This window comes from Micropterus salmoides, unplaced genomic scaffold, assembly GCF_014851395.1.
Source record: "Micropterus salmoides isolate LMB-PRFRI ecotype aquatic unplaced genomic scaffold, ASM1485139v1 Ms_hic_scaffold_5, whole genome shotgun sequence".
Classification (NCBI taxonomy): Eukaryota; Metazoa; Chordata; class Actinopteri; order Centrarchiformes; family Centrarchidae; genus Micropterus; species Micropterus salmoides.
The window spans coordinates 13,415,724-13,559,902 of NW_024044237.1; the positions used below are offsets into that span (position 1 = coordinate 13,415,724).

Sequence of the window (144,179 nt, forward strand, 5' to 3'; positions counted from 1 at the left end):
TACTATCTTTAAGCTGAAACATGGAAGCCTTTGTTATCTATGTATTTATCACACAACAACATAAACATTGATTTGCTATAAATTGCAACTGCACCAAAACACATCACTGAAACAGTTTGTCTACTCTCTTCCTTAATTTAAATGTGTTATCAAGATGGAAAGTAGGCCAAGCTTTCCCTTTAGCTCCCTTTAAAGTGACTTATTTTCATTTTTTTTTGTCTAATTGCTTGACACATCGAATTATCTTTGAAGGGAGGGAACTAGTGTCCCCTGAGGCGCACACAGTGTTTGGTAAAGCGCACAGCGGATGCACACGGTCAATGGTCATATCTTAGTTTGCTTCCCGAGATCAACATGTTCCAGGGACTGACATTGTTTATATAGTCAGACTTGGTGATATTCTAAGTTTTCCTGTTTTAAATAATATAATTTTTGATAAGGAATCCACGCAGGGACGAACTCAAAGAAAGGCTACGCGCTCTTGGAGAGTGCGCGAGTTTTCTGCCCAAGTTTGGAGACCGGACGCCTGCTGGAGAGCGCTTGGCGCGCGTTGTGATTACAGCCACACAGAGGTGATTATTTTAAGGATCTAAAGATGAATGACACGGACATTTTTTGCAAAAACAACCAAACAGGCAACTTGACTGACCCGTCATGTCTGAAGCCAACCCCCTCAACTTACAGCCACATCGACATCACCACTTTCATGCACATATTCCCTTCAATTTATGGCATCCTGTGTTCAGTTGGAGTTATAGCCAATGGACTGGTCATCTACGCGGTGAAAGCGTGCAAGAAGAAAATGGTATCAGATATCTACGTGCTGAACTTGGCAATAGCCGACATGCTGTTCTTGCTTGTGATGCCCTTCAACATTCACCAGCTGGTGAGAGACAGACAGTGGGTGTTCGGAAACTTTATGTGTAAAGCGGTTGTGGTGGTGGATGTCAGCAACCAGTTTACCACAGTGGGAATTGTTACAGTGTTGTGCATTGATCGGTAAGTGTTACACCCATCCACGACACAGACTTTTATTGCTTTTCTTTTAAAAGGTAAGAGCTATTCTTTGAAGCACTGCAGTATCACACTTTGACGACAAAATCAAATGTTGCCTCATAACATGAATTTATTTATATGTAATTCAATAATAATAATAATAATAAATACGACAATTAAGGTAAAAGTTTAATTCCCCCCTATTAGCCCCTATTTCAGGTGCCATCATTTCAAAGTCACTAAACAGTACAATATCGCAATGACTGAGTTAATCATCTGTGCAACAGCCTATGAAGACACAATGTTCCCTGCATAAATAATGTATGTGTCATGTTTATGATCTGAACACAGTGATGACATCTAAATTAGTCTTTCTGCCAAGTGTTAGACTGATAAACATCTTCATTTGAAGGTAATCACCGGAGCAGGCGTTGTTCTCAGAGCTATAACGTCACACATCTTCAGTATAATAAACATAATGTGTTTCTGTAGAGCCAGTAATTGTGTTCTTATGAACAACACTACCTGTAGGGGGAAAATCTATTTATTGGCTCCATAACATTTTATTACTTTCATTTCTATCATTATCATTTTATCAATACTGTATTGGAGTATCTAGCCTTGACTTCACTATAACTCAACTTTATCCTTTCAAATAATACTTTTTTGAAAAGTTACAAAGGTTACAAAAACAGCCCTTTCAATAACTAATCTCCAACACCTTCAAAACAAGTTATGGCTGCAATGTCATGTTAAAAGGAGATTTAACTAATGATAACAAACAAATAAGAAAAATTACAAAAAGCAACCTAACTTTCGTGTTTAAAACCTTTCACATGGCTGGTCTATACAGCCTTGTTCTGTATAATCAAGACCACATTTGTAGTTGTTTATCTGAGTTTAGCAGCACAGTGTAGTCACAGTCAACAAGTTAACGTATATCAATATATCAATCGTATCTGTTGAAAACACATATGTCCGGTCACTGACAACTCAAACCTCTATCGCCAACAAAGACAGGGTTGTTTTAAGCAACACAGGAAAAAGTTATTTCTGGTAATTCCGCTTTATCTCAGGGCGCTGTGGAATTTCATTTCACGGCAGTTTTGTGGATATCAACGTGATCCTGTTCTCCAAATCACAGATGAGTTAAACATAAGTGCGAAACATTTGTTGAAGACTCACTTTACTCGTTGGGTGTGTTAATATTAGGTCCATACAGGGTTAGTATAGGGTCACAATGAATAAAACATTACAACGAGATACTTTCAATGTGGATGATGTCAAAAGAAACCCAAACCTTTTTCCTCTGATGCTGTTTCTCCTTACACCACAGTGAGATCCTGATTCTTCCTCTCTATAAACCTAAATATATATAGCCACACCACATCTACACCGACATCAAACATTTAGTGCACTGGAGTTCTGGCAGTCTGAAGCCTACGTTTTTGATCATATCAATATCTAACTTGGCTGATCTGCGGCAACACATCAGTCGGTCAGAGACAAGGTATTGAATTTCACTTTCTGATTCAACCATCACACCAAAAGTATATTTATTTAACTTCACGGGCAGCAGCTTCTGTTGAGGATCAGAATACTAAACTATTTATTTTATGGTCAAAGATAATTGCAATTTAGCAGGAAGTCCTGGAGAAAATTGCAAGAATGTCGCCCTCTAAATAGTTTATAGGCCTGTTAAATCTCACCAGACAGGCACTACACCAGAGTGACATCTAACATGTTGACAGAAACTGGAAATATGTAATTTAGTCTACTGAAGTGACACTTGGTGTGATAACAAAGTAGTTATTCATTTCCTGCAGATGTCCTAAAGACTGAGGTCAATTTTGACTAAAGCAGCCGAGTAGTTCCCCAAATTGAAACACAATCAAATGCAAAATCCAAATGGAAATGTCTTCATTTTCTTCTGATAAGTCACCCTGTCTCAATTATATTAATTTGTCACTGACTTCATCACTTTACTGAGCATGTAATATATTGAGTAGATCTCTGACATGGTACTTGGTTTCATCATTCCCCCTTACTGATTTGATTCTCTGAACTTGTCAGGGATGAAAATGACCTCTTAAAGCAAAACTAATGTTCTTTGCATGCACTTCAGCAAATTTGAAAGCAGTCCAGCTCTAAGAAAGTGACATCTTCCTCTTAGGTACATAGCTATTGTCCACCCCACCTCAGAGAAGAGGACCATCCAGTGGACCATCATCATCAACCTGCTGGTTTGGCTGGGCAGCTTGCTCCTCACCGTCCCGGTCATGATGTATGCCAAGGTTGTGCGCAGACAGCATTTGGAGGTGTGCATGATGTACCTGGATGGGCCCGAGGACATGTACTGGTACACTCTTTACCAGTCTATCCTGGGCTTTATCATCCCTCTCATCATCATTAGCACCTTCTACTCACTCACCCTCTACCACGTCTTCAGCTCCATCCGTCGTGTCAAACGTAAGCAGTCTGTTTGGGCTAAAAGAGCCACCAAGATGGTGCTCATGGTCATCGCCCTGTTCCTGATCTGCTGGTCACCCTACCACGTCATTCAGGTGATCAACCTGAGCAACAACACCCCGACTATTGCCTTCATCTATGCCTACAACATCAGTATCTGCCTCAGCTACTCCCACAGCTGCATCAACCCACTCATGTTGCTCATCTTCGCCCAGAATTACCGCGAGCGTCTTTGCTACAGAAACGTGCTGCACAGCACTCAGCACTCATCCAAGATCACGGTGGTCAAAACGGACGGTTCAAGTACGACCAATGATCCCAACTACCGCTGTACTGTCATTTAATCACAAAGATGTTTTGAATTGCGACCATACACACAAAACTGAGTATGAAGCTTGAGCAGCGATATCAAACATGACTAAAACTCATTCACATACTCACTCACTCACTCACATAATCATGCCAAAAAAAAATATATATATTACATATTACTCAGTGTTATTCATGGTAATATTGTTATTATTGTTATGTTATCCCGACCCTTTGGCGGCCACTGGTTTCGCCCTGGGAGGCTGACATTTGGCATGAAGGTGTGTGTTTGACTGTGTGTATTTGTGTTCATGCCAATTCGCTAAAAGGGGGGAGTGGTAATGGGAGTGGCCTATTGCAAAAAGGCACACAAAGCTCTGCCCACCCCATAGCAACCACAACTTTCTGTGTATGAGGCTTAATTTTGCAATGGAGGTCAAGTGTTTGAGAGGTTGTGTGTGTGAATGCATGAAGGTGCGGATGCATGCGTGTACATGGTGGCAGCTGTTGCGAATTCATGCTTGTTTTGTATTTATTTCCAATTTATTTTTGTCCTCCTACAACTTGGGAATGTTTGTGGCATCTGCTGGTGAGATATCAAAGTTTATTGTTTATTTTTTAAATAATCACTTCAAATCAAATAATATGCCAAATCATCATTGTGACAGTGTATTTTAATGTTGGTTTCACTGACAAGTTATATTCACTTTTTTTTATAAACTTCCTGTAAACAACTTTTGGAACTAGTTTTGTTTTACTCTCCATGTCAACATGCACACATTTGGTGAGGTTTGCTGATGCTAATATGCATCTGTAGTGAATAATACTACTAATGAGTTTCTCAAGTGTTTCAAAAACTATATCACAGAAAGTGCACCATTGATGAATTTCAGCAATGAGTAGCCAGTAACTTATGTACCATTAAGGAATGTTAGCAACAGCAGGAGTTTTTGAGCAAGCCCTGGCTTCATCCTTCTTAGTTTCTATAGTCAATACATAGAAAGTAAAATAACCTTTACTTTTCCTTTACCTGCTATTTTTTTCTGTCAACATCTAGATTAGAATGTATTGTTAATGCTGTGAAATCAGTAAGGACAATACAGAAAGACGATCAAACATTTGATGGCTGCAATTTGGCCATCTCCTACAGAAGTTGTGGATAAAAGAAGTTACAGACTTTTCTTATTAAGAAGACTTATTAAGCAGCCACATTTAACTGCAAAAAGGGGTTAATAAAGAGAGTGAACAACAATACTGAATACTGTCTTCATTACCGGGATGTTTTTTCCGATGTATTAACTGAACAACAGAGAAAAATATTCACCTATAGAAAACCCTTTGTACATGATTTTAAGCGATATATACACACACATGTTGAGGGCTTTATATCTCTGATTGATCATATGTAGTTTACAACAGCTGGTTTATTTTACAAACAGCGGTAGGTCCGCAGCAGTTTCTGTAAGTGCCACTGTTAGCTACCACTGCTAGTGTTCTGCTGATCACGGTCTGGAAATAAGAAAAATAATGTGACCCCCTAATGTGATCATGCTTTGAACTCTGAGAAGTAATAGCATTTCAATTATGTAAGCACAGAAGTGTTACACTTCATTTTTATAAAAGATATCAACCAGTTTTTCTTTCCTCAGCATTGCAACATAACTGTAATATAAGTCAAATGGTGTTATCTGTACATATTTGATTGACTTTGACTTGAATTTGACCCCCTGGTGTCATCATCTTTGCATTTGAAAGATTTATTTTAGAATTATATTGTAGTATAACTGTACAGATCCTTTGCTTAAATAACTTAAGGAAAACCTTGCAAATTAATGTAAAACTCACCTCATGGAAATGCTACTAATAGCAACTGTAACACAACAATGTTAAGATTCATAAACTATAAACTGCTGTATCTCACTAACAGATGCCAAAAACAGTAACAGTTGCCATGGCATCTCCTCTGCAGCGATGGCAGTTGCCACAAACAGCGGCAGGCCCTGACAGCTTGCACTATTTGAACCAGCCCCTGCTGTGTGCACAGCCAAACACTCACACACATACACATGTCTTCTCTACACCTACTTATTTTTTCATTTGTTAACTCATCCCAATTTCTCCTGTCCTCATTTATTGACAAAATTGTCTGTTGTTGCTAACCTGAACATTTATTGAATGATTTATTTCCTCTCCCCAGTCCCAACTGTGGTTAATGAACAAGTGCTGGTGGTGATGCAGCACCTCTGGCTCCGCCGTGGCTTCAGCAGGGGGGTTGTGGTCACCTGATGGCAGGGACTGGGTCCACTAGATTAAAAATACACTTATATTATACTTATACTTATATACTTATACTTATACAAATATTTCCCTGTCCCGACTGAGCTGGCTCACTCCTGTGGGTTTGGTATATTACATACATACATATATACAAAAGTATCTGCAACAGACCAGCACCTCCCAAGGGTCTGGGTATGTCCCTAAACAGATAACCATGTATAATTGTGTAACTAGCAGTCCCAACCCAGCTGACAGCTTCCTGAGTCCAAGTACCCCGGTGGTGCCATAGGTGATGCCCAGAGGCGCCAATTTCAGTGTTGCTATCACACTTCTGTAGTTTAGTTTAGATTACATTTCTGTTTTCTCTTTTTTTCTATTTGTCTTATACACACACACACACACACACACACACACACACACACACACACACACACACACACACACGTGCCCTGCATAACCATTCTTAGCAAAGGTAACTGGATTGCATATATCATCATATCTATTATTATATTTTGTAAACCTTTTTCCTCTGTATGTATTTTATATCTCTATTCCTGTCTGTGTTTATGTATTGTCCCTTTGCAACAACAAAACAAAAAAATAACAAAAGGTTTTCAACAGAAAATCTAAGGAAGAAGAAATTACTTCTACTGCTCAGAGGAAGGTGAGCAGGCTAAAAAGGAAAGCAACTGTCTCTGAGCCAAAATTGGAGGGAATATCAGCACTGACTTTCAGAGATGCACGGATGAGAATAGACTCAGATGTGGCTCTTTTTTCTTTTGGACTGGGAGCTTTGGTTAAACCTTTATCAACCGCAGGCTACGTCCCAGAGTCTTACTGGTCAGTGACAACACTGAAGTGAGATCTGTCACTGGCAAACATGAGCATGTTCAAGTGTGAAATGTTAAGATACTATTATTACCCAGCTTGATGCTGATGGAACATTTAGCTCCACACATTGTGACTTCTGCAATCACAATACTTTCTAATAAGGAACACTTAAGGGCTTATAAGTTGTTACCAATGTCTTTATTAATGGTTTATTAATAATATCCCAATGCTTTAAAGATCAGTTATAAACCATTAATAGAGCCACAGTTGTAAAAAAAAAAAAAAAAAAAAAAAAATCTAATTAGCTGTTTTTTAAAATCCTTTCTATGATGTAATAATGCAGTTATAAATATTGGTAATCCATTAATAAATTATCAAGGGTTTATCACTTTGTAATCAGCCTGCAGTTATTAATGATAATAAATTGTATAAAAATAGATCTGCCAAACCAGTCAGAGGTAGTTCACAACCTGGCAACCCAAAATGTTTCTTATTAATGGCTCAAAATAAAATCGTAAATGATTTATTAACCATTAAGAAAGCCATTAGTAACGAGTAAACCCTTTTATCCCAATAATCAAATAAGTCATTGTTTGGTAGAAGAAAGAACTAGAAACGCATGTGGTAATTTGATGGCTGTTAAACATTAGAGAAACACTTCACAGCTGATCCAAACAACAACATGTCGGATACGTGACTTGAAAGTCCCATGTCAGCTCACCCCGCAAGTCAAAAGTTCATTACTAACATAACTACATGCTGCCGACTCCTGTCTCGTACGAGTGTTTGCTAATGGCTATAGAATGGATGGCACATGCTGTACGGTTAGCACACTGTTTGACGAAACATGTTTATTTTGCTATTTCTAGTCTCAGACAGAACAGCTGATTTCTGTTTGTTTTAGACTCTAATTGCTGGAAAATGCACTGTAAAACACGAATGACTGCTTTACACCCAGTGTCTCACCAAAATAAAGACAAACAAGTGTCTTTCAGGCCATCGTGATAGGCCTGCGGTGGGGCAGTGGATGTACTATAATATTCATGGGCTGGTTTTTAAATAATATACATCAGTTAACACCACTGTCCTGTTATCATGTGGAGGTCAACTAAAAGAAAGGCATGAATACACATAGCATTGAAAAAGTAAACAGTGACAGGTTTGTTACTAGGGGATTTGGTGAAAGTGAAATAGTTATTAAAGTTGATGGTATATATTGATATTATATACTGATTTAGATGGTGTTAATTGTCTTAATTTGCAGGATACTGTTGTGGTGTTCTCCTGTTGTCGTATTTAATGTACAATGTCACCCATTGTGACTTTTGCTGTCTTTTTTATTCTCAATGCCAGACCAATCTGTATTCACTCAAACTGCTCAGGAGCCGCTATGAACTTTGGTGTTTGAAGTGAATTCTTTGTGACAAGGAGCATTTTTCATAATGAACAAATGTAATATTGCGTCTATAACACGGGCATTGTGAAGAACATGCCCTTGCATCTCTATCAAGTCATTTACCTGATTGAGCATTTGCATATTGAAAAGTGAGAGGCAATGTACACGAAAAAGATATTCTGTGATAAACTGTGTATACACAAATCACTTCTCCACAAGCAGAGGTTCATCACACTGTAATGTATGGTTCTTCTCTGTGTTATGTGCAAATATTGTAGGAATTGTTTTACTTTTATCGAGGCTGGATGCCAGGCTGGGAAAAGCAGGCCACTGGTTAACAGGGCCATAGGTTCACTCTTTGGAAATTAATTTACAGTAATTTTATAAAATGCAAAATTGTTTGGTAATATTCACCACCAATGCACAATATAAACTGAAGTGGTACAGCCTGGCTTCTTCATTTTTACCTGATTTTGAGGTTTGATTTACAGCCCTATGTCAAAATCTAGTTGTTGTTTTTTTTATGTTTAAAGGGGCACTCCGGTGATTCAGTGGTGCACCCACATAAAGACTCACAATCATATTACACTTCCCATAATGCAATCAATAGCATCTTCTGGTGAGACGATACAGTCTTTGTCAGTGTTTGGTACTGTTGACCTTCTTTGATGTTGAAGTGGTGGTTACTGTATTCACTGGCCAATGAAGTCCTTTAACGTGTATGTGGTTGTTGTAGTAACCTATGGTAAAACGCACATACAATAACTTATAATTAACCAATATATGGGTTATAACTGAATGTAAACATTGTTTGTAAAGATTCAGACAGATGTCATGTGGTATACATATATACATGCACTTGTTTCCCAAATGCTGTCAATGGAGAAGCTGCAGTTGTTCAGAGACGCCTTTAATTTTTATTTAAGTCATCAGGGCTCTTATTTCTTATTTTAACAACATGCAGAATACCTGGAGGAGATTCAGGATTTTAATCATTGATTGGTGCAGTGGTAATATTCAAGATTTATCTCTGACTGCCCTCACCCGCATCAAACAAAAACACTTGACTTTGCTATTTACAGTGTTTTTCATAAGCTGTTAAGTTATTTATGACTGTAGCAGGCTGCTGGGGCATGCCAAGTGAAGCAGTAGAAAGACTGCATAAAAATCAGGAGTACTGTCATTTATGTTGTTGTGGAAGTCTATTTGCCTGAGGTTTGTCAAATGTCGTGGTGCAAACTGCGGGTCTACGTGACCATTTGGAAGCAAAAGTCAGAGAGCTGACCACCGAAACAGTTTCAGAGTGACAATCATCAACTTAAGTGGCCCGGCATGAGACTTCTACCTCGACTGTGGTTCTTGATTCACATGTTAGCAACTGCAGATTCAGACTGCAGAGGATTTCATAAGCTGTATTAATTTTCCTCTGAAGTATCAATGTCGTCACAGCAGTTTTGTGAATGATAGATTTTCTTCTTCTTGTCATGAGGCCAAAATGCACTAGGAATTATGGATCCTCTGTGTAATTTGATTTGAAAGTTATGGACACAGTTGAACAAAATTAACATGGTGGCCGAAACTGTAGCTTTCAAATTTTTATTTCCTATTTAAGGAGATTGTCTTGAGAAAACCTTTGACAGTCCTTAATTTTCAGACTAGATGAGACTGACACAGCAAAAATGTCATATTGATGCGTAATCTTCCCTGTGAGGAAAACAAAACACATGCACATTTAAATATCGAACACTCCTGAATTACAGAGAGGGAGGTGTATGTGGTGTGATGCCTTTGTTTATTGCATCATTTTTATTTCAACTCTCATGAAGCCAAAACATTTGACAACAAAGAGTATTTGTATATTTATGGAGGAGGCGTGACTTGAATGAATAAACATGGAGCTAGGACCAGCAACCAGTTAGCTTAGCTGAGCATAAACACTGGAAATAGGGAGAAAATATACCTACCAGCATCTCTAAAGCTCACCGATTAACAATTTGTATAATGTTTGTGTAATTCACAGACCTGCTGTGACCATGAGGTTGTCAGACAACAAGTGGAGAAGATGCTAAGTAATCAGCTAGTTACGGCACGTGCACTAACCCCCATGTAAAAACACAGTATTTTAAACAAGATATAGCATGTTAATTAGTGACATAAAGTTGTTGGTAGGTGGATTTTTTAAACTGTGGGCAGAGAGAGTTTCCTCCGATTCCCCCTGGTCTTTATGGGAGATTTTCTTTTCTTAGTAAACTCATTTGAATCTCCACATTCAACCGTAACACGAATACATCTATAAATATAAGATAAAAACAGCTGATAAAGCAGGCAGGTAGCCCATGTACTGCATATAGTTAAATGTGTACATGTAAATTTTTTATGGAAACTACTTTTATTCTAAAATAAATATGTTCTCCATTGTGCACGGAGTGTGTGTGTTGACATTATTAAAGTTAAAAGAGTAACATTTGTGGTCCTACCCTCTTCTTCACCTTTACTAAGCAACACCTATTCTGCACCAAAAACACATTCCAGTCCTGATTCAATAAATCTTTGGACAGCAGTCCCTTTATGATCTGGCCAAACACATAAATCACATGATTTTCTCTTCACCTCTTCTTTCCACTGACTTCTCTTTCCTATCTTGGGGAAGCAGACTCCTCCGAGTCCCACTGGGGACAGCATAAATCAAATTATGGATTCTTTACACTCATGTCTCAGACCGGGAGAAAACTTTTTTTTTTTTGCTCCTACATTACAGGATGAGCCATCATCATGAGATCATAAAAGATGCACATCTGCCAAATTCACCGCTCTGCTGCTGAAACATTAAAGAAAAAAGCGGCATGTATGAGTAAGTGGGCCAGTTTTACAGAGCTTCACAGGTGCTCAGGTGGAGAGTAATAGCTGGTGAACCCACGCTGACTATAAAAACTTCACTTGTCAGCACTAAAATGCTGCGCTGGCACAGTGCTGTCGCAATAACGTTGATATTACACTTGAAAATATTGCCCTGTGGAAGAGGAAGTAGGGTGGCCTCTACTTAATTTCGGAGAGCTGCTCATCCACCGTCTCCACAGAAACGTCAGTCAAACATCACACACTCTCCCCCGCAACGCTGCTATTTCTATGTTGTCAACCTGTGTTGCCAAAGATGACTCACAGGTTATAATAACCATTTTGGGATGAGCTTTGAGAGCAAGGGTAACACTGGTTTATATTCTTAATTTTTCATGTTGTCAACAAAGGCCCAATTCACTCTTCTTTCAGTGACATTTGTTAAACACAACATTGTCCAGCTGTTTTAGGACATATTTCTACGTCTTTTTTTTTAAAGTGAAGCTTTTTATTCGTGACACATTTTTAAAGATTGACGTCTTGAGTAGTAAACAATGGGCTAAGATTGCACAGAAATCAGACAGTACTGAGAGGTATAGACAAAAACAAAGTGGGTTTTGGTCTTTGATACATTCCTTGGTTAAAATGGTGGAGGTGTACTCTTCCTTACTCCTCCCACTCCAGATATAGAAAGTCAGAAAGCATAAAGGTGGACAGCTCCGTTCACACCAAAAACACGTCGTCTTGCATGAGTGCATTTCAGTTAGCCAACTCAAGCAGAATATATTGTTTTGTGAATGTAAAAAATGTACAGCGTTGACGTTTGCCGCATGGCTCTAACCTTGACGAACCCCACAAGCCGTAATCATAACTTTCCCCCTGAGCCTTAGACGCAGAGCCTACAGGTGGTTGCTGGTGGGGTGGGGGGACTAACAGACTAAAAACACATAGATGCTAGCTTTGACTGACGTGCTTCTTAAGATTGAAGCACTGAAAACAAAATAAACCATATTACTGTAAATGAGGTGTAAAAACTTGGATAAAGCTTTTACATGCACTCCAAGAGTCTGATTACTCTATGTCATGTAAACACTAATCCATTTGAAAATGCTCCTTGAATTTCAAATGTAATCCTAATGCTTGCACATTGTTACTTAAAAGTTTACTTTCCATATTTAAAATGATAGTGAAATGATAAAATGTCTTCTGCTTTCTCCTCTTTCAGCTGGTAAACAATGAAATAGTGCGTTGCAGCCATCATCTGGTGAGGATCTGGTAATCAATTGACAATTTTGACAAACACGTCTGGACAGTTTGTGCTTGTTCTCTCTCAGCAGGTTCAAATTGAGTTCTGTCACCTCCAACTCTCTGTGATCCCTTCTTTATTGTGTTCAGTAGAGCCAAACACACAGTGCAGGTTTTCCTTTTGACACATTTAGGGTTTTATTGTTAGACGACTGCAGAACTGTGAATTAGTGAACTTGTCAGGGTTAATAATGCCACCATACCAAGGCCAACAGTAATACTTGAGCTGCTGCATTGATTCTCAGTCAAATCACTGCTTTATACTCATGGAGTCATCTGCCAACATAAAGACACAGTATGTGAAATACCTCTATTGTGTGATCATCTACGGGGGAAGAAAAAATGAGTGACCACAGAGAGAGCTGGAGGCTTCTTCACGTTGCTGCTACACAAAAGTACCCACCATGTTAGTGAAGGTCAACAGCCATTCCTTCGTGTTTTCAAAAAGCTTTGTTTCTCTCGCCTACACTATAATGGTGTGTTGTCAAATTGTGGTGAGTGTTTTTAAAAAACAAACAAACTGTTTTCAAGTGTTTAAAACAGCAGTTGTGGTTGGAGGGCCTATAAGGACAGAAAAATATATTTTTTTATCTCCATTAGTGTGGCACTGAGATAAAGCCCTAAATAATATACAATTGATCATTAATCAGATTTCAGCAATACTGTTCTGGGTCTTTAAAAACCTTTCAGAAATCTGTATTGTCCACATTTTGTCTATATTTGAGCACACACTCAGACATCTGTTCTACCAGTTCTTCAGAATTTGAAAACCCACATTCCAGCTCTCTGTTAGAGCATCCAAGAGACTGTCTTGTGATGTTGTTTGGAGTCTTTCCCTCCTCAAATGTTCCCAAAGATGTTCGATGGGGTTGAGGTCTTGTGACTGCTGACAGAAAGCCATGCGATTGAACACTTGTTGCCTTTCCTTGGACTTTCACTTGGCCTGGCAGAGAGCTCTGATGCATGTTTAGGCTTTTGTCTTGTTGGAAAACAATCCACTGCAACACTATTTTAAGTCAAGAGGGACTTTACTGCATGCCTTTGCAGGACAGAGCAGCACATCTCTTTGGTCGGTGTGGAGATGATCCTTTGCAAGTCGCCAACTCTGAATAAAAAAAACATCCTTCTCCCGTACTTCCTTTACAATGTTTGGTTATCAGCACTGTTGCATTAACCTAAGTTTCAAATTTTTTTCTTCTTTAAAAAAGGACATTCTTTTAAATCTCGTCATCTTTTGACTGCCTTAAAAGGAGCATGGTGTTCTTAAGTCAGTGGGCTTTGTATCACCTTCAATTTTGGACGCAGATGTTGTTCCAGCTCAGGAAAGTTTGTTAAAATAAAAATCACTCCAAAGTATCATGCCCTCTAAAAGAATTTAGAATGTGGCACTGAGATGATTTTTTGTCAGTCAGGAGAGCAACTTGGCTCCACTGAACATGTTACAAACATGCAATGGAACTCCCAAGTCAAATTAGTAATGGGGGACAGAGCGTTTGCTGTCAGGGCCCCGAGGCTCTGGAACAGCCTGCCCGAGGAAATCAGGTCAGCTGAGTCAGTGAACTCTTTTAAGTCCCTTCTTAAAACATACTTTTATAGGAGAGCCTTTCCCAATCTTATTTGACTTTATTTTATCCCTTTTATTTTATTGTATTTTACTAATTTTATATTTATCTTAAACGTGTATTATAGTCTTTTCAATGTTTTGATGCTTTTATCTTGTATTGTTTTTGTATTATTGTCTCTTGGGTATTATTGTCTTTACACTTGTTAAAGCACTTTGTAATTTGTTTTTGAAAAGTGCTCTACAAATAAAGATTATTATTATTATTATTAATGATAACAAGGATGAATGTTAATTTGGTAAATAATTAATAAATCTGAATAAAGCAGCGTGTTAAGTGTTTCTTGTGAGCAAAACAAAAAAATGAATTCCCTTGCTTTTTCACTTCCTCTCCCTCTCACCTTCAGTTATCCAATCCTTCTATTTGAGTCAGTGCACAGTGATGAATGACAAAAGACACACAGGTCAGACAGGTCGCAGTTGATGACATGAAAGACATACTGACACTATAGTGTTAATAGTAACAAAGTAACACATATTCCAAGAGCTGTGGAAGCTATTGATAATCGATCTATAATTAAAATGACTGGCAAAACAGATCGGCCCAGCAGAATATCAGAGGATGATTTTCAGTTACAGTAAATTAGAACTTTTGGACCTAAATAATTATATTTATTGACTTGAATTAGTCACTCAAACACAGCAGGGAAAGTGAAACAAGTTGAAAATAGAGAAGTAAAGAAAGCATACGTAGGCTTGATATGCAAGGAAGTTACTGCCTTCTATTGTTTGCACCAAAGACGTAACATAAACCTCTTTACTGTAATAATAACAAAGCTCACAGGCAAAGTGTGATCATTAAAGTGATAAAAACCTCTTTCATTGTGCCCAAAATTAAAAATACTCTGAGGGTAAATGTGTGATCGCCTCTTAGTAGTTGATAGAAAACGTTATTGTGGGATTAGAAGAGGAAACTGACAAAGCTGCTGGTATGTGGTTAATTGTATGCATCAATGATCCTCACAGAAAGCGTTGTGCATTGAACTTGGCTCGTAAACTTGAAAGCGCTAAGTTATGCCCTCCGCTCACTCAGACATAATGACCGCCCTTGTACTGACAAACATCGTCCTCCAGGCCTCGCCCAAAATTAATCTGCAGTTGGGAAGCAAAGCCTGTATATCCATGTATGTCTTTGTTGAAAAGTCAACAGCGAGCTGCCCAGCAGTCTTTTAAGGAAAGGTCAAGCAAACAAGGTTAATAGATACATCATGGCCCACTATAAACAAAGAGTACATTCAACATGGTGCTGTTGTGTTTCTCTCTATAGCAGATGGTATTAATCACTTTATAAAGCTTTTGGAATTTTCTCTGTGACCTTGAGTGCAGTGCAGTTTCATGTGCTACGTGATTTAGTGCAACATTTTAAAACATCTTTTATCTTCTAAATATCAAAGTACTTTGTGTATATATAAATCAGCCTATATATATATATATATATATATATATATATATATAGGCTGATTATCAGCATTTCCTACAGAACAGAACATGGCTGAGAAGATGTTTGATATGACTTCGTGGAGTGAGCTAAAACTGTATCAGATGCAATAGTCTCTGGAGTTTTCTTCACAAATGTAATTATTTAAATGGACACATGAAAACACCTCTGCTAACCTAGGCAGAACGAAGGGTGTTGTGGGCATAAGCAAATTGACTGGTTGATTCATTGGAAGACAGGTTCGAAACTGAGCCAAAAAAACCCAAACATAAACGTTTCTATGTACATAAGTATAAAAGAAACACCCACGTAAATATATCTGTGTATGTTAGCCTATTTCAACCCATAAGTCCATGCATCAATTCTATTTTTATGAAAGACAACTGGAGGATGTTAAGCAAATGCAGAGACTGATGTTAGAGTAGTGGCGTGACAAGTTTCTGTGGATGTTTAATACTTTTTTCTGCCATGCAAACTTTAAACTATTGGAAATGACTGTAGATCTAGTAGTGGATTTATCAGGATTTGTAAATGCTGTCTAACGAGGGTTAATAGTTATTTGGGAAGAATATGGGATGGACTCTTAGTCTAAACTGGGAAAAATCTGTGTAAAGTAGGCTAACGTTAGAATCTTCATTAGAAATCTCCCCATCTGGTTTTTAATACCAATTTATTTTCCAAATCTGTCTTTTGAACTTCCAGAATAAATATACTAAATCGACCTTGATTAGATAATGTTTAATCAGCCTGCTGGTTTCAAGGTCAAGAATGAACTTTCAACGCTAATTTTTACTGTAAAGAAATTGTCCTCGCCACAGAAGCTCCCCAGTTAAAAAGTTTGTTGCCATCGACTGCACACACTCAGTTAAGAATGAACATCTTACGAGTACAAATGCTTCTGTGTCTGTTATCTGTCCACCCCCTGAGTAAAGTCATCTGCAAAACACCCACAAATTAGCTAATAGCTAACCGCTATATCACACATCTACCCCCATAAACCCACATTGGCACAACTACTGAAAATGATTTGTCTCATATCCCGAAGGTGTTGGAAGGATCCTCCTCAATTTGTCATCCGGCATCAGTGGCTCACCAGAACATCTCCACCTGCTTCAAACACATTAGCTAACATGCACTTATTGACGCCACTGAATCTAGTTAAGTGATTCTCAGTCTCAATGAGCAGCGGCGGGCCTTCCAGTCATCGAGCAGCACTGTGTGGGATGGTAATGTGGGGTGAAATAACTGAGATTGAATATTGATCAGGTGCCTGTGTACAGCCCTGAGGCACCTCATCACCTAATCACTTCCACACTTGTTCTGTCTCCTTCTGAGCGCGGCTGATGACAGAGGATGCAACCGTGCTGCGCGACGTGTGATTTGTGACGTGTCATAATTCAGTGCGCACACACACACACACACACACACACACACACACACACACACACACACACACACACACTCACACTCACACACACACACACTCACCGACTCACAAACCAGTTAGGAGTGTTAGATTAGGTTACTTTCAAGCGCTGATTCAGATGCATCATAACTTAATTGTTTTGATCAGCTATTTTGAGGATGTTGTGAGATGTGGATTAAATAGCGGGGGTTGGGGGTGCTTGAGTGTACTGAAGCTGAAATGAGTTAGCCTAAACCCAGTTCCAGCCACTGAATCCAGCCTTTTTTGCTGCACAAGTTTAATTGAACTGTGTCAGCAGTGTTAAAAAAAAAGTGGTGCTGAGGCTGAAAAAGAGTGTGTCTGAGAGGAATATTGATTAGCTGCTCCTGGTGGAAAGGATCCTCCTCATCACACTTCCTTGCAACACCTCCCACAGGGCATCCATCTTAATGTGATATGACAACCCTCAGCCATATCAAAACTAAATCTGGACATCGATTTCGACATTCAATTTCAGCGCTGAAAAACACTTTTCCGCTTTCATATACACAGCCAGACGCTGAGGTGTTTGTCTTGCTGAGAGGGACTCCTGCTGAGTCCTTACACAGTGCGCACTGGAAGCCCAGGCATTTGCTGCCAATAAATACATATTTCTCAAAGTATCTTGCTGTTGTTTGTGTTCTGTTTTCTATTAAACTGTATATTGTCTGACCACCACACAATAGATTTAAAGCAAGAGCTTACAACAATGAAAAGGTCAACTTCTGTTAGTCCGCAGCAGCACTAGCAACTGAGGATATGTAATTTAATACTGTTTACTTCAGAAAGCAAGTTAATTTGCATGAATAATTCCCAAGTAGTTGTGGTTGTAGCCTACTTGCCAGAGAACAGACTGTGCCGCTTAAAGAGGAGAATACGGTTTAAGCTATTGGCTCAGAGCTCAGGAGGCAATAAAAGACCACAAGCGAGAGTTTTGGCAGCAAAAACCAGTAGACCAGTTTTAATAGGTGCAGACGGTCGGCGCACAAATCTGCCCTGAAGTTTAAAGAATAAATACGGCCAGCGGTAATGACACGGCCAAGGCTGGTGTGCTCATGTGGACCGCAGTACATCATGTGGTATACAGACTGTTAACCACACATCATTCAAACAGCCTTGGGAAGCTGATGGTATGTGTGTGCAGGTTCAGCTGTGCTGAACTTGTGCCGCAGTAAATGTAGGTGTCAGTAGGCGCATTACTCTTGTGATGTTTTTGGTGGAATGTAATGTAATTTTTATCTGTGAAAACTAATTTTTTTTGAGAACTTAATATAAAATTAGTTTGTTTCTAGCCTGGCTGGTGCATTTGCGATCAATTGGACTTCTACAAGGTTTAACAGAAGCCAGTAAGAGTTTTCTTAGTCTACAGCTGAGCATGTAATCCTTAAAGTGAAAATGTTAAAACTGCCAAAACCTATTACATTCAGTGAAGTTCACACATTAAAGCAGATATATTTAAAACGTTCAGGGCTATAGGAGAACATTATTTTTTACTGAGTATATTTTATGTCTTACTTTTGTCTTTTGTGCACTTCATGGTGTAGAGAGGCGCTATATGCAGTAAATAGACCTATTCACAGATTCCAGGGTTTTACTTTTCACATACACAAACAATATATAAGATCACTATCAGAAAGACGTGTGCAATGACTGATACTTATAAGGATACAAGTACAAATAAGAATTAGACAAATAAATATGAAGGATATATAGTCAAATATTTTAAAAACTTTCAGTATTTAAAAGTGTAAAAAGTTCATATGTCACAAACTATACTACACACTTTTATTTTACTAACTTTACTGCGTACATTCAAACAAACAATGGGTAACATGATGGATAAGTTGAGGTTCAGTCTTGATGTTGGAAAAAGCAGTTGAGAAAAACTTTCTACCATAAGGTCCATTTAGTAGCTCTCAATCATATCACATGGTCTTAATCAACAGGTGTGCTCAGTTTCGCACAGACCTTCTCGCCCATGTTGACTTAAAAGTTATGACAGCTGGCCATGCTAAATCTGCTGATAAAGATCATGTGATATGGTTGAAAGCTCCAGAACAGCCGCTAAATTTACCTCGTATTGACACTGTTTTCTCATATGATCAATGAGACATAAATTGTAATATAATTTACAAATAAGTGAGGTGAAGTTATGTGAACTTGCAGCATGTAAAGTGAAGATCAGGACTGTAGTCTTCATGATTAGCAGAGTGTCTGTAAATGTTCATGTGAATGTCTTTGTGCAGTTCTACATGTGCTTCTGCTTCTTTTTTTTTATGAAAGTATGTGCACAGTGTATCCCTTCTGAAAATTAATTAAAGATTAGCAGATGTGATTCTCTATCTACTGTAGAAGCAAATGTTCATTGTATGATAACTGACAATTTTAATACGGTGGTAAACCGTGAAAACCCTCATTTCTAGGTTGCCACAGTGTTTCGGCATCTGTCCCACACCAAAAAAGAATGACTCAGTTCATACAGCTCTCAGCTACAGTAGCTATTAGTCCATGACTTCACTAAAACCAAACACAAAAGAAGTGTGATTAAATTGCCTTGTAGAAACATATATTAACGTGGGCGATTAACAAATGTGCAGCACTAAAGTGCACCCTCTTTAGTTAGGAAGAAGTCAGCGGTATTGAAGAACCCGTTTCTCACTAATATGATTAAATAAGACTTTTGGCAGCTGCATACGTTATGTAAGCTTGCCTTGATGATATATAGAGAAATGATGTGATTATGAGCATACGGTTGTGTAGATAGGATTCCATATTTCATGCTATATAAAGCTTAAACTCTATGGTACATGAAGTGCATAAGGAACTCTTATTGCACTTCACTTTCAGCTGGTTTCAGGGTGCCATTAGCTGATCCCTTCATGGTGGAGTCTGACATGATTAATATTCTGGAAAGACGGCCATTACAGCTTGTTAATTAACACGATTCAAGGCCTTTAGAAAGCTTTACTTCTACACTTTAATTCTCACATATTTCTGAAGAGACGGAACATCTAAATTTGTGTGTTTAGGCCTCCCAGAGACCTACAGTAAGAGGTCTGAATGAAGGAGATACAGTATGTGTTTGTATCTGAGGTAGTGTGTAGTACAACTTCCTCCAGCTCTAAGATCATGCAGACCACGTACACACTGTACCTCACTCGCAAAGATTATTATTATTTCACTTTAAGCGATGTACCGATTTTTAGGACACCTTAAATATAATGATAAATAAGGCAATATTATGTACCAGGGATTGCTCCGGCACAAAAAATTGAGTCGGTGACCTGAGGTGAACGAATGAATAGCAGAAACATAGTATGTTGTCATGACATTGATGAAGAAACTGTATTTAATGTAGATCGGATGTGGATAATACCTGATCTGCTAACAAAGGATAGTATCCTCGGTTACTTTTGAGGGAATAATTGGAATTTTTGCAAAATATACTTAATTGCTATCTTGCAGAGTTTGATGAGAAGATAAGCATCACTCTCATGTAGGTTGCTCTGTACAATAAACATGAAGAGCCAGTAGCAACACCACGCTAGGTTAGTTGGAAACGGGGAAACAGGTAGCCTGAAGTTAACCCACACTAAGAGTCTGCAGCCATGCTAGAGGCTCTGTGAGGCTTAGGTACAGTGGTGAGTTTAGCTAAATGCTAACGTCAGCATGCTAACATTCTCACAATGATAGTTTTTTTTTTTGGTTTTACTTTGGTACTATTATTGCAAGTATGTGGTAAAATTACACAACTCTCAGTACAAATCTCCAGACTCATCACACTTGTAACACAGCCAGTCTTTCATTCAAACCAAACAACCATTGATTCAAACTATAAGTTTCTTGTGACATGTCATGAGAACATATGGTTTAATCACCAGAACAGAAAATAATGATATCTTTTGAGTTTAGTCATTTTAACTATCAGTGAATCTATTAACAAACAATGCAAGATGCATATTTCATATCACCTTAGAAGTGCTGAAAGTAGTACGCTGCAGTATATTGTAAAAGACAGATTACACAGTTTTCACATTAGGCGTCACTTACATTATCCAACATTTACAGAATCTATCATTTCCATAATATCTACCCTATATGTAATCAAGTTGTGATCAATGTAGACGTCCTCTGCACTCTCTGATGCAAGAAACAAACTTATATTTTACTCTATTGCAACATATAGGTTTGTCTAATCAAATGTAACTCTGAGTCTGTCCTCTCTGACAGCGGCCCTGCCCACCTCTCTGAGTCTGTCCTCTCTGACGGGGGCCCTGCCCACCTCTCTGAGTCTGTCCTCTCTGACGGCGGCCCTGCCCACCTCTCTGAGTCTGTCTTCTATGACGGGGGCCCTGCCCACCTCTCTGAGCCTGTCCACAAGCTCTCTGATCAATTCCACGGGCTTGCTGTCTATTCTGCTCCATGCTGAAAGGAATTCCTGGTGTTCACACCACCTTTCACAGTATATGCCATGGTTACCAATTGAGTTTACCACCACGTGAAATTAGCAATGTAATTATGGATGGTAATCATGTAGTTTAGTTTACAGTATTGTATTGTACATACTGTAATCTTTAACATGGTCCTTTGAAACTCTATTTGTTACCTAGAGCACTAAGCTACTTGCACTAAGGTTGTAGGTTTGAATCTCACTGAGGTGACATACAGTGAACATGTCATGCCTTAGGGTGGTGATTCTGAAGTTCTGAATCTGAATATATCAGGAAAATGAAAACAATACATACATCTATTGAAGTGTACCTTGGGTCTAGCCATGTGCCAACCATCGTCTTCTCTGACCACAACCCCCTGGTGTTCTTGACTCGAACACAAAATAGCAACCAGCGTCTCATGCGCTGGTCCCTATTACTGCAGGACTTTAATATTGAGGTTTGTTACAAAAAGGGTTTAGAAAATGTTATGGCTGATGCTCTCTCTAGGTCTCATTGAATCAAACCTTTTTCTTAAGAGGAAAATGTTTGATCTTGGGTGGGGAGGTGTTATGACCCTGGGGTCATATTTTGTTGTTTGTTTATCTCTCCTGGCACTGTCAGCTGTTCTCCATTAGAGTGTGTGTGTGAGTGTATGCAGGTACTGGAGAACAGGTGGACACACTGGATTGGTCCGGTTGAGCTGATTGGAGCCTCCTGATTGGGCACCTGGATGACAGCAGCCATCTTAAGCCCTACTGACAGGAACTCTCCCCCTCTCTCTGCCATTCCCAACCTGCCTGAGGACTGTGTGTTATGTCTGTGTTTATTGTACATAGTGAACGGTTGTGACTATATTCAACTTAGATTGTAAGTAGTTTATCGTAGTCCTTCTGATTGTCTTATGACAACCTGTTTTTGTTGGCTTTGCCATTTTTGTTGCTATGAAGCCATTTCCTTTGTCATAGCTATATTGTGTCAGCTACTAGCAGTGAGTAGGAGTGAGAAGCCCTTTTTTTTGTTTGCACCGTTTTCTCCTGTTTTTGGACTTAGAAGCCTAGTTTTAGAGCTTTGTTTTTTCTTTACCTTTTGGTTTTGGGTTTAGGAAAGATTAAGTTTTTCTTAGTGTTTTTGTTGTTGTTTTGGGCACTGCTCATCTCCGACGTATAATAAAAACTGCTAAATTGTATTTGTTGTGTGCTGGCCTTATTTGGGAATGGGAAGAGTGGGAGGCCACACATTTATGTTACATCCAGGACACCCCTAGACCTTGGGACGTAACACTATATTCAGCAAATGTTTCAGCAATGATCAATTAGAAACAATGGAAGTGATAGTAAAATATATTTTAACAATAGAGAAGAAAATCTTAAACATTTCGCATGTACTTTGTGTGAACATAATGTATTTCAATCCGAAACATGTTTTTGTTGTAGAGAGTTAATGTCAGATGTACTTATAGTTGTGGAAAAGTAAATTTTTGATGTGTTTTTTGTACTACGAGCGGTGAAATATTACGACATAGTTGTGTGAATAGTACCATAGCGACAGAAAAAAAAGAACATGCTCGTAGTACAGTATAATGTTTACTATGCTCACCATCTCAGTTTAGCATTTTAGCATGCTAACATTTGCAACTTAGCACTTAACACAAAGTACAAAGTGCAAACTACCTGAAAAACTACAGGAATATTGTTAGTTCTGCAAGTGTTTAGCATAAACCAAGGTATTGGACAAATTTGACCTGCTGGTGCCACTAAATGAAACATAAGGGGAGAATGTTTTTACAATTTATCCTGACGGTGAACATAAATAGTTCTTGAGATACTTATCGGTATAACAAACAAAGTTTAAATAGAACAAGTTGTTGTTTTACAGGAAGTTATGTACTGGTGCTATAGATCGGGTGCAGTGACCTCTGATTCACCATGAGGTCGTCAGGAAACCAGCAGACTGTCAATACGATTTTTCTAAATGTGTCAAACAATTTTTTAAGGATTCTACATTGGCTTACAGTATGCATATTCTCTAGAGGCTAATCTGAACCATAACGAACACATGTCCAACTTTAATAACCATTCATCTAGCCTTAACCATAGCTCTAATAAAAACAGAAACCAGTTTACAATGTGACAAATGCAACTGTGGTAACACAATTTGTCTGTAAAACACCCCGTTAACTGGCTTAAATGTAGAATTTGTACTCGTAAGTGACCTAGTTCAGAGACACACACACACATACATCCTGCTCTTCTTGTCGAGCACCTTGAAAGCACTATAAATATATATGGCGCAGATAAATATTCCAGCTAAAAGTGGGTGACATGCAATTAGCTCTTGTGTGATTCTGTCTTTAAAGCAGAGCCACTTGAGTGAATTATGGTCGGCCTGAAAAGCTCTCTCCTTCAACTTAGCCCTGTGACACGCTCCTGTGACTGAAGTGCCAGCAGATTAAGAGCAGTGCCGCGAGTTTTGTGCTTTGGCCATAATCCTTCTTGCCATTAATTAAATTGGGCTCTGATTCAATCACTGCTTTTCAGGTAATTGCAGAAACTCATTCAATTACACCATCAACCAATCAGGTCCACAAGAAAAGGCACAAAGCTCAGATATTATGACATCATTTGATGCCTGTGCCTGTCTTGTCAAAGAGGAGGCCGTTGTCGGCTCATGTAGTGGATCATGTGTCAAAACTAAAGAATAAAAATCTCATCATTATCTTCAGACCAGCTAAAAACACAAATAAGACGCAGTTCTTCTCATGTAAAAGCAAACGAGAAGGCGCACGCCACTTCAAAGATCAAGCCTTGTAATCTTTTTCCCAAGTACTTCAAAGATTTATATTTCTAGCAACTTCTGTATGTGTCAATAACTCCCTCGCACGCCTCTAGCTGCTATGAAAGAGTGGCTTTAACACACAACATGAAAAGGCGAGGAGCTGAGTACTGCCATGTGATGCGTGTTTCTCCAAGTTAGTTGACGCAGATGTGACGTCGCCCGCTACTGAATGGGCGCCTTTGACAGTTTGAGGGGGGTTAGGTTGCTACTCAGAAAAGCATCAATAAAATCAGCTGCAGTTTGTGCCAGTGGGACTAACTGCACTATCTGGAGGCTGACATGGTTTTTCCCTCGTGGAGAACCACAGGAACTTTTCCCATTCAACGTTTAAATACCTCACTTATTAGAATTTGTTAGTTTTTTTAAACTGCAAGTGTCTTTTTTAAATTTATTTTACTTTAATGTATGCAAAAGATCAAAATTCTTCTGTTTATGTAACTTTTTATTTATTGATCTTTTTTGTTGTCTTTGAATTGAATTGGGTGTATCTGTTGTGGGGTTTTTATTCCAGGGTGACTAATAGGAAAGCATTTCTGTGCTTGCTGAAACACTGTAACCATATTTGTGTATATGATTTGTTCAACTAACTTGTGTTATTTCAGTTATCTTGTATTTCCCCACTTCAAATCCAGTGGATCGAGCTTGAGCTCAGAGTGAGACACCTTCAGGAAAGAGAGGCCTTTCTTCTCGAGTGTCACTGCAAACAGTGGCCCCACCTTGCTATTTAACTGCGTGGATCTAACTCAGCTGCTCAGGCAAGGATTAAAACAACTTTGTGAAATCCTGAACACATACAGTATGTATGTCAGACAATGCTGGGCTGCGAGGACACGTAATGGGGGCCTAAACCTTGATCATTGCCTGAGGAGACCAGCCTGGCGTGGTGTCACATGGTTTGGAGGCTGTCTATGGCAATAATACATGACTTATATGCTTTAATTTCATTCACATTTTAGACTCTCAGAGTAGACAGAAATCCTTGTCTAACTGCATTACCCTAAGGTGGAGATCAGACAGAGGAAAGTATTTACCTCTGATGAAGAAGACTTGAAGGAGGTGACCGCCTTTTAGTTGACATTACAAACAAAGAGCTTGACCTGGGATAAAAAGAATGAAGTTATTCTGAAAACCATGTAGGCTGTGTTCAGGGATGGGCAGCATTTATGATACATGTATTTGAAATCCAAAATAGGATTTTGCATTGTATTTGATAGGGCCAAACAGATTAAAATGGCTTCACATTTTGCATCAAATACCTTAGTGATATGTATTTGGATTTTAAAAATACTGTAAAATAATTTATGGGATGACATCATGAAAATGCTGCCTCCGGTTGGTATCAATAACCTAACCCTAGCCCAGACTTGTTGAGATCAGAACAGAAAATTGATCCAGACCCAAAGAAGGTGGTCAAGGTGAGAAAGGTGTAGTTTTTCTACGGAAGCCCTAAGCAGCCAACGATTCAAATATTTTTACTGTTTTGTTATTTCAAGATCACGAGAAAATTATCCCGTTATCACGGGAAAATGGAGTCAAAAAAAATATTTGAATGGATGGCCTCTTAGGGCTTCTGTAGTTTCATTTTCACATTACATTTATTCATTTAGCTGAGGCTTTTATCCAAAGCAACTTACAATTGCTATATGTCAAAGGTCTCACACCTCTAGAGCAACTAGGAGTTAAGTGTCTTACTCAGGGACACATTGGTGGATGTGTCACAGTGGGAAGTTGAACCCCTGTCTCCCACAACAATGGCATGCATCTTACCCACTGCACCATCACCACGCCAACTTTAGCATAAATTGCTAAAGTTTAGTTAAGTTTTGGTGCTTGTTTTAGTAGGCTAGGCTAAATCATTAACCAATTTACATAATGTCCTAGCTAATAGTTTTACCTGAGTAGCAGCCCTCACAGTTAAAATTAGTTTGCTACTTCCAGCCTATGTTAAGGTTTTATTGGTTGTGCATTAAGTTAAGTTAACCATTAAACTGTTGTTTACTTTAAAACTAACCTTCATATGGGTGATCACGGGCATATGTAAAATATCTGTTAACTGGTTGAATATCGCATGAGAAAAGCTGCTGCTCTCAAACAATGTCCACTTAATCAGCTGAGGCAGTGTACTGGTGAAGGGACTGCTCAAATAATTTTTTGATACATAGTGTGGCTTTTGTATTTTGTAGTTTATTTTGATACACTTAAAATATAAGTATTAAATTTTGGTGTATTTTTCCCCATCTCTGGCTGCGTTTAAATGCTGTTTGTGGGATTATATATTTAATACTATAAATGCATGCATATATTGAACTATACAGTATGTTGTAGTACATCGCCTTGAACACTTTTCAGCCCATCTTGGCTTTATTTCCATCCTAGAAAGCTTGAAACTTTTACTTTGACCAGCTAGGTTGGGGTTGGGTCCTTGGTACTATTTCTGTTTAAGTGTCTCGAGAAGAAACAGCTATTTAAAAAAAAAAAAAAACAGGAGCACATTTGACAATTAGTTAAAAACTACAAATTCTTTTATGGCAATGATCAGTATTTGCTGACACTCTGTTTATACAGTCCACGCCAAAAGTATTGCAACGGTAAGGCAAATTCCTTTGTTTTTGTTGTTCACTGAAGACATTTGTGTTTAAGATCAAAAGATGAGTATGAGACAAGAGTTCAGAATTTCAGCTTTTATTTCCTGGTATTCACATCTAGATGTGTTAAACTACTTAGGACATATCACCATTTGTATTAGACCACAGGTGAACAAAAGTAATGGAACAAATAATCTTAGAGTAAATAACATTTATAATTTGGTGACATAACCCTTGCGTGGAGTAACTGCCTCAAGCCTGCGAACCATCAACATCACCAAACTGTTGCATTCTTCATTTGTGATGCTATTTCAGGCTTTTACCGCAGCTTCTTTCAGTCCGTGTTTGTTTCGGGGTGTTTCTCCCTTCAGTCTCCTCTTAAGGACGTGAAATGCATTGATGATGAATTGACTTGGCCAGTCTAAAACCTTCCACTTTTTCCCCTGATGAAGTCCTTTGTTTTGTTGGCAGTGTGCTTTGGCTCATTGTCCTGCTGCATGATGAACTTCCTCCTGATTAGTTTCAATGCATTTCTCCGTAAATTGTCAGACAAAATGTTTCTGTCCACTTCTGAATTCATTCTGCTGCTACCATAATCAGTTAGATCATCAGTAAATATTAATGAACCTGTTCCAGAAGCAGCCTTGCACGCCCAAGCCATGACATTACCTCCACCATGCTTCACAGATGAGCTTGTACGCTTCGGATCACAAGCAGTTCCTTTCGTCCTCCACACTTTGGCCTTTCCATCACTTTGGTAGATATTAATTTTGGTCCATTTTCAGTCCATAAGATTTTGTTCCAGAACTTTTGCAGCTCATCTCGGTTTTTCTTTGCAAATTTCAATCTGGCCTTCCGATTCTTCCTGCTGATGAGTGGTTTGCATCTTGTGGTGTGGCCTCTATATTTCTGCTCTGAACAGTGGATTGTGATACCTTCACTCCTGCACCATGGAGGTCGTTGGTGATGTCACTTACTGATGTTTTGGGGGGTTTCTTCACAGCTCTCACGATATTTCTGTCATCCTTGGCCGACGTCTGTTGCTCAGCACACCAGCAGTTTCTTTGTTTTTCAGGACAGTCCAAATTGCTGTGCTTGCTATGCCCAATGTTTGTCCAATGGCTCTGCTCGATTTTCCATCTTTTCTCAGCTTGACAATGCTCAGCTTGCTTTTCTCCCATAGACAGCTCTCTGGTCTTCATGTTGGTTTATCCTCTTTAACAGGAAATGCAGTCTTTATAGGTTTGGATGAAAACTTGTCATGCAGAGCTATTTAATGTTTGAACAATCACCCTAAAAGGCAACACCTGGGCAACAAAAAACATCTGTCAGTCACATGTTCCAATAGTTTTGCTCACTTGAAATATGGGTGGGTTCAAACAAAGGGTGGTATGTCCTGAGTTGTTTAACACATCTAGATGTGAATACCACTAAATGAGAGCTGAAATTCTGAACTCTTGCCTCATACTCATCTTTCTCATTCTCATCACTGAAGACAACCCAAATGTCTTCAGTAAACAACAAAAAAAGGAATTTGTATCGTTCCAATACTTTTGGAGGGGACTGTGCATCAACCTGCTCAGTCAACCGCTAAACAGATTAGATTATCAATTAAATAAAACAATGCTTTAGGTTACACCTTCAACACAGAGAGAGACCCTTTACACACATATGAGCCTCTGATTCACCAATCCACAAACTACCAGCATATGGATTCAGGCATAACTCATGACTTTGCTGGAGCTCCAACCATCTGTACAGTGAAGTACATGGAAATGTCAAAGCACCAGCGTAACATTTGGAACGACATCTACTGTATGTAGGTTAAGGTCTGGAGGTCAGATGCATTAGCATTATAAGTGCTCTCCCAACAACTTGAAGCAAAGAGTTGAAGTAAAGAGGCAGCCGTGTCTGGTGAGTCCAGGCAGATCTACAATATAATCTAGAGATGACATTTATAAACTTCACTTATAAAGGGAATGGAGTGTGTAACTGGGTAGTTGAGTGCAGTGGCAGGAGGTAGGGTGTGGACCCAAACGCAGACACCGGCAGGAGGATTCAGTTCAACAAAAATATTTATTTAAACTAAACGTAACTGCACAGGATTCCATAAAGCTCAAGGCAAAGTCTAATCCAAAGTAAATCCAAAAGAAAGGTAATCCAAGGTAAACGGGGTAATCCAAAACACTGAACAAAGAACTAGGAACAACGCAAAGCACTCAACATCAGACGACAAGGACGTGACCAAGACTGAAGACACAAGCAGGCATATATACACAGGGACTAACGAGCGGGGCGGGAGCAACACAGGTGAGGGGGATCAGGACTAGTGAGACACAGGCAGGCAGAGAGACAGCAGGGGAAAACAGACAGACACCGATATGGCCATAGGGAAACTAATAACAAGGAAGAAACAGAATAATATAAACAAGTGATCCGTAAGCAGACAGATCACAAATATAACAATAAACTACCACTAACAGGGAAAACAGACTGAACTAAGATTAAACAGAACACAGAGCAAACATGGCCAAAATATTATAGAAGTACACAGACCAGGAGTAACACAAACATGAACTAAAGCACAGAACTAAGAACTAAGCCACTGGACAACTAAAATGCAGGACTAAGACCTAAGATAAGAGACAAGACATAAATAACTAAGGACAAAGAACGAGAGAAACAGGCAAATAGAAAGACACATGAAACAATGGCCAAAACCAGAAACACACAGGGAAAAAAATAGAACTCAAACTAATAACAGTATCTAGCAGTGATGTCACTGAACTGCATCCTTAAATTAAACAATCTGGTTTTGAATGATGATGATACTGTGCGGATGTGTGGAAGCTGATTGTCAAACAGGTATAACACTAAATTTATGTCTTTTGAAGGCTGGCTAGGTTTACAAATGATCATTCGCTGCTGTTCCCTGCAGCCAGAAACTGTAACATAAAGGCCATAAGAGCACTGAAGCTTGTGTCCATTTAGTCATTTGGTTCATTGTCAAGGGAAATGGCTCCTCTTTCAGCATCCTGCTGGAGTGTTTTGTCTCCGAGATGCATGGCAAAAGAAAATGTCTCTGAAGTTGATTGATTAATTTTGCTGAGGATGTATTCTCTTTGATCTTGACATCAAGGTAGAGCTGTAATATCAGGTAAGTGAATGGGTTTGTTTAGCTTCTAGGTGCTCTCCAAACGCAACCAATGGCAAGAATATAACACACATGCTTTAGCTGTCTGCTTTGATTATTATATCTCTGTTTTTCTATCAGCAGTTTTTGCATTGCATTTCCACGGCCTTACGCGATTCAAATATGATAAGTCACAGCATAAGTGTGTCAGTGTATGAACTCAGCCACTATTTGTCTCCCTCTATTGGCTGAATCATCCATCATATTACAAATTCAAGCATCTTCTAATTACACAAACCCTTAAAAACAACATTCCAGTTTAACTACGACAATTACATTCGTTCCTTATTTCTTTCATAGTTGCTGGACCTCTTTCCTCAGAGTTCAGTGGTGGAAGTATTCAGAGTAATTATTAGTAAGTAATTCATATTGTTATTATCTTCTATTACTAGATTAATTAAGTATTCAGATTCTTAGTGAAAGTCACAGTATCACAGTATAAAATAGTCTCTAAGAAGTAAAAGTCCTTCATGTAAAATATAAAAGTACAGAACTATTATCATCAAAATGTACTTAAAGTATCAAAAGTCAAAGTACTCATTCTTACATAACATTATTGGATTATTACTATTACTTTATGTATTGCTTTGTTAATTAATGGCCAGTAACAAATCATATTTTATGTAAAATCTTTATCTGCAAAATAATCAGTAAGTTCAAATGTCAAATATAGTATATATATATAGTATGTGTAGTACAATATTTCCCTATGCAATGTAGAATAGTAGAAGCACACATTCCGTAGTGGTAAATATTAAAGTAAAACTATGTCAAAACTATAAATACAGCACCTGAGTATGCTTGAGTTAAAAAAAAAAAGAAAACACTGCTGTTTTCATAAAGCATTTAATATATGAAAGAGGCATATTTTAACACAATATACAGTGTAACAGACCATGTCCCACAGTTTTCATATACATTTCCTTACAAGGCTTCCCATCCGAGCGGACTGTTAGTAAAACTGAGAAGAAAGGTTTTTGTTGGCCAGCTGATTAAACAGATATTTATAGTGGTTTCTGTGTGGCTAAAAGATCATTAACTACTGTATTCATATTCTTCAACTGTGAGCTAATCTGTAAAAAACAACTTAAAACGCCTTTCCATTACAGTCAGCCCACGCTTGTGTCTTGATCAAATGCCATGACCTCGTATGGAAATGTCAGTACTAACAACTGTGATATTGCTGTTAATATGCACACAAAAAAGTAAATTACGCTGCTTTTCTGTGCTCTGATGTGACTGGCGTCTGCACACGATGAGGTAAGACTTGAAAAACGTCTGATGTGCTACTCATCTTTGTAAGAAATATAAACACAAATGCCTCAAGACATTAGCAGACTTTATAGCTGGCAGAGGATCACATGACAGATTATCAGAGCCACAATGACAGTCACTTTTTATTATATGCATGAAGGAAATATATTTAAAAGTTCAGTCTAATCATTCAGAAACTCACATGTAGCAAAAGAAGTTTCATATCAAGACTGGATTATCAAAACCTGGACGAAAGTGGTGATTTTAATGATATTTAGAAATCCTCCACACTGTGTACAGCTACTGAAGAGAGATTAAGATTAACTGGTAGTTTCTGATGATTAAAATGCTTTGTGATTGCATATAAAATCCCCACATAAGTCCGCACACACGCCCGGGAACAGAACAAACGGAATGATAATCTACTTTAATGCATGTTAAAACAAATTTTAAAATGTAAAAACAACATTTAAACATCTTTATTTCACATTCCCAAACTTCATCTGTCTTGTGCATTGTGCTGCATAAGGGTAACAAGAATTTCTAACAGAGCGTGGAGCACGCAGGTCCATGCTGATACAGACTTATACATTCATGGTATGCATAAGGCTCCTCCTCGGGAATGATTTAACTGCCCACAGGGAAAGCAGAGAAATTAAGAGGGTGTTTCATGATGCAAGGCCATTATGATAAAGGACAAAGCATAATTAGCATCATTTCTCCCTCCCCCTTTCCCCGACATTAAAGGAATACAAAGGCAGAATTACCCAAAAGCTGTTAAAACAAACATACTCCAGTAAGTCACCTTTGCAGAGTCTGCATATTAAAGTCCTGCCACACTGCTACGGCCGATAATCATGGAATTATTGTCCTTATTACCAAGGTGACTGTCTGATTATTGGCATATCCATCCAGACATGGCGCGGTGGCTGCGCACAGAGAGAGACACAGACAGACAGACAGAGAGACAGACAGAGAGACAGACAGACAGACAGAGAGACAGACAGACAGACAGACAGACAGACAGAGAGAGAGAGAGAGAGAGATTTTTGTTTAAGAGCTGCAGCTCTGTACTGCAGCAGAACTGACACCCATGGCCTCCATCTGCCTTCAGCCAGATCCTCAGCATCACTCAAAAGGCAGCGGGCCCTCCATTTTATCACATACAACGCAGAATCTTCTCGCATGCATAAGCAAAGAGGGTTTGTTTGTTTTGGGTTTTTTGTATGAGAGGAAGGGGTGTTTAAGACCCTGAGCAAACACTTCCAATTAAGAGCAATTTAAGAAAAAAAAACAATGAAAATACTTCAAAAGGTTTGCTGAACTAATGAATCACACATTATCTGCTTCAACCCACTTTTCAAAAGATTAAACTACATTAAGGTGTGGAGGGGAAAGAAAACACTGGTTCCATCCTGATCTTCTAGACTCGAGTGAGACCAATTGATTTACATGGAATCAAAGAGGCCCACACATGTTTAGAATAACAGGGTAAAAATATTACAAAAAGAAGAGAGGAAATCATGTCAGATATCAGGCAAACATGGCAACTGAAGGGAGGGAAAAAAACTCTCTCAGATTAACTCACTGATTACACCTAAAGCGCTGCTGTGAATAAGCTCCTCCTATAGAAACTCATTAATTTCAACTGAGAGAAGTCATTACCACTCTGTCACCCCTGTACAGATGCATTGTGCCCCACTGGATCCATCCTTGTCAAATGACTGTTGTTCTGTCTCATGTTTTCTCTATTTTACCCTCCTACAGAATGAGCACAGTGTTTAAAAATACTTCAAAATGACAGGCTCTGAAACAGGTGCAGTCAGATCAGGTAGTGTTTTGAAGAGTGCTTGCCAAAGCAACATGTGACATGTACGCACAGCAGGCGATGATAAGGGGCCGTTACTGAATGAGCTCATATATATATATATATATATATATATATATATTTTTTTTTTTTTTTTTCATATTCTACAGACAGACTCTGAAGCAGGAAAAGTTTCGGCGCAGAATATTAATGCTACTCATCTTTCAACTTCTGTGCGTTGCAATTCCAAACATGCTTTTGTGTGTACGTGTGTATGTATATGGAGCTGTGTGTGCGTGGTTGAGTAAATCCCACCCAAATCCTGCCTGTGCAGTGTATCTGAATGATACTGCTACAACCAGAAACAACTGTAGTGGTTAAATGCAGACAAAAATGTACAACATGATCAAGTGAACCCAGTCATATCAGAAACTACATTCTGTGAGGATCATGGACACGACGAAAAGCTGTGAGGGCAACCTATAATGTGATCCAAGAGGGGTTTTTCCCCCCCCATAATGAACAACACAAAGGGCAACATAATTGGAGTAGTGTAAACTTGGGAGAAATAATCAGAATATTCCCTCAGTCTGGAAAGTATAACATGGCAAATTGTTCAAATGCCATCATGTGACACTTGCTGTTAGCTTGGTTACTGTACTACATATTAATAGTCAAAGTTAAAGCAGCATTCATGTTATATTGAGGCTGTTGCTAATATCAAAAGGTAACAGCTTGTATTTACACTCTATTTAAAATCCAGTCCAAACAAAAGACACAACATTGAACTAAAAGATAAAAGTGATACTGTAACATTTTAAATTTTTGTTTGATTTCTCATTTCAGCTGGCAATTCCCAAACAAAAAGGGACAATAAATTCACATTTTGGCTATCAAGAAATGTTTTTTCTTACTCTTGGCATTTCCAACAAAATCAGAATTGTAGTGAGACAAAACCTTGGCAGTTAGCTTGTAGCCAGCTGATATTATTTGGTCTACAACATCAATAATAAGAAGCAGTTGACTGATGGTTCAGAGGTAAAACAGGTACCCACAATGAACCCAGAATCAAAATCTGTGTATATGAAAGGACAGGAAGTAAAGAGACATATGTTCTTATTTCAATTTGCAGCGAACAAAATATAAGACAAATGTGGTAACATAACATCAAGTAAAAAGGCCCCAAACCAGCAATCCCATGTGCCTGAGGGATGCTCAGAGATAAACATCAATCTCAACTATCATTTAAACCTTTTCCCTGTTTAGCATAGACCTACAATCCTAACCACACCAGGCGATTCTATAGAATATATAATACAATATCCTTCAGTAAATCAATGGATAATACAATCACCGCAGGGCGAACAGGGCAACTTTCAAGGAACTGTCAGTGTTTTTCTGCGTTAAATCTAAATTCAACAAACATGGATGGAGAAAAATAGATATGCTTTTAACCAGTGGCAGAAAGCATATATTTTCGGCCAGGCCCTGAGGTATTGTGGGGTGGGGTGCAGAAAGTCCATGTAAAGAACAGGAAGGAGACACAGAGGAAATTAATGGCACTTTTTACATTTTGAGGTGAGATCGCCTGAAATGATCTGAAGTTGCAGACTTGACCAGACAGTGTTCAGAGTATTTTCAGTGGTCATTAAAGGTCACGATGGAGAAAAAGGACACCCAGAAGAATTCATGTGTTTGTTGGCCAGCTGGCCAGCCATCCGCATCCCTGCAGCAGGAAGTGGGGATAAGCATGTTAAAAACAGCCTTGTTTGTTGGAGATGTTCAGCCCCTCACTGAGTGGACAGAGGCTCTGTGACAATGTAACAAAAAAAAAAATAAAGAAGCAGACTCTTTGTTCCATTTCCTTTGTTTTTGTTTGTCTCCTGCTTTCATCATGGCTTCCAATCTCCCAGTAGAGAGGGGTCCTTGTGCAACTGTACCCCATAAATACACTCGTCTGAAGAACAAAATCGGAAGAAAAATCTAACTTTGAACCAGGCAAGACCGTCCTCTGTATATTTGGGTTAAAATCCCAGCTGAGTGGTAGACAAAGTGATGACTGTTTGGTTTGTGTGAGATATTCTTCTTCCTCTTCAAGTGTCACTGATAAACAGGGAGGTAAACTCTTTGTGTCTGCACGTATACAAGTGTGAGAGTGCGTGTGTGCTGCTTAGCTCAGTGGCAAAGTAGACAGAACGTTCTTGGCTCTACGGTTCGTGTGCTGTGTTGCGACTGGGCTGCGCCTGAGGGGCGGGGCTCCCTCACTTCACCTGCACTCACCACCAGTCACCGTCACCAGTTGGCTTTGACAGCTTTGACATCACTCACCAGGTTTTGAGCAAGGCAGATCCCAAAAATCTGAGGAGGAAACCACACAGGACATTAGGTCAAGTATCAAAATGCAGTATATTAGTTAAAAAAAAGAGAGAGAGAGAACAGAATGCTGTATTGCAGGGGTTTGCTCTATGCTACCTGCTGTCACCACTAGATGGCAGTGATAAAACAATATCAGAACCAAGACATATTGTTAGTCTTAGGCGAACACCTAATTTCAAATGCACCAGGTCTCTTTAGGTAAATGTTTGCAATAAAATAAATAGTTTGCAGCAGGGAGTTCTTACCTGTAAAAGTGCAATGCCAACAAAGATACCAGCTACAATAATCAGGTTGTCCTGAAGCCACTTCTCAAACTGTCCCACACAGCCCTTGGTATAAATGTATTTCTGCCGGTCCAGCTCCTTTTTAAAAACAAAAACAGATTAAGTTAAAATGAATATTGAATAAATTGTTTTGAGGACATCTGAACTCTGACCTGCGACTAAAGTGAGACAAAACAAACACCACATAGCATTCTGCTCACAGACTCCTTCACCGCTGAGGAGGGCATGAGGAGTGAGTGACGGCTGAGTCACTCTTGGATTACAACGTGTCAGTGTCTGGACATCATGGAGGATATCACAGCAGTGTATTCAGTTTCTCTGGGGACCCTGTCAGGACTGAACGAATAGGCAGAAGCTGTTTCCTGTTACCGGAGAGATGGCTGTTTGTGTTGTCAGATTCAGCCGATGATGTACACTTCATCTGTGATGAAGTGATGGAAATAAAAAGGTGTAATTTAAAGCTGTAAAGGCCCTAAAATGGGAGGTAAACATGGGCGTGAACAGGACTACATACAATGCTTTCTTTGTTACTGTTCAAGATAAGTCAGCCAGGCAAACCTTTTGTTCTCCTGCAAAACCTGAAAGCTAGATTTCAACCAAAGGGAGGTAGAGGGAGCCCCTTGGCAGCCAGTAATAAGGCAGGAAACACTATGTTGTTCTGGCTGTGAACTTCCTCTGAAGCTATTTCAGCCCTCTGCCTGTCCTCCCCATGTCTACTGCTCTTCCTCTTTCCCGGTCTGCACTCTACAAACAAGGTGCACAGGAACTGACTGCACATAGTTTCAGCAAAATGTCAACGGCCAGGGCTTCAGGAGAAGAGCACACAGAGAAAATTTAATTCATATCAACTCAGCGGCAGGTCGTCACTGTATTGCAGTGAGCCTAGCAACAGCCATCTTTCTGACTGCACTGCAGTGAGTTGTAACCACCACACCCACACACAGAGGAAAAGGGAATGGACTGGCATAACCCACTGAGTCGCCAATTACAGAGTGTAGTAAGGCTGCTCTCTAGGCTATAACTGGAGCCTAATTATCCCCGTTAGAAGAACAATCTGTTATTAAGGAAAAAAGCATGCAGAGGAGCCAACGTGCTACTTAACCCTATACACTATTGCTGTGTTGCTAAATACACATTATTGTTGTGTGTGCGCGTAAAAAAAACCCCAAAAACTTTTCTACATCTTTCTCCTCAAGAATATTAAGTAAAGATGCTATAAAACCATTCAAAGTTAATTTATATCAACCACTAATCCATTTTTACTGAGTGTTTGAGACATGCTATCAAGCCCAATACAAATGAACCTGATTTCCACTCCAACCTCAACCACTGCTTAGCTCTTTTCAACAGGTTTGCTGCTTGTCAATCAACTTGTCCTCAAGAGTAATTCCACTCAGCAGCTTTGCGTCATTTTAACTAGAAAGGCTGGCACTGCCTGTCAATCATGCTCCACTAGAGCCACTGACTGAACTGTGAATGCGTTCTGTTAAACTGCTCTAACTTTAGGAGACTTTTAAATTAGCTCGATTTATTTGAAAAATATAAAGCACAATATTCATTTTTATAGAGCTAGGTCCTGAAAAGAGAATAACTGGAGAGTGATGTAAAAACAAAATATAAGGTGAAGTACATAGAGAGATCTACAGAGGTGGCAGAGACGTGTAGAAATACAAACCCCTTGAAGTCGAACATCATAACCACACTGTGTGTTGATCACATCCTCCTGTAAGAACAAAAACCAAAAATGTGATTTCCCTTCCATTGCAGCTACTGGTCACAGTGTACGAGACGTTGAATGACGAGAGAAGAAATAACTCTAACTGAAGAACTGACTGCTTTGGAGAGAGCATCTCAACGATAATCGATAATCAACAATAATCAACTCTACAAGTGCTCACAATAAATTTAAATGCTAGAAGGAATACTGCAACTATTATTTTCATTCTCAATTAAAACAGAAAATAGTGAAAAATATGAATTTATTCAGAGTGCAAGGTGATGACTTTAAATGTTTTGTCTGACCAACAGTCCATAACCAAAACATATCCAGTTTATTATCATATAGGACAAAAAAGCATCAAATCCACACATTTAAGTAGTTGAAATCAGCAAATATTCATCATTTTCAGTTGATCAACTACTCATTATAGCTCTATACTCGATCATGAATCATTTCTATGATGTACTGTATGATGTAATCATGCCCTATTAACCACGTATTATTACTGTTGAATGACTCACTGCAGGGTCTTTGACACAGCAGGAGAAGGGAACTCCGCAGCGCTCCCTACTGGGGTTCAGATCAGTGCAGTTGAAATAGATGTTCAGGTTCCAGTCGTCGGGTCCGTGAGCTCCACAGCATGACCACTGTGACAGCAACAACAACAGGCTGTTAACAAACAGATTTATTTTCTCTGATTTGGTCTTGAAACAGCTCCTTAGAGTCTGGCTCAGGTCAGCTTGGGTGGGTACCGACTACGGATAGTGAGGCACAAACAGCGGATCTAATCGCCTTTACAGTGCGTCATGACAGAGCCCAGTGTTTACACATGGGAACTTTATAATCTAAACTGTTTCATTCATATAATTGGATAATCATTTGAGGGAAATACAATCACATTAATCATGAGATTTACTCCACAATTGACTGACTCATTCTGCTCCCTGCCCAGAACTGATATAAACAACATTTCTAGAGAAGGGGGTGACTTCTCTAGAAACATGAGCTGTTATAGGTAAACAGAAGAGGAGCTGTGCATAAAAACCTTATAAAAATTAAACCACAAGAGCAATAGTGCAAACGAATAGGAGAGTTAAATGTGGACTCTTAAACATCAGATCTCTCTCTTCTAAAGGTGTACTAGTAAATGAACTAATATCAGATTATGATATTGATTTATTTGGTCTTACTGAAACCTGGCTGGGTGATGGAGAATATGTTAGCCTAAATGAATCCACCCCTCCCAGTCATATTAATACTCACATTCCTCGAGGCACAGGCAGAGGAGGTGGAGTTGCAGCTATCTTCGACTCTAGCCTATTAATCAGCTCTAAACCTAAACTAAACTATAACTCATTTGAAAGTCTTGTTCTTAGTCTTTCGCACCCAAGTTGGAAATCACTGCAACCAATTCTTTTTGTTATAGTGTACCGAGCACCTGGCCCGTATTCTGAATTCTTATCTGAATTTGCAGAGTTTTTGTCAACTTTAGTCCTTAAAAACGGACAAAGTTATTATTGTAGGGGATTTTAATATTCATGTAGATGTTGAGAATGACAGCTTCAGTACTGCGTTTATCTCTTTGTTAGATTCCATCGGCTTCTCTCAGAGTGTTCATGAACCGACTCACTGTTTTAACCACACCCTCGACCTTGTTTTGGTGTATGGTATTGAAATTGAACATTTAGTGGTGTTCCCACAGAATCCCTCTTTATCCGACCACTGTTTGATAACTTTTGAGTTTGTATTGCTGAACTACTCGCCATTGGGCAAAAATTTCTATACAAGATGTCTGTCTGATAGTGCTATAGCTAAATTTAAGGATGCGATTCCATCAGCTCTAAATACATTATCTAGTCACAAAGTAACGGAGGACTCCTATGCTAATTTCAGTCCCTCCCAAATCGATCATCTTGTTGATAGTGCTGCAGGCTCGCTGCGAATGACACTCGACTCTGTTGCCCCTCTAAAAAAGAAAATACTAAAACAAAGACGGTTAGCTCCATGGTATAATACTGAAACTCGCAAATTAAAGCAAATATCACAGAAACTTGAGAGGAATTGGCGTTCCACCAAAGTGGAAAATTCTCGTTTAATTTGGCAAGATAGTCTTAAAACTTATAGGAAGGCCCTCCGTAATGCCAGAGCAGCGTACTACTCGTCATTAATAGAGGAAAATAGGAACAACCCCAGGTTTCTTTTCAGCACTGTAGCCAGGCTGACAGAGAGTCACAGCTCTATTGAGCCAAGTATTCCCATAGCTCTCAGTAGTTACGATTTCATGAGCTTCTTTAATGATAAAATTCTAGCTATTAGAGACAAAATTCACCAAGACCTGCCCTCAATTGGCACCGACTTATCTCTTAACTCAGGAACCTTTGAAACAGCTGTAGAACCAGATACATGTTTAGACTGTTTTGCTTCCCTCAATCTTTACCAACTAACTTCAATAATTTCTTCATCTAAACCATCAACCTGCCTCTTAGACCCCATCCCGACTAGGCTGCTTAAAGATGTTTTACCCTTAGTCAGCACCTCTATATTAGATATGATCAATCTATCTTTATCAACAGGCTATGTACCACAGTACTTTAAAGTAGCTGTAATTAAACCTCTTCTGAAAAAGCCCAAACTTGATCCGGATGTTTTATCAAACTATAGACCTATATCTAACCTTCCATTTCTCTCTAAGGTTCTGGAGAAAGCAGTTGCTAAACAGCTGTGTGACTTTCTACAGAGCAATAGTTTATTTGAGGATTTTCAGTCAGGATTTAGAGCTCATCATAGCACAGAGACAGCACTGGTGAAAATTACTAATGACCTCCTTATTGCATCAGACAAAGGACTTGTCTCTGTACTGGTTTTATTAGATCTTAGTGCTGCATTTGATACCATTGACCATCAGATCCTATTGCAGAGACTGGAATATTTCATTGGCATTAAAGGAACCGCTCTAAGCTGGTTTAAGTCCTATTTATCAGATCGATTTCAGTTTGTACATGTTAACGATGAGTCCTCCATGCACGCCAAAGTTACTCATGGAGTTCCTCAAGGATCTGTCCTTGGACCAATCCTCTTCACTTTATATATGCTTCCTTTAGGCAATATTATCAGGAAACATTCCATAAGCTTTCATTGTTATGCAGATGATACTCAGTTATATCTATCGATCAAGCCAGATGAAACTCATCAGTTAGCTAAACTTCAAATGTGCCTTCAGGATGTTAAAACCTGGATGAGCTGTAATTTTCTTATGTTAAACTCAGATAAAACTGAAGTTATTGCTCTGGGGCCTAAGCACCTCCGTGACGCATTATCTAAAGATATAGTTTCCCTGGATGGCATCGCCTTGGCCTCCAGCACCACTGTGAGGAATCTTGGAGTTATCTTTGATCAGGACATGTCGTTTAAGTCCCACATTAAGCAAATTTCAAGGACCGCCTTTTTTCACCTACGTAATATTGCGAAAATCAGGAACATCCTGTCTAAAAATGATGCAGAAAAACTAGTCCATGCATTTGTTACTTCTAGGCTGGATTACTGCAATTCCTTATTATCAGGCTGCTTGAAAAAGTCCATTAAGACTCTTCAGCTGATCCAGAATGCTGCAGCACGTGTTCTGACAGGAACCAGGAAAAGAGATCACATTTCTCCTGTTTTAGCTTCTTTGCATTGGCTTCCAGTAAAATCCAGAATAGAATTTAAAATCATTCTTCTTACCTACAAAGCTCTTAATGGTCAGGCACCATCTTATCTTAAAGAGCTCATAGTACCTTACTACCCCACCAGAGCACTGCGCTCCCAGAATGCAGGGTTACTTGTGGTTCCTAGAGTCTCCAAAAGTAGACTAGGAGCCAGAGCGTTCAGCTATCAAGCTCCTCTCCTGTGGAACCAGGTTCCAGTTTGGGTTCAGGAGGCAGACACCATCTCCACATTTAAGAGTAGGCTTAAGACTTTCCTCTTTGATAAAGCTTATAGTTAGGGCTGGCTCAGGTAGTCCTGAACCATCCCTTAGTTATGCTGCTATAGGCCTAGACTGCCGGGGGATTTCCCATGATGCACTGAGCTCCTCTCTCCTCTACTTTCTCTCCCTCTGTATGCAACCTTATCCCATTATTGCATGTTACTAACACAACTTCTCCCCTTTCTGGTAGTCTTGTGCTTTCTCGTCCCTCTCCTCTCTCCTCCTATCACTTCCTGCAGGTTTTCTGGCTCTGGAGCTGTGGAGTCTGGATCTGTGGCTGCGGGTCGCCTGCTGCCCCCGTGTTCCTGCTCGACACCCTCTACTGCAACGACTATTGTTGCTAGTCTTATTGTTATTATTGTTATTATAATCATTAACATTATGATGGTTACCATTAACACTATTATAAATATCTGTACCATTTTTCATTTAGTTTATAGCAACATTACCTTCGCTGTCTGTACCTCTGTGTGTATATTGTGTAGGCTGCCTCCCTCCCCTCTCTCTCCTTACATCCCTCTCTCTCTCTCTCTCTCTCTTTCTCTCTCTCTCTCTCTTTCACTCTCTTTCTCTCTCTCTTTCTCTCTCTCTCTCTCTCTCTCACCCCAACCGGTCGAGGCAGATGGCCGCCCACCCTGAGCCATGGTTCTGCTCGAGGTTTCTGCCTCTTAAAAGGAAGTTTTTCCTTGCCTCTGTCGCCTAGTGCTTGCTCTTGGTGGGAACTGTTGGGCTTCTGTAAATATCATCATAGAGTACGGTCTAGACCTGCTCTTTTATGAAAAGCGCTGTGAGATAACTGTTGTTGTGATTTGGCGCTATATAAATAAAATTGAATTGAATTGAATTGAATTGAATTGAATTGAATTGAATTATAGGGAAGTTTGATAAAAAAAAGAAATGTTTTACTGATCTAGCCACACAAGTTATAGTCAGTAAGTGTGGACTCACATATTCCTGGGCAAAGTCAATGAGATTCTGCAGGTCGATGTCATCGCGGTAGGCCTTGACATTATTGTTGATGAAAAAGTTGAGCTGGTCTTTGATCCAGTCCTTAAAGACGAAGGCAAGGATCCCCGCAGTTAGCTCCAAGAAGAAGATCAAACCCAGGAACACAGAAAACTGGAAAGGACATGACGCAGACCAGAATAAACACACAAACAGAAAACAATGCATCTGTCACTTCAATCAGGCAATCTGGGTGTGCCCAAGAAAATCTAGTTTTGTAAAGGATCAGAACACTGATAACAGTTTTTCAGGCATTTCTTGTGAAAGAATTGACAACAGTTCTGATGTAATGTCCCTGTGCAGGTCTGATTGTTGGGCCTGTCTTGATTGCTGAGTGAGTGTGTGGCAACACAAACCGCAGTCCCAGAGGTACCGTTATATCCTCCCTTTACAGTAAATGTAGAAGGAGACGGGGCTAATGATAAATGCACAAAAGCCACATTAGCTCCTCACTCTGACGCCTGACTTTCTGCTGCTAATGGACATCGGCTGGAGTTAATAGCTACTCAGAATCGCAGCCAGCAACGAGGCAGGTTTGTCTCCGTCAGCCACATGTAGTTGTCAATACAGCTGTACCCACATACACCTTGCAAAACGGTGTCATGGCTTTGGGCTTCAGAAGAATTCTGAGCTTTTTTTGCAGATCAAAAGTTAAAAGTAAAAAGTGCTGATGTAGAAAAAAATATTACTTGACACAGAGAAAATGTTTCAGTGGCTTATGAGGCAAAGATCAGCATTTCTGATCAAGGGCTTCTGATGAAACAGGACTTGGTTTAGTGATGAGATAACACATATTTGTGCTATGCAAGCATCCACAGCATTTGGTTCGGGTGAGTCAAAGTGACACCTGCTCCACTGACAGCCTCAGCTCTGGTGTGAACTGCAGCCCTTAAGGGGTGTGAAGTGCTCAAAATGGTGTCTGTGCTCGGAAAGCCCGGGGGCTGGCTTACAAACTTAAGCAGAAAGGTGTTCTCTCTGAGTGCTCCGATACAGCCAGCAAAGCCCAGGACGAACATGACCCCTCCGACGACAATAAAGAGCCACACAGGGTCGAAGCCGCCAAGGTCCGTGATGGATGACAGATTGGACAGCACGCCCTTAGGGGAAGGAAGACAGAAAAGAGAGTGGTTAAAATTCTGACTATAATACTTCCAAAATCAATCCTTCCCTTCTCTGCAGGGTCTCGCTCTACAAAAACACACAGAACCTCAAGAGGAGCTTGTGATGTCAAAGAGAAATTGTGAGAATTTCACTAATGACACAGCCAAGAGGCCAGTTAGGGCTGCCCTGTTCAGAGAGACAGAGAAATCTATTAAAAGGCAACGATGTTATTTGATTAGAATAGTATCTACCAAATATGTTGCTTTCCAAATAAAACAGCAAACCCCCAGAGGGGATCTTTATCAGATCTATGTTCAGCCCATAAAGCGATTAACTTTTATCAGAAGAGGCACAGTTCAGAGGCTTCAGCAAACATTCACTAACAGACATCTGTCCTTCCTCTCTGCACATCCTGCCCTCATAGCCCGGAGGCCACAGTGTGTCCACCACGTTTTCCAGTCAGCCTCTGGTTTGTATCATGCCTTGCACGGACACATTTCTCAAACGTGACGCCAAAGAGGGTGCCCCCTGGAAGATGAGCTAATGTCACCGGGTCGCATCATCACAAGGAAGGCGCAGTTTGTGAGCACATACGCTTGTTCAAATATAATGTGTGTTCTGGTTCACGCATGATCTCTCCCTCTACATCTCGGTCTATATTTCTCACTCATCTTGAAAGGGATCCCTGCCAATGTTATGTGGGCACCGGATCTCAGTTCTGGCATCCTGTTTGCTCGTCACATACAGCACACATGTCAAACACTTGCAGCTAAAGCCCGAGAAGCTGAAATCCCTTACTGCTTAAGTTAAGCTCCCACTGCACTAAGCTAAGGGACAACTACAGGACAGAGGCATAACTGCATTCTTGTGTTCATATGGCACTGGTGCAGAATAAAGTGCCTTCATTTGAATTTAAACATGAGGCCCAGAAACAATGTAGTCTGGCTGAACGCAGCAGGCTAGAAACTAATCATCTTAGTCACTGAGACCCAAACTCCCCGTTATTCCTTTCCAATACCCACTATTCATCATTTGGCCTAATCCCTTTAAATTATTCACGCTGTTCCACCAAGGTACTCCGGTGCAGGCCTATTTCACAGAGTTCATGACCAGACGTTACTAATCAGTACATTGCTTCAGCGCTGGTGCAGCATTTACTGAACCGACTGGTACAATTTCTATATAATTAATGAACAAATTGACTACTAACTGGATCGGGAGGTGTTTGAAATGTGGCCATGTTTCACTGCACATTAGAGGTTAATGGCAGCACCTGACCTTTGTAGTTAGTGTACTGTGGACAATAAACAGTAACCAGATTCTACGTATTTGAGCCATTCATTTTCTGACAAGGCAAAGACATTAAATTCCTGGTGGCTATGAGTCAAATGAGTTTGTAATTTTGGCCTTATGGCTCCTGAATTTGTTGCTGTGCCTATTTCTAGCTTGTTAAACTCTGCAAATATTGGAAAAAAAAATTATTGGGCCAACAAAACTTAAACAGTCACACATCACACTTAAGCTGCAGCAACATAATTCTTTTCCATAGACGTCTATGAAATGTTTACCAGGACCAGTATTGGGTAATATGCCTTTAAGTGCTACAAAGCGTTACAGAAATGGCGCCATTATTTTCCACACCACTTCTCTTAAAAGCCCTGTTTTCATCTAAACTCTCTCCTGTAAATTGTTCTTTCAGCTTACTCCCACTGGAATATGCAAAAGAATTTTAGCTATGCTGTTGAGGCAACGGTGTTGTACTTCAGAAGTGTGTGTTTGCGTGCATGTGTTTACACTTACCTTCTCCGCCCATGCCCACAGGCCAATGCCCAAGAATGCTGCTCCTAGTAACTGCAAAACAAAGCACAAAGAAGAGGCTTCACTGTCAGACTGAAAGCAGTGAAAACAAGGGAAAAAATTGGTATTTGAAGACAGATAAAAATACTTTCTCAGTAACAAATTAACAGAAGTTTAACACTCGAAAACTTATTTTATCGGGACTGAGTGACTGTGATTTATCACATTTGATTTACAGTGGCGTCACTCCAGCAACATATGAAAATAACCCAACACATTTTTATAATGTCAAAATGTTTGATCCATAGTAATTTATGACATCACCTTTCTCCAACACAGCCTTACCCACATCAAAACACAAATACATAAATCTCTCAGTGAAAATATATATTTTCATGTATGATCGTCTAAAACGGGAAGATGAGTTCACAAAGAATCCAATCATTTATAGAAAGAGGTTTTTCAAAAATCCTGAGAAGATGTCGTGCCATTATCTGGCATTTTAAGATAATCGGCACTGGCCGATCCCTGCACTTATGAGGCCGACATTGAAAAAATGTCAGCAGGAACGTCTGCAGGCACCTTTTTTAGTGTTGCTGTTGTGGAACAATGTTAGTTTCGAGCCCTAATTTTCCCTCAGTCACCATCGTGTTTTCTAAATGTTAACACATTTCTCCCATCCTAAATGACAGCTAACCTAATCTAAAACCATTACTGGCTATACTGTAGAGAATAATACAGCTGAATGACCTCACTTCTGACAAAATGTGCAATACCAGTCACTTTCTAAAATGTGCAGCATAACCCAATTTATTTTTGTATTTCATTAATAATCAAAAATCTAAAACACACATTACTGGCAAAGATAACCATGTACATTAGACTGTACTCTGCATGCAATAATGGAATTATACATGAGTTTTCTTTGTTTTGATATTGGCACAGCTCTCTAAATATCGGTATCAGTCACTGAAAAACCCATTTCTGTCAAACACTACTTCTAACTTGCTGTGGAGAGAGTGAATCATTACATCTGCACGCAGGTTACTGCGGGTTAAGAGTAACTGCATTGGTCTTCTTAAGGAGGTCGGAGGATCGGATATCCTGAGAGTTAAGGAAAATCCCTCCCCGTTAGCCTCCTGTCCCAGTGAAGCATGAATGTGGGGCTCACAGTTTAAAACAGGCCAAAAAAAAGAGACATTAAAAAAGCACTGGGTGACTGAGAGGCGACAGTACTGGAACTGGATCACTCTATGTAAAAACAATTTAACAAAACAGTAAGACTTTAGGATTCAGACTGCAAATCAGACTACATTTCAGAAGAAAAAAAAGCATCCATTCCTGGGTAGTGTGGTGTTACTCATATAATGTTATTGTCTAATCAACTGCTTAGCTGCACCAAAATGCCATTCGTAAGAGATTTGGGATGATAATGAATTTAACTGAGGCACACTATAACGGCAGAGCATGGAATATAATAGCTCCATTGAAATTGTGATAAATCGTATTGTTGGGAAGCTGATTAAATCGGGGAAAGAAGGTAAACTGATGGCAATCCGTCAGCACACATAGCAAGACCAACAATGTGACGGTATGCCAAACAACAACAGTAACCGTGAGGGGTTGCCCTGGCAGTTGCATAAGCAGTGGTAGCAAAGGGTGTGGCGGCTTCAGCTGGAAAGTGACACACAGGTAGAGTCGAGGTAAGCAGGTGTAGGTCAGGTAGAAGAGATTAGACTGACAGAGTGGGAGTATTAAACCATTCACCCTTTGACTTTAAATAATCCACATAGATTAAAAAGAGAGCACAAAACATCACAGAGTAAACAACTCTCCCATTGCAGCATGGAAACTACGTTGACACAGCTGCATCTAAAGTATAATGTTACAGACTGGTTCCCTAGATCCTTGTGTATAAATACCAACTGTGAACACTTAATCACAGTTAATTATAGATTCACATTCAATAACTACCGGTTTTGTCATTTTATACCAAAGAAAGACTTTTGTCTAAATGTTGCCAGTATTCTTTGATGTTTCACTGTGAAAATTTAAACTGGGATAGTATTTAAGTAGTGCTTTGAAGATAAGCTTCAGATAGGAATCTACTATGTACATTAAGGACAACAGTTAATTCAAAATGTAAATAACAACTAATTTAATTTGGCCATGACAGGGACTCATTAGTATTCTGGTATGGCTCTTTGTGTAAGCCAACTTTATAATTACAAAGATTTCTCCATATTTGGATTTGAAAAAGGAAGGGGGAAAATTTTCTGCATGTTAATCTTTGTGGTAGTGTTTCTGTATTTGTGCTGCTCCTCAGTGAACACACTGCCTTGTTCTCCAAGAGCTAAACTCAAAAAACTCAAAAAAACCCACATAATAGTATTCTGCAAAATAATTTTCACAACATCACATGACAAACTGGCCTCCTGCTCTATGTTAATGTGCAATGTCCATATTTACTGTATGAAAACCTTCTCCGACGGCGAGACCTGTCAGTATAGTATAATACTATATACTAATATACAGTACACAGTACAAGCTATAGTTGTATGTGGTAGCAGTTAAGGTGGCAGGCAGCACACGCAATAGTTTATATTCAAATGAAAAATAAATTATGTCTGGATGTCATTGACTCAAGTGTTGCCAATCCTTGTGGGACAACACAACACCTGTATGTTTTATAAAATCAGGGTGTGGCTTTTTGGCTGCACTTCCTGATACTTCTTCCTTTCCAACTCACAGCTTGTAAACTTTCACGGAACGCAGGCCATGAAGGAGTGTTCTAGAGAGAACCAGAAGGCTAAACTGAACCTGCGTCTTCTTTCTAATCGAGACAATCCAGCTGCACAGGACCCAAAAATTAATGTTGCAGGAAAGCACCCCTTGGAGTTGAAATTGTCCGCATGGTGACCTCAAAACAAAGTGGTTAGATTTTTGAAAACTTCAGGAGAATTATGTGCCTTTATCATTTTGGATTTGATGTGCTATCTGCAGAAGTCCCACTGAGGATGCTACACTAATGCGGTTTATTGCAGCTTAAAATAGGAAAAAAACATATGAAAAGTTAGGTTTTACCGAGATTTTGTTTTGTATTTACTGAAGGTAGACATTTTGCTAGTAACGGCCGGCCCACTGACACAACAGCTCATGTTCTTTCTGTCTTATTCCCATAGCTCTGTCCTAAACAGGAAACTAAGAAGAGTTGATGACACTTTGGATAATATCTGGCACACATGAAACCGTGTATTTTCTAAACTATCTATGCAACACTTGATGATGATGAAGAATAGCTTGTATTTGAATGGGAACATCACCAGAATTCAGTGGTGCCTTCAAGTGCTTCAATTATATTGTGGAACATATAGAAATGCAACATTTAGGGGACAAAGAGCACAGAATCCATAATGTTGTAATGTGTCATACTGTTTGTTTTGCAGTTTTCCATGTAAAGTATAGGCACTTAAAATAAATTACAACTACTCTGGCTACTTGCTCAAATCATCAATTACAGGATGCCCGGGGGGTTTCAGTATCCCACTCTCTCTTTCCATCTCACCCTGTGTCTTCTCTACTGGGAACTATCCAATAAAAGCCAAAAGAAAAGAACTGCCTCTTCACTCTGGTGCTTCTAATATAAAACACCAGCCACACACCAGAAAAGCAAATCTGTTATATGGCCCATTTTGTTATTATTTCCGGTCAAGTGTACTTCAATGCACGTCAGGTTGTATTTCTCCATGCCACAGCTTGCGGTGACCCCGAAGGCAGCATTAAGTGAGACAGCTACGCCTGGTACCCTGTCATTTCAGCTTACCATTTCTTTCACCATTTCTCAGTCTCTTTCTCAGTCAGTAAATAGTTTCACCTTCAACTTTATTTATAAAACACACAATAACTGAGCTCCCTTTTCAGAGAGGTCAGAAGCCTGGGCAAAACAAATCACAACCATTGCAGTGGTGGCGGCGCAGTGGATAAGATGCATGGCTTTGGTGTGAAAGCTGGGTTCAAGACCTGGGTTCAACTCCCCACTGTGACACCTCCACCAGCGTACCCTGAGCAAGACACTTAACCCCTAGTTGCTCCAGAGGCGTGCAACCTCTGACATATATAGCAATTGTGAGTCGCTTTGGATAAAAGCATCAGCTAAAGCTAAGTAAAATGTATTAAGTTTAAGCAAAAAAATCCAAGTTCAACTTCATTGTTTTTTGATCATTATGCTGCTTCAACATATCCCTAAAATGTATTGTGAAGAGTTTGTTCCTGTATTCGCATATTCTGTACCCGTATTATGTGCCCATTTAAAGGCTTATTTGGAAACCATACTTCTCTCATGGGACAATAAGGTTTGTATTGAAGTGAATTTGACTTGAATGAGTACATTGAAAGTGAACTGAACCTGCCTTTGTACAGTTCTTGTGTTATTTCCTTTTATCCAACTTTTCCCACAGTGTAATGTAGGCAGCCAGACTCAAATTTAGGTCAGTCAGTGGCATTGAAAAACACCTGTGTGCTAAACTCTGTCAATGCTGACCTGAGGCAAAAATGCTCTCCAGATAAGTATTGCGTTTTACTGAGCAGTAGATAAAAAGTAAACTAGGGCTGTAACCCTTATTATTATTGTTGATTAATCTGTCAATTACTTTCTCGATTAATTGATTCAGAAAATTGTGAAAAATGCCTATTAGTGTTGATGTACTCAAATGTCTGGTTTGTCCACAACCCAAAGACTTTCAGTTTACATCATAGAGGAGAAGAAAGAAACCAGAAAATATTTACATTTAAAAAGCTGGAATCAGGGAATTTTATTAAAAAAGGGGACTCAAAGTAATCAATTATCAGAATAGTTAGCGATTAATTTAATGATTGACAACTAATTGATTATTCGATTAATTGTTGCAGCTCTTAAGCAAACTAAAAAAATTAAACATAGCCTATTTCTACATTAGATCTGTTTGTATCTCTCAACAATTAAGCAGTAAAACCAAGCACAGCACTGTGTCTTTGTGTGTTCTTGCTTGGTTTATCCTTCATTGCTTCTGTTTGTTTGGAGACAAGCTGTTTTAAAAGCCCCTCAGGATTTGTTTCTTTAAATCTCACCTGCTCTCGTAAGTCATTTGTTTCCCTTTCTTCTGTGTATATATATATATATTTTTTTTTTATCATTTTATCTAATCCCTGTGCTTTTATCACTGAGCAAACAAACAAAGCCTGGAACTAGATGTCCCTGTTATCAGCCTCATTATTCAAATCAGCCTGTTCTGGTTATTTCTCTGTCAAGCGCTGCTGTAAATTGTGTGTGTCCCAGAGCGAGGGGTTCCTGTCCTTGTGGACAGACAGATTATAGTTTGAGAAGATGCCTCCCAAAGCCAGCTGATCCCATTAACCTCAACTAACTAGCAGACAAACCAAGATCCACGCTCCCTGGACACACACACACACACGGTATAGACTTACTGAAGTGCAACTGCCTTTCTGTGACTCCCTAAAAAGCTGACTTTCTAGATGATGTGATATCAGCGCTGCCAACCGGGTGAATAAAATATGACGCTCGTCTGATTCCGCAGCAGGGAAACTCTTACATTCACACTTCTCTACAGTTGATGGAGCAAAATCAATGTATCAATTTGGCTGATTAATTACAACAGCATGAAACTAAAACCAGTTTCAGGGCCACAGTGATGCTAACTGGAATGGATCACTGGAGGCTGAGGCTATAATCGATAGAAGGTTAGGTCCTGTGTTTAATGCTATTATCTTGTATCCAGATATTGTGCAGAGCCAACTGAGACAGACTGCAGTTGACTCAGAGTATCAGAACGGAAATCAGAATGAATCAGAAACAAAAAAAATACCCTTTAAGTGGACTTTACCTCACTGTTCACATTTGAGTTTATCTGCAAATAACACTAAAAAGAAAAACATACGTATTTGTCCTCAAAGACTGGAAAACAGCTGTTATTTGGTGTCTTGTCTTGGATAGAGACATATGTGCTATACACAGGGGTGCAACTAAGAGTTTTTATTATCATGATCGATTAAACTGCCAATTAATTTCACAATTAGTCACTTAAACATTTTGTCAAAAAATTGCAGTAAAACTTCCCATTTTGACTTTCTTCTTTCATCTGATCAACAATCCATAATCCGCAGATAGTCAGATAACTAACCCTAGCGATACAGCTGCAAAGGAATAAGATTTTAATGGTACGATAATCATCTCAGAAAATATCACAGTTATACACAATTATTATCATTGTAGTCATAACGACCCTTAAAGGAATGAAAACAGAAGTGTTATATTTGGTTGAGCAAATGCTTTATTATTATTATTTCACAAAATAGTGTGTCCTGACAGACACAAAACTTGAAATATATATATTTAATAAATACCGCAGAATTCAATACCATAGATAAGCAAATATACAAGGTATGATAAGCGTCAATTTTTAACCACAGTATACCGCTGCAACCCTGATCACCTTCAAATGCGTCTTGCTGCTTTCACACTTGGTTCTTTACAGTTGTCCACCTGTGATGTGATCAGCCAATGTGCATTTTAGTGCCAAATGTGAACAGACACTTGAAGCTGGCTAATAACATACTGCCTGCATCCAACCAACTCAGCAACTTGGTTACAGCTTAACAAGCTCTTAATTACAGCATGCAGAGCCTCCGAACATTTCAGCAGCTCAGGCAGAAAATGTGATTAATTAAGTGGATGTGTCTATTGTAAGGACGAGAGAAGGCACTGGGTGAGAATGTCTGGCTGTCAGCAGAGAGCTCGGGACGCTGGAAGAATTCACCCAGAGGAGAAGCACTAGGTTTTATTGCTCTATTTTCTTCACAATATTTAGGGTCTTACAAGCATTCTGTCTCAATTCAAGCAGCATTTTCAAGTCTGACAAGATCACTCTAGGAAAGACAAATGGGCTGATTTGTGGAGAGTAAACCCCATCTCTCTCTATTTCGGCAATGCACCGGCTTGTCTGTCAAATCCAGTTCCACGGCACACAGACAAGAGGAGAACATCTTCTTGTGATTATTAACGGAAACAGCCAGCGAGCTGGAACTTGTTCCACAGTTTTACAAAGAGCTCAGACACAGGACTTGCTTGGCCTGAGTGTCAAACAGTCTGAAAGAGCACAATATGAGTCAGACAACGCTATAGCCCTATGACTCAATATTTCCTGGTTGATTGCTCAGTCTGATTGAATTACAGAGCACTTTTCATTTGTGAGGCCAACTGTAAAATGTATTTGTGCATTGTAGTTTGAAAATTTTAAATATATATGTGTGGCATGTTTGGAAGAAATTCATGTCACCTCAGTTTCACAACAAAAAACATACCATGATATATAGTGTAACCACGTGTTGAAAAGGAGTGGTGAGGACTGAGGTGAAAGGTGGTGAAGATGAAAGGAGGAGGAAGAGGGAGAGAGCCAGTCGCATGTGGATCCCATGTGCCTGATGAGTCCAGAACAGACTCAAACAAGCATACCAGGGGAAAAAACACAGAATCATACTCAGCCCTCTTTGTGCATTTGTGGGTGTGTGAGGGAGGCAAACAATGCTGTCCCACAGTGCCCGAGCATTATAGTGGCGGAAGGAGTGAAAGGGGGTGCTTGAAAAGAGGAGGGCTGGGTGGTATTCAGGCCAGTGTGGCCCTTCTCTTCCAACAGTGTGTGGGAAGACCCTCTGGGGCACATAGACACGCCATTCCTTCACCCACAAACATTATATTACACCAGCCCTACAGAGGCAAAGCAGACGGGTGAGGAGGGAGGGGTGAAGCAGACTGAACAGAGGAACTTTTCAGACTGAGGAGGGACAAAGATGGAGGGGGGTGTTGTAAAGGAGACGTAGGCTCACTTGTCACTGACCTAAACAATACAGATGAGACAGCCATTTCTCAAACTCAAACACAATGGTACCAATCCTCACTGCCAAGTCAGAGCAGAAAGAGAAACTAACATCAGCTCAGCTTTTATCTATGGTTAGTTTCTGCCTCCACCAACAAACCATCATGAGAGCTTCCTTGACTCTTCTAAAAACTTAAATTAGACAACGAAGTATTTAAAATGACTGGTAATAACGTTACTTGTGCCACGCCCACAACAGTTCATTTCACCAGTATTATGAAAGGGAAAAAATATAAATGAACATGACTAGAATGTGACTTCCTCTAGGACAATCACGTTAACAAGCTAATCTGTTGTGCAAGTTACCACACACAAACAACAACAACAACAATCATCAAACCAGAAAAAAACAGAAAAAACATATGGCAGGAGAAAGACTAATTTAATAGTTTTTATAGTTAGCTGAACTACCTTAAATGATCATATTATTGAGACCTCAGGGATCACTTAAGTTAAGAGTCAGTCTAAGTTCCAGTCGCCAACACCATCTGTGCTAACATTGAGCTAACTTTACCAGACTATTTCATGAGACTTTAAGTTAGCAACATTAGGGTTATTGTTCTTAGGATACCGACTAACAAACGGCACAAAGACTGTATTTACTTACCCAGAATAAAATGTTGAATCCAAATAAGAAGTATTTCACGCAGCAGCTGACTTCTGCCCCTTTAATATGATGGTGTTTTCTACTCATTCTTCCAAGGAAAGTGGTGGCTAACTGGCAAGCTAACTACTATCGTTACGGTTGGTAACGTTACTTCAAACGCTTAACCAATGATGCAGTTCTTGAACTACTGAAGCCAAGGTTAGCTGCTCCATCAGCTGCACAACACCGAGTTTACTCGCCGGACAGCATTATGTAAATCAAACATAACGTTGTCCGACTATTCTAATGATCTTTTCTAGCCAGGATCTTTTCTAGCCAGGCCAGCTAGCTCGCAACTTCTATGGTTAGCATTAGCAGCTAACAACAACAAATCCAGCGACACTTAAGGCACAGACGTTCATCTGCAGTTTAGTCGATATTCAAGTTGCCTGGCGATAATTTCGTAGCACACGCCTGGAGACAGAGATAAAGCCGACAGGCTTTCAGCTACCTAAACGTCTCCTCGGTTATCTCTGTTGCCGCATCGTCGCTTGAAATCTTCATCCTTGTTGTTTTGTGCTGTAAAACAAACCCTGCTGTCAAACGATGAAAGCGCTACGGTGGCTTTCACCCTTTTCACCTCAAGAGCGGCCTCTTGTGTCTCAATGAAGGTTTTCATTTTGCAGTTCTGTAACATTATGGTTATAACCATAATGCATAATGTTACAGCCCTAAATTGAGCACAAAGAGACTGCTAGAGCGCTATAACGTTACGTGGTATTTCAGGTTAATAGATGCAATAGGTGCAGCAGGGATTGCCAAGTTGTTTCATCAAATTCATGCAAAACTGAGGGAAAAGGATGAACAGTATTTTATTCACATGTTTCACAGACCACATTGTTGTTAATCTTCCCATCCAAAACAACAACAACTAATTAAGCCTACTTCTCATCTTATGGTGCAATTTATTGTTGGCAACACAAATCTGTAAAATAAAATAAAACGAGAAGAGCTGTGGAAGGGAAATTGCTCAGCTTGTGTATATATAGGCTCCCAAACCTCCTGTAAAGCTGCAACATATTTGCAGTTTCTTGCATGCCTTTCACTCTTGAGTTGAATAATACCTGTGATATCTAACACAGAGTTAACACCTGGCGAACAAAGTATTCAGATCCTTTACTAAGCAAAAATACTAACTCTGTAATAATACTCTATTACCACTGGCTAAAAGTACTGCTTTGAAAATGCTACTTAAGTAAAAGTGTGTAAGTATAATCAGGAAAGTGTACTTAAAGTATTAAAAGTAAATACTTAAAACACAAAAATGTGTCCTGTTAATGTTTAACGTATATGTTATCATTAGATTATTATTACTGTGAATGCTGGTTTAGCTGCATTACTTCTGCATACTATCAGCTACAAAGCTTCAAAGTGCAAAACACAACAGCAAATCGTCACAACACAACAGCAAATCGTCACAACACAACAGCACATTGCACAACACGACAGCAATTCAGCACAACACAACAGCATTGCTGAGACTGAAACCGAAAGGGTGGTTACGTATTGGACACTGATCCTCATCCATATTGGCTGCACGTCCCTGTCATTGCTGCGGTGTGTTTGTGGTGGTGATTTGTATCAAGGAAGGAAGGAATGAATCAAGGATGGAAGGAAGAAAGGAAGGAGGGAATCAAAGAAGGACTCAAGGAAAGAAGGAATCAAGGATGAAAGGTATGAAGGAATGAATGAAGGAACGAATCAAGGAAGCAAGAAAGGAATCCATGAATCAAGGATTGAATGAAGGAATGAAGGACTCAAGGAAGGACTCAAGGAGGAAATCAAGGAAGGAGGGAAGGAATCAAGGAAGGTAGGAAGGAATAAAGGAAGGATTGAAGGAAGGAAGGAATGGAAGGAATCAAGGAATCGAAGAAGGAACGAAGGAAAGAAGGAATTTTTTTATTTTTGATTGACAAGATTCATTTACAATTTAAAGGCATAGAAGACATGACATTAAGACCTCTCAGTCTGCATACAAGTCACACAAGATAGAAAGAATAACTTATAATAACTTATATTGTATTAAAAAATAATAAGTAAATAAATATATGAAAAGGAAAGAGAAAAAAAAAATGGATAAATAATAAAATAAAAGGTTACTAGGGGTCCACAAACTTCTTCGACTCCTTATAGGCATGGAGGAGAGATCTTGCATGTTTCCCTTTCATTAGTTTTAAAACACAAAGATGATTGGCGATAATGTCCCACTTGAAGACAGAAAAAAGGGGTTTTGTATTTCTCCATTTGGAGGTATGGATGAAAAACTTTGCCATCAATATCATATTGTTCAAAATTAAGTCAATCTTATTGTCCTTCATAGTAACACCAAACACAATATTTTCTCTAGTAAGAGGAGTAAGTAGTTGGGTTTTGGTTGAGAGAAAGTCCAGTAAGTCCTCCCAAAAGGCATTGGCCCAGTACATACAGTGGAAAAACAGGTGATCAGTTGTTTCAATTTCAATTTCACAAAAGGTACAGTTATTATGATCCATGCCGAATCTCGTTCTTAGTAGCTCGTTGGATGGATATTTTGTAAATTTGGTTGGAACCTCGAGGGAGGTGAGGTGATACGAAAAAAAGTACCTGGAAGCAGGTACAGGTACAGCATTTCTACAATGGAAAACCAAACAAAGGCGAGTCGAGCCAAAGGGCCTCCGCTCAGACTAGCTTGGTTTGAGAGCATGCCCGATCTCACTAGCCGCTTGGCAAGCTTTATGACATGCTTGCATTGTGACGTCACAAGTCAAGGAAGTGAAGGGCTGGACTACAAACGAGCTGTTTTCAAGCCCTTCAGAGCAGTGTTTCTGTGGGAGATGGGAACTCCCTTTGAGCCAGACTTTGGGCTTTTTCACTTTGCAAACCTGTTACACGCACAAAAAAGATATATAACTCAATAAAGGAGAGGGAAAAAGCCAAAAAGCATAATACCACCTCTTTAATATCGTTGTCTTTTGTCTCAATCATGGATGCAGTGGTTCACTTGTAGGCCTACTGTGTGATCGGTAGGCTTTAGCTTCTATCTTTAATTTTTTTCGCATCTGTTTGAGTCAGTTGGACCTGAATACAACCTTCAAATGTATAATGCAACTGCAAAACTGTCTGCTTCTTTCTGAGATCGCTTTTTCCAACAAATTTGTCAATATTTCTCCAGGGAGTGCAGTAATAGGCAGTGGCAGCGCCGACAGTTTGTCTGACTTCCCAACAGTGACTAAGGTGGGCATGGCTTAGCAAAGGGTCAACTGCACGCTCCCTCAAAACTTGCGACAGCTATGGCATTGTGCTGTGTGATGGAACTGCACATTTTTTGAGCATGGGTAATGCACACCTGTGCAATGAGCCTTGCTGAAGATGCAATTTGAAATGCATGATGAATGGGGCAAAAACAAAAGTGTTGAGTTTATAATTTTGTTCATTGTAATTTGCTTTGGGAGACCCTACCACGGGCTACTGCCCCAGGCAACACAGCTCCCAAGTTTACAGGGACACACAAACCCCTCCACTGCCATAAGGTGGTGATTATCTGAGGGGAGTAATCAATATTTCATATTTCACACCTTTGTATTATTGATTATCTGTAGATCACAGGCCTCAAAACAGCAGTATATCTGAGCGTGAAATACATTGTTTTATACCCTTATCTAGGCAACATATCCTCCAGGATACAGACTTTCAATGCCTGATCAAAGTTGTGAATATATATTTATTATTTTTCGGAACACTATTTTGTAAAACAAAATCTCCTCAACAAATAATAAACATGAAAAAATAACAACACTTACTACATGGCCAGTGTCTTTGTCCACGCATACACCCATTGTGGAAAATGATACAAATGATGAGTATAGTTTACATACCTGCCTGTCAGATACTCAATAAGATCCCATTGTGGACACTGGAGACACATCATATCTAGATACAATCTGGATACAGATGCATAACAATGCAAGGTGTAAATGGGTTCAATGACAGAGCAATTTACCCAGATACAGTTACACACAGGTGATGTTGATTCGCTGATTAAACATCAAAACAGTCTACTCTTCTGTTCTGATTAGTGGATTGATGTTAAGCTATTTTCTGCAGATGATGCCTCTTTTTAATTGTTAATAAATTCAAACCTAATTCAGAATTGAAATCTACCCCTCTCTGTCTCCTTTTAAACAAACCTCTACATCCATTTAGCTTCTGAAACCATTCAAATATTTAAATATGCGTTTTAAGGATGTGTGTTATGAATCAGTGATATTCTACCTTTCATACTGTTTAAATATTAAGCTTTTAAAAAATATATATTTTTATGTAATGGGAGGAATCCTTATTTCACAATTAAATCATTGTCTTTCACAGACAAGCACACAGACACTCAAATACTGACACACATTAACACACTGGTTTTGCTACCTTTGTGGGGACTTCCACAAAACCTAGTTTTGCTATCTTTGTGGGGACTTTTGTGAGGATTTGTACTCCTTTTTTTTCAACAATTTATTACAATAGAAGTGAAAACCACTGATGATATAGTAGCTTCCAGCTTTTCTGGCAATGTGTTTCAACTCTTAGCTTTAGGTAATGTAGCTTGGTTTTTAATTTTGAAAAATTATTTCACATTCCTGCATTTTCAGCAAGGCTTTAGAATTTATTCTTTTGATTAATACTTTCAGCTACAGAACCATTCAAATATCAGAAGTTCAGCTCTTTAAGGACCTCTTCTACCTACCATATATTCTAAATGTTAAGGTTTTTACAGGAACAGTTTTGTCCTTATTACAGCTAAGTTTTAAGCTTGCAACGTGTTTCATCTTTAAGCATTATTAGGTAATGCAGGTCAGCTTCCAGGTTGTTAAGCAGTGCAATGCAATGCTTCAGTTTCAGACATCTGAATTTTCAGCAGTGTTTTGCAAATAATGCTTTCGGCACACACATTTTCTGCAAGAAGTACAATTTTACTGTTACTCATGCATTGATGTAAAAGCAGGATTTTACTGTTGTCCTGTTGAGATGGAGCTCATTTTGACTTTCACTGTTTTGTATTGGTATGTAACTAATAATTATTTTCCTTATTAATTAATCTGCTGATTATTTTTTCCATTAATCGGTTGGTTTAAAAAGTGAAAATAGTGTGAAATGTTGTCACAGTTACCTAGAGGCCAAAGTGACACCTTCACAGTGCTTGTTGTGTCCAACCAATAGTCCAAACTTCAGTTTATTTTGAAAATATATTAAAATAATTAAAAGGAAAAGCAGCAAAACATGACATTTTAAAAGCTGGAACCATGGAATGTTTTTACATGATTAATTACTTAAAATAGTTGCTGTCAATCAGCTATTGGGTAGTTTAATCAATAACATCACATTTGATAAACTCTTCATATGTTTTGTGTGTAAAAATCTTGATTTGTAAAGTAACTATAGCTGTCAGATGAATGTAGTGAAGTAGAAAGTACGATATTTCCCTCTGACATATAGTGGAGTAGAAGTATAAAGTGGCATGAAAAGAAAATACAAGTAGTAAAGTACCTCAAATGTGTGCTTAAGTACAGTAATTGAGTAAATGTACTTACTGTCCACCAGTGATGAGTTGTAATCAATGGATGTAATAAGTGAGCATCCAGGTTAGCCTGTACAATACTCACCATATTGTGAATGTACTGTCAATGAGCAAGCAAGCTAAGCGAGAATAGCTAAATGCAGTCATCATTAATTTTAATGCACTTGTTCTTTTCCTGCTATGACGTGTTGAAATGTCTGCAGTGAAAAATGTCTATTAGGAATAACATTCATTCTTACTTTATTACAGGGATAAACGAAAATGTCTTTAATGGCTACTTTTTTTCACAGTATTTTCTTGCAGGAGAAATTGCCTAATTTTAGTACTATGATTGATGATGATACTATGAAATTATTTTAAAGAAAATAATGAGCAAATGTATTAAATGTTTATTTTGAGAAACAGTTGCATGTACACAATCAGTTAAAATGAAATGCTTAATTTGAACTTCTGTCCAGAGTCCTACAGATGGCAGTCTATGAACCTGTGATAAATGTGGCTTTGGTTTCCTTTTCACCCTGAGGAGTTGCTGTTAGGGACACTTCAGTCCCCCAACTATCACCACAAATGGGCAGTGTATTGCTCTGATAGTGAAGCACAACACATGACTGTAAACCCAAAGGAATAAGTCTGCAAATGTGGTGGATGATCCTGTACATAATGTCAGTAGTTTGGGCAATAAACAACTAGTGAGCATAATATAGGCGGGTTACAAACAGAGGGCAAAGTAATTTAATTATCTAGTTTTAGTTAAATTGCAACAAAATATATTGATTGTCATAAAGTTTTAATGGGTCTCTGGTGAGGTGCTTTAAGGGCTAAGGACCAGATGAAATGTGAGTCCTTGTGTAGGTGGCACAGTGCAGGATTACTGTAGTCCTAAATGTGTCATGTAGTCTTACCTTAAATACACATATACAATAAGAGGAAAATAATTAATCAAAAAACTAGTTTAACAGTAGAAATATGTGGATAGTGTGTTTTATGTGAATTAATGTACATCCTATGACTTACCCACTTAATCTATCATTTTGAAATATTTAAAAAAGGCGAAATTACTACTCCAGCTAATATTATTTTCAGTTTATACCATTATTTTCAGTTCAAGGTGTTATGAAGTATAATAATAAAAAAAGTGACAAACAAGACTTATTATTTAAATTGGTGTGTCATCACTTTTTTATTTTGCATTCATTTTCAGACACCATACAGTTATGAAATGAGAGAAAAATGAGCTGTATTGAAAAACTCTAGGCATGCAACCACTGACCCCCCGCCAAAAATAATCATCTTGCAAAACTAAAAAATGCAATGATTCGTTTCTGTGTTTGAGGATGTCAGCAGTGTTCGGTTTGTCCAGAGGTGACCCAGGTTGAAACCAATCCATGACAGTGATAGGCGTAATCCTGCTGAAGGAGTCAGGACACCATGTAGCAGGTGTCCCCGTCACTCAAAGGACACAGAGAAGTTCATATTTCAAAATGTGCTGATGCTTTGTGTGTATGTGGGGGAGTGAAGGAATGATGTTGTGTATGCTGGTAGAGAACACATCCCACACTTGAAACAGAAAGCCAGTTGTGGTTTGAAGGCAGCAGTCAAGTTTACAGCTAATTACCACCATCATGTCAACATGTTGAATAGTGCAGGAATGTTCTGGTTTTTACAGTAGGATATTTATTTGCTGCCTTTATTTTGATTGACACCTGTTTGAGCAACTCAAGGTTTACACATTGCCAACTTAGCCATTGAAATGGAATGAACGGAAGTGCAAATCAAGTATAAAAAGAAACTTTTGAAGTTAATGAGAGTTATGAATGTATTTAAAATACAGTCAGTTCCTCTAATCCTTTACTCACACTTTCAACACTTTTGATTTAATAATTATTAATATTTCACAACATACAACATTATTCTAACCTTTTTCCCATGAAAGCTTAACAACATTCCGTTGTACCTTCCCTACTTGTGTGACATACACATTTGCTTCTGAACCTCATCCAAACAGGCACTTTGTACAATAAGTACAAGCACAACAAATGTTAATCTGTTCCTCATTGAAGACATTACTGATAAAATAGAATGACGGTGTTTGGTCAGCAGAAGTGTCAAAACTTAGGCATATATACACGATTCTCCACTGTGAATATTACAATCAATATGCCTTGACAGCTGTTTGTTAAATTGTTCATCGTCAATGTTTAAATGTTAGCATAAAACCATTTAAACCTTTGGATTTAAAACACAGAAATAGTGTTTGCTTAAACAAGTGCTTCAATGCCCCATTAAACCTCCACATAACGCTTCATACTCAACACCCTTTGTCTGTCATTCTCAGTCAATCTGTCTCTAAAGCTTACATTCATTATAGCAAATGCAGTACAAAAAGCAACATATATACGCTGTGTTAAATTGATTATTGCACTGCTTTAATGATGCATATGATTTATTTCCCATTGATTAAAAATGGATAATAAACTGTGGTGAATACTTTGACTATGTGTGATAGTGTGAATAGCATGTGTCCCACCTATCACTGTGTTTTTATTATGGAAAAATGATGGAAACTCATTTTACCCAGTATAATCAAAATCAATATTCACTGTTAAATTTGATTCTTTACTAATACAGTACAATTAGAAAATGCTTTAACCAAAGTACTGTACAGTCCAATGAGATATATCGTTATACATTATTTATTCCATCCATCCCTTCTATGCTAAAATCTCTTTCCATTCATTAATAACATGTAAAACACATACCCATTTACTTAAACACTGTTTAATTAGAACAGTGGCTATGAAATTATGCTTGTTGTGAAGGTGTAAAAACATTTATGGAAGTGAATTTAAACATCTTTGGTTATTCTGAGTCTCTATGCACTTTTTGGTATGTGAGACGTGTACAAGCCACAGCAAGGATCAATATTTAAAGTTACAGAAAGGTAACTTGTCTAATATTAGTCTGATGAAATGCCATCAGTTGTAAATTGCCTCATCTTTTACTAGTTGATACCACAAACATCTAAGAAAACTGAAATTGTGCTTTGACTGCCATCCAGTAACACCCTCACAGGTCAGTGGAGACTGTGCTTCTCTTCACCCTCAGGCTACCGCCCCAGCCACGGGGGCAGGTGTTGTAGGAGTGCAGGCCAGGCGATCGGAGGCTTGATTCTTCAGACTCAACAGAGGCATCGGAGTCCGTGAGGGAGCGAGTGTTGTATAGCCTCACAGGGGAGCAGATCCTTTGAGTTGGGGTGGGAGGTGGACTAGTGAAGGAAGGGGACTGGACCCCTAATGCCCGCGACTGGAAAGGGCTTATGGGCGGTTTGTGACAGTCGTAGCCATGAGAATTTCCCAGAGGCGAGATGGGTAGGCTGTGACCGCTCAGTGCTCCGGGGGAGGGGCTGTTTTTACGTTTGGCTGCATTGATTATGTTCTTGGCCATGAGGCGATGGTTGGCTTTAGAGTCCTGGTTATTAATGATGGGGGACATGCAGCGACTGTCTTTGGGTGGGGGAACAGGAGAGGTGGCAGAGGATGTGTACAGAGGCTTAGTAGCAGGGAAGGATAAGCTGGTCTGAGATAGTGCAGGAGACTGGGAACGTGACCCCCAAGGAGGAGAGACAGGAGACATGGCTGTATATGTTTGGGTTGGTCTGGATGTGGAAATGGAGACGAGATTGGAAGTATTCTGGCTTACCATTGGGGACTGGCATCTTGATCCCCAAGGAGAAGTAGATGTAGAAGTTTGAGAAGGTCTTGAAGTAGGAACAGAGGAAATGGTGGAAGACTGGGTATTGTGGCTCACCATAGGGGACTGGCATCTTGATCCCCAAGGAGGAGAGCATGGGGATGTGGCTGTGAATGTTTGGGAAGGTCTGGATGTTGTAGTGGAGGTAACAGTGGAAAATTGGATTTTTTGACTGGCCATAGGTGATTGGCATCTTGTACCCCTGGGAGAGGATACTGGGGAAGTAACTGAGCGGCTAGAGATGGTGGAAGAGGGACGATTAGTTTGGAGGTTAGGACTCCTGGTCCCTGCGGTGGGGCCCTCTGGGCTGCTGAAACGTCTGGTGAGGCTGGGCGTCCTGTTTGGTGTGGGAGTCTCACTGGGGGTTTCAACTGGGGAGGTATCCTTTGGTGTCTGTTGGACCATGACAAATAATATTTTTTAGACTCTTGGAAACATGTACACGCAAACAAAAACATAACACGCAAACTTGCAAAATTAGAGGTTGTAGTATAATGCCTGTCCAGTGTACGATAATAGAATAAATAAATGTCCTTATCTATATTCTGAGGTTTCTAACTCTATTCAATAAGACGATAAAATAGTATTTATGTGTTCAGTTTTGAGCTCCAGTGGCATTCAGGTCATCTCTGTGTATTCCCTACTGTGTGTGTTTCTTCAATAAGTCTGGCCACCAGCACACATAGGCCTGGTCTTTAGTGTCTTTCTCAGGTTACTGTCATCTGGCCATCCTGAGGTAGTTAACCTTTACAGGGATATGAAGTTACTCGACTGAAGCAAGGGTAGCATTCCATCTTAAGCACATACTAATCAAACTCTTCACTCGTGATAATAATATGAAGACAGTCTTTAGAGTTACAGACGGAATTGCTAGGATCAGTATCCTGAGAAGTTAAGGTCTTTTAAGATCAACATTACTGGTGACGTTTCCAAAGTTCAGGGCATTTGTTAAACAAGGTCCAGGTCAAGGATTATTCTATTTGTCTGAATGTTTGAGCCTCTCAAGACCAACAAGACCAAGGGATCATGTCTTAACACAAACACACATAAGTCAAATTTTTTATAAAATGGTTAAAAAAATTGCAATGGTAAGCCAAAATAATTATTTCTGTAAAAGAAATGTTAAAAGTCACATACTGTGTTCAAAAATATATCTATCTCCTGATGCAAATTATCTGGGAGGCAAAACATTTATCAGTGTGTTGTGTTTTCAGTGATTGCAAGGAAGGCAGGAAAGTGAAATCACAAACACTTCAAAGAGAAACTAAAGGTTGGAAGAAGAAGACAGTGAAGTCACGAAATAAGAAAAAGGAGAAAGAGGTCACAGCAGAGTGTTAGCATAACACTTTAATCAGAGAAGGAAAGATTCACTATCACACAAAAAAATGTATCATAACAGACAGAATAACAGCAGAAGAAAGCAGTGAATGACGGTTTATGATGTGAAACATAAACCCTGTAGTCTTAAACAACAGTGAATGATGATTGCCTGCGAAAAAACACTACTGGAATTACTCATTTCACGAAAACAATGTAGGTCCGTGATGCAAATTAGTATGCAGCCTGCAGATTTGAAACATCAAAGAATCCAAGTACACACCATATATTTAGGTAGAAAATGCTGAAAAGCAGAGGAAATTACCCTGAAGACATAAAGACATAAAAGGAGCTCTCTCGCTCTCGTCAGTCAGCAGCATTAAATTGCAAATCATACATCATAAAGCAGATGCCGGACCATCTGTTAAAGTGCTTTGTGAAGCAGCATCACCCTGGTGCCCACAGAATCGGGAGACAAAGTGAGAAAAATGTGAGTTTATAAAACGTCCTAAAAATTTAAGTTTTTTAGTGCTGATGTGCTTAACGGCTTTGGCCGTCAAGGCGTATTTTGATTTTAATTGAGGGTAATTACTGCTGTTTGGGTGTGGAAAAAATCAAATTTTGCATTCACTGAACAATTTAGATACTTGTTTGTAGCCCGTGCTGCAGTTCTTATTACATTTCTTGTAGATTAATTGTTTTCTGATACATTAAAGCATTTCACACATAAAAAGACTGCACTCGGTTGTATACCTACAATGCAAAAGAAAGTATTGTTAGAAGGCACAAGTTGAACAAAAAAGTGCAGTAAACTTCATATTGTAGCCCTACCCCTAAAGTCAGTTTCAGTTTTCCAAACATGTGTGTAATCTCTACAAAAGATTCCTCTGGTGTAAACAACTTTTCTAAAAATGGTACAGAAAGGGTTTCCACACCTGTGGTGTAATCCCTGCCTTCTTGGCAGAAAACGTGGGCCTGGGTGCCTGGACCCCTGACCGAGGAGAGGACACTCGGTCTGGAGAAAGGGCAGACATAGGAGAACTGATCCTTGGCTGACCAGAGGCTGGATTTGGTAGAAATTCTGCTCCTCCTCTTGTTGGGAGAGGCAGCTGTGGAGACATACACTGGGTACTGAAGTGAGGAGGGGGGTTAGTAGGTAAGGAAGTCTGTCTAGAGATAGACATCAGGTTCCTGGACTGTGGTGCTCCTCTGGGCAGGGTACTAATGGGGTCCTTGGCTGGGTTAAAGACGAAGAGGGAGGAGTTAAGCTGGTAGGGCCGGTGCCTTGACAGGTCCATCTCTATCTTGGAGCATCCATTTTCTAAAGGAGGTGGCTCTGGAATTGGTTCCGGTGCTGGAGCCTTTTGCCTTGGTTTTTGCTTGACTGCTTGTTGGGCCTTTAGGTTTTCTGAAAGCTGAGCGCTCATGTCAGAGTTTTTAGCAATGGCCTTGACCCTGCCGGGCATGTTTGATGGGTACACCCAAGATGGAGGCAGCGACATCGTGGGAGAAGGAGACCTCATTTGTCCAGCATTTTGTTTCTCAACGACATATTTCTCCATCCTGGACTGGCGCTTGGCAAACAGCTCAGCCCCCTTTCCTGATACATTGGTGAGGGTCTGCTCTGGCCTGTGCTCTGGCCTTGGCTGGGTCCTGGAGCTCTTGAGGCAGGAAGCCCACTCTGGAGCTCTTGCCTCCTCTGCCCTGTCCTGTTCCTTGGCGAGGAAGTTGGAGGCCTCTGCACCCAGAGCCAGCAACTCTTCCTCGGGTGCTGGCTCAGGCACAGATCTATGTCCGTGTTTCTTCCTTTCATCCACCCCTTGCACCAGAGAGAGCAGCTCAGGGTTCGGCGCTACCACTGGCTTCTCTTTGAATGTGAACATTGACTTTCTACTTGATCTTCTAGCAGCGCCTTCCTCAAGTATTCCTGTTTTGATTCCTATTATCGGCTTCCTCTCTCCAGCAGGCTGAGGAACAAAGGTGGTGGGCCTTGGGGCCGTGGGAGGGCCATAATGGTGCATAGATGGGTGCTGAGATACAGAAGAAACAGGGAACTGGGACAGTGGAGGCGAGGAAGGGATTGGAAGTGGATTGGAGTAGTAGGTCTGTGGGGGTTGGTTTGTAAAGGCCGGTAGAGGAGGTGTGGGATATGATGGAGGCGGAGGTGGCGGTGAGAAAGCTACAGGCTGGGGAACAGTGAAAGCAGGGGGAGGAGGAGTGGCGTAAGTAGGAGGAGGAGGAATGTCCATGACAGGGCTGACTACCTCTGGAGACTGCACTGTCAGCGGAGAGAAAAACGGCCTGGCAGTTCGGTTGATGATGGTGCTTGTCTGCTTGGATGTGGGCACAGGTACCGTCTCACGTCCAGAGGCACTGTGGCAACCATTAAGAAGCTTTCCAAGGGGAACTGGCCCTGTGTGGCCCCCATTTATCTCTGCTTGCCCTTCAGTATGTCCGATCAGAACTGGATCAGTATTATTACTTGCAGGGGGAATCTCATCCTTGACTTTGTCCACAAGCTCCTCGTGGATTTCATCTCTTGCCTCTTCCTCTTCCTCCTGCTCTTCCTTAACAGGGAGGAAATGTCTCTCTTGGACAACACTGTCCTCCATGTCCTCTTCCTTGTGGAAATCCTTACCTGAGTCCTCCATGATATCACCTACTAAACGTATCCTCCCAGGTGGTGACAAGAGTGGTTTGGTAACACTATTCTTAAAGTTCAGGTCTCTATCCTTTCCCTCACTGCTCCTCTCTGCCCATGTTAGTTTGTTAGATGAGGGGTCGATTTTCACATTCTCAGCTCTGTCCTCCAGCGACCCCTCTCCACAGCTTTCAAGCGTGAAGGCGTTGACTCTCTGCTTGCGCCGGTTGAAGAGCTGCACGCCTCTAGAACTGGAGTTGGAAGGGATGGTGAGCTGAGCAGCGATGATCTGACTCCTGACACGAGCCTCCTTTAGCTCTTTCTCTGATAAACTGGCACTCCGGGTCAGATCTGGAGTGAAAGAGACAACGAGAGAAAGTTGACAGCCTGATCAATGAGAGAAACAAGGGAATTTGTGTTTTTTTTTATAGCAGAGATGTTTGATTAATGACAAAAGGGACCCTGACTGTGGGAGCCCTAACAATGAGCTACATCTATTGTTCAAACAAAGACAACTCCCTCAACATCTAATTAAAGCTCACCAAACCGCTTTTATGTACAAATACAGAGAACCAGCAAGGACAAATTTTTAACAAGTCTGGGATTGAATATTCTCTTTAAAAACCCACATAATTGTTTCTGCACCATATGGTTCTGATTGTTCTTCGCAGTACTTTTGATTCAAACCAATCCTGCAAAGAAAAATACAGCTTTACACCAAACTCTTAACTCATTAGACTGGAGCTACAGACAAAGAACTAACAGACGTAGGCTGAGAAACATTTCAAACAAACATTTTAATAAGAACGACATAAAAGCTTGTTGACTAAAGTTAATAAAAAGGTCTAGGTCAATGTCTCTTACAGAGTCAAAATAAATTGTCAATAATGTTGTACCCTGATGTTGCAGGTTTGCACATTGCCTTGAAACATAAGACATGTTAAAACTGACAGTTTGTTTTCTGAGCTTAAGAGCTCCATTCCAGGCAGTGGAGCTATTTCCTCTGCCATCTGCAGTAGTCCCTCCCTGAGCATTCCTCCACCGCTGAGAAAACTCCCTGCCCGAGCTTCCAAAATGCCTTTGGTTTCTCTCTGTAGTTAATTTGCAATACTGCAGCTTGAACCCTTAATAGGCCATTTTTACAATCTACAGCCTCCAAAAATGACATCTTTCGACTTCTGTCTATAAACATACTATACAATCAAGTGTTCCCATCTTAAATATAGTGACTACACCATGCTTCAAAGTTCATGTGGAAAATCAAAGCTGCATCTTTGCTTCTTTTTTTTTTTTAACAGCATAAAACCCTTAAGTCATAGATTCTTTTGTAGAGAATAACTCGTTGTGGTGACACATCTGGTAGATTATTCATCTAATTCATGCAACTCTGACTGATGGAAGATATTTCACGTCCCTCCAGGAGGTTTCTCAGACAGCTGGTACAGCCATGACTCTTTCTTCATTTAATAAGGTGATGGATCCAGACAACTACATTATTTGATGTAATCATGTGCCAATCACAACAATTATGTGTAAATCACTTGTAAAGCTTTCCCATAGAACTCATTCTGCATGCAGTTTTTCCTGGCACAGAGTATAAAGCTATATGATCATTCCCCCAGTTAAAAAAGAATAATCTGCATCTGTCATTGATTTTACAGACTTTAAGTCTGTCCTCACAGTAATTGAATTCACTCTTTGTAGAGTACCCTTGAGTTCCTTTAGTTAAATAGCATATGCTTATTATCAAATTTTTATCTTATTGTTTCAGTATATAAAGACGGACTATAGCGGCCTTTTGCTGAAGAGTATACCCTTTGATGCACAAAAGTATACCCTTTTATGATGATGGTTATGTCTGCAAGGAAATACGTCAATGTCAGTATCAACTATGGTAAATTAAACAACCTGACACTGACAGAGGAAAGACAGAACGTGACACTATAAGAGGGAGGTATATCAACCACCATACATATTTGTGACAACAATATAACAAGGTTGAAAGCATTATCACACAACCCTTTAAACCAGCAGTCCTCTTACCACTATTGACATAAATCACTTGCCTTTATAGACTGCTGCAGAGAAATGAACCAATCTGTACTATATGCAGTGCCTTTTATCAAGGCTGTCAATATGGGTGGGGATGCCACCACAGGCCCCAGTGACATTTTTATTAGCTATTTATTTTTTATAATTCAGACTACCTGCATATACCAGAGCCTGAGCAGTGAGGCTTGAAATTAAGTGTCCTCACTGGAAACATCTACCTCTAGAGGGAGTCAGACTGGTTATCTAGTAACACGCAGGTGCAAATCCCATCGGTGATTAATATCATGACCAAAATAGAGAGCATCTTTGTGAAAACAAGTGAAATTAAAAATACATATTTTATAGAATGTGGACTTGTGTTAGTGTGAGTGATAGTGCTGTGTACAAGACTTTGGTTATTATCTGATTTAATGACACCCACCGCTTAGACATGGCATCCCCAGAAATATGTAAACTAATGAAGATGTTTGTAATAACCGATAATCGAAATTAGTCTGAGTTTAAGAAATGAATTCGTGTTCTTTGTAAGTTACAGCGCATAACACAGATATAATAAGGAACTGATTTCACAGCAGGATAAAAAAGTTCAATGGACTTCGGTTAAAACTCTTTTAACCTATGAGGGAATACATTTGCCTAAAGTTTATGGACGTAGCCGATGTGTTCAGTTACAAAAACAACTCACTGCTACTAACAAGTCGTATGTCTCTATAAAAAATCCTACTTATTCACGAGTTAGCTGAAACTATCATTTATCTCTCGACTTCAGTGCCTAATTCCTTACCTTTTTCATGTCAACCTCAGAGCTCCGCTGTGTTTGCAGTACTCCCACAAGGGTTTTCAAACTAACTGCGTCTGATAGCTTCACACCCCCTTTCTGTTGCGAGACATAGGATCGGATTTCGTTTTCTCCTCTGTCCAGCGCGCAGACAGACAGACAGGGAGGGGAGGGGAGGGGGTCTATAGCTGGAGGCTGTGCAGTCTGTCACTGAGCCTCCAGCTCTGTTTCACTTTTTCATATCAGCCATCCACTAATTAAGCCTACAAGACATGACTCTAAAAGAGCTCAGGGAAAGTATTGATGTTTTAGCAGCTACAGACAAGAGTGCACTTTGACAGGTAACCAACAGCAAGTATTGAGCGGATTATCTCTGTCTACCATCCTGTGATGGCAGGAAAGTGCCTGACCCATGTTGCGGCCTTTGAAGTGCAATGGGAGACAGCAGACACTTCAGATTATGTGTGTATGGATGGAATAGACAGGGACTCCAGAGATCCAGCACCTGACCTCTGCTGCCCTCTGTGTCTAACTGGGTATCACAATATAAGTGTGCTTATTGTTCACTCTCCCCAACCAAGTGTCTGCCCTCTCTGACCCCTCAGGGGCCTAAGCTCCAACCTGCAAGGGCAGGATAGGAATTTCCTGTCCTCCAGCAGAAACAAAACTCAGCCCTCTGCGGTGATGCAAGAGCCTCCACATCTGTGTTTCCCTACCTCTAACTTTCCCCAACTCATCCCTCTGCCCTCCGTCCCATCCCCTCATTCCCGTGTGGGTGAGAGCGGACGGCAAACTCCCCCACAGCGGGATGATTTAAGTCAGGGGGCCAACCCTTCATTTGTGTATGAAAGGTCAGATTACCCTGTCGGATGTTATCTTTCCCCCAGCGATGGCTATGGGGTGAGCGGGATGACAGCACTGGCCTCCGTGGGTGATGTGTGAAGCGGTATGGAAAGACAGGGATTAACAGAGGTCCTGGGATCTTACCCGACTGAATGTGATCTAAACTCTCTGGATCCCATGGGGGGAATAAAAGTCCAGCTCAGAGGTGGAAACCAAGCCCTGGTGTTCATTTTGTTACTTTGTGCATTACGAAAGGTCTCTGCAGAGATTTAGTCAACTATTATAACTGTGCTTTTGTGTTGTTTTTGGTGAACTGTGTTCCATTTCAGGAAACCAATTAGTGAGTAATGAGTGATGGGAACAGTGTTGGAGGTACAGAGGCTACAGATCTATATCAAGGACATGTTATCTGATGGCCATGACCTTTCTGTTTTGCTTCCTCACAGCACAATGTCTTCTTACTCTCTTTGAATACTGCATCTGACAGACTTGCCACAGCCCAGAGGGAGTTATCTCTCAAGCTGAGTATTATTTCAGGGTTTTTGCATATTGCTATTTAACATTAACTTAATGTTTTGGTTTCATTATGGTGTGTGACCTGCTCTTTTTCGCACTTCTTTGGAAGTTGCCCTCTGTAAAAGTAAAAACAAAGATCTGAAGAAATTTCCAAATAGCTTGTGCCACAAAATGGCCCATTATGGTCAGTGTTGTGCTGTCTGTGTTGTATATTGCGACTCATCTTTAGCAGCAATGCATGATTGCATTTGCATTGCTGATTGGGCAGCCTGTATTTTTACAGCATGGAAACAGATGTTATCACAGAGAACTTCAGTGACAAGGCAGGGCTGCCTGTTTTCTCTATTTGCTGTCTACACCTCTCAGTTATCTGATATGATGACATACTGCAGTTCAAGCAGCATTAAGGTAGCACTACAAATGAACCACCGGAAAATGTATTTACATTTCTGTTTAGAAGTAACAGAGCAACAAGACACTTTCTTGCTGCTGTGTGGGCTCCCCAAATAAGGACATAAAACGCCAGATAAACAAACACTTACTTGTTTTCCGGCTCATCTGCTCATTGTTTAATCCTGTCTTCTCCCATGATGCATTGCACTCTGTCCCAGGGGTGTTTTGTGTTGCCTGGAGAGGTTTCCTCAATCCCCCTGGACTCCAGCTCAACCCTCTCCTGATAGACATATGTCCCTTCTCCATCTCCATCGCTACCCACGGTAAAATGCTTCTGCTGCAGCAGAAACAAAAGCCCTCCGCAGGGGGATATGTGAGTGTTTTGTTCCAGTCAGCAAAATCTACTCTCCTTATAAGATGAAACTGTCGGTCCAGCTGGAAGTTTTAGTCCTTACTGGCAGGCAGTGTATAAGTTCACAAATACAAGGGAACACACAAAAGGGGACAAGAAAGGAGTAGCTCAGCTTTCCAGGTTGCTGCTTCCGGTCATAGCTCCACTTTTAGCAAAAATCTTTTCAAATGTTGTCCTGGACTCAGATGAAATTTGACGGAAGAAGTGCACTCTTGGTTTGGTCTTCATAAAGGATTATGCTCTATCTAAGAGGACCTCCCAGGAGGTTCTGCTCCGATGTGCCTTGGATGAGTTCCCATGGACAACTGCCATGAAAATTGCACAAGTTTGTTGTGCTCTGTTAAAACTCTGGCAAAGAGGGCTGAGAAACAGTCCAGTCTTGTCTATTTACATCTCTCTAATACTCCTTTTTTCCCCTTTCCAGACGTCGCTCTTCCTACTATGCTATTTTGGTCACCAAAACATGCTTTTTGTCTGCATCCCAATCTCCAGCCTGCAGATTATTTTTCTTTCTGAGAAAAGGATCTGCCCTTTATCTTGGAGCTCATAACTCTACAGTGATGTGAAGGGGAACTGTGTATATAGCGGCTTCCTGCTGTTAGGTGCATGTGAGGAATAACATTTCACTCTGGAAAGTGTATTCAGAGCCCCAATGTATTCAATTAAAGTTGCTTTCTTCTTGTATTCTATTATTGCCAGCCAGATACAGCGGCTGAAGGCAGGATAATCAATTTCTTTTGTTTATTCACAAAACCACAATAGAGAAGGAAAGTTCTTATTTCCTCTAGTAGTAGTTTTGATTAATACTGAAATGCATCAGCATACTAGAACTATGAATTTGTCATGAATACAGTAATTCTGCGGTCTGCAGCTCCACCATCCAGATTTTCAGTTAGTTTGTTTTTCTCCTTGTAGAAAAGATTTGATGTCTGGGTTCTGATTGTTCTGCCAGTCTGTAAGAATTAGCAGACTGGACCAAGCTTAAGCTGTAGATAAGAGGACTATCCAGGGGATGAAAGGTTGCTGTACTTTATCTAATCCTTCCCCGTGTCCATTTTATGTCCTCAACCACCTGCAAGAAAAGAGAAATATGTAGGTTAAAAATCAGTCAAAACCATTTAAATCAAACCTTTCTTCACTTATGTTATTTACATGTGACATTTGCAAAGACAAAAGCTCAATGTTACATCTCCCCACAGTGTTGGCAAACCACAGTTTGGCAGACAGCTGGTACAAGAATCCTACTTGATTTTCCATCATTGCCCTTTGTGTAATGGCACAAGTTTCAACCCACTGCTTTGTACAGGATTTAAAGTATTATCCATGATGGTTTCAAGTGGTCCAAAAGACCTGACCTTTGTGCTGACAGAGATTCCGTAGTTTATAAAAATTGAAATGTGCAACTTTTTATTGAGAAAGTGGCTTGAAGAACATTTTAATATACTCTGCTTGGCTCTTCTAATACTTTTAAATGAATATTGGTTTCCTTCCAAAAACCATTAATCTCAACCTAGGTCCATTTTCAAGACAATGAAAGCCCACTTCTCTGTCTGCAATGCAGAAGATCAGCCTCCTCACTTTGAACTTTAGTCAGGCAAAAAGGGGAGGAAAAAGGAAATGAGATGTCTTTATAAAAGGCTGAAAGCGATAAAGTGTCGTCTCCAAAGACAAAAAGGAAGGTCACAATTCATTAAGTCTTTAAGTTCGGAAGTCTGTATTAAACCAGCCAAGAAAATTTGCTTTATCTCTGCCTCGGGGTCTGTGATGTGATACTGAACACAGAGAGTGAATGTGGATTGAAAAAGTCCATGCAGTGTGGAGTAAAGAGACAAACAAAGATCTGAATGTCCTACAGTATAGCATCCATCATATCCCTCCCTCTTATCCGATTAGGCATTTCATTGGACCAGCAGTGTCATGTTCCCTCTTCAAAGCTAATATAACACACTGGCAAAGTTTGTAATGATAAACCGGTGTTTGCACGTCCTTGATCAGACTTGCCTCTCCTTGAAGCTGATCGCGGATGCACTTGTTTTTGCTCGAGAGGCACCACTGTAACACTCAGGAGCAAAAGGGCTATGCACGCACAATCATTATTTTCAAAAACGCCTTTTCACTGTTTCCTCAGAGGCATAGCGACCATGCTCAGATTCATCTTTCCGTTAACTTGTTTGCATCCCTTGAAGCCTTTGTTTTGTGGAGACGCTCTCTGACATGACAGCTGAGTCATGACAATCTGTAGGAGGACTGCTCATTGGCCCCCAAACACAAACAACCCAAACAAAACACTGCCCCCCCTTCCCTGCAGAAAAGCAACAAAAACAAAAAATCCATCGTACTGGCGTGATCGTGAGATCGTGAAGAGAAGAGATGAAGGCCGGCATTGTTTAGACACTCTGACAACAGCTCTTTGATTCCCCCAGATGTGTTTGGATCAATCTGGATCTAATTTGGGGACTGACATTGTCTTTTTAGATCTTATTCACGGTTGTCTTTGTTGTTCCACAATTTCATGTTTACCATAATCAGTGAGAACAGAGGTGAACACGTGTTGAGAGCCTCCTAACACCTCTGTGCTGGATTGATTAAAATGTGGTTTGATTGCTGTCTTTGATCCAGTCTGTAAATATTTATTAACTGCCAAACAAAGAACAGATGTAGGAAACTCAAAATTGACATGAGATACAGACTGAACTCTGGCTCAAAAATAACAGAACACTGACATATGGACTCTTGAAATCCTCATCTGCCACAATCTTTTTTAGTTTTCTTTTGGTCCATGCTTGTTCCAGCATTTGTATTTCTTCCAAACTAACTTGCGCTATCCACCCTGCTACAACTGATCATATGTTCTTGCCACACAATCTGATGTCATCCTCTGACCCTCCTCTACCCCCCAATTACCTTGAAGTTTAAAAGGAATTTTACAGCGCCCACCTGTCCCGCTCAGCTCCCACCCCTGCACAGTTTTTGACACACACCCATTGACCCGCACACCTATTGACCTCCATGATTAGAGCCAAGGATATCATTTACAGTCTGGCACGTAGGCTACTTTAGTGTGTAATCACAGTTCCTGTACATCATCAATTTATGATGGATTCATACGCAGACAGCAAATCTATCCCACAGCTCTCTGCAGCACGTTTGCATAGTAATGACGCGCAAAAGAAAGGGCTTTGGCAGCCACACAAGCTGTAATCATTCATTTGTCCCTCAAGGCCGTTGTCTTGTACATTTATTACACATCTGCATCAATAGCCAACTTGTTGAAAAGCGTGTCAGCCACCTCATAACTCATATACTGCATGCATTTTCACCTCAGGTATGGCATCTGCACATCATCAGTTGCCCTGGGTGCACATGTGTTGAGGTGTGTGTGATCTGTGGACATCAGGTGAGCATGGATTCCACCTACTGTAAGACTTAAAGGTGTATCAGTTACCAAGCTCATAATGAGGCATCTGGTTACAACATTGACTGGCAAGGCTTTATGATTGAATACCTAGAGGCAGAGATGTTATGTGTCTGCTATCTCTTGCCTTTTGCCTGGATCCTTTACAGTTTGGCAAGTAAAATTCATTCACCCATAAACGCCAAAGGCTTTAGGAAGGCCCTTTGCTCTCTCTCTTTCTCTCTCTCTCTCTCTCTCTTGCTCAGACAAAGAACCATTCAAGGTCCCTAGCAACACTACGAAATAATTTTAGGTAGTGCTCCAAAATTGGCATTCCTGGTGCATAATTCCTCAGGAGGCTGTGATAGTCAACATGTCTCGGCTTGTGCTGGCTGATGACTGACATCTAAAACAGTGCAAGGCACACACTTCAATAAAAGTCACAAATGTTTCCTTGCTTCAGTTTCTCTGTTCTCTTTTAGCAATTGTGCAATCATAAATCATGCAGAAAAAACCTTGTAATGAAGTGTCTGCTTTGTGTGCGGCTCATCCTACTCTCATAGTCACAGGTGGAGAACTTCAAGGGACAAAGATAAATACTTGAAGTAGGTGTGTATGATCCGGTGCCAAGAGGGAGGAACCTTCTAAAACAATCAGAGTCATAATCTGAAAACTGTTAGTCATCAAAGGAAGTCAAATGTATGCATATAATATCAATACTGCAGGAATTATTTGTGGAATGGTGTTGTCTTTTAGCAGTGGTATTCTCTTCACACTGAGACATTCGACAAAACAGTTGTTTACCATTTCAAAGCATCTTCAAAGCACTTTATCTTGGAGATCACATTGATAATCATCTTGGAGGGCGTCACAGCAAACTAAAGGGATATCATCTGTATATATATATATATATGGTGACATATGGTTTAACAAAACCTACAGTAGCCCCCCTGTAAAGCAGTTTATGGGCCTCACCTGTTGTGCTAACAGGAAGCAATTACTTATATATGTAAGTCAATACAGCTCAGCCAGATCTTTAATTGGATACACCCTCTAATGTTACAGAGTGCAGTTCAAGTCTACAACCTGGCTACACAGCAGGCTCCACACAGTCAACAATAGGGATATCAGTGACCACAGTGCTAATGTAGCCTGCCAAACCCCCTCTGCAAGTCTGCAGCCTGCGCCGAGGGGGAAAACAGCGGCCACAGATGTTTGTCATCTACTCAAACAAAGACTTTCAAAGTTTCCCTCCTCTTCTGCTTCAGTTCACTGCATTCCCCCAGCGCTCTCTCTCCTTCTCCAAACAAAGATAGCACCTTACCCCGTGAAGATAAATGTAATGGGCTGCAGGTGACAAAGTATGCAGCACACAGTTTCACAGCGACAGATAAAATTCCAGGATTCAAAAATCCTTCCTGTTTGATGTGTGTTGGTGGAGTCATGCTGCTCACCTGTACTCCGGTGGGTCTGGCTGTGTGAGGCAGCAAATGAGTGTTCTGCCCCTCTTCAGTTCATACGACTCTGCCCACACACCTCCCCCTTATACCTCTCCTCTCTCGCTCTCTCTCTCTCTCTCTCTCTCTCTCTCTCTCAACTGAAGCAGATGAAGGATGGTGGTGGAAGGGGGGTCAGTTGGAACACAGAAGGCTCTTTGTCTGGGATTTTTTCATATGGTTTCCTTCAAGCTTGCATACTGAACACATTATGCTATAATATATTTTCATATTCAACACAGGGATGTTGAGGGACCAGTGGGCCCCAGTCTGTTCTACCACCCGCCCCCACCCCTTTCCATTTTCCCGCCATGCACACCAGGCAGAGAAGTCCAAATAAGAAGAGAAAAGTATGTGAGAAAAATGTAGACGAAGTTCCTGCTAAAAACACAGAATTTGTTGATGCAGCCCCTGCCTATTTTTGAATAATAAAATTCAAACATAGAAAATGATGTCCTCTCCAGACAAGAAACTACATAGAGGACAGTAACTCATGGACAGTTCCATTCATATTTTTTTGTATAGTACACCACCTTTGGCCTCTATGCAAGAATGTTAATCCAAAGATTATGATCCTCACTAATGTCACTTGATGGTTCCAAACACTGATTTACTCAAAAGCCATAAAATGTCAGTAACATCTGGTTGACTGTATAGTGTCTGAGGCTTTGAAATGATTAGATCTTTAGATTTATAGATCTGCAGTCTTCTGCACAGAAACATTTGGATATGTTCTATTTTTTAAATACTTCATACTGAATCCTGAAGGCCTCCAGTGAGATCAGGACTGGCCGTGGGTTGTTGGACCTACAGTGAAGACTTCATGGCTTAGTCATATGGTGGAAAAAATGTATCTTGAAAGGCTGCCAGGCTTTAGGAGTAACATCTTAATCTCCCTTCAGCCATAGAAGAAAGGTAACTTTACTTAATAGTACAATTATTGTGGTTCACCAATCTTTCAAGCAGAAGGTCACACAAAGTTTACCAGAAGGCAAAGTCTTGCTTCCCAAATGAGTTTGGATCATAAGCTTTATTCATCGTTATAAAATATATGTAGCATCTTCAGTAATTCAGAAGGTGTTGTTGGTGGTGTTTATGGTGTCACATATTTATCTCTTTCCACCACTTTCCATCACCTGATGGATGGTCCTGCCAAACTGCCCCAGACAATCCATCACCCCGAGGCTGCTTTAAGTAACGTCTCAGCACTGCCCATTCTCCTCCGTCAACAACCCTTTCCTCCCACTTCCACTCTCCCTCGACCTATTCTTGTATCATTTTCTTCTCTTTCCTCACACATGTCAGCCCAGATCGATTTTCCTTCTCCTTATCTCTGTATTTCCTTTCTTTATAGTCCCACTTTAGACTATTATTCCTATTTTTCCCTGTAGTCTCCCTCTCTTCATCGCCATTCCTGCGTGCTTTCTCCTTTGACCCAACCTCTCCTGACTTGTTTATATGTGTGAGACCCCATGCAGCTGGGGGAGCAGCCATTAGCCGCTGTGTCTCTCCTCCTTTCTTCTCCCAACTCGGCTGTACTCTTCTAGCGTGACTCTCTGAAGGGCAGCTGTGTGTGTGGGAGACCAGGGAGCTCAGGGGAAATGTTAGAGCGCATTCCTTCAGAAGAGGGGCTTTTGCTGCGAAGAGAGCGTCATGGAATTTCCAAAGTGATCTGGTTTGCATTCCCTCTCAAGTCGGCTCTATCTACAGAAGTTATTAGAGAGCGTTTGCTTCAGCCAAGGCCTGAATTGATTAGAATCATACATGGCCCCTTTCTGCTTTCTTGCTCACCATACCAACCCTCAGCTCATCCCCTTGGATGTAAGGGGATAAAGCCATAGGGCCGTTCAAAGCCACAGCTCTAGTATAAACACAGAGAAAGTCACCAGGCTTGTGGATGTTTTGAGGGGTAGATGTTCCTCAGTGATTATGAGGCACAACCCAGTACAAGCTTGTGTCTCATGGTGCACATGAGAGTACAACGCCATACTGATTGGGTTGATTACCAATCTTCTGGGATACGGTGTGTATGTCGGACTAATTCAGTTAAGGCACACTCATGTTTCAAGGCTGCCTCTGTTTATTTTCAGTCAACCAGACATCTGTATTTCTCATAAACTACCTCAGAGGGTGTTGTGGTCTGGGGCAGTGATGAATAAAGCCTGGTAGAATTGGGGCGTGTCCACTTGTGGTTTGATGATGTATACTACTGTAAGGCCACATTATAAAGAGACAGTCCAGTAGTCTAATTCCTCTTACAATGTCAAAAGTGCCTAATGGACTACACTGATTTCAAATTTTAAGTGCTAGCATGGCTTGGATGCCAGCCTGGGGCCTGCTAATGTATTAAACCTCATGTAAAATTCCCAAATACAATATATACACTAAATATACTTTACGGCACAAGTCCCACCACAACATAGTTTTGTTGTCTAAATTGTTTCCACAGACTGGGCAGGGCATCTGAGCTGCTAGTGGACCCAGGAGTAATTTTTTGTTGTTTGTCTGCATAGTGTGTACATGTGTGTGAGTGATCATTTATGAACTGTATGTGTGTGCCAGACTTCGACCCACAGCACCATAAGCATATGGTGGGAGCCCCGGTGCACTAACACACAGACTGAGACTGAGCCCAAACCACAATCAGCTGGCTCAGTCAGTCTGTCTGTCTGGGTAATGTTACACACGGAGCCAACGGTGCTATTTACACATAACAACAACAAAAAAAACCAACTAATCAGCTATATGGCAGCATCGACTCCTTCCTAATATGTTCTTGGCAACAATGCTGCTCAGACATGAGGGAATCAGAAATAATTGAAAATGAATCTCAGGGGCTTGCCCTGGACACAAACCCTGTTTCCTACACTGCCAGCTCGTCTGGTTTTGATTTGTAATGTTTTAATGTAATAAATTACTCGTGTTGCTCAGTTCAAAATCACACTCATCAGTGTTCACATGGCTCCAGCAGCCAAAACAAACAAACACCGGATGTTGCAAAAAAAAGAAGTTTGGTCAGTTTGATTATTTTATTAGTGGAATAATCAACAGGCCTTTTGATTCCTTGTTGCCATGTATGGACAATGCACCACCGAAGAGACCACGTATGTACCATTTTAACAGCTAAATGTGGTTTGCGTGTGCACAACAAGCGGTAAAGGTCTTTCACATGCAGTCCAGGTTGTAATCTGCACAGGACATTACTTAATTCAATGGAATGTCAAGCAACACTTTTACTCCTTATTTTCTCTCTTGCTATGTTAAGTGTTAAAGAATAAGGGGAAGTGGGTGGGAGCTTAAGCATTTAAAAAGAACTCACACATATACACATAATAACTTGTTGCTCTGCTACAGTCAGACGGCATCTTCTCTACACTGCTCCTTTCAGCCAATCAAGTTTAAGCACCAAAATAATTGCACATTTTCACAGCAGCCTTTTATCCATCAAATCAGCATATGCACAAGCGTATGGATCAGTTGATGTGACATTTGCATTTGATTCTGTGTGGTTCAACCCATTTCCATCTAAATGCCTTACTGCTTAATAGCTGGGCCTCTCTGCAGATGGGATAGGAACAAGGCAGGAATTATTCTCCCAAACAAGAGACTCACTCTTTGTTTGGATCAACGCTCTGCAGAATGTAATCAAAATTTACCGGGAGAAAAAACAAAATGCCAAACACTGATCTGGTTCACTGCCATCCAAGCTGAGGACTTAATCTGTGTCACACAATGCAAGGTCTTGACAAAATATTTATTCGTCTTCCCTTCTGCAAATGGCATTAGTGCATGAGCCCAAAATATCTGCCGCAGTCATTGTGAATGTGTAATGTAGAGAAATGTCAGGAAATCAGAGGCCTCAGTGTGGGTGTGTGTTTGTGTGTCAGAGGGAAAGAGAAAGGGAAAGTGAGAGAAATACACATATTTTTCATTATGGTATTTCCAGCTCCAGATATTTGTACATTCAAACTTAGCCAAGTTCTAACATAAGTGGAACCAAACGCAAATACTAAATTAAAAAGGGTTGCACCACACAAGTAATTTTTTACAAATTGTTATTGAATATTTTCACTTAGGAACTGGTGTAACTGTTAAGTAGCTCACTGAAGTTGTTTGTATTGAAGAGTAAGCTGTACTGTGAAATACTGTTCTACATAGCTGACCTGACAACAGTTTAACATAGATGTAAACATAAATATTTAAATTACATTTCCCCCAAAAATCACAATTAGCCTCTAATTGCAAAACTTGATTCTACTAATGTCACACTAACTAGCGTCAGCTACGTTAGCAATCAGACATTTTTCACTCATACTTACCTCCTACTAACACTACTTATGCTGAAATGCTTCCATGAATGAATACACACGTTTACAAAATATTGTCAGTTTAACATATAATTTGGGAGACTAAAACTGTTATTTTTGGAAGTGCTTGTGATGCTGCAATGACTTCCTGTTTACACAGTTGATTGCTTTTGATTGGATGTGAATTACACATTCACAACAAGCTTAGACATTTCTTAAGTTTTAATGGTGCAACCCGGTTCAGTAAATCACTAGCTTGAAACTTGCAAGTAGTTACTAGAAACTTAGGAAGGACTACTCACACTAACTTAGTAAAGGCTTTATGAATAGCAAGTGAAACCCAATCCTGGAGATGTCATTTGTGCTGATATCAGTAGAGGGCTGTCATATTGCTGTCACATTATTTAATGTTGCTGCAGATCAAACCAAAAGTCATTCTCAGGGCAACTTTCAAGTTGAAAGATTTTCAGTGGAGATTATGGGTCAGTGCTCAGTGTGATGGTGTTGCTCATGCCTTTGCCATAATTAATTCAGTTATTCCAGACATAGTGACTCATAAGAATTAATCTCCATCATAAGTCTCTCAGGGTGTATTTGTGTAGTTACAGTACCTTGTACCCCCCTTTGCCGGCATCGTGTCTGGAAGCAATTAAATTCATACCTTCATACCTCCTGCCATCTGGGCTCTGCGAGGCCTTCTCACTTTTTTACTCTCTGAGTGAACAGAGTAGGTTGAATCTTTTTCCGTTCTGTGGACTCAAGACACTAGAGGCTTTGTATGTTTGAGTGTTTTCTTTGCCTCATGGAGAAGGCTTAAATCTCTCACCTAGGAATCACTTACTGTAACAAGATTTGGTGAGCTAATAATGTACAAATAAAGCAGCTGCAAAAATATTCATGTTAAACAATGTTGTTAGATAGTTTCTAGTGAGCCATAGTCTTTTGAATCATTTCATTCATAATGCAATCAGTTCACAGGGCTTATTCAGAGAGAAATGTGATCAAAGAGCAAAAGCTGAAGCTCAGTGTCTTTTCAGTTGCCAGGTCTCAGGGTTCGCCAAACCGGTGAGTCAAGCTGTAATAGGTGTTCCTGCTGTTCACATTTAAGCAGTCTCCACAGTATGCTCTGCTCATCACTGTCACTCCATGGGTTTAATGGTCTTTCACTAGCCTGCAGTGGATCCCATTACTTGGGAAGATGTGGAGATACTGGCAAGGACATGACTTTTCCATTAAGGAGAAAGTGCTAAAAGAGTCCATGGAGGCCAATGGACGGGTCATGGTAAAGATGCTTCACCAGAGGTTAGAGATGGTTATTTATCCTCTTTGGCCAGGCTTGAGAGACCACAGGAGACATGCAGTTTCTGAAGAGGACCCCTCTGAGCTGTCCACCAGCCGCCTGACAGATGGGACTAACGGCAACAGAGACAGCTTCCCTTGCATCCTGGAAAAACCCTACTCAGGATCTGATAATGAGCGGCAAAATCTCCCATCTCATTCTCACCAGGACTAACGGCAACAGAGACAGCTTCCCCTGCATCCTGGAAAAAACCTTACTCAGTGATACTGATAATGAGTGGCAACATCTTCCATCTCACTCTCACAAGCGTTTCACTTCCTTTATGAACAATGATGAATAAAAAAAAGGTTTTCTCGTTTTAGCTCTGCCCAGCGGGAAGGTGTGAATTACGCAAGCCTTGACAAGAGGAGTTGCATGAACCTACTCATTTAATGAGATTTTACATGACGCTTTAAATGCATGAAAAGTTGTACATCTAGACATGCATTTAGGATGACTACTCTTCTAAGAGTCATGGAACTTACCCACAGGCAGTGAAAGCTTGGCAACTCTTTTATGCCCGTCAGTGATCGGTCTATTTCACCACAATAACTTATTCAATCGTAGTTTATGCCAGTAAAATACATTCATAAATCCCCAAGTCAAACCCCAGAAAGTCTTTGGAAAGAATTTCCTCTGTAAAAGTTAGACGCAACTTGATCACAGTTGCACATAAGGGAAAGTTTTGACACATTCAGTAGAGTTGACATGCAAAGAAAATCTGTGTGAACATCAATTTGAAAAAGAGAGTGAGATTTCTAGGTTTTCTGAGACTCCCACAAAATAAAGGAATACTGGAGCTCATTGTGGAAGTGGTGGGCAGCCACATTGTCAAAGTCTTGGCCATGACTTTAGGGTTTGGATGTGCCAATAAGTGGTCGCACCCTCTTTCATTTCTTTGATCACAGTGGCTCAGGATGAAAATATTGTTTTTCATGCTGGTTTTCAACTCTGTGAACTGGTCTGAATGGACAGATTTCAGTCATTAGTCAGTGATAGAAGCCAATCATGACAATCAAGTACAGTTGTAATGAATCTGTGGAAGGCAAGGCAAGTTTACTTATATAGCACCGTCCAACAAAAAGGTAATTCAGAGACAACATAAACAGATGCACACAAATAGGATTTTAAAAAGACTGAAACTAAATAAAATAGAATGTAACGGTATAAAAATAGCACTACCGCTACAGTGCAGTGCAAGAAACTAATATATAGTCCCAGGTTTAACTGAATAGAATGCAGGGACCTTGATTTGACACTGACAGTTGGAGCAGATCTCATGTTATATATTTTTATATGCGTTGCATAAAAACTGAATGCTGCTCCTCTGTGTTTTGTTTTGACTCTGGGGACAGTAACAAGACCTGTCTCAGACCATCTGAGAGATCTTGAGGGATCATGACAACAGATCAGAAATGTATTTTGACCATAAACCATTTAATGCTATAAACAAATACATTTTAAAATCAATTATTTGACAGGAAGTCATTGTAAAGATCTGAGAACTGGACTGATGTGATGTGTCTGATCGACTTTTTAGAGAGACCTGTAAAGACAGTGTTACGGCAGTCGAGCCCACTGAAAGTAAATGCAATGACACCTTTTTCCAAATCCTTCATTTCTTGATTGATTCATGTTCTTAAGGTGACAGTGGGCAGTTCATGACTATACCAAGATTTCTGGCCTTGTTTGTGGTCTTTAACATTAGCAACTAAAGCTGAACACTGACTTTTAATTATTCTTTAAATACGCCCTATTCATTGCTTGTATGGGACCATAGTCACCTGGTGATATTGTTATAAATCTATGTGTCGTCTGCATAATTATGGTAAGCCATTTTGTTGTTTGCATAATCTGTCCTACTGGGAGCATGTAGATGTTGAACAGACGAGTCCAGCAAATCCTTCAAATGGGATTCAAACCGGTTTAGCACTGTGCCAGAAAGTCCAACCCAGTGTTCCTGTCTGTCTAGTAATATGTTGTGGTTGGCTGTGTTAAATGAAGCACTGATCCAATAATACCAAGACTAAAACTTTTTCACCATCTGTGTTTGAGTGGATATCATTCAAGGCCTTGACAAGAGCAGCCTCAGTGTTGTGGCGTGGTCGAAATCCTGACTGGAAAACATCAAAATAATTGCTATAACTGCCATTTCAATGATTTTACTTAAAAATGGGAGGTTTGATGTGGAGCTATAGTTGTTTATTAGCAAAGTGTCTGGATTATTCTTTTCTAAGAGTGCTCTAATGGTTTTAAGTGGTTGTGAAAGCAAAATAGACTCTATAGCTGCCTGTCTAATTATCTGAATTTTGTCAGTGAAGAAATTCATTGCTTGATTTAGTGGACAGAAGTTCAGGGGCTACTGACACAGGAGGAGTTTGTCAGCTTGTCAACAGTAAGGCACGTGTATTATTTTTGGATGTGATGTCAGAGAATAATGACTGCTGTGCATTTCTCAGTTTTAAATTATAATAATGAACCTGGATTTGTTTTTCACCACCTGCATCAATCCAGATGATGGATGTTCAGCAAAGTCATCAAAAGTTGTATTGTATTTAGGTTAATTAGGCATTTAGCTAATTCAACTGAAGAGCAATATATGCAAAAGAAGTACATTTTGCATCTGTGTGCCCTTGCAAAATTGCAACTCAGCCGCTATGGGATGAATATGTAATATTCCAAAACTGAAAGAAAGCACTGAAAGGTTGAAACTCAGTTTTGAAGATTTGCAAATTGTTTTGTACTTTGAAACATACGGTGTGGGAAAAAATCCCGGAGGCTAGGTATTTGCTCTTAAAGGCGGGGTATGCGATTCTAATCCAATACACATGTCTTCGTCAGATTAAGTGAATATCTCCTCACAGTGCGCTAGCTGTCTGGTTTGTGTTTGCCCTGAAATAAAATCTGGTGTTTGTACACAGCCCTGGCAGTGCAAGTGAGAAAACAAAGTTTTAAAACCTTTTTCCAACATTTGAGCACCAGTTTTCAGATTTTAATTTACATGGTTTCAAACCTGGAAAAGAATCTAATTCACCAAGAGAACAGTGGCAAATTTGAAACTGAAAATGTGTTGGAGAAACACTGTAAACAGAGTCCTGCAGTTTGGAAGAAGAACAACGCAAATACTAAATAACGTTTACAGAGATTTGAATTTTGTCAGAGTTGGCTTAGTGCAGTAGCAGGAGTCCAGGGGTGGAAAAAACAAAATAGAGTGAGTGCATGGTTGGAAAGGGGCAGGGCATCAGGAGAGAGATCTGGGCAGAATAGAGGAGAGAGGAGGTCGACCCAACAAGCCAAACAGGTCAGGAGGCCGACCATGGGGCCAGGAGCAAGGGCAGAACCCCTCTGGAGGCCGGGCAGGGCTGAAGTCCAGCAGCAAAGCAGCAGAACAGGGAACCAGGAACAAGGCTGCAGGCTGAGGACCGGCGACTGGACTGCAGGGCTGACGACCATTGTCGAAGCACTGGGGCCTTGAGCTGGTTGGACCACTGACGGAGACCTTGGAGCAGGGGTAGGCCGGAACACCGATGGGGACTTTGGAGCAGCAGTCTGCTGGTCCACAGGCGGAGACCTGGGGGCAGGGGTCGGTCGGACCACCAACGAAGCCGGTGTCGGTCAAACCACCTACAGGACATGTGGAGCAGGAGTCGGTCAGACCACCAACAGAGCTTGTGTCGGTCGGTCCACCGACAGGGAACCAGGAGCAGGAGTCGGTCTGGCCACCGACTGGACACGTGGAGCAGGAGTCGGCTGGAACACCAACAGAGCGGGTGTTGGTCAGGCGACCAACGGAGAACCAGCCAGGGCAGGGACCACACCAGCGCCGGGCAATACATTTTTTGGGGGTTAGCCAACTGTGGTGCTGTTGGATTGGGCTGCGGAGACTCTGGGGCAAGGGGTGGTTGAGGCTGCTGATGACTTCAGCAGCCATGATGGCCCGGGAAGATGGCCAGCCAGGACTGCTGGTTCACGGTGGAGCTAACCGGGCAGGAAGCAGGCAGATGGCTAGCCGCCAGAATGCTAGCAGGCCAGGAATCAGGCAGGCTTACGTTGGAGCACAAAGCAAAGTCCAAACAGACGAAAAAGCAGGTATGATCCAGAGCACGGGCAGAACCTCAACTCAACATAAGACGACAACGCAACAAACACTGAACAGAACTGGGGGTTTAAATACTGACAGAGCACAACCCACACCAGACAGGCAGGGTAATTGATCACAGGTGAGACACATTAGGAATCAAGGCAGACAGGAAACAAAGCTAGACAAAAACACCAAAAAGCAAAAACACAAAATAAAACAGGAAGTAAAGCTAGAGACAATACACAAGGATACATGTAACTAAATACAACAGAGAACAAGGAAGCAACGATCAACTAACAAATTCTAAACAACACAGAGGCAACAAGTAAAACAGAAATGGACAATAACAAAACAACAGGAAAAACACCACACTCAAACCCAAGATCATGACTTTTTTTTTTCTGCCCCCCAAAATAATATACAAGCCTTCAATACTTTTTGTCTCTTTTCTCTTTTAGGCCGCAGGTTTGCTGAATCTGTTGATCAACTAAAAAAACTGGGCTTCCACTTTTTTCCAGACAATTTAAACTGTTCAATTAAATCCTGCGTTAGCACTTGTTACTACTGTCTGCCAATATAATTGGCTCCCACATGTAAGATAATTCATTTTTGGTCACAGGCCATAGCATCTGGGAAGCAGTATGCTTTAATTGTCTTACTGCTTATAATTCTGATAGCAGTGTCTTGCACAATCAGAGTTACAAGTTGAATTGTCTCTTTAGATGCTTTTTTCCCAAATGCTCCACATGAGACTTTTTTTTTTGCCATTTTCTTCCTAACGCTCACAAGTCCAAAATTCAGCTGTCCTCAGTTCTGTCTCATTAAGATTATTAGTTAGTTAGGTCAATCCTGTTTTCCATTTGTAATGTCAGGGGTGACTATTATGCCACCCTTGGCATTCTGCCAGATATCTGGGGTCAAAGTTGGCTCCATAAATTATGCTCTCTGTGGGAGTACAGTCTTGCACTTATCTCTAGATTTAGCACCCAGATTATCCCAGCAGGTAGCAATCCCCTTTACAGCACATGACTTCACCGGTTTCGTTTCAGTAAGTCTTGGGAAAATTGAAAGGTGTCATTTAGAGCTGAACTGTGATGAACTAACTCACCGACAGAAGATATTAGTAGAGAGTTGTGGAGTTCAGAAGTCTTCTCCAGTCTGAATTTAATTGTCTCGAATGCAGCAACCTTCTGTAACAATTTATGACACTTGATGAGCAGAGAGGCATGTCCAGTCTGCAGTCCACTACTTTATTTTACTCTATTGGTCACGCTAACATTGTGGGTAGCACAAGGCAGTTCAAAGTCGATAATCGCAACCCAGGGTTGTCCAAGTCAAAGTTGATCACATTTTTATAGCTGATGGGTAGATAAAATTAGGAAATTTGATTAGAAACCAGAGGCTGCTGTGTGTGATGAATGAGGGTATACTGGCTCCACTGGTATTGACTTACTCTAAAAAACTGGACAGACTTTTACATACCCAGCAGAGGGGGGACATATTGAAATTATGGTGATTATCTGTGTTTGTGTCCATTGGCTCTTGGCCTATTATTTCATCCCAGAATGTTTATCTGGTTAATCTGATTTATTAGCTGGCTAATCAGCTTTACATGCCTTAGTGTTTTGAGAGGCGAAATTACTGTCGGCTCATGCTGAGAGGACTGAGCTTCTGTGGTGTTCAGTGTCCTCTCTGAACTCCTGTCAATGCCAGTCACAGCTCACTGGTCATGTAAGCACTAATGGCAAGTGTAATTGTTTCTTAATGATTTATTTCATTCTGCACACGTATACTTTACATATACAGCCCATTTTTAAATGTCTTGGTCAAAATTCCATTTCAATGTTGTTTTAATGTAAATTTTATACAGTACATTGTCAATCGTTTTTTTAATGGCCGTAATTGATCACTTTGGAACCAAAGCTAAAGCAAACCTTGTATCACTGTATGTCCTGGAGTGGTGCATAACTGCATAAGACTCATGTAGGCTAGTGGTTCTAGTCTTAGTTTTTAATTATTGCTGGACATAGAGACAATGCACATGTAAGAATGATATCTGCACACGGTCATTGTATTACTTTTATTGACGCCTTAATATGTCAGAGGTCGCACGCCACTGAAGCAACTACGGGTTGCTCAGGGACACATTGGTGGGAGTGTCACAGTGGGGATTGAACCCGGGTCTCTCACACCAAGGTCATGTGTCTTATCCACTGCTCCATCACCACCTACACTTGCTAAACATAGCATAAAAATGCTAACAATAGCATGTTAGCACAGCATACTGACCTAAGCATTCAGCTGAAAGTGCAGTCAAGCTGAAGTACAGCAGAAGCTTGCAAAGTAAAGCTTTGACATTCAAAGTTTACATTATCTGACCTTGTAGAGTTGAGCCTGACAAGCTGATTCTGAGAGATGTACTGAAATGGCCACTGGACACAGGCTAAAATTCAATGTCAGTTTTATTTTAGTTTCTTCAGCCATCAGTTTTTATTTGTAATAAAACTGTACTCACCAAGTGAATTGCTGAACTCTGAGCTTCTAGGTCCGATGGGGCAACATACACAAACAGTCAGTCAGAGATGCAAACAGCCGACAGTTTTGCCATATTACATACCACTTTACTTATTAAACTGAGAGCAGACACGTCATTTTGCTAATAATTCCTCATTAAACAGAAAAGGTTTAAATGCACACAAGTACGGCAAGTAGGGTAGGCCCCAGGTGTCTGTCTATAAAATGTTTACAGTTTAGATAAATATGTCAGCATTCTCTTCCTAATCACCTTGACTAACTTGGGGGTTTGTTTAGAACCTGACTGCTCATGCTTGTTGACCTTTTGGAGACAGCAATGTCTCTGTATTTTATCCCTCCCAAGATTCTTAAACATTTCACTCCCAGATTTTTAGTCTTGTTTTTTTTTTCAATATCAAGAGTAAAGAAGCAGCTGAAGCTCTTCTTCAGTTCTTCTCCATCAACTGTGACTGTTAATGACACATAACTCTAAAATTGCTCACCTGGGAAACTAAATCCCAGACAGGACGGAAAACATTCTTTAATACCACAGGTTGGTGATTCAGTCTATGAAAGCACAATGTGGAGGAACTCTTTGAATGTGGTACACCACCTTTCACTATACCCTTGTGAGCTATGTTAGACTCTGGCCAAGTGATTCAGATGACTGGAGCGTCACTCTACACTCTGTATGTGCATGTGTTTGTGTATGTGTGTGTCTGTGTGTGAATACATGTGTACTTACACGTACATGTACACACACACCTTCACCAGAACTGTTAAATAAGCCTCAGGTGTATTCAGCTTGCTCCACCTTACTGACAGCAGATATGGCCTCAACCGGATGTCTGACATTATTGTTTCTTCCCACAAATACCAGATCATCCATCATGTCTGCTCCTGCACCTGACCCCTGACAGGCACGTAGTAAGGCAGGGAAATGGGGAATCAATACCCAAATTATTCACAAAGCATCCAGAGGAAGTGTCATTTTCAATTTAAAGTGATCAGATTTGTTATTGTAAAGAGGACATTGTACCTTAGGCCAATCCAAGTTGTTTATCTATAACTTCCTGAGAATCCCGGTTAGGTTTAATCCCATCTGCTCAGCATATGGGTTTCAGAGGAAAAACAGTCTTTGCTCTTTACAATGACCAATTAACAAAACATGTTTTTTCACCTGATACGATGTGTAATGGAAAACCTATCTACGCCTCAAGAAACCCCCATCCACTACTGTTACCAGCCACCCACCTGGATGATACCACTGTTGCCCTTTCCGTGCTAGAAATGCAGCGTGCTAAACCAAAACAGGCACCAGAGGCTGTTTTTTTGGGCATCCCACACAAGTTTGCATGACTGAGGGAGACATACAGTTCATGCAAACTGCTGAATACCCATAACCTCTCTTGTGCAGATGCCATAGCCTGCAGCTCTCTTGATTATTGCTCTCCCAGTCAAATGCAGGCATTCCAGAAAGCAGCAATGAGTGTGTTGTAAATAGACAAAACATGCTTTGACATGCGTCCTACACGGCCTTGTATTTTTGTGACAATTTCTTTTACTTCTCTCTCTATTTTGACTCTTTTCTTGGTTTTTCCTACTCCACCCACTTTATTAGTACTCTTAAGACCACAGATATTCTCTGTGGACCAAGCCAGTTTAGTTCAGAAAATGGAGTGCAATGAAATGTCCTTTTATAATCGAGCCAGGGCCTGAGCAGTTAGAAGGGGCTGAAAACTAAGTGCTGCTTTCCCATGAGTTCTTTGAGCATGACCTAGGTTTTTATTTTTTATTTATGGGAGTCTAAAGTCACAGCCGTCACAGCTCTGTGGTTTATCTGTCTGTGAGAGTCAGATGGATGCAAACAAAGCTTCAGAAACAGTAAAACTCCCCACAGAAGAGAGGGACTCCATGGACTGGCAGATGAGTGGCAAATTAGATATACAGCACTTTCAAGGGGATGTTTGACATGCTGCATAGTTTGTACATGTCAGTCAGTCTGTTGGTACACACATGTAAGTCTTCCAATGTGTTTTTTTTATGTCTATGTATGTGTTGGCATTTGACTGTGTGCAGTCACAAGCATGCATGAACACAGTGTGTGCCTGTCTATGTGCGAGTGTGTTTAGTCTACAGTTAGAGCTTGTGGTTTGACAGAGACAAATGGCCGAGTTTGTTCCTCTCCTGTGAACGTGTATCAGCACATTATATCATCACTTCCATTTTCATGCCGTCGGCTGGCTGCTGGTCAATGTGCTCTGGGCATGCTCAGACACTAAAATGTATAATAAGTAGGATGCATGATTGGAAAACAGAGGGAGTGAGGAAAAAGACCGGGCGCAGACCGGGTGATTAGATAGGCGGTATGCCATTGTCACAGGATAGAGCAGGCTACTGTGGTATTACCAGTGTTAACTACATGTGCTACGTCAGCCTAAAAATATGCTGAGCAGCAGTAACAGTGTCTTTTGTGGAGGGAAAATCATTATATTGAGATTATAACACACACTTGGAGGGGGCAGAGAATGCTAAACAGAAGCTGTAATTGGTTAATATCACAACAGTTATATTTTATTCAGTTTTGCTTTATTACTTACTAGAGTACATACCAGGTTCTATAAGAAGAGGCAGAAGGATTTGTAAAGTAGCAGCAACCTTTTTGGCTGCTTGGGGGCAGCAGAAGCTCTGACATTATCATTATCTTTCAAGTCGATATGGTTAGCATTTGCCTATTTACATCAGTGTTTTTAGCCATCTGACAAGTGTAGTACAATATTCACCATCTCCTGGGGAGAATATCTGGCTCTTTAACAGCTAAATGCTCCATTATGTTCTGCAGCTATTCGCTATCTTTGTTTGTGTGCAGTTTGGTGCTTGACAGGTAATGTACAGTAGGTTTTTAGAGCTCTTTCGCAAAAAAGCAGCCATCAGCTGCGGCCAAAAGCAATGCTGATGAGAGCAGCGAAACTGAACAAACATTAGAGAGTGAAAAGTTGGGTCATAAAATTAAAACAGTGAGCCAAATGATGCTAAAATGCTCTGTAGAGCTGAGGGGAAACTGCAGATTTGGGTGATAATTCTCTCTCTGTGAGTTTGTCACGATATTACACATCTCATTCTCATTACACAGTGTTTTGATCCATTGTTATTATTATATTATTTAATATGACAATTTAACAATTTACTTTGGGAAAATGAATTCGCTTTGCTAATGTGTAAGAACGCTAATGGTGCGTTCCATTTACCACGGAAGTCGGAGGTCAGAGCTGGGAATGACAGCACACCTGAGTTGACAAGAGGAGCTGTAGCAATGAAAGAAATATGGTGTTTTTTTTTAATTAAACCACATAAACCTGTTCTGGTACAACCCCTAAATAGGATTTTGAACCTGAAAATGAGCATAATACCACCTCTTTAACAAGTCGGAAAACTTTGCTCGGCCAGCCATTGATTACAACTAGCCAGGTTTGCCATTGTTACGCTGGTTGATAAAAAATAAAAAAACATTGTGTGGTATTTACTCATATTAAACACTGTAGCAACACATCCAAAGACAGAAGTTGGACAGCACTTTGTGTTCGAAAATGTATATGAAACACAAGTACACAGAAGTGCTAATAAACAGTATAAACTACAGCTTTCACTAACTGTTCACACTCACAGCAGCCATCTTGGATAACAAAGTTGGGGTAGTGCAGTTCTCCCGACTTTCCAAGTCTGAAATCCGACTTAAGGGGGCGTTCCCTTTGAAATTTCTGACTTTGAACTTGGAAATTCCCACTTCCCATGTCAAATGGAACGCACCATCACATTGCAACCTCTAAAAACGATCTACAGCATGGTTTACAAGCTAATTTGTCTTTAATACCATAATGTGCAGCACCTCATAACAGGCATTAATCACCATCACATGACCATGTTCCCAGCAGAGGTAAAATCAACTGTACGCCGACAATGAATTTGTTAGTTGGCTCTGAAGTGTAATTTGTTACTGTCATGTCGTTTGAGCCTTATCACAGTTCCTGTAGTCCCATTTCTCCTTGCTTGGGCTCACTAACATTTCCCGCCATATTCCTTTGATTAGGGGCACATCTGACTCCCATTAAAACTTCCACATGCAGATCCAGTGACTGCTTTGGAGCTGGATGGAAAAGTTTTTTTTTTCTCTTCTCCCTTTCTTTCGTTTTTTTTTCAACCAGAGGCCAACTTCTCCCTCAGGAAAGAGAGCAGTACATGCCTGCTTACTTTGAGGGGTGGGGGGAAGCGTCAAAGCAACTGTTTTCTCATTAACACTTTCCAATTTTAATGACACACTCCAGGCTTTTATCACTCAAAGTGGAACGTACCATCAAATGAGGAGCTAAATGTTTCTGTAATTATTTAACCAACGTCATATACGGGGTATGGTTTTGAAAGATAGTTGGACAAGTGCTGTCTGCCTTTGGCCACACAATAAAGTCCTCCGCCAAATGCCATTCAAAGCCTGGGAATTATGTTGAAACAGATGACAGTTCCACTGCACTCAAATTTCACAACTTAATTTTCCAACAGTTAAACGGCAAAGGAAAAAGAAAAGCAAAGAAAATAATGTTTTTGACAGGAATAGACATGCTGATCATGACACAACCAGGGCCATAAAAGCAGCCATGGACAAAGAAGAGATGTGGCCAAGTGGGCCACTGCCTGGCAAGGACAATAGGAAGTGATATGACTAATCCATGGATCCCAGTGAGGAAATGACACACTGTGGAAAGCCTCAGAGGCCTTGAATCCCACAGAACATCGTGCAATATGGAGTCCACCCCTGAAGGAGAGGAAGTTATATCACAAACTGGGCACATATTCTGATTCCTGTCTAACTGTCCCTCTGACAGCAGTACAGTTTATAATACAAGAAATGAATTCTGATGGATGGGATCACATAGAGCCTGAGATGAATCTGTGTCTGTTCTTAATAGGAACCATTTATTTACAGCAACGGACCCAAACAGAAGTCTTGAAACATTTTGACTTCGCTCTGGATTGATCAAAGCGTGGAACACCATATGGGATGTATTACCATTCACGCCCCGTTTCAAATTGGCTACCAACCCCTCTATATCATTGCAGATTCATGGCACTGACAGGCCAGTTCTATCAGGTCATGCTCCCCTGATACAACAACCCAAGCATGTTGTAATTTGAGCCCGTTGCCAGGAATTAATTGTCTGCTTTTTTGACCGGAAAACATAAATCAGTTGTCTGCATCCTTTCAGTGTTAGTCCCCTTTTGCACAGCGAGAGGCAGCAAGGCCTGCGCACTTCTGACAATTATAACGCTGGGTGGGCCATAACCAACCATGAAATCAGCCATTCAGGATGCTCAGACAACACAGGAAGGTGAGGTTGAAAACTTCCACTCTGTTCAGGGAGAGTAAAATAAAATAGGTACAGATTGGAAATTTGACTCATTTGAACATGTCATTTTCTTTTCAATCAATTTTTTGTTGATTATATTTCATTTCAGTGTACTCAAAATGATAACATCAATAGTAACATGTTTCTAATGAATGAGTTTGACATAATAATAATGTTGGACTGGTTGCTTGTTTTCACAAGTCATGTCTGTTTTTTTTATTGGATTAGCTAAGTGTTCACAAGGTCCAACTAAAACAAAGATGACGTCGGTAGCCCGAGCACTGCCCTAAACCACCATCCAATCTATCTACTGATCTTTGCCTAGATCCTGTCCAGACAATACCCGGCTTCCCCGTGCTGCACCAATCAAAACACATGCCATTATATGGCAGCCGAGCAAGAGGCCTGGAGACAAAAAACAAGGAAAAAGGAGAGGGAAGGTGACAGAGAGAGAAAACAGAGGAGGAGGAGGAGGCATACCAGGGCAAGCTGTTATTGCTGAAAAGCCAAAGTCATTAAATGAAGAGAGGCATTTGTGTAGTCTATTGCGACCACCCTCTCCGCCTTTGTTTAGTCTTTTGTAGTGTTCTCATGCCTATGACTCTCCTGACAACATTGTCTCTACTCTCCAGTGCTCTCAAAGAAAACCCTTTCAGATGGATGAAGAGCAGTCCCCAGTCGCTTTTACTGTGCAGACCAGTGCTCTGATGAACCAAAGGGTACTGGGCCGCTGGTCCGGGGCAGTGAACTCGGTCCTCCCCTGTTGCTCTCTGACAGTCTCTAATCCATTTAGGTTGAGTCCTGGCAAAGAATCTGAGGTCTGACAAAGCCCAGCTCTGTCTGTGTGATCCAGCCCACTGAGATTTAAGCTTTTGCAGATGTGTGGAGAAAGTGGGCATGGAGCAGGCCCAGGCTGGGATGGCTGACTAACTGGATGCAGGGTGCTGCATCTGCCTTTCAACAACAGCCTGATGAATCCTTTGCGTCTGCTTCCCTGTCTCTCTGCGGAGCGAGCTCTAAGCTAGCCAACACACAATGAACTCAGACAGCAAAGGCCTGGTGGGTATTTCCAAAACTGATATGGCAGAATTTGGATGTGAAGATATCTGAGCCTTATGTGTACAAGGAAGGCAGCCAAGCGTCTTATCAGCCCTGATGTTGTTTTTCTTGGTTTCTATCTGGTAGCTTTCCAGAAGAAGAGGAGGGTCCGGTGAGGAATGTACTTTATTTTCCCCTTAAGGTCACTCATGAGTGATTGTCACACTGTTGCCATCAAACAAATCACTGGAAAATCTGGAAAAATGTAATATTTCTCAGATCAGACAAGTCATGGCAGGCTTTACGCCAAAAATGATACAGAGGACATCAAAGCTGACAGGCGAAGTTGACTTTGATGGCGGGCATTACATCTAGATTATGTCATGCCCACTGAACACAAAAAGATTTATTCAGCATGATGCTGAAACAGATGTCAGCAATGTGAGTTGCCATGTGAATGCCCCTTTGTTTCATTTTTCAGTCAAGAAAATGAGTTATGGAGCTGTAATGGGGATAGCTTCTCTTGCCCTCCACCAACTAGAAATTTTTTTTTGCTCTGATCTAGGCCAACATGCAAACTTAGAAAGACGAGGCACATCATGAATCTATTAAAAGTGAAGGAATGAAAACAGCGTCCACTAGTGCACTTCTGTACAATCATGCCAATCAGAGATAAAGAGAGTAGACAATTTTATTTATTTTTTTGGTAAAAGCCAAGATACACACCAACTACAATGGAAGGTTAGTTAGATGTGACAGTGTGCAGGGGTGAGTCAAGGTGATGAATGACTGTATGTCTCTAATTTGATTTGGACAGGATGGACAGAGGGTGTGTGAATAAAAACCAGGATGGTAGACTGTTGGTGTGTGTGTGTGGAGAGATGGAGTGCATGAGGATGTGGTGGTTGGCTGAAATAAAATAGGTGTGTGTTGGGTGTGATAGCAGCACTTTCCCTGTGCCATTTCCTGGCCACCTGTTTGCCAGCGAGCATGAATAGGAAAGTACTGTACTTCTCTAGGTTAGCATCCCCCCGCAAGAACCTTTCCTCCTCCTCCTCTCTGCTCAGAGCAGTCTAGCACAGACTAGGTCTGACTCCATTTGAGAACAGTAACCCACTAGTCATTCTGCCAAACATTTCCTGAGAAACAGAGCAAGGTTTGAAATGTGTGGGCTGTACTTTCAGTCCAGCATGTATCATCACCCTAATTCAAACCATAAATAGTTGGGGAATGAATTTTGAGGAAGTCTCTAGTTGAAGTTTATCAGAAGTTCAGGAATCAATAAAAAAAACCAGCTGGATGCTTAAAAGGAAAAGCAAATTCAAATGTCCTTGCTGTTTTAAAGGAATAGTTTGTGAATAATTTGGGGAAATGTGCTCAGTTGCTTCAGTATGAAACTACAGCCAGCAGCTGGTCAGCTGAGCTTAGCATATAGATTAGAAACAGCCTTGATTTGCCTGAAGGTAACAATATCCACCTACCAGCACCTCTAAAACCTTTAACTTGAACATATTGTATCTTGTTTGTTTAACCAGTAGAAAAACTAAATTGTAAAAATGGGAATTTGCAATTTTAGAAACATGTTACTATTGATGTTATATGCGGGGAAGTTTCATGGCCGTGTGTAGTGACTCAGCAACTTGCTGTTCTTACACTTTAAACAAACAAGACATTACGTATAAATAAGTGACGTGCTGGTAGACAGACTTTGTTATCTTCGAACAGAGCCAGGCAATCTGTTTCCCACTGCTAACCTAAGCCAACTGCTGGCTGTAGCTTCTTATTTAACAAGACATGAGAGTGGTATTGATATTCGCATCTAACTCTCAACAAGAAAGTAAAAAAACAGTGTCTACCAAAATGTGTATTACCTTTAAAATATTTTGGATATTCTCTTGTGCAAAGAGCTTGAAAACATCACACAACGAAAGAAAATGTAACCATACAAAATGCAGGCAATGTGAGCAATCAAGTCTGTACAAAACTGAAAATCCACACCAGGCGACACAACAATGTTATTATTGTCTGTAGAATCAAAGAAAGGATTGGACCATTTCTTCTGGGATTATATCCAAACCAGCATTCTGCTTCCTAAAATCTGAGTCAGTAACCATTGTGTGTGCTTTCCAATGGCAAGTGTAATTACTGGCTGCAGTCAGCGTTAACTAACAGTTTGGGTTCTACCATATTTCCCCTCATAAACCTTTAGTAATGTAAGGCAACACCACACAACCCATTAAAACAAGTGAAGGAAAAGCATGTGACGGATACCTCTTTTTGACAAAACTGAACACCCATAGGCTTCAGAAGTTAAGGAGCACATTCCAAAAAGAAATGAGTTCAGCTCAGGTTATTTGATTGCAAAACTAAAATCATATAATCACAATACAAGTAACATAATCGAGGAACTAATGCCGGAATATGATGTTCAACAGAACATCCAATATAAAAAACACTGGTGTATAAGATCTTCAGTCTATCAAAGTACTCCTGTGCAGAATAAATAATCATGCAATTATAAAAGCGAATGAAAAATAATGACCTCAAGTAACATCTCTGGCAATGCAGCGTTGTTTGTAAACTCATCCGATATTGATATAACAGCCATGTAAGTTATAAGAGTATCCCTGGAGACACACCCAAATATAAACAGCCTGAAATACACGCCAGCCAATCTAGCCAGCGGCAGCCATCTGGGCCTATCCAGTTACAGTGCTGAATAAGAAAATGAGAAAATAAATAGCTAGCAGCACCAAGTTCCTGCTCTGGCTAGCTCAAGAAAACCACCTTCTCCTGTTCCAGCCCACAGGTGATCAAGCCAGTGTAAAAAAGCTTGCTAATAAATTCAGCACCACAGTCCCTGAGGTGTCTGGGATTTGGGGGTCTTGATTGAGGGGACGTTTGACCTTCTGGTTGGAGCTCTCTTCCTCCAGAGGGTTGTTAAAGCACTGAAAAGCCATGCCTATGTTTCAGTTTCGTGACCCAGTTAAAGACTGTATGCTGGCAAACGTGCCCGAAAGGTTTCTCGTCTGGCAGCAAAAGCAGGTTTGCTCGACTCCTGGTCTGTGAAGCTTAGCAACGGCACTCTTATTTTTACTCCCCTCTAATTAGGGGCTGGGTGGACCAGGAGGAGTGAAAGAAGGAGGGATGGACAAATGGAACGATGGCCAAAGAAACAAGGAGAACTGAGAGATGTGGATGCTTTTTATCCTGGCACAAGGAGAAGGAATGCTTTGTTTAGCTTTTCATGAGGTCATGTTATGATAACCCTCAGCATGAAAATATTTATGAACTCAGTGAAGTTGGGGGGGAAGGGCCCTGAATAACAGATCATGTTGGATGTTTGCCGGCATAAGTTCCTGCTCACAGTGTTGTGCAAGCAACACCAAAAAACATGAAGTCATTGCAGTTCTAAGGCTTACACTCACATGTTGTTTTACTCATTTAAAGGAATATCTCAACAGCAACAGAAAATTCTCCATGTGACTCTAATCTGTGTAAAACTACACCTCAGAGGTGGTCCCCCTTTTGACAGTGGACGAAGGGAAAGTTTTTTAACACTGAACAGAGTGATGTTGATTCAGTGGGGAATGTGTTGCTCTTGCTTCAGGGTGAACAAGGTCAAGTACTCGGGGGTCAAGCTCATCCATCCTGCGGCAAATGGAAAGATGTCAGCGATGTATGACTACTGGACGACCTGAAGTGCAGTCCAATATCTGTAGCTGTGGGTGAGCTGCTGCAGACTTTCCACTTCGCAGCCCTGCTAATGCTGATCTTATAGTAGGTCGGATGTTGCCCACTGACTACCATTAGCATCTTGTTTGAGCGCAAATGATAGTTTACAGCTGCAGACACACGTGGAAAAGAAGACGCATGTAAATTAAAATGTGTGGCTGAAGAAGTGAGCTCCTATGAGGAGTCCCTGTTGCTAAGTCTCAACCATTATCAGAGGATTTTACACAGGAAAGGAGTGACAGATGCTTCAGATTGGTCCCAGACCAAAATATTCCCCTCCTTTGAAGACATATTTTCTTCCCTCTCTCCCTCCCCGCCTACATTATTCCTCCTCTATTCCTTTGACCTTCTTCCACCCTGCGACCAGGCCAGGCCACTCCTGCTGTGCTGCAATGTCACTACACTACACTATGCAGTGACATATTATATGAAACCAGATTTTTATAAAGCTGTTGCTGGATTATGTTCTAATGTATTGTAAAAATGTATTATACCACTACCTACACTGACTCTCATTTCTCATTTTCACTCTCTTATGTGCACTCTCCCTCCAAGTTTTATCAAATCTAAATCATGAAATTGCACACAACAGAAAATCCAGCGAGGCCTATATCTTCCAACGGTGAAGGTGGGACTTTGGCCACAACGGCTCTTAGATAAAGTTGTTGTGGCCGAAGTCAGCGGACTGGCAACAAGATTATCTTTCCCGCGTAGGCAGGAAATGAGATATGTGAGCCCCATCAACAGGAAATTAAAGAGGACAACATGGTTTAGACAAAAGCCAACAAACCCCGGTCTACCTAGATCCTCCCACCAGCAACTTTACCCAGCGACAAGGCCTGGCAAAGCTTGAGGATGTCCTCAGAGTGCAACACTCCTCGGCCTAGTCTGTAGATAAACAGCAGCCAAAGCCCTCAGACAGCAGACATCTTTGTGTAAATAATAAATGTTTGGAAATTTCTACTTCAGCTAGTGAATATCGTCTCCGTCCTCTTGTCAGGCTTATCAGGGCTCATTTCATTTACATCTCTCTTTCTGTTTTTTAAAAGGCCCAGTTAATACAGCGTTTTAGATTGTGTATAAGCTCAACATGGAAGGAGTTTATCTAACCAGACTGCATTGTGCCCCACAAGGAATAAATAATTCTGTTCAAAGGGTTAGGGTTGTGTCAGAGAGTACACTTGCAGGTATTTATGCAAGATGTGATTAAACAGATGCCCATTACACTGCAGGGAAGCATCTACTTCATGTTACAGTATTAACACACAAAGTCTTTGAATTAAATATTCAGTGTGAAGTTAAGATACTAGAAAATCTGATTTGAATAAAAAACCTCTTTGGCTACAATCAGTCTTCTCTAATCACACAAACTGCATGTCATCATGACCTCATTATATGTTCCCTGTTATGTTGTTTTAACAGGGATGGCAAAGTATAATCTCTCTTAAATTCCTTTGGCATGACTGAAATGTGTAATTTAGCCCTCTGTTCTCTGCCGATCCCTGTATGATCCTGAGTCTGACTCTGTTTATCCAGAAGGATCTATAAAACTCTTTTACAGACAATGTTCTCATTAATTTAGTGGGTACACGTTTAGAGTTAGTAGTGTGCAGGTGGAAATCAAGATCAGATTAAAAGTGTGTATGTGGCTGCACCAGCTGGGAATTTTTTTCTTGCATGATTATGGCCTCAGTGGGTCACAATATTACATTTATACCGTATGGTTTTGCATACTCTAGTCCTTCACTATGTGCATACTTATACATGAAGTCAGCTTAACACACTTACCGTATAATAAAGGCTGAAGACAAGGAGTTGGTCTGTGAAAACTTCACTGAAAGCAATTATGAAACAGAGAAAAAAGAAATGGACAACAAACTCAATGATTACATGTGAAAAAGATAAAATACCATAGACAATAGTCACTAATACAGAAACTGGATCCACAAAAGTAGGCAAACTGTTACATTAGTAAATCCTTGTGCAAGGATGAAACAAAGCATCACCAGTGAAAGGTCAACATTAAGTTCTCACAGGATGGACAACACAGTAATTCATCTAGTAATTATACACATAAGTTAAGACAGTAAACTTAACAAATGTTGTGTCAGCAAAACATTAAGCACACTGGCTAGCTTGGTTAGCAGTAAACTTATGGCAGTAAATTAACAAAACACAAATCAACAATCACAAAAGAGCTGTAAAAGTAAAAAAAAAAAAGTCACAGATGATGCTCCTGGGGCATTTTAGGAAGTAGATATTAAGATCTCAGTGAGTTGAACTGCAGCTGCCATAGAACTTCAGGTGCTACAAGCAACAGATGTTCAACAGAAACCAACTTCTGGTAGCAGAATACAGTAAAATATTATGTCCCTGAAACACTGTTTTGAACCAGGACACAATGTTTATGTCACTGAAATACTGTTTTAAGTCAGTGGTTCTTGACCTTTTTGGCTTGTGACCTACTTGTGACCTTTCATCTCAAGTTATGGCCTTAGTGTAGTCTTGGGATCTGAGTAGTGATTGTTTCCTTCTTGCATGTGTCTCATTTGATGGATTGAAAGGCCTGGAGAGGTCAAAGTATATACTATTCCACAAGAAAAAGAAGCAAAAATTTGAGAAAAGGGAAAAGAAATCCGTTTATCCCTTGAATCACATGGTGATTTATGTTATATACTATACATATTTCTCATGTACAAAACATAAAAAGTTTAAATAATAATAATTATGTGTGAAGCCATGATTATGCAATTAATATCACACTTTTTTTTTTTATATAAAAGCTTTAAGTTCACTCCAGATACAGTGGACTTAAAGTACCAACTGCAGGGGATTTTTATTGCCCTCTAGCCTTATAAGGATGTCTTCAGCCTGTGACATGTACTACTGAGAGAGTCTACAGCAAATCCACTACAGTTTGACATTTCATATTCCTGCACTATAAATCCAATGAAGCTCTCATTGATTCCTGTTGATTTAAAGCATCTCTGGGGTGAAATACAGCACTGCTCAGCAATGGGAACTTGTGTGTATATTCTGGATGTGGATATACAGTATTTGTAGTGTGGTGGTGGGTCACGTTGGGCTGGGCTTCTGTGGGTTTGGCTGCACACCATGGGACGACTGACAGAGGAAACCAGCCGCCACTGTCTTCAACATTTATCTACATTATCAGCAATACCTAATGGGGCTTAGCTGCCCAAGAAGCCTCCAGCTTTACATCCACAGTGAGACAACAACACTGCTTCTGGTATTGCCCAAACTGAAATCTTTTATTTATTGAACTTGTTTTATTGCTGGTATGTGGCTAAATTTCTTAGGGGAATGTAATTAATTTAGGCTATTAATGAACCTTGTTTGGGTGCATACTTGTCGACCACAGTGTGGTGCTGAGCATTACTGAATTAAGATCTTAGTGTGGCAGATGCAGAGATGCATGACTCTTTTCTAAATGTCATGGGAAGTCAAGCTCTGCTCTGTTTGCTGATATAAGCAAATAAATGAGTCATTTGTTTTCCAGGTCATAAAGTCCTGTGACTGGAAATATATGTCTGCGCAAAGACACTCAAAGCCTTAAGGAAAATTCAAGCCTAAGTGTGACTATGGTAGCATGCTCAAGTTGATCTTTAAGGTATCATCACAACTCAATACACACTAGTGTACATGCTGGTGAAAATCACCTCTTGTTAAATTTGGGAAATCACTTTAGACAGTTACATGAGGAGATTGATACTACTATTACCTACATGCTAAATATGAAGCTACATCAGCTGGTTAGATTAGCTTAGCATAATGACTGGAAACAGCTGGCTCTGTCCAAAGGTAAAAGAAATTCAACTACCAAATTATTAAATTAACATGTTTTATCGTTGTAATTAAGCTGTTTTGCAGTTTCCAGTCTTTATGCTAATCAGTTGCTTACTCTTTTTTTTGTCCCAAATGATAAACTGTCTCTCCGTCCAAAACCAACATTTACATCCAACTTTTCCACTCACTGTTTCTCACCACTCTGCTCTTATTCTTTGCTGGTATGTACATTTAAGTCTGCTGCTCCGGCCGAGCAGTAGCCGGTGCAGTCTGTATAAATATTGGATTTAAACATTAGCTTGGCACTGGGCAAACATTTTATCTCTTTCCGCAGACAGAAGATATCTGTGGGATCACAAAAATGCCTTCATATTTTTACTTCTCTCCTAACCATGGAGCAACATATAGAGTAGCATGAGGGGCTACCCAAAATGTCATGGTATTATTTCCGTCACTAAACTAGATTAATCCTGATTGTCTGATTTCATATGTACTCTGGTTTTTCCATTGAGAGAATACAGAGTAAACAGCAGACTTTCTGACCCTCCAGTGGCTTTGGTGGTTCCCCTGAGGCCCTCAATCTGTGGCACTGGCCTTAGCTTGGAGTGCTGACATACTTGTGCCCTTACACACGTTATGCACCCGGTGAGCAATTGAGCAAATAATAAATGAAAGCACAGAGCACAGGCCTGCAGTTTGCTTCTCTGACGGGGGGGGGGGGGGGGGGGGCTCAGAGGGGGTGTCGGGGGTCAGCTGCTTTCTCAGAGCGATCTTTTTCAACCAGGCGTCCAAAGTCAACATTCCAGCTAACCTGCAGCCATCAGAGTGCAGACGGAGAATGAAAGCGAGAGGAAATGAAGGGAGTTGGAGAGAAAACGACAAAAAGAGCATCATGAGGAAAGAGGGATTTTTTTTTTCTCCTGAAAAGCTAAGGTTTCACAGGTTTGGCTTTCCCAGCTTTGGAAGCCCACATGCCTTCATCTGGGTAGACATCATCAATTACCCCTAATTAACCAGATGATGGTCTGGTGAGCAGAAAATGAAGCAGGCGATTAATCACTCAAACAAAAAATGTGAACAAAAAGAGCTCTCCGGTCTTCTTAGATTTGTCCTCCATGCCCAGAAACAGGACATGTCCTAACTATTATGGTCCTGAAATATCTGTCCACCTGACTAATGAAGAAAGCCTCATGCATGTACAGTATGCAGTGTACAGTTGATCCATGAATGGGATAATACATAAAGAAACAATAGTCGAGCAGGCTTCTAGATGCCATCTTTTTATTAGATGGAGGGAATTTTCTGCCTCCATTGAGGTGTAGCTTTTCTCTTCTTTTGCTCACTTGTGTCATGCTTCCTCTGTGGGTGAGGTACTGGTGTGGTGGTTTGGGCAGATGACGTAATTGTGGGAAGGTCCCGGGTGCAGTCAAACTTGTAATTCAGTGAGGAATTTTTCATCTGGTCAAGGCTGGCCGGGTCTGTCTTTATAAATAAAGATGTTAGTCTTCAAAAAAGGAAAAACACAGGAAGAGAAAAGGAGATACATGAAAGCCCTTTGCTAGCCCACTTAACTCACTCAACACTGCTGGAACACCCTGATATGAATTTCTAATCCCCATAACATGGTCACAGGTCAAATGTCTGTGGTGTTTACAGTATGAGGTTCTACAAATAAGAACATGCTGATGCTTAGCATGAAATAACTACAGTCTTGATCCAGGAAAATATTATCCTGACCAGAAGAATCCAGAATTTGTCTTCCAGACAGTGTTTTTGGGGCCGTTCAAGGTTTTGTTCATGAGCCAGTTATAAGGTTTCTGCATAAATCTCCACTGCCACATGTAATTTAGTCATTTTCAATCAGTCTCCTTTGTTTATCTAAATTAAATTATGGCCATGACTATGTATATTCAAGTTTAGCTCAGCCAGTCTTCATCTTTTTTAATAAAATAGGATATTCCCTGCAGGACAGCAGCCTCCCAGCAAGTGCAGGTACAGCACACCACTTGCTGTGTGCACTGGAGGTCAGCTACTGCTATCATCGGCTGAGCTGGAGGTGGGAGTGGGTTGTTTCAGTGGTATGGACTCGCTCCATATGCGTTTTATTACCTCATCTTCAGGGGTGATTTATGGCTCTCTCACAGGCCACTCTTCTGAGCTGTTTATATCTGCTGAAGATAAAAGAAAATCATGGCTTTATTACTCAGACGGAGTGGGTCTGTTTGTACAACAGACAGCCCTCATTGGACAGCTGCAACAGGCCTGCATCGCACATATCTGATCTGCCTTTTCAGAGGCAATAAACCGTCCCATGTGGGAAAAGCATCGCTGAACAGTACTGGATGTGTTAAATGCAAATTCCATTAGTCTACTCCTAATGTTGACAAGTGGACATTTTATCCTTATGACTCATCCTTGAAATAAAAAACAACACACCAGCTTCGCTTGGGTTGTTAGAGCGTTTCTGTCTGGATCAGAGTGTCTTGTATCTTAAACATCAAACATTAGCATAATTAGACAAAGGCTACTATTTGATATAGAAACAAGAACGAATGTCCCTGTATGCCCTCTTATATTTTCACAAAGCTCTCTCCCATGCTACCTCTGTCTAAACATTCTTAGCCTGTGGCGCCACCTTGTGTTGACGATGAATACAGCACAATACAGAGTAGCCTGAGCCCAAACTTCAGAGTACTTCAGAGACAAAAAAAAAAAAAAGTAGCGAGGCCTGTTACAGTAACACATTATTTTATTAGCCGATACAGAGGATTAACTGTTTGTTGTAAGGCTCTGTTATACTGACACACTTGAGACCAACAATAACAGCAGCTTACAATATACACCGACAGAGAAGTCAGTGAATTCTACAAAACCAAAACTATTCATTTTTAAAATCAGGAAAGAAATTATAGTGTCTCAGTACATTTAAATGATGAACACTTTGTACTTCATGTAATTTACAGACCTTCTTATACATCCTCCCCACAGTGCCAGTGAAGGTTTGACTTCAGACAATAGTAAAATTATGGGCTGGTATCACCTTAAACCCAAGAAGCTTTCTAAGAAAACAGTACAGGATTGGTAACTGTGATGACATTGTCTAATGAGTGTGATATTTACTATAGTTGAAGCATGCGAGTTAATACGACACTACTGTCTGCAGAAAATAAGTTGACAAGCATACATATTCGGAACGCACAGTCACGTGTGCTGCACAATTGTGAATTGATCCGATTGTTCTCAATTATAATTTCTGACTCTGCTTATCGACTTCTGTCATTTACGCTCTACTGTTTCTATAATCTTGTTATATTAAACTATTACAGACCAATATTCCACACAAAATCCACAGCTAATACATTTAGTAAGACATAACATAATTAGTATGGAGGCAGAGGCTGAGAGGTCCTTTTTCACATTCCAGCAACAGCAAGTGGAATTTTTTTAACATAACGGCACCATTTTTCGATAATTTCTTTTTTTTAATATATATGGTTCTGCAAGTAACCTCACACTAATAGTGCTTTTTAATGATAGATGGTATAGTGTAAACAGAGGGGGATGATGTGGTGGAATACAGTAAATCGTGATATATATGGGTACTGCATTTAGCAACATTAAAAAATATATAAATAAATAAAAGAGCATTAAGTGAAGTTAAACTTATCAGTTAGTCTGCAGTCAGCCATGGTTTCATATAGTTTATAAACTTTCCTATCATGCAATGACCGTATGTTCCACAATGTATTTGATTAAGCAACTTCAACAACAACAAACAAAATTAACTCTGTATGCCAAGTAGATCTCAAATGGATGTCAATAAGCAGAATCAGAAATGATTTGTAAATGAAATGAATCCCACAGTTTAAAGAAATTAGGTCAAAGAACCCAACACTAGGGCTGTCTGATGGTAACCAGAGTATTCATGTTCAGGGAGCGAGCGGTCCCAGCCTCAGCTCTACATGGTGCGTGAGCCAAATGGCCTCAGCGGTGGTGTCAGCTGCCTCCTCGCTCGGCCTGACAGGAGCTGCGAGGTTCCGGAAGTCATGTCGGATCTTAAATGAAACGGTGACATCGGTGTCCTCTTCTTTCTGAGGGATCACTTTGATGAAGAAACCAATCTTGTTGGATTTCCTGAAGGCAACAACACTGTGGAAAAGACAAAGGCATCAGGTTAAGAGTGACTTCAGATTATTAATTGTGTGTGTGTGTGTGTGTGTGTGTGTGTGTGTGTGTGTGTGTGTGTGTGTGTGTATTGACTTACTCTGGGTCATCCTGGAAGTCCTGGGGTTCAGCCAGTTCATCATACTCAGCGGCAGCATCCTTTCCTGCCAAGACCAGTTCCTTGCTGGGTACTATAACCTAAAGAAATTTCCAAAATTCAGTGACTTTCAGACTTGGATGAATCAACATAGATTTTAAATGGCGGGGCGGGGGGGATGAATGTTCGACTCCAAAGTGTGTTTTTGTTTACTTCACTTGGATGTTTAACCTTCACTGCGCTGAATGATGTGTGCACAGTTCATCACTAGAAGGAGGTTTTGGCTTTCGTCTGCTGAAGGAGTAAAGTTTCAATGAGGGATAAATAGAACAAATGATTTAAGAATTTTTAACGGGGTAACCATATCAGCCACGAATTATTCTTCCAAGGGGAGTTTTTTTTAAGTCTTAACACACATCTGGACATAAAATGTGTTTGTTAATAAATTACTATTAACTTGGCATTACTATTAATTAACACATCCATCTGATTCTAAACTGGAGTTTGATTACAACAATGTTAAGAAAGCATTTTGGAATGGACCAAGATGAAAAAAGTGTACAATGAACAAGTTTATGGCAATTTGCAACAAATAACCACTTCACAATTTTGGCTCTGGTCCAATCTTTTGATTCCCTATGAGAGCTTGGGGCTCTATGAATGGCCACTTGAGGCTTTAAGTTTGTAAAAGAACACCTCTTGCAGCTCTTTGATAGTGCTGCCGTCACTGCACACTTCATTTGAAGGTATCCCAAAATGTTCGCACTGCACAGAAAACAATTATGTATTCATATACAGTCATTTTTGTGACATGTGCAACAAATTTGGATCACATTAACATCTAAAATGAAAACTACTGAGGTCATTAGCCAACTAACACAATTTTCTGATGAAACATAGTAAGGAGGCTTTGGAAACTGCTGGTTGATGAAATCAACCAAGCATGGCTTGCTGCGATTCAAACTGCCCTACAGGTGTGCGAATATCAGATGAAGCAGAATGACAGGACTGAACACACTGTTTGGCCTTGATGTGAACAGAAATGGGTCATGAAGATGCTCTGTTTTGGCCAGGAGCTCTTCCTTACCCAGTTTGGCCCATGACTTCGTCACTAAAGAGGCCAAGACAAACAGCCTGTAGTCACTGAGAGCCTCGCAGCGGCTGCTGGCAACAGGCAGCTCAGCAGACCATTTACCACAGCAACACGGCACTCTTAGCTGCGTGTGTGACAGCTGACAGATGGAGGTAAAAATGGGGCACAACTGCTCTGCATATGAGATGATAACGAGGTTACCTATCCCATAAGGAACTGGCAGTATGAAGGAGCCGACCACCTTTAGCTCTCTGAAGCTGGCTGGTTTGATATAATATGCAATATTTAAGAACAGGCAGGTGGTAAACAACTGCCACAATCTGTGACTGTGCCCATTTCTCACACCTTGTATTTAAGCCATGATGCTCTTTAAAGCAGTTCAAGCTCAATTCGTTGTTTGGCCACCATGTGGGGCAGAAGTACTCCCAAACAAGCTGGTAGACAGACACACTGTCACACTTTATGAGACACATTATTGCCTCATAAAGTGGTTTTAGTAAACGACCGTGTATCTTCCAGCTCATCCCCTTGAACAACCTCTGACCACCTGTCAAATGTTCACTGACGTTTAAGCTCAGTCTAAGTAAGCACATGTTTGTCACAAGAGACACCTTTCAGATGTTCTTTAGATTCAGCATTAACATGAATAAATAGAGTATTTAAGCTCATTGAAGAAAAACTGACATACAGCCTCTGGTTATCCTGCCTAAAAGACAGTAAAAGGCAAGATTTACACATTTACAATTAAAAATCATGGTGTCAGTGTTTGGTAGTACAGGAATGAGTAATGAGTATTTGTGCAATGGCCACTTCTTGAAACTGTATGATACTTTCTGTGACTCCAGTTTATTTCAACAAGTAACAGGAGAGCATTTCGTTAAATACCTTGGCAGTGCTGTTGATGTCATCAGGATCTTCCTCGTCACAAGAAGCCAATGTGACGTGGGTGACGTTCTCCACCGGGTTGGTCAGGGTCAGCAGCACTTGGCTCTCCTTAAAAGACAGCATTGGGGGGAGGGAACAAAAGATGAACCTCTCAATGCTGGTTGAGTTGACTTATAACTCTTCTTTGATCACTAAAATGGACCATTTATTTACTGCAGAGTTAGCTAGCTTGACTAATTGCACACACTGACCTTCATGTACCGGAGATTTGGAATGGACATAATTCTCACTTCTGGGATGTAACTCCTGTGGAGGAGAATACACTGTAACACTCAAACACACACTGACAATATACTATTAAATACTAATATACAACAACAATATACAATACTACACAGCATTCAAAATACATTCATTAAAAGCTGAGAGTTGATCCTAAGCATCACCAAAGAAACGCAACCATTCACAAATCAAAAACTCCTGAGAATGGCAGTATGCTATTTGTACAGTAATGGATTAACCCAAAACAGGCAACTGGATTTATTTTCCAGGACATCATTTTAGATCATGTACACCTTTTGGTTATTTTCATTTAAAATGAATGAAATGTGTTTAAAATTAACATAATAAGCATGAATAATTTCCTGTACACATTTTGGGACCTTAATCTAATTAAACTACATCAGGCTTTAGGCTGATTTATATTTTTCATGAATTACAAGAAGATCAACATCATCGTGAAAACACATGACCAGTACTCACACAGCCACCAGCTGAATTTTAAACTTGATTGAAGTGGGATTAAACTCTGGCTTGCTCAAGTTGTGCTCACATTTCTGGAAGAGGAAATTAAGAAAACAAAAAGATCTTAATGTGATCTACATAAAAACAACAGCCTTTGATAGATACACAGAGAGTAAACCCCTGAAGTGGTACTGACCCTGCAGCGCAGGGAGCGCTTCATCAGAAGGTGTTTGTGTCTGGGGTGGAGCTGAGATGCCCCCGCAGGCTGGAAGTCAGGCTGCAGAAGCCGCTGGCGCAGCGTGGTCACTGGGAGGGACACAACAAAAACACTGATTCAACTCCACCCCAATTAGATAAAATTAGCAGTGTTGTTTAATGCGTTCCAAACAAACTAACCCTCTGGTAAACTGACAGGCCCGGTATAACAATCTTCAGGCAGGGGTTCCATTTCATCAAGGGCCTGGGCAGGTTCGATGGTGATCTCCTTCTGGTCCTCACCCTCTTTAAGGCTAGTGAAGTAACACAAATACTGCTATCAACAATCTGTTGCAGGTCTTAAAATTAGGGCTGGGCAATAAAACAATAACAATTATTGTGATATAATTTTTTCCTCAATAAAAATAAAACAACTTGAATAATTGTTCGATTTTATTCATTTGAATCACAAACTAATCAGCGCAAAATTTTTCTATTAAGATATTAATTTGTTGAAAAAAGGACTGAAAGAATATTTTACTTATGCATAGATTTGTATCATGAATGTTCTACTTCAGATTTGTGAAATGATCCACTGTTTGTCATCAAGTGTTTGTCATCAAGTGTTTGTCATGTTCTGACCGTAAAGAATAGTTTTAAACCACAAATCAGCGTCTGGTTTCTCCAACTGTCAGTCAGGTGCAAAAAACTGCCTTTAAACTTGAAAGAAATAATAATAGAAATTTATGGTGATAATTATCAATATTGACCTTTTTGACCTATTGCCCAACCCTACTTACAATGGGGTTTCATCTAATCTGATGGCTGACTACACTGTAAAACATAGAGAGATTTTCTAATGTTTCCACCACTCAGACCACATACACATTAAAGTAAATTTACCAATAGTACAGATGGTTTTGAAAGTTTACTAAAAATAACCTACATATAGGTCACATTGCCACTGAGCATTTTCCAAGCACAAAGTAAGGATTTACACTAATTCTATGCTTTCTTGGTACCACTCGTGTCCAACAACCTTGCAGTTGGCTTCTCTGACATCAGAGATTTTAGACTTTGCTACTGAATGGCAATCTTTTGAAACATGAGACAACTGACATCACAAAATTATTTACAGGGTGTCCCAGCCTGCTTTACGTTGGTCTCCTGGATCTGACAGCACACTTTGTCAATACAGTACAGTGTGTCAGCCAATTAATTAATAATTTTCTGATGTTAAGCAGGGTCCTTGAACACATCCCACTGGTGAAACTTACAAATGGTCTTTGCTTACAAATGTAATATTACAAGAGTGACAAACTTCACTTCACTGAGATCGATCACTTTTGTGTCTCAAGCGAAGTTTCAAGGCTCTGCAAATTGATTTTCATGGCACACTAAAATGAATGAAACAAATGGCTTCTAAAAAGGAAAAAACAGATTTATCTAGTCAATAATAATAACAACATGTATAGACGTGGGACAAATTAAAGGAAAAATCCCTGACTAAAGGAGCGGAGTGCACCAGGGCTCACTTAACAGTTTGGGGAGTCTGAAAACGACGTGAATTAAACGATACAGCCTTTACAATCGCCAGAGCTCAACCTAGTTTCACTCCTTTTGAAGATTCTGGACAAATGTGTAAAACAATGCTCACCACCACCATCTCCAAATGATATAATATTATGTCTGGCTATGTTCTTTCTTGTCTGCTGTCCTCCGTTCTTTCTTGCAAAAAATCTCAATGAGATTACCTGATTAAATAAAGGTTGTGTGTGTATATATATAATTAAGAAGCCCCAAAGCTGTTCTGAAGGCTTGTGTTGGCCTGACTCCATTGTAAGACACTTCATGCTGGTTTTTCCACGTTTCATTTGTCACCCATACTAGTTTTGCTAAGAAAACATTTTTTCCCCCCATGTGTGGAGTGAAAAAGCATCAGTAATTCCCAGTAAATGACAAAAGACTACTCACGAAAGGCCAGCCAGATTTGATATGGGGGCTCCAGGCCTCTGCCTCTGCAGTCTGGTTCCAAGGCCATATTTTTCCTGAGTGAATTTAGGGGGGGGAAAAAAACAAGATCAGGCACCCTTCCTGTTGAAAGTTAAGAAGAAAATTACCTAGCTACAACCATTTGTCTACATGACTACTTTTAACACAAGGGATTTATGACAACCTTTTTAAATCAAAAAAGTAAAAAATAATAATAATAAAAAAGGTATTTGACAACTAAATAAAACAATAAATAAGCCAAAAACAACTTCATTTGTGCTAGGAGACGCTAACAGGAGCCTTTCTGCACAGAGAGCGGGAGAGAATCAACTCTGACAGACTGAGGGTTCAGAACTTAGTATTAACAATATTTTGATCTGGTTACACAGACTTTCTCTTTCTCTTTTATTTCTTCTCTCCCTCTAACAGACATAAAGGCTCCCATTGTGTGGCTCTCCGTCTCATTTAACCAAGGTGACATTCATGTGATCTGAGAGGTCACTCAGTAACAGATTAGGACAGGAACAGTGATAAAGAAAAGACAGCACTAGTGTAGAGATCAGACTACCCAAGTTGTGAAAAATACAACTCACCACCACATGAATTGTGTGTTGCTGGGGGGGTAAAAACCAAAATATCAGAGTGCATAAGCAAAGAAAAAAAAGAGAGAATTAAGAACCAGGTGAAACCAAAGCAATTTAGCAAACATTAGTGGCAATTTGGTGACATGCAATGGCAACAGAAATGCATCGCTGATGGAAAACAACTGCAAGACATCACAGGTTAAGCATTTAAAAATTATTCCATTACACAGTGGGAAAGATTTGTTTGCATTATCGATTGTTAAATAATGTAGAAGCAGAATGCAGGAGGTGTAAACAATGTGCCCACGAGCTCAAACGTGAAGACCATGCCTGCACCAGGGTGACTAAATTTGCCTCATGCACTTCAACAAAACACTACAGCAGATAATATTGCCAATTATTCCCTCCTGCTGTGAAGGTGTGCTAATCATATAATAGCCTCAACGGTACATCCTTTGAGAATAGCCTTGGTGATAATAAGATTTTTTGAGATTCTGTGTTCAAATACATCTCTTAAATGCATATAATTCTAGATCTATGTTCTTCTTCAACAGTACCACCACATTTTGTAACAAACTACAATGAGACAAACAGCTGTTTGACATTTGAAAAAGGTTAAAGAATAAAGTATGAATGTTTTCAAAAGGCGGAACTGGGTTCAGAGGGAGTAGAGTACCGAGAATGCCAGAGGCATGCACTGTCGTCTCCTGGCCAGCTTCTTCCTGTCTCTCTCCTGCTTCTCTCTGTGGGCCAGCTGCTGGTAATACTCGATCAGCTTGTTGATCTGTAGGGCACAAAAAGTTCACCCAGAGACTGGTCATTAATGCTTCATGTATTAAAAAAATAAATAAATACACCACACAAGCATTATGAAGAATTGGTCAAGGGTAACCCAACCCCCCACCACCACAGTCTCGCAGCACTACATATTTTTGGTTGTTTGAGGGGCATGAGGAATGTACATGCGGTGTACCTTAAAAGTAACGAAATAATCCAGGAAGGCATGACAGGTAAAAACTGTAAGGTCATCCCTCAAAACAAGTGGTTAACAGTCTTTAAATGAGCTTGTGAAATGTGCAGAATGATGATCAACTACAATGACGATCACTGAAAAAAAACACTTAAATAATTTGGGACAATAATTAGTGGTGTAAGAATAAAAACGGCATAAAACTACAAGATAATTTGATTGATTTTAAATTAACAATTACTTAAATTATGGAAAAAATTATAAAGGAGCATTTATGATTTGGCCTAAGCAACCACTTAGTTTACTTTTGCCTCGGGACGGCTGTGTGTGGTGTCACTTATTCAGAAACACGTCTATTGAAAAACAAGCAATGCATGATCAGGAAACATGTGAGCAACTCGAGAGAAAGATGACCACAGGGGAAAACCTACCCGCTGAGTATGAGGGTTCTCTGGCTCCTGCCATCCACCGCTGGCTGTAGTGAACAAAATTTGCCAAAACATGAGACTTCAACAGCCACAAGAAACAAATACAACAGAAAACAGCTTTCTTCATGAGCTGAGTAAATGAGCAACCGTAGCAGGACTTTTGACACATTATGGTGTTTTGGTACTGTTGATGCTTCTTACTCCAAACTGAAGTTAAAGTTTTGTAAATACTGTACATATGGCCAAATTAATGTGTCATTATATCAGCACCCACCAACTGATTTGTCAGCCATTCCCACATCCCTGGAGGTCCAGCGACAGAAGCCGCAGGCCAGGTAGTAGGCCTTCTTCATGGCCGTCTTGGTGGGATCATCAGGCAGAGGAGCTGGGATGTTGGTGGCCCGAGTAGACAGTGTGTGCATGCAACATGGGCAGTCAAAACAGTTTGCACACCTACAGTAGCACACAGATAATCAGGAATGAATAACATTAATGACATCAATATGACGCAGTAAGGAGAACAGTCAGATACAAAGTCAGAGTGAGTTTAGATAGAGATTATCTTCCTCCATGCATCTGGACCTCAGTCTCACCTGTTCTTTTTAAGCTTAGCCTCTGCAGATGGCATGTTCTCCAGACAGCTTGGACAATAATGGGAGTCCACCTGATCACGAAAAACAGGGGTCCGTGAGCAGGAGTCAGTCAAACTATGAATCGACATCTTAAGTTTTTATTACACTGGCTTCTTAATTGTTGTGCTACCAAAGTATAAGCATGCATTTTGGCAGTGTGGTACAATGAAAAAGTTTTTTAGTGAAGCAAGATTGATGGTTTTCCGGATTTCAGTGATCACATATTTACAAAGAAACGTCAGACCAGTCAGTTGAAATAAATGAAACATCTAACTAACGTTAGCATAATTTAGAGCACTCTGGGTGTGTCCACAACTATGAGCCACGTTAACAAGATGGGGTTTGACAATGAAGACGTTAGCTGGGGTGGACTAACGTTGTAACAAATTGTTTTTACATGTCGGACATTCTGCGCATATTCCTTATATGTGAGATAACCGAGTGCTTTACCGTTAAACCCAAAGAGCTAGCTAGCTTCTTCGCCCATTTATACTGTGTTCGGCACAACGCTAACTCTAGCGGAAGTTAAACGTAGCAGCCAATGAGATGAGGAGACTTTTAGTAAAACTCTTGATTGACAAGTGGCTTAGCCATACACTGCGCGAGGTGGTCGGGCTAATCCCACCTACTCGTCACAGCTCCTAGCAAGCCGGCTAACAACAAAGTGGCTACTGACTAAACAAAGCTAATAGCTAGCTTGTGAAAACCAGGAGGTAGTAAGGGGAAACGTTCACGTACCTCGTGAGACACACATTCCAGAGACCGTAGCTCACTACAGTAGCGACAGAAATAAAGTTGCGATAAAGGGGTTCTGATCCTTTTCTCTCCGCGAACCAGATAAATAACTCTATCTGGCTGCAAAAGGGACGCCATCTCTAACCAGCGCAGCCTGGTCCGCGGTGGGCTCACGGGCAGCACTGCTAGTATTGATGTCACCGCTGGTTGGTCTTTAAGGAAACACAGTGCGCTTAATGTCGACCTCATGTGGTTAATATTGAAACTGCCACCCTCTATCCATCGATATACAGCTGCTGGTCATATAATTAGAATATCATCAAAAAGTTGATTTATTTCAGTAATTCCATTCAAGAAGTGAAACTTGGATATTATATTCATTCATTACACACAGACTGATATATTTCAAATGTTTATTTAATTTAATTGTGATCATTAAAACTGACAACTAATGAAAATCCCACATTCAGTATCTCCAAAAATTAGAATATTACTTAAGACCAATACAAAAAAAGGATTTTTAGAAATGTTGGCCAACTGAACATTATGAACATGAAAAGTATGAGCATGTACAGCACTCAATAATTAGTTGGGGCTCCTTTTGCCTGAATTACTGCAGCAATGCGGCGTGGCATGGAGTCGATCAGTCTGTGGCACTGCTCAGGTGTTATGAGAGCCCAGGTTGCTCTGATAGTGGCCTTCAGCTCTTCTGCATTGTTGGGTCTGGCGTATCGCATCTTCCTCTTCACAATACCCCATAGATTTTCTATAGGGTTAAGGTCAGGCGAGTTTGCTGGCCAATTAAGAACAGGGATACCGTGGTCCTTAAACCAGGTACTGGTAGCTTTGGCACTGTGTGCAGGTGCCAAGTCCTGTTGGAAAATGAAATCTGCATCTCCATAAAGTTGGTCAGCAGCAGGAAGCATGAAGTGCTCTAAAACTTCCTGTTAGACGGCTGCGTTGACCTTGGACCTCAGAAAACACAGTGGACCAACACCAGCAGATGGCATGGCACCCCAAACCACCACTGACTGTGGAAATTTTACACTGGACTTCAAGCAACGTGGATTCTGTGCCTCTCCTCTCTTCCTCCAGACTATTGGACCTTGATTTCCAAAGGAAATGCAAAATTTACTTTCATCAGAGAACATAACTTTGGACCACTCAGCAGCAGTCCAGTCCTTTTTGTCTTTTACCCAGGAGGCGAGACACTTTTGACGCTGTGTCTTGTTCAAGAGTGGCTTGACACAAGGAATGCGACAGCTGAAACCCATGTCTTGCGTACGTCTGTGCGGGGTGGTTCTTGAAGCCCACATTTTTTTTTGTTTCACAATCCTCTCCAGGGTGCGGTTATCCCTATTGCTTGTACACTTTTTTCTACCACATCTTTTCCTTCCCTTCGCCTCTCTATTAATGTGCTTGGACACAGAGCTCTGTGAACAGCCAGCCTCTTTAGCAATGACATTTTGTGTCTTGCCCTCTTGTTCAAGGTGTCAATGGTCGTCTTTTGGACAGCTATCAAGTCAGCAGTCTTCCCCATGATTGTGTAGCCTACAGAACTAGACTGAGAGACCATTTAAAGGCCTTTGCAGGTGTTTTGAGTTAATTAGCTGATTAGAGTGTGGCACCAGGTGTCTTCAATATTGAACCTTTTCACAATATTCTAATTTTCTGAGATACTGATTTTGGGGTTTTCATTAGTTGTCAGTTATAATCATCAAAGTTAAAAGGAATGAACACTTGAAATATATCAGTTTGTGTGGAATGAATGTATACATTATACAAGTTTCACTTTTTTTTTTAATGGAATTACTGAAATAAATCAACTTTTTGATGATATTCTAATTATATGACCAGCAGCTGTATGGATTACTGGACACGTGGAGTGAGAGGGCCCCTAAAGCCAGAACAGACGGTAATGAACATGAAAAGATAGCTCAATCAAGATGGGACGTCCTGATTTTGTTCCGAGTTCTTAGAAATATTGTTATGTTACAAAGCTGTGCAGTGAATGTGTTTTTTCTATGAAAAGTTAAATACCTAGTTAAAAAATGTACTCCTTCCCCTTACTATATCTGCATCTAGAATATTATATTAAAATGCAAATAGGCTATTACTTATTTCAAAAGTTTTTAACTACTAAATGCAAATGCCATTTGTAGTGCACATATAGGCCTACTGGAGGTTTTGAGTTTCCACATCACACCTGTTTAAGTTTTATGACTGGAAACACATTTTTAACTACATCACGAGTTTCCTTTGATGGTTTCCCATCATGTCTGGTGCCCTTAGGTATTTTGTATGATGGCGATGTATCAGTGTGGTTCTGCTGTGACAATAAGATGAAGCAAAATAACCTGTGTGCGCTATGTATGATGGGGTCTTTTAGGGGTCTGTGCCCAGGAGCCAGTTTTCTCCTAATCCATCCATTTTCACACCAGACTAGTTTTGCATGAAAAACCTGCTAATCTTTACAACGCTGATCATAATTTGTGCCAAACTAAGTAAATGTAAAACATAGTGACATTTGAACCAAGGTCTTACAGTTGTGAGTCATGGACCTGTATTTCATAAAATCCATCATTGCTGCTGTAATATTTTCCTATAGCAGCTCCAGGGAATTGTGATGATAACATGTGAATTCAACTGAAACATTTTCAGAATCAGAATCAGTGGGGGCCCGGGCCTTGTTGATGAGGCTAGCTGTAGACGGGTAGAAGCTGTTTTTGTGGCAAGAGGGGAGAGTCTGAAACAGTTTGTGGCCAGGATGAGAGGCGTCAGCTGCAATCTTTCCTGCTCACCTCAGAGTCCTGGAGGCGTGCAGGTCCTGAAGAGATGGAAGATTGCAGCCAATCACCTTCTCTGCGGAGCGAATGATACGCTGCAGCCTGCCTTTGTCCCTGGCAGTGGCAGCAGCGTACCAGATGGTGATGGAGGTGAGGATAGACTCAGTGATGCCGGTGTAGAAGTGCACCATCATTGTCTTTGGCAGGCTGAACTTCTTCAACTGCCGCAGGAAGTACATCCTCTGCTGGGCCTTCTTGGTGAAGGAGGTGATGTTCAGCTCCCACTTGAGGTCCTGGGAGATGATGGTGCCCAGGAAGCGGAAGGAGTCCACAGTGGTGACAGGGGAGTCACACAGGATGATGGGGGAAGGTGGGGCTGTGCTCTTCCTGAAGTCCACGACCATCTCCACTGTCTTCGGAGCTTTGAGCTCCAGACTGTTCTGGCCGCACCAGGACACCAGATGGTCGATCTCCCACCTGTAGGCGGACTCATCCCCACCAGAGATGAGCCCAATGAGGGTGGTGTCGTCCTCAAACTTCCCCCCTTAAATTAAACAAATTCACATTAAAACTAAAAAGTAGCGGTACAAAATACTCTAAACTTTCTCTTACATTGTTCAGTATCCATTCTGTGTTCTTTAGTTGAGACAGTGAAAGCAATAAGGTCTGGTAAATCTGTGACATCACAGGGGAACTTCGGGTGAGGGGACCACAACGTGCTCATTGTCACTCGTGTACAAGCTAGTGGGTCGTGATATTACTACCCTAACGTGCTGTACTCCCAAGAGGTGTGCGTCAGCGACGCAAATGCAAATAAATAAATAAATTGTAAATGCACTTTGTGTGTTGTCAGAGACCAAACAGTCAGGCAATGAGAAGAACAGGAGTTTTGTTGAAAAATAGGATTTTGTGTCTGTGTTAAAGAGTAGTGTGGCTACTCTTTAAACAGATCGCTAAATGCCTGCTATACTGTTAAGAGGGCATTAATTACAGGTGTGGGGTTTATGTTGCTCTCATTTAAGTTGTACATTAGACAGTATATTCTCACACATTTCTGTTCAGATAATGATAGAAATGTTGTATGATGTACAGTATATGTAACAAGAATTGTACTCATTGTTTTAATTTCTTTGTGTATTGACAGAAACCACACTCAAACACATGCCTTACAGCCCTGCAACATAGCTGTTCTCACTTACAGAAGCTTAACGTTATAGTTTAGCAGGTCGCAATTATGTGTGAACCAGTTCCTGCAATCCAGAGGTCAGTAAAAGTGAGAATGTTATAAAACTAACATTATAACACATGGGGAAGTTAATATAAAACTGTACATTTTCAATTGTGGCACAATATAGTCAATGGGGTGCTCTAATAGGACTGGAAAGAGGCCTGTCAGCCACCCACAGGGCATGTGGCCAAGTACCAGCTCACCATGGCAACAGCTGATCCCACAGAGGAGAAATTAAACCAACAGCATGTATTTATCAAGATTCAGTCAAGTTCAACTTGCCACTGTAATAGCAATTTTCCTTTACTGAGTCTTCTGAAATAAAGAGTTCAATCCAGACATCTTTAAGGGTTTCATTCTTTACAAAGGGTCAGACAAACATACAGAGGGCAACCAGTCTGCAGAATGTAAGACAAAGAGCCAGTGAAGCAACAGGTTACTTATATATATATATATAAATAAGATTATCATGCAGCTGTCCAAGGAAGGAAGGGAGTAGGAACCAATTGTCCTTTCAAGGCCTATCAAGGACAGTCAGATAAGAAACCCACTAACGTGCTACTTTCCCATTTGAACTGCCTTCACCTAGCTGCAACATAAGAAAAGTATCAAACACCACACAGTGTAACATAAGCCTATTCTGGCCTATTAGAGTAAGGCATATAAAGCTAAAAAAAAACAAATTTCCATCACACCAATGTTTTAATAATTAGTTTCTTATATCATTTTTCTCAGAGGTCTCAATGAATGTTGTTTATTAATGTTCACAGTAGGTTAAACACCAGGCATGCTCAGGGTGGCAGACACACACAGAGACCCAGTCAACTGTGTTTGCTTTATGTTTGGCAGATTGTCTTAATTAGGGGAAATGAATGTGAATGGAGAACAATATTTAGTCACGTATGACTACTACCAGCACTACCATTGCACAAACAAACGTGGTTCCTCGTTTGTGTGCATGTTGTGATACCTAAAGTGATCTAACTTTCCACATCTGATCAAATGTTGCCAATCCCTTTTTTTTAATGTTGCCATTCATTATGTCTATTGTTGTGTACGCCGTTACGTCAGCGTCATCGCAACCAGCTGTGCGCCCCTCCGACCCCTCCTCCTCGCTAGAGGAGGCAGTTTATCCTGAGGGAGAAGTGGACAGACATCCACAGTTAGCGGTCACCGTGTCGTGAAAGGACGGCATGATGTGGCCCTTCGTACCACTGCTGCTGCTGCTCGGTCTGCTGCGACCCTGCACCGCCGGAGGTTCTTTCACACAGGTACCTGTTGGTGTCCACACACACACAACGCTTTCACAGCGTGGTGACAGGTAGATAGAAAAGACAGACGCGACGACCTGAAATCAGATGACATCACTGTTTTCTAATAATTCACCGTCTGCGCCGTCTTAAACCTAATTAGACGGTATCAGGAGAAAGTGGTAGCCTATTTGTTTGAATATATGATGTAACCTACAAAGTGAGAAGTTGTAGGCTGGATGCTGGCTTTAGCCTATATTTTTTTCATCATTTGACTTAAAATGTTTAAAGCAGATTGGTAGAAAAACACGATGGTATTTTGCATGCAATTTAGCAGCACCTCTAGTCTCTCATAACCTCTGATGACCAGTTTTAACAAAAGTTTTGGCATGTTATCAGGATTTTCTAGAAACTCCTGATTAAGTGGTCCCGTTTCTTTGCACCTGCAAATGTGGGCATTGATGACTTGTGCCCTGCTCATGTTTCTTCATTACCATACGTCTTCCTATAGTTTACTGCTAATTGGTATTCAAACTAATGGACTCACTACAATGACTTGTGTTGCAGTGTTGGCAACACAATCAAACCTAACAGAAAGTCGATAATTTAATCTACATTTAAGGGTGGTTAAAACAACAACCTGTTAAGTGCATCCCCTGCAACACAAGTGTTAAATGAAGGCACATGCTGACTTCTAATTGTCCAGTGGTTTACCTGCTTGTACAAATTACATATCAAGCAGACATTCTCCTCTTGCTCTGTTGACACTGGTCGTGTGTGGGTAGTCAGTAGTCTAGCATACATAACAGCAACAACAAAAACAGAGGTTAAAGTGTTGCAGCATCCCATATTTGTTTAAAGCTTTAGCCACCCTTTGGTAAATAAACTCTTGATATTTGCACTGGAAATAGGTCAGACTGCAAAGACAGGTCACTTGCTTGGTTGATCTTAAGGGCCTTTTAAACAGTTCTTCAGACTTAATCTACAGATTATTTTTTTGATTAATTTAGTGTTCAACTTCCCAGAGCCAAAAGTGACACATTCAAGTATCTATTTTTTTTAACCAATGCTTCAAAACTCAATGAAGATTAATTTACTTGTATAATAAAAGCAGCTTCTCCACATTTGAGAAGCTGGTATTGGCAAATGTTTGGCATTTGTGCTTGAAAATTATTCATAATTGTTTTTTCTTTCTTTGATTAATCGACTAATTGATCTAGACTCAATTTAGAGTTCATTATCTAATATACATACAGTCACATATAATCATCTTTTTAATATTTCCCATGAAATGGAAAAGCATATTTGTCACGGGGACTGTTTTATTTTTTATTTTATTATTAATTACTCACTCACTTATTCATAAATCTGTAGCGGCACATCCAACCAACATCCAAGTTTGTGGCTAATGTTTAAGCAGCAATATCTTGTTTGTTTTGAAAAATGTCCAAAGTGAATGACTCATCATTAAACGGAGTGGGTGACTAAAAAGTTACAAAACCCACCACCTAATCAAACATGTGAATGAAATGAGGGAGGTCAAATCCATGTTAAGGCCCACTATTGGCTAGCAAATGGGTGGTGTAAAAGTCCTGTAGGATAAGTCCATGTAAAAGGCATTGCCATTTTTGCATGCAAAAATACTACAGTAAATAAATGCTGATGTGTCAGCTGTTGGCTAGAAGAAACCAATATATGCTTTGACCTGTGTCTTTACCCCGCAGCATTGTGAGAAAACAGACGGCACAATTTACAAATACCAGGCAAGGACTCTTAACGGGAGTCACACTGTGAACTTCAGTGACTACGCGGGCAAGAGTGTCCTCTTCATCAACGTGGCCACGTACTGAGGATACACCTTTCAGTACACGGGTAAGAAAAAGCACCACAGGCATCGTTGTTTTGTGTTGCACTATTATTACAAGAAATAAAAAACACCTGATGAAATTTGAGCTTCTTCTTTCTCTTTCTATTATCAGAACTGAATGCACTACACGAGGAGATGAAACCACTCGGACTCACGATTCTCGCCTTTCCCACCAACCAATTCGGAAAACAGGAACCAGGGCAAAAACATGAAATTCTGCCAGGTTTAAAGTGAGAACTGTTTCTCTCTAAGTGCAAATCAAAATCAGCCACAACTCCCTGAATGAAAACACTAAAAAGTCAACAAATTAAACAATCACGTCAAAGCCACATAAATGCAGTAACCCTTTAAAGGGTCTTATAATGCAAGAACACGAGGCTGGATTTTATTTTATTTTTTTCTTCTTCAGCCTGTAGAAGACGTGAAAACATGAGAATCCCCTAACTATGACTCACAAGCTTCCCACAAGACACTATGGATACTAAGGCTCTGTAACGTAAGAACCTTCAAAGCTGGATGTAGAGAGGAATTTGCAATCTTGGCAAATCCTCTTCTTCTCAATCAACAAAGCTTCATTTAATCAGGGAAAACATCCTTTGGCAATAAGATCAGTTTCTTAGTGGCCTCTCGAACACTCGTAGAATTTATGTCTCAGGTTCTCATCTTGTATCCATAGCAAAGCCACTGCAGTAGACTGTGTGGTTTCAATCTCAGTGCTCAGAGACACGTCCGCTGATAAGCTGCCTTCTTTCTGGATTCCAGGCATGTTAGACCAGGCAATGGATTTGTTCCAAACTTCCTGCTGTTTGAGAAAGGTGATGTGAATGGAAAAGACGAGCAAGAGGTTTTCACTTTCCTTAAGGTACGTTGCGGTGTGTGTGATTTTATTTTTTTAATATGTTTATTCTACAGAGGTAGCCTGTTCTTTTACAGTAGTTTAATCCATGTGTGTTACTAATGCAGTTTTCCAGCTATGCACAAATTTCTTCAGACCAAATTTCAAACCTCATTACACTGACCTGACAAGTCACTCCCTTTTTTACTGAATAGTGCATAACATGTGCTCGCACCCAACACACACAGCCAAACCCAATATGAGGTACTTTCAAAATTTAAACCGCTATTAATAGCAGTTTGATTTATGCGCCACAGAAAAGTGGTCTCACAAGGTTTCCTGTAATGGAGATGATGATTTTAACTAAACAGATGTGTTGCAGATCCAAGTGGACCCATGCGGATCTTTCTAAAGGTGGAGGTCGTTCACTTGACAGTCCAGATGTTTCACTCATTATAATCCTGTGCTTTTTGCCATACAGAACTCCTGCCCTCCAGTTGGAAACGACTTTGGTGACCCCAACAACAGGTTGTTCTGGGGGCCTCTGAAGATCAACGACATCAAGTGGAACTTTGAAAAGTTTCTGGTGGGACCAGACGGGAAGCCGGTGATGAGGTGGCACCCAAGTGTCAACGTTTCTCAAGTCCGAGCTTACATTCACAAATACCTGCTCAAACAATACACACACGATTAGATCTGATTCGTCATACAGTATTGTCCATCTAATGAAGTAATAGTAACGAGACGATGTGAGAAGTAGAGCTATGGTAGAATTGAGTAATGTTAACAGTTTCTGGTACATGAAGATGGCATTTTGAATGAAGAGGAGGCTTGAAAACAGGACCTCTGTGGTGCCTCTTCGGAGTCTGGGGTTCAGGACAGTCCTTCAGTGCATTCAGGCTGCCCTGCAATCACTCAGCATCATGCAATCTTCTCATCTCCAGGACCTGTTTGCCATTACAGCCTGAATGTTAATTACTTCCAATAAATCATGGCGAACATGTGGATGTGCAGACCTTTCTTTGCAAGAAACGACCGTTATACTGTGGTTGTCATGCCATTAGAGAGAGAACATGATGCAGCATATTTGTTGACCCTTGAGATTTCTCTCCTGCAATACAAATGCGCAAAATATGAGCATGAATAAGCAGGGTGAGATGCTAATAGACATTTAGAATATTTATTAAGCCAGTCAAATACAAAAAGTCTCACATGTGCTTTTGCCTACAGCAAAAAAGTAAAAGGGCTACAAACCAAGAAAATACAACTGCCAGTAATTACAGCGTACCAAAGTGCAATTCTGCTAACTTCTCATTTCAACTCACCCATCTGGATTTTGTTCCCACTAACTTAACGGTTTGATAAAACAGAGCCAATTTGCAATTCATCTGCACATATTTTGAAGTCCTTCATCAGACTACATGATTAACACTATACAAAGTAAACTTTCATAGGTCTTCAGGTAAAACAGTGGTTTATTTCAGATTGGATTGGTCTTTGAAAAAAGTAACATAATCTCGTGGTGTGGAGTCTGTGCCTGTTATCAGGGATCCTGACTTTGTTATAGCATTTTGCAGGTTGGTTGGCACGGCCTGGATTGCTGGTTGGTGAAGTGGGCAAAGAGCAAAGCCAGAATTCCTGGCAAGTTTTCCTTTGAGGAGTGGCTGTACTGCTCTAACAATAGATCTAGGGACTCCCAAATACTGATGACAATCTTCCTGTTTCTGTTGCTTGAACAGAATTTGAATGTTTCAGTAATAGGCGTGATAGCTGCACTGATTACAACTCAAGTTATCATGAAATAAGATTAAGAGGAAAAATGTCATCGCTGATGCCTAAAAGGTTTTGGTGCTGTAACTTCTAGATACTATGTGTTGGGGCTGAACTGGGCAATCGGACAGGATGCAGTAAGATGAGTATGAATATCGGGATGAGTGGTCAAATCATCAAATCAATTGTGGTCAAGTAGAAGTGTTGTGTTTAATGAGATTAGGTCCATCATCATGGGGAAAAAAAAAAAAAAAAAAAGACTGTATGTACTGTGCATGTGTATTGGGTGTCTGATACAAACATACAATGTCAATAGCTACAATATATTTGGATTACACTAACAACATAGAAAGAACAGCATTACTAAAGACAATGATTTACACTTAAGTCAATGCAACTATCAAAACAGCAGGTTATAAATAAATTATCACAATCATGTTTTTTGGTATGATACCATCAAAATTCATTTCCCGAAATTTTTGTATTTCAACAACCACTTTTGAACAGTTACACATATGGGACAGGTCTATAACATCGATGGCACTGAAGAAATCTTCAAAAATCAATTAACATTCACATTGTAAATTCTATGATTCAATGTACCTATATAATCATTCATTGTTGGAATGAGTATATGTAGTCTTAGTCATATTGGGGAATGGCTTCTTGTAACCCTACAAGTAACAAACTAAGTGTCAAGTTGTTACATATTTGCAGAGAGACAAATCACATAGGTATATTTTTCTGGAACAAAAACAAAAACCATGTTAATCATTCCAACCTATTTAACAAATGACTTCAGTTCCTGATAATAAAAAAAAAATAATAATAATCCAAATAATATTTCATGTATATATTCAGAATAGCGAAGTGTTTCACAAATAGCCTTATAAAACGCAAGTATAAACAACATTACAATAGGATATCTACAGTTCAGTAGGAAAATTATAGATCAAATCACACCTCGTCAACTCAAAAACAAACTGATTTCATGCTACTACCCAGACTCCATTAGGTGGGTACGGTGATGCTTTAGTGCTTTCCAGGGTCAATGTTCTGTCGCTCCCTTTTTCCAAATCCTGCTCCTGCTGCTGCGGCTGCTGCGGCCTGATCTGCAGACACACAAAAGGAACAAGACTTCATGATCTTCATCGCCACAGACTTTGCTGCTACACACTTTTCCTTCAAAATGAATCCAGCAAACATTTAGCCAACTGTGGGGCGTAATCTAGCAATTCAGAAAATATTCAGACTGCCTGAAAATGACAATGTCTTTTTTTAAATCATCAACAAAACTTAAGAAAAGACCAAAACCACAATGGACACACACACTACTAACAAGTACTGCCTCCTCAAAACTTACTGCTCTCCTCTATAGAACCAACTGCTGTCCAATAACTATTTAAAAACACATAACCAGCCACTCCATTGTACTGGGTGACACTCCTTCATTACCATGTATATAGTACTTTATTTTTAGTCAGTTCTATATCCACCATCCTAATATATTCTCAATGCACGTATTATTCCACTACTACAAATGCATAGTTAGGTTTTTCTTGATTGCATTTTGTTGACAATAAGGGGAAAATACAGAGCAGCCCCATTCTTATCCTTTGCGCAATAAAAACAGTGTACAAAAAAAGTGATTTATTTATTTATTACCATAAAAATATAAGATTGTACTTGGCTGGCTTGTAACATGCGATTCATGCTTTTATCTCAACTCGTCTGGACTACTGTAATGCACTTTACATTGGCGTTAACAAAACCCCTCTCTCACGCTTACAGTTAGTACAAAACTCGGCCGCTCGTCTTTTAACTGGAACTCGCAAGCATGAACACATTACACCAGTGCTGGCCTCGCTTCACTGGCTCCCGGTCCATTTTAGAATACATTTTAAGATCTTATCGTTTGTTTTTAAGTCACTGAATGGGTTGGCACCTCACTACATCTCACACCTCTTACAAGTCTACACCCCCCCCCACGGTCACCTAGGTCTACTGACCAACTTCGGCTGGTCGCTCCAAAAACCAGGTTAAAAACCAGGGGCGACCGTGCTTTTTCAGCAGCAGCCCCTAAATTGAGGAATGAGCAACCTCCACAGATCCAATTGGCCCCAACCCTCGAATATTTTAAATCCCGTCTTAAAACCCACTTGTATTCCCTGGCTTTTAACCCAGCATGAGAGCTGTGTAGCCTTGTTGTTTTATGTGTTTGTTTTATTTCTTGTTCAGCACTTTGTAAACCTTTGTTTTTTTAAATGTGCTATATAAATAAAATTGATTGGATTGGCTGTACCATACCTGCATTCTCTGGTGGTGGTCTTGAGCTCTCTCCTACTGCTCTGGCCCCTCTGGGCTGCGGGAATGACGACTGCCAAGGAAAACCCTGAAGAGAAAGCAACACCATAAGCTCAATTCACTAAATATACTCATTCATCACAACAAGCAGCCCTCAGGTCTTTGCCATAACCTAACAATCGTTATATGTAAGCATGGCTAGGTTGAGCTTCAGTTAGACCTAATTACATCTGCTTGTTCCTCCAGAAAGATAAAAAGGGCGTAGAGGCAAGAGAAAGAAAAGCCTCAGTGAACATGAGTCACTCCAGAGACAGAGACATAGGGGCCTTAGAGGACCCTTACCGGGGTAACAGGCTGGAAGTCTCGTACAGGGGGCGGTGCTGCGGCGGCTGCGGCTGCTGCTGCTGCTGCTGCTGCTGTGGCACCTGCTGCATTGGGCATCCGGGGAGGGAAGTGTACGGGCCAGCCCTCAAGGCCCTGCGGTCCCACCTGCACAAAGGGACCACAGTAGGGAGGGCTCAGCGGGCCGTTCACTGAGCCTGACGTGGGGTCTGAGGTACGTCTTTCCTGCTGCTGCCCCTACGAGGGATCACAAGTACACACGTGATCCCCAATCAGTGTACGGCTGCTACTCTCAGTGAGCGTGACCTTCAACCCTCCTGTAGCTGACTCCCACTGAGGAGTGTAAATATTCCACCTGTTGCTCCCGACTACACTGACAAACAACCTAGCTGGAGTGAGGCTCTTGTCCTGGAGTATTGATTTGTCCAGTATGAACTTAGGATAGTCAACATCTGTGTGACTGCTTTCTGTCACAAGGGGGCGCTACACTGCAAGGTTTACCCCAATTCATATCCTCCTGGTGATGCATCTCAAAGGCTTGAACAGCAACTTTCAGTGAATGCCTTGGCCCTAATTTAATCTACCTGGCCAGAATGACCACACATATCACCTATCCAGGCAGGCGGCACCATTTCATTCAAAATATCAGCATGTCTGCGACACTGCCAGACTCAGACCTCAGCTGCAGCCAGTACCTGTTTGTGATGCTGCATCTGCAGTCTCTCCAGCTTACATCTCTCTGTGCGTTCTCTCTGACACTCGTTCTGCGCCTGATGAAGCTGAATCACAAATACAAAATTAAAAAAATCCCGCATTAGAGAGCAGTTTACTTATCATTTCTATTCAGTGCAAGACACAACAGCATTCTTACTTGTGCCCCATACAGGAGAATATACTGTAAACACACTTCTTACCTGGTTGGTCAAATTAGTAATCTGACCCTGGAGTCTCTCAACTTGCCGCCTCAAGTCCTCCTTTTCCTCATTCATTCGCTCTCTGTCACTCCTTTCTTTTCTGAAGTCTTCTTCAAAAATCTTCACCTGAAGTACAAAAGCACCCATTTGAATGCAGTTTAGGAAATGCATGTATAATTGCAATACAACTGTGTATGTGTGTGTATTTTTTGCTGCATGTCTGACCTGTTCCTTTAGTACAGCAATTTGAGTAAGCAGTTCCTGTTTCTTCAGGTTACTGGCTGCATCGGCAAAGTTACCCTGGCCAGGTGGTTGTTGGGAAGAGGATGGGGCGTGCAGATTTAAGGCTTCCTCTAAAGCCTGAAATAATAAAAAACCAAAATAAAAATTTACACAGAAACAAATGTCTGTTCTTCATCTCTCTCTCTTTCTGCATCTCTTGCACTCTCACCCTGTTGAGGCGTTGGATCTCCTTCTCCTGGTACTCCCTCTGTTTGCTCAAGGGCAGCAGCTGATCCTGCAGGTAGCGAATCTTCTGCTTCAGCTCAGTGGTCTCAGAGTTTAGGCACTCTTTCTCCCCCTGAAACATACACACCCAAATACACTGAACACCTTTCTTAGAGTATCCTTTAACATGTCATTTTGGGTTTTGTGTCCTGGTTTTGAAATGTTAGGCCAGTTTCACCTGGGCTTTGTGTCTTTGTATTCTCACCTGTACATTTTCAATCTTGGACTTGGCCAGCAGCAGCTTCTTGTCGTAGTCACGCTGCCTCTGCTCTCGCTCTGCCTCCAGCTCAAGCACAGTTTTCTGGGACTCAGCCAGCCGTTGTCTGAGGTCTGTGATCTGAGGTATAATGTAAAGCAATTTCACTGAGGACCGCCATTCAGTGAATCCACTAATCACTGCGGTAAGGTACGGTTCTCATAAACACAAAAAATAAATAAATAAAAAATAAAAAAAAACCACTGTGATGCAGTGATAACACTGATAAACATCAGCTGTCGCTTGTATCAGGATACAGCCTTAGAAACATGTTAGAAATGTTTGTTATCAAATTATAAACTAAGCCACAGCAACAAGTACACACTTGCAAACACACGCAGTTCTGTTTTTGTGTAAAATATGAACGAACTTTAGTGACGCAAATGGATGTATCTAGGGTTCTGCGGTTTAAACCCAAGGTTGCATGGTGTCCCTGTCTCAACAAAGTGTGTTCATGAATGTGGGTGTGCAGAAGCGTAGGTGTGTGAGTATGAGTGTGAGAGTGTGTACATATGTGTGTCTCTGCTGCCCTTTGACTGCACCTCAGCAGGAAGTCGGCGGGTACCAGAGAGGTGAGGGGAATTCTTACTGAGGTGTGACAGGCCTTGTGGTAAAGTATGCTCTCAGATAGCGAGCTATTGCAAGATTGCACCTTTTCCACTGGACAAGCATATAGACACACACACACACACACACACACACACACACACACACACACACAGAGTCCAGAGTTCCTTAAAAATATTTCCAAATTACAAATTTCCATTGACATAATTCAAAATGAGACCATTGGTGTCACAATGCTACAACCATTACATTTTAAGCCTGCTGGCAAGAAAATATTGTTTTATTTGCAATTTTAATTCAGTAATGCCATTTAATTTTTTTGGCCCAGTTTATCCTTGTTTGGGAAAACTGTTAAAACTTGAAACTAAATTCAACTATCATTTTCAAAATGGTTTACAACTGGTAACAAAATAGGAACAGTGGAAGACACAGCTGAAAGTTAATTCTGTACCTAAGGCAACAGATATATAGTCTATTCTAAGCACATACATTATTTATTTGAGTACGGTAACATTTTAATGAAAAATTCAGGACAACCCTGGCATGAGGAAAAAGTCTTCGTTTTTCAAATGTTTGGGGGAGAAAAAAACAAAAAAAAAACAGACAAAAATAGGATTGACTGAACTGATGCAATTTTATAAAACTGAACAGAATGAGTTTTTAGTTTTAGTTTTTAAGTGAGCATTTCAAAAGGAGTGTAAGAGTAATTTGTTTTGAAATTTTTAAAAGTAAGTATTAGTTCTCCTTTAACAGCTCTACATCAGCAGAGGACACAGTGATGTCTTCCCACACCCTTCAAAACAGCTGTAAAGTCATTACTGTACCTTCTGTTCAAACTGTGACTTCATGGAGTTCCACTGAATGTCCCACTGCTTGTTCACCTCCAGTACCTGTAAACAGCACCAGAAAGTGAAACAAATGACACTGAACATATAGGAAACAAAATACACAGAGACTTTCCCCAATGGCAAAAGAGGATGAGCAGTTAAGGCTTAAAAAAAAAAAAAAAGACTCACATCCTTTCTCTGCTTCTCCAAAAGCTTGATCTTCTTTTCATACACCTCTACATCACAAGGTTTAGTTGGGGTTTTCTCTGCAGCTTTTCCACTCTGGGGGCACACAAAACATTCCTAAATCCACAGCATTCCTCCATTACCAACAATACAATGTATGAGTTTATAAGAGGGAAGGTTTTTAAGTCATAGATTTATTGAGAAAACCTTTATTTATGCATTTCTTAAACAGAAAATTAAGTTTAAAGCAAACATTTATTTGGCATGTAAGTGAGACTGATTTATTTATATGAAGCGAAGTTGTAATGTGCGAAAAAAAACTATTACCTTCTGCGGTGTGGCAGCCTCCATCTTAGATCTTACAGCAACTGATTCCTCCTTCGCAGGCTCCTCTTTGTCCTCTTGAGCATCGGTGTCAGATGGCGCCGCAGATGATGCTGCCGCCGCTGCCGCTCCTGTGACCAGCTCCTTAAGCTTCTGATTCTCCTGTCTGAATCAGCCAGAAAATGAAAACGATAGTATTCTTGTCCATTCCCAGAATTTGTTGGTACAGCTTCAGGATGTCCTTTGGGAAGAACCTACACTACCCGCTGAGTGCAATGACGCCAACAGAAAGCAGTGGCATAATCCCCCCCAAAAGTGAAAGCCCGGTCAATTGTCCAAATCCATGTCAAAGTAAAAACTGTGTCATCAAAACAATAATGGGAGGCTGATTTGCACTGCATTCTAAAAAAGGTCATGAGAAACTAAATTCAGAGGGTGTTCGTATTGTTTAGTTATTTGTAGGGAATATACTGCAGCTCTCACAACTTGTTCTTTTTTGACCTTACTAACAATAATGTTTCCAGCAGAAGCAACACAAAGCCCAGTCACATCAAAAGATAAGGAAAAACATTACCTCAGCTGTTCTAAATCTCGATTCCTGATATGATGATCCTCTTCCATTTTCTTTCGAAGCTCATTATTCTCCTGTCTGAGCTGCTCACAGAGAGTCTATAGAAACACACAATAACTAGCATCATTCTGTATAATGATAAACATTTTACACCACCATCGAAACAGCTGGAAGTAACTTCTTTTAACACACTGGTACAAAGCAAAATGTACTACGAGTTAAAATTCTGTTGGAATAATGTAGCTGAGCAGTTTATTGATGACATAACCCTCCCCTTTATGGCACAAAATTATGTGTTTTTCAGTCACATGGCGCTATATTTAAATTTTTCAATCCACAAACAAACAGTCAGCCATGACTTTTTGTCAATTTATCTGAAAGAGTTTAAAACGAGTTAAATTAAACTCAACTGAAAATATGAAGACTAAGTCACTGCAAATACTGCTTTATGTTTGTATATTAAAATTAGGCTGTAATGGGTTTCAGAATGATGGTGATGTACTTCCACTGTGACCGGCTACAAATACACAACCCCCTTGGAAATTGTGATTGAGTTATACTGTTACTCTACTTTTGTTGCAAAGCACTTTGTAACATTGTTTGGAAATGTGCTACAGCAATAAAGTCATTACAGTTAAAATCGTGTTTTAAAGAGGAACGCTCCTGTTGTGTGTCAGTAGTAGTAGTTGTTTATGTTAAGTTTCCAGCCCACACGGACAACTGGAACTGCAGTAGTACAACAACATCAGAAAATAATATAAACTTCTTACTTATATCATTACACTACAAACAAAAGAACTTTGTCCTCTTTTCTCGCTCTACAAATAACATCTGCCACAAATGACTATTTTCCTAATATAAATTATAATTCAATCGATCAATCTAAGAAGCGTGATGGTTGCTTTTGCATTATTTACTTTTGTTATGAAGTTGTTGTGTCACATACCTGTAAGAGGGAGGTCCTCTGTTCATTCTTTTGGACCTTCGAGGAAAGATGGTGAAACTCCACAGCCATGCGTCCGAGATGGGCTAATAGCTGGTTCGGATTGGACTCCTCTGCGAAAATGCTGAAGGAGCTCTCTAGTCTCTTCAGCTGGCTCGCTAGCTCGATGTTCTCCTGAGGCAGGACGGGGATTACGCCTGCCATTGACCCGGCCTGAAGATACCCACACAAGGTGAACAGTCAGTCAGCCGTTCCTCTAAAGCGGACTCAGTGTGTGAGCTAACAATTACATTTGTATTTCAAACAGCACCAACTGAAAGATCAACATACTGTGAATCATCACGCTGCCTTTTCTATAAAAAGCAGCAGCTGATATATCTCAAAAGACAAACCAGTTTGTCCTGTTGACTTTATATTTAATTCTCACAGCCTACAACTGATTCATTTCAAACAGACAAACCAGTTTGTCCTTTTGGATTCAAGTTAGGCCTCACAGAATACAGCCAGTTGTTGTTATACATTTACCAAAAATATTCTGTTACGGTGTGGAAACAGTTTCAAAATAGGCTATATAACTTTACAATATACGACAAGCTAGGAGATAACATTAGTTTTGAGAGGCGTGCCTGAAATATTCTGGCATGATGTCCTATTAACACATCCCCTAGGATGTGGTGTGTGAATGAATCAGTGGTGTAAATCTAGTCAGTAATAATCCTGGACTTTCCCCTGGCTGACTCAGGCTGGATCTACCAGTATTGAGTTTGTTGGTGAGTCACCGCACCAAGGATATGTTCCTAGTATTGTGGAAATGGCTATAAAAGAGGAAAGGTTGAACTTACAATTACACAAATGAATTACTTTTAGGAATTAGCCCCAGGAGCATTGTGATATTCTAAACATACTAAATTGTTTGTTAAAATTAAAGATTTGTTGGAACTACAAAAATGTGAGGTCCTTATTTTTTATAAAAAATAAAACATCTAGTACATACAGTCAAAGCATCTGCGGTCTTCCCATCCATGTTCACAACCTCAAACTCTGATGAGGCTTCCTGGAAAGACCAAAAAGTAAGTAGGACCGTGCATGACGTACATGCAGTGTCCATACCTTAAATTGTTAAGAATAAAGTAAACAGCTCTCCAGTGGAGAGTACGCAGATGTCAGTCTATGCCCTTATTATGTCTGTATCTAATGTTATTTATCATTCTACAACCATTACAGAGTTGCTTCTGCCTGTACCAAAAGCTCTCGCACACACACAGTACAAATTACTTACATTGGGCTTCTCAGGCTGAAGGGTCTTCCCTAAACAGCTTGCTTGCTCCTCCTTCTGCTCTGCAGTGGAGTGTAAACAGGGTTTACCTGAAACAAGGCATACCAATAACAAGGTTAATGAAAGTTATAGTAAAGATGAACAGCAGGCGATATGGTTACAACAATCTTCAGAGCAATAATCCACAAATATGTCTACAAAGATAGATAAGATAAATTACAGTCTGTGAGACCTACTTTGTGTCTCAGTTTGAACAGGCCCTCCCATACACAGACTGGCAGCAAAACTGGACGACTTGAGGGCCTCATTGTCTCTCACAAGTTCCTCCACTCGCTGTCGAAGCCTCGACGCCTCTGATTGAGACTCTTCCAGCAAATCACCTGCAAGTTTCAAAGAGATCTTGTCTCTGTCCAGCAGCACTTCACTTGAATTTCACTTGGTCTAACTTTTTCAACAAATACCGTTAAGGCTAGATCTGCCAGCATACATCATCACATAGGATATGATAGAAGTTCAGTGAGAAATTCCACACAAATAGCAACACTCCTTTGGTGAGTCACAAAAGGTGCAATCAGGTCATTCACATCACTGGCATGCAAACAAATTGCCAATGAAGATCATCAGGTTTTACTAGATTCCACCTCATTTGAATGAATGTTTCCTTCATGCATTTGTATAATGTTTTGGAAATTAAGAGATTTAATAGATTATGGAAGACATCATATGATGGAAAAATACATTCCTCCGGTGTTAAGACACACAACAGATGTTTAATGCCAAAAAGCAGCTCTATCCACCGCCTTGAGGTAACCATTCTCTTTAGGAACCTACCTAAGCTCTTAAGTCCTTTCATCCGCTCCCTCAGTATGCTGTTCTCCTCCAGTAGCTGTCGATAGCTACTTCCCCCTCCGGCCTCATCCCTGGCCTTAACCTCACTCCCACCTGGATCATAGATGCGGTACGGGCCTTTCCCTTCCATCGCCGTGATTAATTCCTAGACATGGTCCTCCAAACTGTGAATAAGGAGACATGAACTGTTATTTTCAACATAATTAAAACACACGCAAAGCACTGGAAAATACTCAGTGGAGTAGCAGACCTTTACAGAAAACAAAAAGTGGTTTTGTAAAGCATATTAAAAACACAGAGGACTGACCACTTGTGTCTACAATGGTCCTCCACCCTTTGCAATATGAGAAGCAAGTTGAAAAACGTGTTTTTGCACTGCAACCAGTAACATATGAATCTAAGTTTAAAGTGTACTACCCATTGAGGAAAAATTAAAGTATACCATACAGTGTAAGAGCAACTTCAAAGGTCGACACCTAACATGCAGAGGGAGGAAACAGATGAACAGAAGCATTGGCTGTACAGTAGGAGGGAAAATGACTTACTAAACTAGAAAGCCCCTTGAACCACAACGTATTGTATAACAACCACTCAGAAATATAACATGTGTTTCTCTTAATTCTTGACTGCGGATTAAATAAATACCACCCACTCAGACATGCTACTGTATGTAACGTTACTGCAAGTTAACCAACTAGAAAGAGCCGTTTCTAGCCTTCTAATTTAGAGCAGGATGACTGTAAACTATCGGTGAAGCAAGATGAACAAAATACAGACAAACACACAGCTTTGAGAGGATAAAAGCAGCAACTACATCACCATAATGCTACCCTGCCAGAGTGACACATATGGCAGCAATGTGCTAACGTTTGTAATGGGTAAATATGACAACCACAACGTTCATATCCTGAGAAAAAAGACACAAGAGTAGAGGAAAACACTAACCGTTACGTGAATCCTGCTAACAAACATCTACCCAGTGGACGAGAGTCAAATACAGCACAATCTAGTTAATGATAGCTACCTTGATTGGCTGAAGAAGGCTAATATTAGTTTTCGCTGTTGTCATGCAAATTGCTAGCAACATCCTCGTTAGCTCTCGGCTAGCTAACACTAGATGACAGTGCGGGACAGGAAGCGACTATGTCCTCTTTTTTACCCACTAAAGATACTTTTATCGATGCAGTAAGTCCGTCGGAAAGCGAAGTTAAACGACAAACCAAAGAACAAAGAGGTGTCTTTTGTCTGGATACCTTTCAGCTCGCAGTGGCCTCACGTCTCTCTGCCCAGACATCTATTGCGGAAGTGGTCTTCTGGTCTGTGCTGTAACCTGGGAAATTCCACCTCGCAACGTTTGATGTAAACAGCGATGATTGACAGTCCCGCCGACCAATCAGGGCCCAGCTCTCTGTCAGCGGGGCACCAATCGGAGCCAACGACAGTAATGTAAACACTCGTTGGAGATTTACCAGCGTTAACAAACTTGCTCACATGATTTATATGTATACTGAAACGTATATGTAGCAAACATGGCTCATATGACACAATGGCACAAAGGTGAGTAAAACTGATCATCTAAAACAGCCTGATTTTCTCTTGAGTCATAATGATTTCAATTAAACAAAGTCTTAATCTTCTTGGAACTCATCCCCCATAGCCCAGGGACAAACCCCATCATTCTCACTGAATGACTTTTGTCTTCATTGATACATTTAAACTAGGGGCTGGTGGGGTTTTCTGTGATTGCATCACATATTTCCTCTGAAGTCGGGGAGCAATAAGACCTACTTCACCACGGAGCTTTTTATGTCTTATTTGGTATAAGAGCTGAGAGATGTAATGTTCACAATATTGTGATCAGGGCCGCAACAAATTATTATTGTATTGATTAATCTGACGATTCGTTCTCTTGACCAATTAATTGTTCAGTCTATGGAATATGAAAAAAATCATTATAATAAAATGCCCATCAAAATTTTAAAGCTGTAGTTGACATATTCAAACAGCTGGCTTTGTCCAGCAAACAAACCCCAAGTCAAACAGTTAATAGAATAGAAGTGATACACAGCAAAACACTCAATATTGCTCCTGAAAAATGACTTAAACGAGTAGCTAATCAGACTAAGTGATTAATCAACTAATCATGTCAGCCCTGATTGTGACACATTAATATCACCTGGAATTTTGGGAACTGTATAGTAATACCACAAACAAGTTTAAATGAAATGTTTTCCTGGTCTTAAAGTCAAATTATGTTATGTCAGTCATAGGTTAAGATGTGTTTGTTGAGGAGCACTGTGCCACATAGAGTAATATCTATGTTTGACTAAATTGTCAACTGACTGACCAAATATGAATAATTTAGAGCAATAGTGACATCTTGTGGGAATTAACAAGCAGGTAATCTGCTGTCATATTTCTTCCTCGGGGACAAAAACCGTCCCTTCGTTAAGTGGAAGGACCTTCTGATGCAATTCACCTTTGTCACTGTGTGCAATTAGACTGAACCGTCCTTGGTAATGCCAATTGCATGTTTTGTTGGCTCTATAATGGGTCAAAATTATGAAATTAACTACCAAATAGTCTTATATGAATCACAATTGAAAACATTTCACTGCTTGTCCACAAAGACGAAGAAGACAAACACCCTCCATAATTATTTTAGATTTCAGAGCATCAGCCTTGGAGGTCTTAACGGGAAAGCATGCTGTATAAACACAGGAAACACTAAGTTTGCCAAAAAATTTACACTAGGTCTGTATATGGCGTGATTTATGGTAATGTTAAACTAGTGAGAATCACACATTTGTTTTGTCTTTGAGTAGCCACCATTATTACTTCCTATAATGCAGAAAGTGCACAGTAATGGCATACACCATTAATAGCTTTCATGAAAATGGTCATCTTCCTTAAATAGTTCCCTCAACAGTTAAGAATTTCAAATAGGATTTCACTATACTACTCATTTGACTCTTTGACTTATCCTCCCTAAATGAATGGAAATCAAACTGTAAAGAAAGAGAATAAGCAAATTAGTGATAAAACAGGAGAGGGTGGGTAGACAGCCTGTGAGTATCTAAACTCTGTGTGTGTGTGTGTGTGTGTGTGTGTGTGTGTGTGTGTGTGTGTGTGTGTGTGTGTGTGTGTGATGTTTCAAATAACTATACACCTTATTTAAAAATCCTCCTCATACTTCAAAATGCAGCTCAAACTGCTTTGGATTCAATTGAAAAAGTCTCACTTCAATTAAAACCACATTCAACAACAAAAAAAACCAGACAATAATAGATGTGGATGGAAAACACTGAATGTGTTCCCCAGAGTGTCATCAGTTGGCAACAGGAAAAAGCCAACATAAAGTTCACACACAAGTTGTTTTTTCCTCAGTCCTGTGCCTGCCACCAAACACACCTTGTCCTTGTTTAAAGGTACACAGTGTTTCCATCTCAGGTTGCCATGATGTGCTGAAATAATCAACAGGCTGGTGGCTCTGAGCCTGCCAGCACAAAAACAAAAGGAAGGACAGGATATTCATTTAGTCCTCCTGTGTAACAAATTCTACATTTCTCCACCCATTTTAAAGCTTTTTCCTTATTGAACAAAGACAGAAGAGTGAGCAGATGACATGTGGGAAAGTGTAATTATCAGAATGAAGCCCACAGTGTCACAAGTACAGACTATGTGCCTCACCCCGCTGAGACACAAGGACAGTCCAGTCTCCACTCTCCCAGCAGCAGAAATCAGCAGCTGATAGTCATTAGCTCCGCGCTGCTTAATACAAAATGTCCTTTTGTTAGCCGACTAGTGACTCCAGCTGTCCTCTCAAGGCCTTAAATCAGGGACATCCTCGTTCTTCTCTCTATCATTATGCAAAAGATGTGCACTTGCACTAGATATGCTTGAGCGGTAACTCCTCATACCACTTTTCTGTTGAAAATCTAAAATCTAGATTGTAACTACAACCAAGAAACCAGGGTGACAGCTTGCCAAGTATCTCATATCGCACAGGCTTATGTATAAATAACAACAATGATACTGAATAAATCTACATTTTGTGTTAATTTGTACTCAGGTTTGTCTTTAAAACACATCTACAATCTTGTTTGTTTTGTTAACATGGATTTACCTATTTGTCCACAGATCTGCTGACATGTTGTAATGAATTACACAATCTGATTAAAAATAATGCTCAGGTTTAAAATAAACATAACACAATAAACATTGTATTTACCATCTTTACTACATTTATAATATTTAGAGTATTTACTTAGGATAAAGATAAAGACAGATAATACCATTCAATTAACCAGCTTATGGCAATTTCCCTGACATCCAGGGCAGAAATCAATCTTTTCATTGTGTTTCATTTGCCTCCTATGTAATGGTTCCAAACAGAGCACAGCTATATGACAACGTAAAATTATTCAACCCAGCTTAAATAACAAAAGAATACCACAAATAATTATAATTAATGTAATATGTTCTGTTACTACACCTCAAATGTTAAAACAAATAAACAACAACTCACCCACACATTCAGCTTGTCGGAGAGGCACTTTTTAAGGAAACTGGTGAATAGGGGGGAAGCAATTTCACTGTGAGACTTGGGGAATTCCCATAACCCAGTAAAATGGCCTGATATTGTAGACTCAGCCTGAACAGAACCTGGTGTGTGTCCAACTGTGTGGCCTTGCCTTTACTGAGTAACACAACACGTGAAAAAGAAAAAAAAACCTGAATGCATAGAATTAATCTCTGTACAGTACCACTCTGCACACATTAATGCATGTCAACCAAACTGAATGGATAGAGGAGGCACAAAAATATGACACAACATATTGAGAGCAGCATTCAAGATTAATGTACAGATGACCTGTATTATTTACTAACTTGTAGATACACTATCCTACATACACTAGAGTAAGTGGCTTGTTTGCATGATCACATCATGTTGCCACCAAAATCATGGAGACTGTAGTTAACAACGGCTGAAGCAATGCCTGTAACTCTCTGAGGATGTAACAGCTTTGAAAATGTATTGCTGTACAAGCTGTTCTGAACACCACGGTGCAAACTTCCCCTAGCTATCAAAAGGGAAATTCAAAAACTGTGTATATTATGACATTGTCTGCGTATTAGCACCGTGCTATTGAAGTAATCGCTTAATCTTTAAATAATTATCATCAAATGGGGCAATTTCAGGTTGGGTGTGCCATTAAAACAGTGTGACAGACTGCTGCAGACTCTGTTGCCTTGGATTTTGGCATGACTGCAGGGGGATTTCCTCGCCACATACGTCTTTTTTTTTCTTCTTTCCTCTTTTAACTCAAAGATGGTCTGACAACAGCTGCGCTCACACATACGCAACGAACTGAGACACTGACAAGAACAGAGGCAGCTGTCTTGTATGTTTCTCCTGCATTAGCAAGTATACAAGTCCAACTGAAAAACATGAAATGAAGTGAGAAGTGACACGTTGTTACAGTTAAGTGTAAACGACTTTTTTTTTTGCTCATTTAAATGTATGTAGGGGTATAGATTACAGTCACAATTGGTGATCAAGTAGCAAAGGAAGTCATACCTTTACTGTGTGTTTGTCTGTAAAAAGCAGTAGTTTGAATGGATTGTTATTCTAAAATCAGTCTTTGTTTATGTAAAATCACCTTTATGAACAACAGTAACTTAGTGGTATGTTTGTTAAGCAGAAGAGGCATTGAATTGGTGTGGGAGTTTCCTGATGTTCAATATTGTAGTTCCCTTTCTGCTAGGCCCAGTGCTATTGCCAGTATCAACACAGTTAATCATTGAACTGCCCTGCCAAATACAAACCAAGCCATCCCCCACCAGGACACACACTATAAAAAGAGAATAAAAAGGTATAGATGTAAAAAAAAAAAAAAAAAAAAAAAAAAAGTGTATTAAATGTTTTCCAACAATGTAAGAAGAAAGAGAAAAAACAAATATCTTCTGGTATTTATAACCATTTTATTCAAGTCTACATGACACCTTAAAATCACAGTAATCATTGGACGGCCTGCATTCTGAAGGCACTCTTTGACTTTCTAATTTCCAATATGCAGAACATGTGAAGCACCTATCCACACCATCGTGAACATCTTCTTGTTACATATGGAAAAAATAAAAAAGAAAGACATCCTGACAGACAGGACAATCAGACATGAAAGCAGAAAACTGGCATTAAAGGCTGGGAGGTCATAGGTCAGGTCGTTTGGCTGAGGAGTGGCAACAGTTTAGGGACAGAGACGAAAGATACTGACGCTAACCACGACCACGTTTACCTCTGTGATCAGGCTTGTCGTTTTAACCGAAATCTGTAAACAGAGCTGCAGAGTTGTGTTTAATCTTCCCCTCCACAGAGCATCAGCAGGGTTTTACGGTAGTCTCCTGAAGTATCACCCTGAACAATGATGGAAAACACATAGAGAATGAAGCTTTAATGAATGAAGAATACTCTTTCCATCATGTTTATGCCTTCTGACATTTGGTCATCACAGAGCTGAAACCTGAAAGCAGGGCTTATTTCTCACACTTCTCAAGCACACAATAGCAAAACCTTCACTAATGGTGAATGAGAGTCATCAGGACAAGCAGAACTCTAGAAAAGTAAACCAAAATCAACATGGGAGTTGAAATTATCCTTAACATCAGCTGAGATACAGATTTAAATCTTTATAATCAGCATAAGACTATATCTTTTTAAAGAAATAGTTCCTCATTTTGGGAATGATGCTTTCTTGCCAAGAATTAGATGAAGATTAAAAAGTTATATGAGTAAATATGAAACTACACACAGCAGCTGCTTAGCTTAGCTTAGCTTAGCTTAGCTTAGCACAAAGACAGGAAAAAGGGGGAAAGAGCTAGCCTGGCTCTGTCCGAAAGAAACAAAAGTTAGTTTTAGAGGTACTGGTAAGTGGATGTACGGACATGGGATTTGTATGAATCTTTTCATCTAACTCAAGAAAGTAAATAAACATATTTCCCTTACTATTCATTTGAATATATATTTCTTAAATGCACCTGTTTGCTCTGAGATGTCAAGAGACTCTAAACTCTAGCTGAAACTGCAAATTTATCAAATAAATAGACAGGCTTAGTATTTTATAAACTTCTTGTATCAAAATCTCTTTTGCAACTGAAATCGACCACCTAAAGCTCTGCTATTAAATGTCTACAAAAACATGCATGCACGAAAGATTGTAATTTTTCCACTAAATACACACTTGAGAATAAACAATATGTGGCAATCCTTCCTGTTGCATAATCTGATCATGTATCTGGCAAAGCAAATCCAGGGCACCCTACTTGCTTGTCTGTATTGGTGTCACGGTGATTTCATCTATAAGTTATTATAGAACTGCTTCTGGCTACTTCCTGTCTCTGCGGCTGTCAGCCAATCGCATGGTGGATATAGAGAGGAAGTTAAGCAAGGGAAATTCCTAAACAGCTGTGCAGCAACCACAGACCCATAGTCCACCGCAGGAAGCTATACATTACCGTACCCCACCACAGCAGCAGAAGGAGGATGTGCAACACACACTCGTGCAGAGCAGGACAAAAGACATGAGACAAAAAATCCACAGAGACACACAGATGAGAACAACAAAAAACAACCAGGAGTGTTAGCTGACAGAGACTCTGACTTACGATCATAGTTTCTACCTGGATGAATTCATGGAGGGAGACATCATGTGTGTCCTTGAACTCTTTACGAATGTTGAAAAGGTCAATCTCGCAACGGGACACCATGATGCGGATCAGCGCTCTGTCGTCTGTCCCAAGGCCCTGCGGAAGAAATCAATAGATACTTTGTTTATTCTGATTTAGTTGCAGTAGCTGCTCCTATCTGAGAGCACTTAGCAGCAGTCATACCAAGAAAGTACACAGTAAGAGACACAAAGCCTAAATACATTACATGCAACAACAAATATGACCTAATCACTTGCTTTAGCTGGCATACAAGGCCCTGGTGACGGCCTGCAGGCCTGCAGCTAGACAGCATCAACATATGTATAGCTCTGTGAATAAATACCTTCATGGCTTTGTACAAACGGTCAGCAAAATAAGAAGGCTGGTTCTTCACACTGCAAACTGCAAAGCAAAGAGAGATCAAGAAAGGGCTAAGGAGGAGGCACAGAATAGATGTCAGCAGTATACACTTTGACGCACTCAAAAACAAAATATTACAATAAAAATCAAATCAAAGACAGTTATTACCTATTGCATGAAAGGCGTTTTTGACGTCTCCTGACATCTCTTTCTTGATAATCTGTTCAATGTCCTTGTTGGTGTATCTGACAAACTCCTGGAATACTGTGAATAGCAAGAAGTATGAAGTATCAGTTATCATGAGCTGGATCCATTTCGGACATTTAAACTTGTAATCAGCTGACCACTGTGGCTGATCTGTCTTGACCTTTACCTTTCCTGAGATGGGCAAAACTTCTGGTGCACAGAACACTCATGAACTTCATCACCATGTCATCAGACTCTGCATTGCATGCATCGGCTAGTTCCTGATAGGTTCAGGAGAAACAACAGCAACATTTAAACCCATTCTTCCGTTTCAATTTTTAACACAGTGAAACATTACATGATACAGTAAGCACGATACTAAATCACCTGAGCATCTGCATCAGCTCTTTCCACATCAGCAGGGCCTTCCTCTCTTGCACCCTGAACAGAGTAAAGACGGTAAAATGTATTTACCAAATTGCAATGATGAAATATCAGTGGTTCACTAAGGACATAGTGTTTTTTTCTTTAACATGTAATGTAAGACATTGTGAAAGAAAACTGTGCATGCCATTAAATTGACTTTTTTTGTTTGT

The 144,179-nt window shown here is 40.2% G+C and overlaps 7 protein-coding genes across 15 annotated transcripts in view; 2 read left to right on the forward strand and 5 right to left on the reverse strand.

The window, feature by feature from the left end:
- The first annotated feature begins 308 nt into the window (after positions 1-308).
- Positions 309-10,698, forward strand: LOC119889327 (melanin-concentrating hormone receptor 2). Its single transcript, XM_038700248.1, has 2 exons — positions 309-999; positions 3,170-10,698. The coding sequence occupies exons 1-2, from the start codon at positions 596-598 to the stop codon at positions 3,807-3,809; spliced, it is 1,044 nt and encodes a 347-aa protein (XP_038556176.1). The 5' UTR covers positions 309-595; the 3' UTR covers positions 3,810-10,698.
- A 20,099-nt stretch (positions 10,699-30,797) lies between these two features.
- On the reverse strand, positions 30,798-54,414 carry tspan17 (tetraspanin 17). The gene is made up of 8 exons (XM_038699031.1): positions 53,811-54,414; positions 45,279-45,329; positions 43,328-43,474; positions 42,321-42,491; positions 37,930-38,055; positions 37,364-37,411; positions 35,650-35,766; positions 30,798-35,386 (listed from the first exon to the last, which is right to left on the reverse strand). The coding sequence occupies exons 1-8, from the start codon at positions 53,895-53,897 to the stop codon at positions 35,321-35,323; spliced, it is 813 nt and encodes a 270-aa protein (XP_038554959.1). The 5' UTR covers positions 53,898-54,414; the 3' UTR covers positions 30,798-35,320.
- Positions 54,415-60,546: 6,132 nt separating this feature from the next.
- LOC119888330 (synaptopodin) lies at positions 60,547-77,058 on the reverse strand. Of its 2 annotated transcripts, none has more exons than XM_038698860.1 (4): positions 76,948-77,058; positions 71,837-73,171; positions 65,400-67,456; positions 60,547-63,540 (listed from the first exon to the last, which is right to left on the reverse strand). In XM_038698860.1, exons 2-4 carry the CDS (start codon positions 71,997-71,999, stop codon positions 62,464-62,466), a joined length of 3,297 nt encoding a protein of 1,098 aa, XP_038554788.1. In that variant the 5' UTR covers positions 72,000-73,171; positions 76,948-77,058; the 3' UTR covers positions 60,547-62,463. The 2 variants fall into 2 exon arrangements, with proteins under 2 accessions (XP_038554788.1, XP_038554789.1); XM_038698861.1 differs by having other exon boundaries at positions 76,818-76,954.
- Positions 77,059-105,940: 28,882 nt separating this feature from the next.
- dctn4 (dynactin 4) lies at positions 105,941-115,918 on the reverse strand. 2 transcript variants are annotated; one of them, XM_038699500.1, is made up of 14 exons: positions 115,732-115,918; positions 114,955-115,025; positions 114,636-114,814; positions 114,365-114,408; positions 113,640-113,747; positions 112,973-112,993; positions 112,362-112,435; positions 110,589-110,701; positions 110,389-110,498; positions 110,211-110,284; positions 109,700-109,754; positions 109,449-109,556; positions 107,474-107,571; positions 105,941-107,358 (listed from the first exon to the last, which is right to left on the reverse strand). In XM_038699500.1, the coding sequence occupies exons 1-14, from the start codon at positions 115,864-115,866 to the stop codon at positions 107,139-107,141; spliced, it is 1,410 nt and encodes a 469-aa protein (XP_038555428.1). In that variant the 5' UTR covers positions 115,867-115,918; the 3' UTR covers positions 105,941-107,138. The 2 variants fall into 2 exon arrangements, with proteins under 2 accessions (XP_038555428.1, XP_038555429.1); XM_038699501.1 differs by lacking the exon at positions 112,973-112,993.
- Positions 115,919-120,853: 4,935 nt separating this feature from the next.
- Positions 120,854-124,701, forward strand: gpx3 (glutathione peroxidase 3). The gene is made up of 5 exons (XM_038699914.1): positions 120,854-121,013; positions 122,717-122,864; positions 122,972-123,089; positions 123,622-123,721; positions 124,176-124,701. The coding sequence occupies exons 1-5, from the start codon at positions 120,936-120,938 to the stop codon at positions 124,386-124,388; spliced, it is 657 nt and encodes a 218-aa protein (XP_038555842.1). The 5' UTR covers positions 120,854-120,935; the 3' UTR covers positions 124,389-124,701.
- Positions 124,702-124,860: 159 nt separating this feature from the next.
- Positions 124,861-139,990, reverse strand: tnip1 (TNFAIP3 interacting protein 1). 6 transcript variants are annotated; one of them, XM_038699909.1, is made up of 18 exons: positions 139,859-139,990; positions 135,313-135,494; positions 134,718-134,861; positions 134,485-134,570; positions 134,200-134,259; positions 133,209-133,418; positions 132,266-132,360; positions 131,695-131,857; positions 131,371-131,463; positions 131,179-131,244; positions 129,737-129,868; positions 129,476-129,604; positions 129,250-129,384; positions 129,025-129,150; positions 128,806-128,889; positions 128,111-128,347; positions 127,772-127,856; positions 124,861-126,576 (listed from the first exon to the last, which is right to left on the reverse strand). In XM_038699909.1, exons 2-18 carry the CDS (start codon positions 135,458-135,460, stop codon positions 126,497-126,499), a joined length of 2,073 nt encoding a protein of 690 aa, XP_038555837.1. In that variant the 5' UTR covers positions 135,461-135,494; positions 139,859-139,990; the 3' UTR covers positions 124,861-126,496. The 6 variants fall into 6 exon arrangements, with proteins under 6 accessions (XP_038555837.1, XP_038555840.1, XP_038555836.1 ...); XM_038699912.1 differs by lacking the exon at positions 139,859-139,990 and adding an exon at positions 136,584-136,737 and having other exon boundaries at positions 128,111-128,257; XM_038699908.1 differs by lacking the exon at positions 139,859-139,990 and adding an exon at positions 136,584-136,737.
- Positions 139,991-141,295: 1,305 nt separating this feature from the next.
- anxa6 (annexin A6) overlaps positions 141,296-144,179 on the reverse strand; it is a 12,759-nt gene continuing 9,875 nt past the window's right edge. The window contains exons 20-25 of one of the 2 annotated variants that reach the window (XM_038699508.1): positions 143,971-144,024; positions 143,771-143,864; positions 143,566-143,661; positions 143,381-143,439; positions 142,996-143,133; positions 141,296-141,748 (exon numbers count right to left, since the gene is read on the reverse strand). In XM_038699508.1, the coding sequence (XP_038555436.1) occupies positions 141,689-141,748; positions 142,996-143,133; positions 143,381-143,439; positions 143,566-143,661; positions 143,771-143,864; positions 143,971-144,024 (501 nt within the window). In that variant the 3' untranslated portion in view covers positions 141,296-141,688. The remainder of the gene's footprint in view (positions 141,749-142,995; positions 143,134-143,380; positions 143,440-143,565; positions 143,662-143,770; positions 143,865-143,970; positions 144,025-144,179) is intronic. The other variant, XM_038699509.1, reaches the window with a different exon arrangement.

Bases quoted from the DNA above. Each gene is read 5' to 3' on its own strand.
- LOC119889327 (XM_038700248.1), top strand. From the start codon at position 596: ATGAATGACACGGACATTTTTTGCAAAAACAACCAAACAGGCAACTTG. The intron at 1,000-3,169 runs GTAAGTGTTACA...TCTTCCTCTTAG, and splicing joins ACAGTGTTGTGCATTGATCG to GTACATAGCTATTGTCCACC.
- LOC119888330 (XM_038698860.1), bottom strand. From the start codon at position 71,999: ATGGAGATGGAGAAGGGACATATGTCTATCAGGAGAGGGTTGAGCTGG. The intron at 67,457-71,836 runs GTAAGTGTTTGT...CTTTCACTCCAG, and splicing joins GCAGATGAGCCGGAAAACAA to ATCTGACCCGGAGTGCCAGT. The intron at 63,541-65,399 runs GTGTGGAAACCC...ATGGTCCAACAG, and splicing joins AGGCAGGGATTACACCACAG to ACACCAAAGGATACCTCCCC.
- dctn4 (XM_038699500.1), bottom strand. From the start codon at position 115,866: ATGGCGTCCCTTTTGCAGCCAGATAGAGTTATTTATCTGGTTCGCGGA. The intron at 112,994-113,639 runs GTACTCTACTCC...TTACCCCCCCAG, and splicing joins GCATGCCTCTGGCATTCTCG to CAACACACAATTCATGTGGT. The intron at 110,285-110,388 runs GTCAGTACCACT...TTCCTCTTCCAG, and splicing joins AGCGCTCCCTGCGCTGCAGG to AAATGTGAGCACAACTTGAG.
- tspan17 (XM_038699031.1), bottom strand. From the start codon at position 53,897: ATGAGTAGAAAACACCATCATATTAAAGGGGCAGAAGTCAGCTGCTGC. The intron at 45,330-53,810 runs GTAAGTAAATAC...TTTGTTTTGCAG, and splicing joins GATTCAACATTTTATTCTGG to TTACTAGGAGCAGCATTCTT. The intron at 35,767-37,363 runs GTTTGTATTTCT...GTTTTTAAAAAG, and splicing joins ATGATGTTCGACTTCAAGGG to GAGCTGGACCGGCAGAAATA.
- tnip1 (XM_038699909.1), bottom strand. From the start codon at position 135,460: ATGGAAGGGAAAGGCCCGTACCGCATCTATGATCCAGGTGGGAGTGAG. The intron at 131,858-132,265 runs GTAATGTTTTTC...TGGCTGATTCAG, and splicing joins CGAGATTTAGAACAGCTGAG to ACAGGAGAATCAGAAGCTTA. The intron at 129,605-129,736 runs GTGAGAATACAA...TGTATGTTTCAG, and splicing joins CCAAGATTGAAAATGTACAG to GGGGAGAAAGAGTGCCTAAA.